This window comes from Bombus vosnesenskii, unplaced genomic scaffold, assembly GCF_011952255.1.
Source record: "Bombus vosnesenskii isolate JDL3184/JDL3185 unplaced genomic scaffold, Bvos_JDL3184-5_v1.1 scf7180000013305, whole genome shotgun sequence".
Taxonomy (NCBI): Eukaryota; Metazoa; Arthropoda; class Insecta; order Hymenoptera; family Apidae; genus Bombus; species Bombus vosnesenskii.
This window is the reverse complement of record NW_022882954.1, coordinates 85,000-205,752: the sequence shown is the minus strand read 5'-3', so window position 1 is coordinate 205,752 and position 120,753 is coordinate 85,000. Positions and strand designations below refer to the sequence as shown.

The 120,753-nt window shown below is 38.7% G+C and overlaps 7 protein-coding genes and 2 long non-coding RNA genes across 12 annotated transcripts; 4 read left to right on the top strand and 5 right to left on the bottom strand.

The window, feature by feature from the left end:
- The first annotated feature begins 11,204 nt into the window (after positions 1-11,204).
- LOC117234466 (5'-nucleotidase domain-containing protein 3) lies at positions 11,205-18,547 on the top strand. Of its 3 annotated transcripts, none has more exons than XM_033495696.1 (9): positions 11,205-11,845; positions 13,306-13,481; positions 14,311-14,538; positions 15,745-15,747; positions 15,820-15,960; positions 16,031-16,188; positions 16,628-16,814; positions 16,900-17,040; positions 17,278-18,547. In XM_033495696.1, exons 1-9 carry the CDS (start codon positions 11,647-11,649, stop codon positions 17,632-17,634), a joined length of 1,590 nt encoding a protein of 529 aa, XP_033351587.1. In that variant the 5' UTR covers positions 11,205-11,646; the 3' UTR covers positions 17,635-18,547. The 3 variants fall into 3 exon arrangements, with proteins under 3 accessions (XP_033351587.1, XP_033351588.1, XP_033351589.1); XM_033495698.1 differs by lacking the exon at positions 11,205-11,845 and adding an exon at positions 12,420-12,545; XM_033495697.1 differs by lacking the exon at positions 15,745-15,747.
- Positions 18,548-19,885: 1,338 nt separating this feature from the next.
- Positions 19,886-23,116, bottom strand: LOC117234620 (dnaJ homolog subfamily C member 3). The gene is made up of 6 exons (XM_033496016.1): positions 22,875-23,116; positions 22,690-22,800; positions 22,337-22,536; positions 21,922-22,247; positions 21,506-21,849; positions 19,886-21,242 (listed from the first exon to the last, which is right to left on the bottom strand). The coding sequence occupies exons 1-6, from the start codon at positions 22,921-22,923 to the stop codon at positions 20,824-20,826; spliced, it is 1,449 nt and encodes a 482-aa protein (XP_033351907.1). The 5' UTR covers positions 22,924-23,116; the 3' UTR covers positions 19,886-20,823.
- Positions 23,117-27,591: 4,475 nt separating this feature from the next.
- Positions 27,592-34,020, bottom strand: LOC117234619 (putative ATP-dependent RNA helicase Pl10). Its single transcript, XM_033496015.1, has 8 exons — positions 33,550-34,020; positions 31,860-31,941; positions 30,962-31,500; positions 30,390-30,856; positions 30,009-30,313; positions 29,627-29,926; positions 29,263-29,526; positions 27,592-29,198 (listed from the first exon to the last, which is right to left on the bottom strand). The coding sequence occupies exons 1-8, from the start codon at positions 33,592-33,594 to the stop codon at positions 29,104-29,106; spliced, it is 2,097 nt and encodes a 698-aa protein (XP_033351906.1). The 5' UTR covers positions 33,595-34,020; the 3' UTR covers positions 27,592-29,103.
- Positions 31,950-33,008, top strand: LOC117234622. Its single transcript, XR_004493551.1, has 2 exons — positions 31,950-32,033; positions 32,694-33,008. It is a non-coding gene; the product is annotated as an uncharacterized LOC117234622 (long non-coding RNA).
- A 250-nt stretch (positions 34,021-34,270) lies between the features above and the next one.
- LOC117234621 (60S ribosomal protein L8) lies at positions 34,271-36,054 on the bottom strand. The gene is made up of 5 exons (XM_033496017.1): positions 35,988-36,054; positions 35,560-35,707; positions 35,145-35,286; positions 34,712-35,025; positions 34,271-34,502 (listed from the first exon to the last, which is right to left on the bottom strand). The coding sequence occupies exons 2-5, from the start codon at positions 35,695-35,697 to the stop codon at positions 34,323-34,325; spliced, it is 774 nt and encodes a 257-aa protein (XP_033351908.1). The 5' UTR covers positions 35,698-35,707; positions 35,988-36,054; the 3' UTR covers positions 34,271-34,322.
- Positions 36,055-36,720: 666 nt separating this feature from the next.
- Positions 36,721-37,325, top strand: LOC117234541. Its single transcript, XM_033495870.1, has 2 exons — positions 36,721-37,162; positions 37,238-37,325. The coding sequence occupies exons 1-2, from the start codon at positions 36,856-36,858 to the stop codon at positions 37,246-37,248; spliced, it is 318 nt and encodes a 105-aa protein (XP_033351761.1). The 5' UTR covers positions 36,721-36,855; the 3' UTR covers positions 37,249-37,325.
- On the bottom strand, positions 37,267-40,783 carry LOC117234540 (proline-, glutamic acid- and leucine-rich protein 1-like). Its single transcript, XM_033495869.1, has 8 exons — positions 40,603-40,783; positions 40,095-40,493; positions 39,670-40,016; positions 39,412-39,591; positions 39,076-39,340; positions 38,782-38,982; positions 38,412-38,704; positions 37,267-38,309 (listed from the first exon to the last, which is right to left on the bottom strand). Exons 1-8 carry the CDS (start codon positions 40,714-40,716, stop codon positions 37,733-37,735), a joined length of 2,376 nt encoding a protein of 791 aa, XP_033351760.1. The 5' UTR covers positions 40,717-40,783; the 3' UTR covers positions 37,267-37,732.
- A 3,870-nt stretch (positions 40,784-44,653) lies between these two features.
- On the bottom strand, positions 44,654-52,209 carry LOC117234449. The gene is made up of 3 exons (XR_004493527.1): positions 52,053-52,209; positions 44,951-45,129; positions 44,654-44,841 (listed from the first exon to the last, which is right to left on the bottom strand). It is a non-coding gene; the product is annotated as an uncharacterized LOC117234449 (long non-coding RNA).
- Positions 52,210-52,606: 397 nt separating this feature from the next.
- LOC117234448 lies at positions 52,607-106,479 on the top strand. Of its 2 annotated transcripts, XM_033495652.1 has the most exons (5): positions 52,607-52,897; positions 83,228-84,117; positions 101,105-101,468; positions 103,106-103,473; positions 104,177-106,479. In XM_033495652.1, the coding sequence occupies exons 2-5, from the start codon at positions 83,886-83,888 to the stop codon at positions 105,175-105,177; spliced, it is 1,965 nt and encodes a 654-aa protein (XP_033351543.1). In that variant the 5' UTR covers positions 52,607-52,897; positions 83,228-83,885; the 3' UTR covers positions 105,178-106,479. The 2 variants fall into 2 exon arrangements, with proteins under 2 accessions (XP_033351543.1, XP_033351544.1); XM_033495653.1 differs by lacking the exons at positions 52,607-52,897; positions 83,228-84,117 and adding an exon at positions 86,287-86,306.
- The last annotated feature ends 14,274 nt before the right edge of the window (positions 106,480-120,753 follow it).

Here is a 120,753-nt window from a genome sequence, read left to right as displayed (position 1 = left end):
AAAAGGAATCGGATACGAACGAATATACCCTTGCTACGTCGAATATCGCCACATCGTTGTACCATATTATGACATTCACGTAGTACCGGTTAATTAGAAACAAGTAGACGAATTTTTTCGTATATTTTCGTGTAACTAGACAAATTCGACAGTACGAAAATTAAATACCATTCTTTTCCATTCTTCTATCCGCTAGAAATTTGAATTTTTGTAACGACGTCGTGTACGATTAAACTACACATATCGACTACACACGTTCGTCATCCGAAAACTATGTGACCTATCGACGATCCCGCGAGTATTTCCATGCCTCCCTTTCCTCGATTATACCGGGGTCACCGCAGTCGAGCATTTCAAATTCACACCTCTCGTTCCATTAGCTCGGCAAGATTAAACACGATTTACTCAAAGACTTGCGGTTACGTGGAAAGAAAACGCGTGGACGTAGCTACGAGGACTACCTATCTTCCTACGGGCAAATCAAATTGGCCAACGAGGCACAAATCAGTGTAACCGGTTAATTGGAAAAGAAAAAGCAAGATATCGTCGATGAAGATCGAATTATTCCGAATGTTTTATCGTTTCTTTCCATTTCTTCAGCCGTTCTTACCATTAATCTTTAATTCCGTGTTTAAAACCGGGACAACTATTGCTATTAAAACGATTACGTTATCAGTACGATCTGATATTTTCTTATATCTATCGAAAATAGTTGGACGGTTTATTTGTACTCGTTCTTATATCAGAAAGTTCAGTTTCGTAATATTTACCAACGAGATGTCTTTCTAGAATTTCTTAAAGTCGTATTCGTCTTTTCTATTACGAAATATCTGATATCTATCACTCGCATTAAAATCAAGCGTAAAATAATTATCCGACCAACACTGAACTTTCCACTGGACAAAACTATGCTAGACGCTACGCTAATTTGCCTAACGTCGTACAAGCAGTAACTTTTCACTCTTCATAGTTCTTACGTACCTATTGATATATTATATTATTATATCATTATCCGTTCGTAGAAATTCGTTCGTTCCGTATTCGTAGAAATTCGCAAACATGCAAAGATAGTTTCAAATACTTGTCGATTAGTAGTACTTATACCTGTCTTCGATTAAACACGATGAAAACACATACCGATCGTGTGGTAGAGACGAAAGATGGTAACGAGCATACATCTGTCGCGTAATTTCTTTTACGCGACAGAAAACGAAATGCGAAAGAAAAAAAGGGCATAGGAATGACTGGAATTTGTAATAACGCGTCCGTTATGTCGCTATGCTGTTTTACGTCGCGTGATATACAATGGCTGGAAAAAGTATTTCCGCTTTGTGCTATATTTATTATTGCATTTACGTAGCAATTAATTAGATCCGAGTATATTAAATTTAGCGATATTTAACGATATCGTACAACTTCCGTTATACGAACTAACCGGAGGAAAAGTGTTGGAAAAAGAGATAACGAACAAAAAACGAACGCCCCTTCGGAAGATAGCGCGAAATACAATTTCCTGATAGTACGACCCAGCGCCACGTGGTCCCGTCACTAGGTCAAGGTTGCTTTTCAACCTGGAAAACGCCGCCACTAAGCGGCTACTATTCCGCGCAACTTTACGCGTTCCTAGCGACGTTTTATCATTCGCGACGAGTGTCGCGTGCCAAGTTCTTCGTGACTTTTACACGTACCGAGATACGCGTTTTGTCGTGACAAATCGCGTGCATAATGGAAACTAGCGGTTCGATCGTTGTCTGTACGGCTGGTTCGAAAACAAATCGAACGTGATCTATGCGACGACGTCAAACGCAAAGCTTGGATACGACGGAGTAAAAGCTGCTTCTATATTTCATTGAGAACGCGAAGAATAAGGCAACGAGTCGTTTATAGCGATCAAGTAAAGATTCGATTCGTAATAACTATATCGTATCTTGTTGCGCGATAAAAGCACGTAAACACGAACGCGTAAACACGGGTAAGTCGTTTTAAACGCGCTTGTAATCAATAGCTATATAAAGTCAAACTGGTATATGAGTAAAAAGATAATGGAAAGAAAATTGGAAAACGGAACGACCGTAATTCTCGATTGTACGTTACTTCGTAAGTACCGAAACGTTGTCGCGCTTATCAAGATAGCCGTTTCTAGGCTCGAATAACGTACAACTAATTACATCACAGTTCGTGCTACATTTAGTTTTGCTATTACGAGCATCGTAACGCCGATTCCGCCGAATCGCGTTTATACGTAAAGAAAAAATTATACCTCTAAAAGATAAGATTCTTCTATGGCGTTTCACGCGCGACGTTATCTGTGCTGTGACGAACAAACACCGACAAAATTCAATTTAATGGCAAAATTTTGCCGCGCTATACGAACTCTGCGTCATGCTCTGTCATATTTCTGGTTATCGTTACGTGGTAATAAAAGTTTAATCGGCCGAAAATAGTCGATAAACGTACGTAACGTATTACCAAAAGGTAATCGTCAAAGCGTATATCGTAACGTAAAAGAATCGATCGCGATCCACACATGTACGTTATACGTTGCTACTGTTCACACTGGCAACATCAACGTTACCAAATACGTGTCTCGATTCGTAAAAGGTAGAACGAATCTCCGACGAATCCGAGCGCAACTAAGAGACCACGCGATTGACGCGATAAATTTTCCGAAGAAAAAGAAAAACAGCAAGCCTTTTACGTCCGCACGGATACGTCGAGCGACGATGGAGGTTGTGTTCGTTACCGCAGCTTGGGTAAAAAGTCACTGCCGAATTTCCAGCGAGCATTCGAATGGGACGACTTTTTGTTCGCTAGAAAGTTTTCGAACCGCTGTCTCGACTTGCACGGAAACAGAGTAAGGCGTGCATGTCCAGAGGCGTACGGCGCAAAAAACGAGTGGACGTTGCGTTGGTGCAGCGGCAAAAACCACCGATATAGAGCGGATTAAAGAAGCACGAAGATCGAGGAAGAAAACATGCTCGCTTTCGAGTCGGTCACGCATCATCGGCAGGCTCGGTCGCGAAATCCATCTGCCATACTTTCGCCGCGGATGCTTGCCAGAAATCGTCGGCCTTCGCCGACTCGTTCGGTTCGCAGATTCCTCGTTAACTGTTAATCGGACTCTTACACGGATCTGGCGCGGCGAACGGAAGAAGACGGATGCCGCGATAGAAGCAGCGAAACAGCACTCTCGTCGCCTGTCCCTGTCGGCCTACGCACGTACAACGCCCGTAAAAAATATTTCTACCGCGTTCATACAGCGATTACATAGCAGCATATAGACGCGACTCTACCTGCTACACTTATGGGCAATTTCGTGTATCTGGCTCGTCAAACGCAGATTTGTAACGATCTTTCGAAAACGCTGGTTAGAAGAGCCGACCACCACGCCAGCACCACTAACGATCACCTATTTTTTTTTTCTTTTCTTTTTCTTTCTCTTTTCTTTTTTCTTTTTTTTGTCGTTCGACCAACCGTAAGACGAGATTAAACGCTACTCGAAGCGGACAGCGGCGAGAAACGTGCATTACATTGACAAATGAATACAACGTACGATCACCGAGCATAGAAACCGTCGATGATCGATATCGCGGAAAAGCTATTAGGAGAATGAAATTGAGATTATAGATACGTGGAGATATTATAGGGAACGTTTTTCTTGAAACATACTAGAGAAATTCGAGGTAAAAGTAGGAGCAAAGCTGGATTGTTCGTAAGGAAAGTGGCGATTAATCGTCTAACTGTAAACTCCACTATCCGATCGATACTTTGATTCGATAAATACTTTAGGAACAGACGTCGCTGCCTAACGTCTCATAACCGACGCGTCACGCGTTACACGTTAGCTTCCAAAAATACAAATCACGTTTCACGGAATAATATTCCAACGTGCTTTCCACTCGGTATACCTACCAACGTTTGTCAATTCGCATATATTTTATTATCTCGTCCTTTTGTCGCCCGGTCTGTCATCTAGAAAATATATCGATATATCGTAAGAGCGAGGAAACTAAATCGATAATCAATAAAAACATTCTTTGTCGACGAGTACGTGGAAAACCGACGACACTCGATGGGAACTCGATGGGAACTCGATGGGAACTCGATGGGAACTCGATGGGAACTGGTTGCGAATCGAGAAGAATGGACGCGTGTAAATGAAATCAGTGGGAGCAAAAGGGCCGAAAATGTTTATTCGATTATGCGTGCACGCGCCGCGTCCTCCTTTCCTCCAGGAGGTATAGTTGGCAACGCTAGTTAACGCACACGCACCTGCACCGGCGATCGGCTACAGCGAGTGATAATCGTAGAGTAGGTCAGCGGAACAGCGCCTCTAGCAATCTGCGTTCTTCGGCTTACCGAGTCCTATACGTGCGAGGCTGCTCGGCCCACGTATACACAGCGTACTCGTGTACGTGCATGAACACGGATAAAAGTACGCCGACCGTGTATGACAAGAAACGAGTCGGCGAACCGACGATGTCGTCTGGACCAAACACCCGTCAACTTCCACTCGATTTTTCTTTTATTCGATCGCGCTTCGATTCTCGGTTGCTCGTCGTTTCATTCTGCTAAGCAGAAGCGTTTCTCGCCGAGCTTTTCGTTTCGCTCCAAGCGTGATATTTCGGTGATCGACGGAACTTTCTGTTAACGGATTATTGCCGATAAATACGTATCTCGTAACTCCTATACGCGTCTTCGCGTCCGTTTCAAATATTACTCGCTAAATACGACAAGTTTGTTCGTACAACGATAAACAAGGCGGTGCTTGTTTTTAACTGTCTCCGCGCTTCTGTATAAGATCGTTTACACTCTGATATCGATAAACGGATAGACACTGGTAAAACGCGAGTCGCTAACGTGGTAGCAAATCAATTGTGTTTGTAAATACAAACGTAAATAGAAAATACAAATAACAAGAGAAATACGTCAAGAGTAGAATCATTGAGAGCTCTGACTATATATAATCTAGACGTAGTTTGTAGATTTTCAAAAGCGATGTTTTTTTTTTTTTTAACAACGACGCTTCAAACAGATTCGAGCTTCTTACCGTTCTCCAGATATTTATTACATATCGTTCACGGTGAAAATAGTCAGTGTCTATGGAACGTCATGGTAGACAGCCGCGTCCCTTTCTTTAGCACGTTCAACGCTATTCGGTAATTCACGGTCGATCGATAATACGGAATAAAAATAACAAAGAGGATTTTTCGGACGAGTGAATTCGGAAAAGTCGGCAGGTTACGGCCACGGATTCCGCGTATACATCGAAATGGAATGTTTTCATCGAACCTTGGAAAAAGTTCAGGCTTTCACTGTCCGAATTGTCACACTTTACGCCGTTATGCTGGAATTTCTTCCCGAAAGCATCGAACAGTGTCGCGTACGATTACCTCGAGCGAGACTTGAAAGCAATTTTACGAAACTTTACGATATACACGCGGCATGTGAGCAAACAGTCTTCGTTAACGCGATAACACTGAGATAATAATAAATAATAAATATAATTACGACGCGTATCTTTTTTCACGCATGGATCAACGAATTTGTTATGTTTCAGCATCGACGAACCTTCGTTACCTACTTTCCGGTATCATTGAAAATAAAGGTAAATTACACTGTACTCGTTCTGTTACGATATCCGGTTATCGAGCGCGATTCGCGGTTCTAATCTCTGTGATCGCGCACGGATTTTCCTACCATATTTCATACCAAACAGACGTACGAGCTTCCGTTGGCAAAGTTTCTCTCGACACGTCTATTATATCGTAATACGTCTTTCTTTAATTAGCTTAACAAAGTCGCTCGATCGTACGCCCCGTTCAACTCAGCGAACAATTCTCTGAACGCTCGCGATCATTTAACACCGACGATTCACCGGCGAGATCGATCAACGATAAAAACCATAATACGTTCGTTAACTTTCGACAATTGCCATAGAACGTAGACGTCGATTATCGTTCCATAATCGACCGTCGAACGATACGAAGCTATTCGCGTTTTCACCAACGTGAAAAATTATCAAATTTCAATAGAATCTCTCTGGATAAATCGATAAATCGACAAATCGATAAATAAAAGAAAAAAAATTTGTCGCGTGTACGTATACGTGGTATTAAGAGGTTTGAACGATTATTAAACGGATCAAACAAACACATCGATACATATCCGTGCGATACACGCGTTGGAACACGTATACGCGAAATAGCGAAATAGCGAAATAGCGAAACGAAAACTGTTATACAGCTTATGCGCGACGCGATACAAAACTAATACAGAAACCGACCAGAGTTTGAACAAATTTGAATTTCAATATTTTACGATTTAGTGGTACCTCTCTAGAGACGAACGATCGACGAGTATCCTTCGAAACGCGATACTCGGACTATCGCGTTTAATTCGGTTAAACGCACGAGTTCGTAGGTACTTGATCTCCGAAATGATCCGATATAAAATAATCGAAATAACATATTTCACTTCCAATTAATCACTTTCATCGTAAACGTAAAACGTCGTGTTTTCTACTTTCTACGAAGGCCCGTGTGTTATTTAAATTCCGTTTTACGACACATCTAGCACGGCGTTATAACCCGACACACCGTAAAACCCACAAATACAAGCTCGCGTGTGTTCCTGTTACGTCGAAGAAAGGTGGCAATCGTCCCACAGAGAGACGACCAATTTCACGCAGGGACGTGTTTCACCGCTTCGCAATTTAAACTATTACTTATTCGTAAGAAACGGTACGTGCGATCCTCGCAACTATTAAACCGTGAAAGTGGTCTGACCGAACAAAAGGAAACGAAACAGACGAGACGAAGAAAAATGGAACTAAAGTACAGAGCATCGGCTGAAAAATCGAAGCGAATCCGGGAATCGATAGATTCGCGAACGAGGTAAGAATCGATGGCGAGTGATAATCGGCCGGATGGGTGGAGTCGAGTGAGAGGCGCGGAAGAGCATAGAAAGTCTGTATCGTGAAATTGCATTCCATAAAGAATGGAAAGTCGGTGCATAATCCTTTTCGTTGTACTTCCTTCGATTCTTTCTTTCCTCCTCTTTCTTTTCTCCCCTCTCGCCCATCTCTTTTCCTCCTTCGACAGAATGGAACGCGCGAACGTGAAGCGAATTACCGTGAAATACCGGAACGATTTCTGATCGGGCTTTTTTCGCTAGAGGCGCTTCTCGGGGCTGCGTACCGCCGATCGGAAACATTACCAAGAGTACGACGACCGACGACCGACAACCGACAACCGACAACCGACGACCGACAACCGACGCGACGACTGGGCTAGATTAAGGCAACGAGGTCACGTGCCAGCGGTAGGCACTGGTATCGTTACGTACGAGCCATTCCACGGCAAATCCACACCATGGTAACTCAATTTTTCTCAATGCCATCGTCCATAACCACTTGTTCGTAAAAATAGTTTTTACAAAGTAGTCTTCGTAAAACTTGCCGAATCGAACCAGCTTCGAACGATACTATCTTTGGAAGATCGAGTTGCCAAAATTATTAACTCGTCGCTTGGATCGTCAACGTCTTACGAAAATAACTTGTTTCGAATCGGTTATACGTCGCGTTCCCTTTGCAAATTTTCTTTCCATCGAAACTAAATAATATCGTTCCATTTATATTCGTAAAAGGTAAGGTAAAAGGTAAAATCCACCGAATTATCGGCCTAGTTAATCTTTCGAGTCCGTCTATCGAATATCGTCACCTTCTAAATCAATATGGAAATAGCAAATACTTTTTGCTTAAACGAAAAGGCTTCTTACGAGTTGATTCGTTCGATGAAAAGGCTTCGCAGGCAACCGAGTTTCTTAGTTGGCGTTACTCCGCGTTCATAGCGCTGTTACGTAGTTGGAATTATCGACTTTATTATTAATTATCGAAAGGGAATTTATAGCCTTCAGTTAGCAAACTTTGTCGATAAAGTCATCTTTAAAGCGAAATTTTAGTTAGCGATAACAGACGACCGTTGCTATTAATCAACAAGACTAAACTGTCCTTCCTAACGCTAATTTACAGAGAAACCATCTTCTCTGCCATCGCTCGTCCGCGTCATGTTACATTAGTTGCTCGCCATTGCTGTTATACCATTATCTAATAAAATATGTACTGGTTAAACGTTCTAATATTATTCAAAGGTTTTATGCGTACATCGAAACATCTATGCATAATAATACGATAAAATATTACGAGGTAAGTGTTATTACACTTATTATCGACCGAATAGCCGACGTTATGTCCAATTTATTGTTTGCTATAGTTGGCAACTCGTAACATTCACCTTGCGATTTACACTTTCGTAATAAGTTAATCTAAAATTAACGTAAAATTCAGTCACGTAACGAGATAGGCGATCTGTTCGAACACAGTCACACAGTACAATCCATCCTCCTTCCGTTCGTTACGGACAATTCATTTTTCCTTCCGTAAATTTTCTTCACAGATAAAATAAAAAAAAGACCGTTTGTTACTTTGCGCGGCAATGTTAGACGCGTAATCCTAAACGATCTAAACGATCTCGGCGATCTAAAGCGTTAATTCATTTCTATTAATAAAGTAGCGAAATTATTAAGCGCGTTATATCAAGTAGGCGTAACATTTTGCTGCATAATTGGTACATGATTGAAACGAGTATGTAAATAGCCGAAACGCTACGTTCTCCGATAGATTTGCGATGAATTATCTTTCGCGAAATACATATCACATACACATATATACGTGGAACGTTGCGTAAGAAACTTGAACTATATAAAGTAGTTTATTCGTTGAAAATAGGTTTAAAAAAATAAATCTTAGTTATATAATTTTATCTAGCTCGTGTACGCGATGAATTTTTCGAGATACGACGGTCTCAAGTTAGTCTACGTAGGTACGTGTTATCTTTAAAACAATGAAATATCGCGTGCTAACCAAACTCCTTCAAATTTTTTCTACGCGAAAGCACACGTAGATAGTCGCTCGTCCGTATAAATACATTTCGCCATTCAATTCAAATTTCGCCTACTTGGCAACAACAATGTTTCCAGTACGCAGAAAACTTCTATTAATAGACCGCGGATGTCTATGCAAATTCAAAGTTTTACGAATGCGGCCGAAAAAATGGAACGAGGATAAGTAGTTGTTTGTTCGATCTGATCGAACGTTATCTGCTAGCACGATGCGTTTAAACATTCGGCTAGAGTGACGCATTTTAGCTTTCAGTTTCTAGCGAAAATAGCGCGAAATAGCAGCGGAGAGACACGTTTCAACCAAAAACTTTTTACTTTAGTTACTTTACTGCTTTCGTAGGTTTTCGCTAGAAATTTCGGTCTATAAATTTCTTCCACTGAAAAATCCACCGAATTATATTACCTCGCCAATTCTAATTCGAAATCTTTCTCTACTTGGTAGTAGTAGCGTTTGTACTCTATCACGAAGGGAAAGACGAGTGTCAGACGGTATACCAGATATCGTAGACGACAGCGGTCGTTGCTACTTCAAATCCTAAAAGTACGTTCTGCTCGATAAATACGCGAGCAAGGGAGCCAAGGAAAAGCGTTTTATCTAGAAGGAAGGAAGAAACGAACGAGTAGACGTTTTCTTCCACGCTCGCAAATTGCCTGCGTAATTTCCAACTGTACAGAGGTGAAACGACACTTGCGTTGAAACATACCGTGGCAAGAAAGTCTCGCCAAATTGCCACTTTGCGCGCGCGTTGCCTATAATTAATCGAGAAAATTGTGTCAGCAGTAGCGACGAGTACATAACATACGGAAGCAGAAACGTGAGAATGACCGTCCGAAGGACGCGGCTCGTCGTTACTCGTAACATCGGCACAGTTATTGCCAGGGTAACGATTACGGAAGACTCGAATATCAGCGGATTGGATCGAGGCGACATATACGGTTACTTAGGAAAGTATTCGACTATTTAGAGAAACGATACACCTTACGAATATACATACGTACGTATTATCCGTGTTGTACGAAATAGTTTATTTTTAGCACTATTAAACGCTGTAACGAAACTCCACTATCGTTTCGGCAAAGTTATATTGGCAAAGTTCGAAACAAGCCTGAAAACGCACACAGATCGCCAACGTATTTATACGCTCAATAAATTAATTATCCGCTATAATAAACTTAATATCGACGAACCAAAGTATTCGATCGGACCGTCTTCAACGCTCTTTACTTTTTCCTACAGTATGGTTTAGCTATTAAACGCGTAGAAGCTACGCACAGTGGCGGATAAAAGAAAGTTTAAAATTGGTACACGATGAATTTTACTAACTTTCTATTCCGCGGTCTCTCTTTAATCCCAGCATTAGCTCTTATTAAATGTAAATCCATCTTCTAGAATTACCGTGTTCTTTTGTATTTCTTATCGTACAAACTCTTTTTTATCCGCTATTCTATGCGCATTTTCAAATTGGCTTCGAACTTGACCAATACGATTAGCACAGTCGTGCCTGGTTTGTAGCGATATGTCGAAATACTTTCGCCAGTCACTGTATCACCTAGTCACGCGCATACGCTTTCCTGCCGTTACAATTTACCGCGATGCCCTGCACATCGAAGAATATGATACTCGGTCCGACCAAGCAGTTCCACGTTAACCGGTTGAGTTCAAGCACTACGTTAATTAATTTAAGGATTCGCGATCGTTTCTAATTACCTAACCTAATACCAAAAATACCAATATCACCGATAATACCAATAATACCAATAACACCAGCAATATCGATTTCGAGAAACGTTGCCGATCTGCCATCGATCAGAGTAATTAAACGATTGTCATTTCCTAATTATCAGCTTTCACATTTATCTCGTAGAAACATATTCAAGAATTTGGGAAAAAGTATTTTTCGCGTCGATGTAATAACAATCGATAAAAGTTGATGTTTGCGAAGCTAAGATGATCGATGTTGTTCGCTCGTGCAACGATACGAAACGAACGTACGATATCGAATAGAAAGTTTGTCCGCTACCGATTGTTGACGCGATTACCTGACCACGAATCGGCACAAGTTTAAACTCCAAAGAGGTGCTGCGCTTGGCAACACACCACGTGTCGCATACCAACAGTTACATCTATTTCCGTCTTTTAGGTATCGCCGCTTTCCCCACTTGCGACAGCTGGCCGTACTACGTATCGTAGTAGACAGCGACGCTGCGCGAAGCGTTCCAAACTACATGATCGAACCGCAACCGTACACAGTCCCTTCATTCCCTCGTTACGAAGCGAACGCAAAAACGGACAGTGATAGTCGGTCGGACGTGGCGTGCGTACGCTTATCGCGCTTCAAACTCGTTCCCAAGCCTTCCCAATTCCCTTCCAACCAGGCACACGGTATGACGATATAAATAGCGAGTACTTACCAATAACGAGGAAAATGTGTAGTTCATAAGAAGAACGTATATATAAGAGAGGAGCCCGAATTTATCGTTATCAGAGTTTATCGACAAGTTACGCGTGCTCGATTACGATTAAGTAACAAGCGGAAAGACAACAAGCGGCCCGACAGACTCCTAGCCCGACGTCGAAGCCTCCAACACGCTTGCTTGCCAGTGTACTATTTCGAATTTCCCGCCGTGCACAGCGCCAATCGTCGAACATCGCGATCATAGGTGTACACCCGCCAATCGTTCGTGATGCTGCACACGAGGACCCTCGCCGTCGCTGCAGCATCGCCTCTCGTAATCGAAAGTGTCTTACCGTCTTGGTTGGTTCGCGTGTCCGGCAGCCATGTCGTACCCAAGCGCTCCGTCGGCGATCGTGCCCTTAGCCGTGGCCAAATATCGCGCAAGGACATGCTCGACAATTACCAAAAGACACGAGAAAAGTACAAGTGTGAGTATCAGTATGCAGACAGCGGCCATCTTATCTCGGCATCCTTCTCAGTTCCGTCACATCGTTCAGCGTTCTATCTTGGTCGAACTTTTACGCGTTCTGCCGCGCGGTTCGTCCGCGCATGCGCGCGCCTCCGCGTTTCGATATTTCGATATTTCGATAGTTCGATAGTTCGATATTTCGATATTTCGATATTTTCGTATTTCGAACCGATACGACTGGCGCGAGACCTTGATACCCGCGTCCATTCATGCGGAAATCATAATTGATTTGTTAATGCATCCCCCTTTTCAGGAAGCATTCGATTTACGCTTAATCTCCAAGCTAAATCAAATATACATACGTATCATTGTCGAGTATAGTTCTATCTGTCGCGCGAAACAACAACGATACGACCATATAACAATTGCTTTTTTTGGCGAATTTCAAAAATATTTGGTACATTGGATCTATTGGAACAGTTTCCGCTGTATACAGATAGATAGATAGATAGATAGATAGATGGATGGATAGATAGATGGATAGATGGATAGGAGGGGGAGACAGACAGACAGAGACAATTAGTAAAAGAACCTCGGGAGAGACGGGACGAACGGTCGAGCAGAAAAATCTAGGACGGTGAAAAGTATCTCGTATCAGGCATCCGCGGAACAAAACGAGAGCACGGACTTATCGTAAATCGAAATGGAGAAATAATGCCGTGCGTTATCCTGCCATTCAATTGAAAAGTCCTCGTACAAGGTCACGTGTATGGAGGCAAGTGCGTATATATGCATATATACGTCCGATATGTATATCATACATCCGTTTGTAAGACAGTCTGAAACATTACATAGAAAGAATAGTCTACTTCTAAATATACGATATATACGATGCAGGAAATGATAAAAGAGATGAAAACTTTAACTCGCGTGTTAAATGTCAAACGAATGTTTTAATACATTTGCGTTTAATTGTTTTTAACGAAAGATAAGAATTAGAATAACCTCCGCTTAATTAGTACTCGACCAAATCGACTACCGATCGCAACTTCTTATTCGAACGTCAATTCCTATTACTCGAATGATAAAAGTCGTCAACTTTTACGTATCTGCAAAAGTTATCTGTAAAAATGAATTACAAGATTTACGTGTAAATAAGTGTTAATTATAATTACGCTATCTAGCGGAAACGATGCCACAATCGTAAAATAAGATTGTTCCGATCCCTATTAGGCAATACACTTGACGTATCATTCGGAGATTATTAGCTAAATTGGAATGGAAGGAAAGGTATTTTTCCTTGTTAAAGGATCGTATAATTAATAATTTTCTATTTTAATTCCGTTTACTTTTCTTAGTTGCGCCACTCTAGCGAACCGATGATACAAACTGTACGATGGCTCGAGATAAATGGAACTTTACTTACGTTTATTATGCAATCAGGCTGGCTCGATGTTAATAAGATGAATTTCTTTTCAGCTAAAAAGCTTCCCCTCGACGTAAATCCAAAAGGGGTGTTTGCCTGCAACGAACTCGACCTGAAAGAGGTTCAAGTTTATGGATTCGATTACGATTACACGTTGGCTTGTTACAAGCCATCCATGGATTACCTGTTGTACAGTCTGGGCCGTGATATGCTCATTCAAAAGTATAAGGTATATAAAGATATACGTCGCTATGTTATGGATATTTTATAGCTATAAAACCATCCTCGGCAACTTTCAATTTTTATACTTTCATCTTGTGCGATATATTTCTGTCGATATCGTAATTACGTTATATAGCGCGATAAGAAACGAGAAGAAAGTATGCCACGTTTGAAATCTGAAAAATCGTACTGAAAAGAAATTTCTGTTTCTCAAAAAGGTTGCATTATATTTATCGCTGTTTTCAGCGATACAATCAGCGTACAAATCGAATGCATGGCGTAACGAAACAAAGTCGTACCATACAATAATCTTCTAATTAAATTTCCTCGTGTTGTATCCTGTGTTCCACTTTATACCTGTATAAAAATTGAAAATGTTAAGATAGTTTGCCAAGATGGAAATTTAAAGGTGGCAAAATGCAGCGAACGGTGCTCGTTAAATTAAATTAATCTACGAAATCTACTTAAATCTACGAAAATCTACGAAAATTCCTTAATTCTTTAATTTCAAACATGCACGATCTAGTTGCGACACGCAGTGTATAACGGCATGATAGCCGTTAAATCAATTTACCGTGATTTTTTTCACTGACACGAGGAGACTTCTCGTATATACGTATACACTCGTATACGTATATACTCCGGTAGGGAAACGTCCGACAAACTCTCAAACTCGTCGAGACTAATTCGAGCCAACGAATGAAACTTCCTAACTGGTTTCTGCTCGCGAATTCGGCTCGTCAGCAACAACGTTTTCTCGAAAATCAAGCGACAATTACAGCCGAACGAGAATTTCGATTGAAAGTTGACGCAAACTCGTTTAATCGGCTGTACAGTACCCCGTGGGAATCGGCAACCTCGAGTACAAGAAGGATTTCGCAGTTCGTGGCCTGCATTACGACATCGAAAAGGGTCTGCTGCTGAAACTCGACAGCTTCTTGCAAATTCAATTTGGCGCCGTTTACCGCGGTTTGCATCCAGTACCCGCCGAAGAGGTCCTTAGGCTCTATAAAAACCGGATAATACCGATCGCTTATGTGGAAGCGCCTCATAAACATTCTCATGTAAGCATACTCGAATGAACTGAATAATTAAGAATAATGGATCGGTGTCGTTTCTTGAGGAAACTATCGTTTCCCTGATAATTTGCTGAAATCGATATGCCATAGAGAGCCTGTTGCTCTCATTACCGAATATACGCCAACGTTCCAAAGTATCCGACTACTACCAGCAAATGCGAGATTACGCTTTTTGTTCAATGTTGTTTAATCGCGATCTTCGTAGTAATGCATAGGTTGGCTCGCGAGATTATCGAAACGCTTGTAGGAACATTTTTTCAATATATTACGACGATACTTTTCAATATACGATACGACTACCATGATTACATCGATAAGGTTCGAAACAAATCCAAAAATCTACGTAAAACTTGAAAGATATTTATTCGATAGATAGGTTTCGCGAAATTATTTAAACAATCGATAAACCATTGTACGAGCAAACCTCGACGACATATGTACGTATGTATGGTGAAGAATCGTCTGCAACGCTGTAATATTACGTATTATGTTTAATGACAGCTGTGATATTAATTTCCAAGTGTACATTTCCAATTATCACGTTGCTTGTTAGTCTTCGGATTAGTTTCAATTTTACCACTACGATCGTGATAGTTGTATCTCGTTACGATACCAATGAAATTTCAACAAGATTCGTACGACACGTACGATATACGACATACGATAATCGCATAAATAATATATACGCGTGGGTACACACGTATATACGAATAATTTTACCGTAGACCTTTTTTATATTTCTATATTTCTTATGCACGTATGTACAGTTACTCGTTGTTATAATATTAAATTGCCACTTTGTAAAACTTGTCACGTTTCCTGTCTATGTTCAAAACGATAAATGTCATAGTTCGTTTCAAAGGCGTTTCAAAGGCGTTTCAAAGGCGTTTCAAAGGCGTTTCAACGGGCGTTTCAACGGGCAAACAAGCATTTCGAATAACATAGAAATAATAATAGAAATAATAATAGAAACGAGGAATAACACTTACCGGCAACATAAGAGAACGCATGAATACGTTTTAATCTTCCTTTGTAATTGTTACGTATCGTATCGTTTAATCTTCAAATACTTGAAAAACACTGCGAATTAATGGTCTTGTAACGATCTAAACGTTCAAAATCTAAACGTCTTTTGTTTGTTTGCACGCATCAACTTGTATGTTTTACACGATGGGTTTTTTCCAACGTAAGAAAGTGAGTATCGAGCCGTAACTTTTTACAGATTGGACAGATTTCCTATGTATAGTTGAAATTCATTTTTCTTAGGATGCACCGCACCGAACGAAAATGATTCAGCTAGCTGATCTATTTTCGGTACCGGAAATGGGTCTTTTATGTAACGTTACGGAGTACTTCCTTAGAAATCATATCGATTATCACCCCGAAATACTTTTCAGAGATGTTAAGGTAAGACGACATGTTATATCGTATGTATTGTTTCCATAAAAATGAATATCGTTGATTTTTTATATTTTAGAATTCTGTACAAAGTTGTCATCCTATAATGCATGGTTTGGTAGTACAAAATGTATCCGAATATTTGGAACAAAATAAGGATTTAAAAAGATTTTTTGATCGGCTTAAGAAAGCTAATAAAAAAATGTTTTTAGTAACGAATAGCCCTTTTCATTTTGTGTAAGTATCGTGTAACCAACGACGTTAATAACCACAATGATACATAAGATACTAAAATACGTATTATTTATCCGTGTACAAAGTAAATTATCTCGACATACAAAGTAAATTAATAGCTTGATAATACCGATAAGACTAACAAAGATGGAATAATTTAATTTACTATCGTCTCGGATTAATTTCATTTCTTTCTTCGAATGCAACACGTTGCTGGTGCGAGACCATACGCTCTTCCTAATTCCGGATACTTTCTCGAACACAGGTCTCGTAGTAAATAGCATCGAACATCTATGAAACTAATATTTGTTCCAATGTTTAAATAATAAAATTAATAAAATAAATAAAACGAATATTTGATCGAACGTCAGTGGGCTCTCATATTCCGTAAATTCATCCTATATGATGCGTATCATCGTGCGTATATTGATATTTTTTGTAGCGATACTGGAATGAGATTTTTGGTTGGCGATAATTGGAAAGATTATTTCGATGTAGTGATAGTACAAGCAAGAAAACCGAAATTTTTTACCGAAGAATCTCGACCTCTTAGAATATACGACGAAGTTAACAAAACGCAGCTATGGGACCGAGTCACCAAACTCGAGAAAGGAGTTATATACCTTGAAGTATGGCTGAATTTCAGCGTTTTATTTTTCCATTATTTTACTCATTTTTCGATATTTAAAGGCTAACGTTCATTTTCAATCTTAGGGCACGGTTAAACAATTACAAGATATGACCGGATGGCGGGGGCATCAAGTATTATATTTTGGAGATCATCCTTACAGCGATTTAGCGGATGTAACGTTGGAGCACGGTTGGCGAACTGGAGCTATAATTACGGAATTAACGGTAAACTTGCAATTTCTTGCACTTTTATACCGAGAACTGAGAAACTCGTTGAAAATTACGTTTTACGTAGTCCGCTGTACTTTAGCCTACTATACTATAAACTATACATCTTAATCTACATCTACAGTCTAAATCTAAACATCTGTGAATGAGAAAACAAATCTTACGTTGATATTATGAAAAATTATTATTTTCAAAGATCAACCGCATAACAGAAACTATTTCTGCGTGTTACAGCATGAGATTGCAACGTTAAATAATCCAAAATTTAAAGAAAATGCAAATTGGCTACAAATGCTGACAGGATTGATCGAAGAACATCAAGATTACGAAGGAACGGATGTGCAAGCGGTACTCGATGAATGGATCAAGGAAAGAGATAAATTAAGGAACGAGATAAAACGAGTATTCAACGAACAATTCGGCTCTGTGTTTAGAACATATCATAACCCCACGTATTTTTCAAGAAGACTTTTCAGATTTGCTGACATTTATATGAGCTCAATTACGAATCTATTAGAATACGCGACAAGTCACACCTTCTATCCGAGAAGAGGCGTAATGCCACATGAATATACAAGTTATTTCGTATAATACTTGTACATAGCTATCTGTTATTTGTGTTTATGACCGAAGATAGCCAATGCTTTGAAGCGTGACAGGGGCTTATGGATCGATGATCAAAAGTATTTCAATCAAAACTTCCGAATCGGACAACAATGTCAAAAATTAGGTATTTAGAAAGTTAAAATGCATTTGCATACAATTTTATGTATATAACAAGAACATTTTGTCACTGCTTCGTGCGTTAAAATTATGTGATATTTGACGCAAAAATACCTGATATGCATAAATCTACGTATGCATCATCATCGTTTCTTTTTCTTTTCTTTTCTCTTTTTTTCTTTTTTTTCTTTTTTTTTTTCTTTTAGACAATATAACTATTTTGCTCGAAAGTTAATTCATTCAAAATGAATTAACATAAACTATATATACGTATAAATGATTCGTATATGTCGCGTTATTATTTAGAACGTCTGAAAATTCTTGAGAATAAATTTACAAAATTACAGAAAGTTTACAAAAGAAAAGAAAAGAAAAATGGAATGGTATTACAAAGAGAAAAATGAGATGATCTATACGGAACAATAAAAAGGGTGCACTGCTTATTCAGCATTAAAAACTACGTACTGACAACAAGTACAAGGCGGTACTTTTATTTTTACTGCTAGAAATATTCGCGCTGCTATCCTTGGACGAGAATATTCATTTACTTAACAAGAGGTATTACGATATTCGTGGCAATAGTGGTGTACCGTCTAGTAAAAAACATATATTATGTACATAATTTTAGCAAATGTGTATGATATTAAAATCTCGGAAAAAAGAAAACCGCAAGAACAATTGACCACAACGAAACCTGTCCAATTGAATAATCTCATCTATATAAGATATTTCGTTTTTAAACGCAGATCAAATATTTTCGAGAATAAAAACGTAGAAATCACTCTCTCTTCGTATTAGTTTCGTCTACTGTAATATTTTTTTCTTTTTTTTCTTTTCTATATATATATATATAGAATATCTTCTATTCTTTCTATATAAAATTCTTTTTATATATATATATATATATATTCTTTTCTATATATTATTATTAAATATATTAAAATTCTTATTATATTAAAATTCTTATATATATATATATTAAAATTCTTATATATATTAAAATTCTTTTCTATATATATATATATATATATAGGAGTTTACTAGGTTCTACGCAAAGAGAATACAATATATCCAATTAGAGTATATCGAAATTACTAATATAGAAAAGAAAAAAGAAATTCCATTTAATATTTTGTTTATAGTAGTACAATAGTATGTTTTAAGATTGTTTTGTTTCCGCTAAATACGACATGTGTTCAAATGTACGTAGATAGTCGTGATAGTTAATAAAATTAAATTTAGGCAAAGTTATTATAACCTTCGACATTTACACTTATGCCATCATCGATTTAGTTTTATTTTCATTTTCAGCACCCCGCTCTTTAAATTATATCGAAAGATATATTTATTTTGCCATCATATTTTACCTTATTCCATATAAATGATAATGAATGGTAACGTTAAAAGATGAATTTTTAGTCTAATTTTTAGTCTAACTGCTCAATTTGAATAACTTGTTTTACCATTCCTATTTTAATAAATATTATATAAAATAAATAATAAAGTTAACGAATATTATTATTATTGTAACTCATATAATCATCATAAAAGGTGTTTAAAAATTAATTCATCGTTCGTTTACATTATTATTGTCCTTGTTACATTAATAATTAGTAGTAAAATTTACGATATTCTCAACTGCAAATGAAAAATACAAAATAACATTCCAGAAGAAATGCGGGAATAGTTGACTCGCTTTAACGATTTTCTACATTCGAAACATCATAATGAGAAAGAAAATTGCAAATGATAGTAATGATAAATAATAATTACAGTGATTACAAAACTAATCACGTAAAAGCGAAATAAATTTCTTTAATTCACTTCTTCTTCTTTTTTTTTTTTTTTTTTTTTTTTTGTATAAATGAACTATTTCATGACATAAACTAATTGTAATTATCCGAAATTGTCCATAATCGATTGTCTATAATAAACTGAAAATAGTCAAAACCAACCATTCAATGGTAGGATTAATGAAATCTAGAACGAATATTAGCCATTTAAAGAGAAATTTAGATGGAAATAGATCGATATACGTTAAAATATTCCTAGGATGCGGCAGGTATTTAAGAGCGTAATGTACGACATACGTCGCGTATTTTATAAAGTGTAATATATGTATATAAATTAATCAAATATATTTAAACAAATATTAGAGATACAGTATTTACATAAAGTTCTCTCACACTCATGCGAATACAACACGCACACAGCATTGTCCTACATGTGTTTATTAACATCGAATACAATCCGTAACATGATTGCGCTATCCATACCTCAAGTGTATCTGTACTCGATCCGTTACATTACCAAAAATGGCTTTAATAATATTTACTTCATCTAATCGTCACATGATTTTAAGCTAAACTCAATAATACACAGCCCACCGCTGTAACATTTAGGTAGCAGCAACATTATCGCCGCCATATATCCTATAGTTTTATTAAAATGCGAGTTCAATCACGACTTTCGTTTCGTATGTCAATGATACGAAATCTATGTCTATATGGTGGTATCGATGGTACCGAATATTCACATCGCTGAAAACTAATTATACGTTCAGTCTGCATCAAGTATGTCGTTTATTAGTTATTCAGTAAGTCAATTACTCAAAGTTACTACAATCCATATTATATAAATTATTATAACTAACATATTAAATTACATGCATACGTTATTTACATTATGTATATATTGAATTTCAATAACAAGTTACTGACTGAAAACTGACAATGAGAGGATATTTTATAGTTCGTGTGATTCGAACAACATAATTTTTAATCATGTGTTACGATTCATCATTTATTATGTTCATCATTTATTATTATTATAGTTATTGGTCACTTTTTCTTGACTTACTGATTCATTAACAATTTTCCGTGTACAGTCTTCTGATTCAATGCAGATACAAGACATATGACCTACCGACGAGGTAGATTAACAAAATTAAATTTCAGCTAGCAAATGTCATATTGCATACATAGCGATTTAATATTTTCATAGTATGAAAAATTAGGAATTTTATTTGACCTAATGCCGTGAAGATGAAAAGAATTACTAATTAAAATGGAACTTAAATTGGAAGGGAGAGCCATGGAAGTGATGGAATTCTTGGAAGGGATTGAAACCTTGTTGATGTTTCCCTGATTCAGGATCTAATGGATCTTCTCCTTGATCAAATTTCGCTCTTTTTTCATCGTCAGTCAATACTTCTTTGGCAGCTGCAATGTCAATAAATCTTTTCTCTGCTCGTTTCTTCTCCTCCCCTTCTTGAAAATTATCGGGGTGCCATTTTTGCGCAGCTTTCCTATATGCTTTGATAATATCACGTTTAGATGCTGTTCTTGGCACACCCAAAATTTTGTAATAATCTCGTGATTCAGAAAGTTTTTGTCGTTGTTGCGCTTTATGAAGACCTTGCTTCGCCCTTTGTAGACTCATATCAATTTCTAAAGCTTCTTTAAAATCTCTAATCGCTTTTGGAAAAATAATTTTTACGATATTAACTTATATTAACAACACAAGAGATTCATGTACTGTACAACGTGCACGTACAGCTGTATATAGTTCTCACGCGATTATCTCTTAAACAAGTCGTCGTGTGAGAATACTCGAGCGAATTAACAAGTCTGGAGTAGAGAGAGTAGTTCAATGTTTAAATCGAAGAACGAAATGCGTAGTTTGAAAGATAATCGCGTATCAAAGTTTAACGTTTTAACTTTATATAAATAACACTTACCATCGTCGAACATCTCAGCAGCGAGATACGCTTCTGCCCTGTCGCAATATACCGCAGCTTCTTTTCTTATTTTTAACGCTTCGTGACAATTTTTTATTGCTTGACTTGGTTCTGAATTGCCGGTATAACATTTACAAAGATGCTGATGAGCAATGAAACGCACATTAGCTACTTGCGGTTCAAGTTTAAGTACAGATTGAGCAGAGTCTATACAACTGGCGTAATCTCTTTCATCTTCGTACTCGTTCGAATCTGTTAACAGTTTTGCCACTTTCTTAACTTTCTTATAAAATGAAAAACACTTTGAATGCTCCGGATCAAGTTTCAAACATTCTCGAATTTCCCTGCACATACATAATTTTAATTATACGAATTAAGATACAACGTACATAATTTTACGTTCTATTCTTACTTACTTTAAAGATTCGTCGACTTGTCCAAGACGATAATGCAAGGTGGCCAATTTTAAAAATCCTTGCATATTATCAGATTGTAACTTGGTCGTAGAACGTACATCAGAAATAGCGCTAACATAATCTTCGAGTGCCTCGTAGCATTCAGCTCTACGTTCCCTAAGTTCAGCTGACCATGGACATACTTCGATAACTCTGGAAATTTGTTGCGCAGCTGCTGCATAATCACCGTCAACCATTAATCTGTCTATAACTAACAAATCTTCTTGGACAGGTGCTATTTTATATAAGGCATTATAGGCATCTGAATTCTGCGGTTCAACTGCTAACTATAACGAATGAAACAGAAATATTAGAACAGAATGGAAACACCGTATATTAATTATAAGTTTGTGTTTTTAAATAAAAGCGCGCTTACAACATGTCGAAAATCAGCCTCCGCTTTATCGAATTGGGCCTGTTTAAGCAATACATTGCCACGTTGTAATCTGGCGGAAGTAAAATCTGGCTTCAATTCCAAGACTCTATCAAGATCAAGGAGCGCAAATTTGGCTTTACCTAATGCTAGATACACTGTGCCCCTTTTATAATATGTTAGATAGTTATTTGAATCTCCCTCTATAAAAGCAATATATATCAAGATTTTAAGAAAATTTAATATGTATATATATATCTTTTTTTATTTTTTGTATATTTTATTTTTTATAAATCTATCGCAAAAGTTATCTACAAGAAAATATATTAAAATAAACGCTTGCAAACAAGACTTACCAACAGCTGCATGATAATGTGACAGCGCATCCTGTAACTGTCCTTTTGCTAAAAACTCTCTACCTAATTCCAAATGCCTGTCAATTTCTAATTGAGAAACACTCCCAACCACTGGAATACAAGGTTATTAAGTATTACACCGCAAAATACTTATATTAAAGGTATCGTAGGTTAGGATTATTTACCATCCAAAGACAGATCCAATAAGACCAATAATAAACCACAATGATACATGACTGAATAAAAAACTGAGCCACGATAATATGAATATTTTAATACATAAGAAAACAAACTTGCTGGCTTTAGAAGCCTCTACCTAACCACCCGATAACGCAAAACTGTTCAGCCACGCCGCCATTGCGATCGTGGTCTTATACGATTGGTCCAAGTTACTCCCAACAGAATTGGCGTTTCGTCATCAGCGGTTACGATGTATTCCCTGTATTCCAATTCCAGATAATACACCTACCATATAAAGATACCCAACTAGGATTATCTGCTTCTTAAACTATAAATTTATCGCTAAGAGTAGTTTATCCTTTACCTAGACCTTATATAAATTAATGCTCTAACCTTTTGACCCAACTAAAAATTCTATTTACGAAAGTATGTAACGAATAGAAAATTGCTAAAATCAAGAAATTCGCGTGTGAGAATTCATTTAGAATTTATTTGCTTCTCTAAACATATTCTTCCCCTCTCTTCTAGAGACATATAAAATAATAAAAATACGTACATGAAAATTATCTGTGTGTGGTCGATATGTATATTTTTGATAGTGATTTAGGATATTTTATATTTTAAATTAATATTTTTCCATACCCATGAAAACTAAATATTTTATAGTAGTTTTCATCACGGATACGAAAGCGAGAACACACAGGTAATTATCCTACTGAAATTGCATGAATTAAAAATTGTACGGTATAAAAGATTATGCAATTTTTTTTATGTTAAAATATAAAAAGTAAAGAACTACTGACGCATATTCGCAAAAAATAGTAAAACTGTAATGCAAAATATCTTGGCAATGGCTTGTTTGAAAAACGATGGAACATTTGAATTTTCATGCGAACAGCAGGGTAAAAAGGCATATATACACGCATATAATGTATAAAGAGAGACTCTACACTGCATAATCTTTCCTTTCTTTATTATACGATTCATTTAATAGAATTCTCCTGTCACTTTGCATAATACTATAAATAAACGAATGAATCACTAAATGAACGACGTTTAAATAATATATGTGATCCATCGTCTCTTATGAGGTATTTGTAACAATATTGACACTCTACAATCATTCTTCGCGGAACATACATGTTGCTTTACCCAAGCGCAAGAAGCACATGCTATCCACAATGCGACCGTAACTTATTACTAATGAACGTCAAGTGTATATATATTACGTATATATGTATATGTATATGTATATATCATACACTTTATAAGGTTAAGTTGACTTCCCTTTTAAATTTCAGACACTTTATTTTTATTACTTCATTCAATAGCCGTACGACGTACAGTTGTTTGCAGATTTTTTTTCCTACTTCTCGTATTTTTCTCGGTTCACCTAATGTAGCGTGTAAATGTGCAATTATTAATTAAGAGACCGACAAAATGGTACATTCATCGTTCCGTTTCTTAACTCTTTCACACTTTTGCCATTTGCTCGCCATCTCAGTGAAGTAGATATATAGCAGTATCATTAGAGTTACAAGTGAATGATACAACGAGCGTCATTCGCCGTAGAAAAATGAAACACAGCCATTGAGACTCGTATCGAAAGCGCAATGTTATTGTGCTTTCTGTAGTTTGCTCTTTTCCTTCTTTACTCTTTTCTTTTCTTTTCTTTTCTTTATTTTCTTTTTTTTTTTTTTTTCTTTTCCGCTCCTCCATACACGTCTTGTCTGCGTTCTCGATTCAACGACAAGCGACGCTTCTCGATTAAATAACATTCATAAAAGTTAGAAGACATTTTTTTTGCCATCCCACCTAGTTTTGCCCACGAAAATTTGCCACCTACGCGTGTGCTCTTCGTTTTCTATCTCTCCCCCTTCTCTCGTTCTCTCGTTTATCTTTTTTTCTTCCCTCTGCCTCACAATCGTCTCACGCGCATACGATAACTCAATGCTTCTTTTTCTGTTTCCTTTGAGTATTAGTATCTTATCCTTTCTTTTTACCTTAAACAGAAAATTGCTCGAGGTAGACACACAATTAGCGTATATAAATCTTTTTGTTTTTCACCAAGAGCAAATTGAACAAGATTCGAGTTTTCAAACACGCGTAACGTAAAAAATTACGAAAGAAAGAAAACTATGATCTACCGCACGCAACAATTTTATTCGGTAGCAATTTACGTGTACCGATTATATTTTCTTCTTTTGTTGACATTGTTGCGTGTTGTACAGAGTAACATATGGCTTACAATGTTTCTCTCTCTCTCTCTCTCTCTCTCTCTCTATCTATCTATCTATCTATCTCTCCCTCTCTCTCACTCTCCCTCTCTCGCTCGTATGTGTGCTTTGTAATTGCGCATTCTTTTCGTAATAATGATTGCAGTCACAGTCAAACGCCACTTTTTTTTACATAATATGTAACGATTACTATTCGTAGCCCCTCACATTTCTTCGCACTACACTTTAATTGATCTTTGTCTAATCATTCCACTCTGCGTAGATCCATAAATGTTTTCTAAGGCTGCTCGTCCGATATACTTTAGAGGACCAAACAATATTTAAAGGTATTTGTACCGTACAAATGTGACTGTCCTTTCGAGAGATGTAACATAAAAAATAAATACTTAACACACGTTAATAAATAGTCTCGTTTATTATACCACTTTCCTATTTCCTCTAAAGATGCTAATACGTCCTAAATCATAATACCGTGCTTGAATTTATACATTTACCAGTTACGAAACGGTGGACATCTGACTATCGCACAAATATATTTATCAATATTTGTTTTTTTTTTTTTGTTTTAAATATGAAACATACGACAATAGCTACACATCGTTTAGATTCGATCACGATACTCGAACACCTGTTGGTTCACAATATACGAAAGGAAAGAGGAAAAAAAAAAAAGATAATAGTACACATGGAATTAATGACATTGTGATTGCTCGGCGGTCAACATCACTCTGTTATGTATAAAAATAGCGTTATAACTAGGAGAGAAACAAGTATGAAAATACTTTCGTGTATAGTTGTTACTTGCATAATCTCTGTCCACCACATTATTCGTAAATGAACATATTACTTCCAACTGCACAAGACTAATAACTTACACTGACACATCATATGTATTCGTTGCCTGAGTGAACGATTGGACGATAGAATCCAGAATTTCTCCGATTTCATATACATAGCTATGGAAATTTCAACGGGAGGTCTGTCTACAACAGAACACTGTCAGAGACGATTGCGGGTTTTTATCGATTACGAATCTCGCGAAGAAAGGAGAGGAGAGGAAGAAAGATATATAAATATGCGAAAGGAAAAATTCGGGATAATAGTGTCCAAAAGTCACCTATTTTCTTTTTTTTTTCTTTTTTTGCTTGTTTTCACCTATCGCAGTAAAATAACGCAACGCAATACAGCAAAGCCGTTACGCAAAGTTTGCGCATATAGTACCACCTACGAAATCATACGTAAATATTTTTATCGAAAGGAGATGAAATAGTAGTAGTAGTAGTAGTAATAATAATAATAATAATAATAATAATAATAATAGTAATAATAATAATAGTAATAATAATAATAGTAATAATAATAATAGTAATAATAATGATGATGATGATGATGATGATGATAATAATAATAATAATATTAATAATAATAATAATAATAATAATAATAAAAACAATACGAACAATAGCGATAGTGGTACTAGTGATAGTAATAATAGTAATATTACGGCATGATCTACTATCTCTTAAATAGACTAAGGTCTAACTGAACAATTGTGCCGTAAAATTGTACACTATATTAACAGAAAAGTGACCGATCACTTTTCGTTGTGAGTTCTTCTTGTAATGTTCTTGGCAGGGCCTCCGAGTTGATAAACGGACTCGACGATAAATCAATCATATTAGAATTTGAAACCACGCGCATCAATGGTGGTCGGAAGCCAACAATATTATTCGTATAACACTATTTGAAAGTTCTAGTTGAAATAATTATTCCCCGTCAAAGAGGCATTCACACCTTGGTCCACTGTCACACGGCATACGATTCACGCACGCGATTGCACTATAAATCTATTAATATAACAGGTATAAGTATGACATGTCTAAAAATCCTGTCAGTTGTCACACAAATTGAATTTGTACTTTTTCTCACATAGATTAGGTAAGAATCCGACATGTTTGCACAAAAGATATCGACATTCTATAAAGCCCTACCAACATCATCAATCAGTAATGACGCGTTCCGCCGTTATTATCTATTATTAATGCGCGTTTATTTTAAGTAGAAACAATGCCCCAAAAACGTGTTTTTAGGACTGTAAGAGGCTAGCGTTCAGCCCTCCCCGATCGGACAACAGCCACGTTGTTCTTGATGTTCTGTTCACTTTTAACGACTTAATATTTCCATTCTCTGCTCAAACAACTGAGCTCGTGCTTTCCGGACATTCAATGCCGATTAATTCATACATTTAATATTTGTATTTCGTTAAATTGTTCATTTATCAATTAGCATGGAAATTGAATGTCACAAGATCGTTCGGTATCACAGTCGTTTTTCAATTATTTTAATGTTTATGTATTTACGAATATTACTTAGTATGTATATATATATATATATAGCGTACTGATAAATACAGTTATAAAATATGAGTGCGCCTTTATGCATCCTTATTTTCAAAGGGCCTGCTTTTTGTATATTTTTCTTCCTTTTTTACCCCCTTTTGTCTTGTAAGGTTGAGCCAACAAACAACGTAATGTATTTTTGCTCTTTGTTCTTATCTCTTTTGAAGTTCCCTTCTGTAACTGCAACCGTATATTTTTACCCGTTTTTTCTTTTTTGTGTTCTTTTTCTTTTTTCTCTTTTTTTTTTTTTGTGTGTGTGTGTGTGTGAGCTTTCTCGTTCTAGAGCACTCGCATTCAGTATTGCGATCTAAGATTTTGACCACCGTACCAATTTTACAGGACAACGTCTTTGTTACGTTTAGAAATTCTAATTAGAGTATGTTAAAATTCAGGTACAAATATACCTGACGTTTGCTGAAAATGTTCAGCCTACTCTAAATACAATGACCCAACTTTTAAATAAAATAACTCTTTGAATCAAAAGAGTTACAGAAGCAAGAAGTTTACAGCATCAGACTTTTAAACTTACTTATATATTAACAGGACGTGACAGAAATATAAACGAGATTTCTAAAAGTACCTTAAGACGTAGCCTGTGTGTCCTTTTCATAACATCAAAGCTCTCGACTACTGAACACTTAACGCGATTTAGTCGATTAAACCATGATATCGCCGGCGCAACGTCGTCTGTGTCTGGGGACGGCAAAACAACAAAGTACCATTCGTCGCTGGACTATAGTAAATTTAAAACAGGAATCGTGACGAAACCTATGGCGATGGCGATATGGCGTATCGTAGGCGCCTAGTCAAATATAGATGCGTTAAAAACGAAGTAAGAAGGAAAATGGCGCCACTGGTATTAAATTAAATTACACAAGGTACTGGCCATTCAGGCGAGAATAATAAAGCACTTGTGCATTTAAAGCTCTATGATTACACGAATCTAGACGCCACACGATTCTCGAAGATACGCCCACCACGTCCTTCAAAAATTTTAATAATGAAGCCACAATGAGCCCCATAGTCTCGACAGGAGTTCTAAAAAATTTCACTAAGTTTCTTCTCACCTACTACGCGTCGCATCGTTATACCGTAGCTAGGCATTAACGACTGTTCGATTTGATTCGTTAATCGATATACTATTTGTGTTGTTCAACACGCACGGCAACGAAACTTTGGATGGATCCTACATTTCTCTCCAATAGCTGACAAATCCTGATAACTCTTTCCCTTCGAAACGAATTCATCGTCTTTTTGGTATCGTATGATGAATTCCTTTCACAGTTCCTAATGCTGAAGATTGCATTCTGGATTTGTCAATCGTGTTTCGTCGCACGCGAATAAAAATATTTATGGAATTGAATAAACACAATTATCTTTTTTCTTTTTAGTTTGAAAATTGTAGTGCACAGGCAGTCAGCGAATGTGATTTGTTTATACGTGATACTGTCTTTTCTTGTGTATACGTATACGCGCGCAAATACGTGCGTGTTGTACCCGATGTGTATGTCGTACGTGTCTTTCTTACATATATTTGAATTTACGTGTACAGATAGTAATAATGGTAAAAGTGAAAATAGAAATGGCGATAATGATTTTTACTTGTCCCACCAATCAGGATCATTACCGCTGACATTGTTAGCAGAACTATTATACGGGCTGTTATAGTTACCTCCGTAATTGCCATAACTTCCTATAAGAGAAAGAACGATTTATACGAAATTTTCATTAAATTACGATAATGAACATTTACGAACCTCCGTAACTGCCAGGCCTATTGGAGGAACCATTATTACGGGCAGATCCGGAACTTGGTGTTTGACGATAATCTCTAGCACCAAACCCACCGCTAAATCGGCCTTTGGTACTCCCAGCCCGACGAGATCCACCTCCAGAATATCTCGCTTCAGAGAACATATCGTCTAACCAAGGAGGGAGTTCTTGATTAGCTTCAATCAGAAGAGATACCAAATCGCGCACCAAGTTAATATTCTTGCTGTTGAAGAATGACGTTGCTAAACCTGTCGCACAAATTACATTTGTACTATCATTAAACATCGGGCAACAAAGGGTAATAAATGCCTGTAATAATAAATATATCATAAAGTAAAAAAGACGAACCTAAATTTCCCATACGACCAGTACGGCCAATTCGATGAACGTATTCTTCAACATCTCCCGGTAAATCGAAGTTGATTACGTGCTTCACATGTGGAATATCAAGCCCACGGGCAGCAACGGCGGTAGCAACAAGTATCGGCGCTTTACCAGCTCGGAAGCGACGCAAAGCTTCTTCTCGTTCACGTTGTGTTCGATCACCGTGAATGCTAGTCACCGGATATCCCATATGATGTAAATATTCTTCCAACATATCTGCACCTTTCTTTGTTTCCACAAATACTAGAGTCAATGACTCAGCAGCTAAATTAAAAAGATAATTGTTAATGTTATACATGTAAAGTATACACGTATTACACAATGTTTCGCAATTTCGATTACGTACAAGAATCTGAGTAGTTGCCAGCTTGAAGAAGGTCAAGCAAATAAGAACGCTTATCATGTTCTTCCACCCATACAATTTTCTGAGTAATATTTTCAGATGTAGAACCAACACGGCCTACAGCTAAAAAGATATAGTTACTGAGGAAGTCTCTTGCTAACATTTGAATTTCTTTCGGAAACGTAGCTGAAAACATAAGTGTCTGCCTTTCCCCAGTAGGAGGCATTGTGTCCTCCTGGACTATACGTCTTATTTGTGGCTCGAAACCCATATCCAACATACGGTCTGCTTCGTCCAATACTAAATATCTGAAAGGAAATATTAAACATTATACACTATAAATTAGACGTTCGAGATTAATAATAACACAAGTTTTATACATACCGACAATTATGCAACCCAATTTTACCTCGCCCTAACATATCTACAAGGCGACCAGGTGTTGCAACAAGAAGATGACAACCGCGATCTAATTCTCGCATTTGATCTACAATGTTCGAACCACCATAAACAACAGCAGGACGCATACGTGATCTATATGCGAATTTCCGCGCCTCGTCATATATTTGCGTAGCAAGCTCTCTAGTAGGTGCTAGTACCAGACCAAGAGGGAAATGTTTACGCTTTCCAGAAGTGTTGGCTGGAGGTGCACGTGGCCCGCTTTCATAAATCTGATTTAATATTGGCACTAAAAAGGCCGCTGTTTTACCAGACCCCGTTTGGGCACAGGCCATAACATCACGGCGCCCGATAATAATCGGTATCGCATATTTCTGTACTGGCGTGGGTTTATCATAACCAGCCAAAGTAATGCTATTCTTTATTATCTCCGTCAGCTTAACTTCGTCAAACTATAAGAAGAAGTAAGATCATAAGATGCGTAAAAGTTGATACGACTCATTTCTAGTTATAAACTATATGTGTGCAATTCAATTATATGCAATTTTAAAACTTACAGATGTGATATGTGGAGGTATGTTATCCCCAGTAGCCTCAACTGGGATATCCTCATATTTACTAAAGTTAATGCCAGTATTGCCACTACCAAACAGCTCCACCTCCAATCGCTCGTCTCTTGAAGTGGGAATTGTCCAGTCGATTTCAGAGTTTGTTCTACCTCCCTCTCTATCGTCCTTCCATCTACCACCCATTCTGTGATCGTTTCTGCTCTCTTGCCAGCGATCGTTTCTAGGTTGATCCTGCCAACGGTCATTCCCAGAATTAATTTGGCGATCTCGCTCTCGGTCAGAATTGGCATATCTATAATCTCTTCCATTTTCTTGATTGGCACTACGTCTGTTGCGCCCACCAAAATTCCCGAAATTTCCAAAGTCGACATCACGAGAGCGTGTATCTCTGTAGGCTGAACCACCTCTTCCCCTATCACGATCTCTGTCCCTTTCCCTTTCACGATCGCGATCTCTTCCTCTATCTCTATCGGAATATGGTCTTGAGTTGGAAGAAAAATGGTGATCACCGCCAGAAGGCGCGTTGCCTGTGGGCAAATTAATATTACAGTCCTTATCTTCTCTTTATTATTATTATCATTTTTTTTTTTTTAATTATTAGACGAAATCGTTTAAATAATAAAACTTTTTATAAAATAGCACTATACAAAGAAGCTCTACTGACTCATATATCTTTTCAGTAGCAACATTTTTTAGATATTCGTCCAATATTTGATATTATATTTGGGTGTTTACAATACAAATTCTACATACATACATGTATGTAGATGTATAACATAGTAGAAAAATCAACAGAATCATTTCAAAATATGATACTATGTATATACGCACATGCAAATTAAAAATAAAGCATAGATATAATGTAATAAGAATTTAGAAGACTCACTTCCAGACTTATTTCGCAAATGCGGTGCTACGTAGCGACCCCCACTTGGTTGGCGGGAGCCCTGCAAGTCCAGACCAGCTAACTAAAATATAAAGTACAAATATTTTTAAATCTTCTTTATTCGTAATATACAACAGTAATGAGCAAACTCTGGATTTTTTGAAAATATAACACGTAAGTACTTTAATATGAAATTATTTAAATGAAATTGTCTAAATTATGTCATATATGTACAGCATGTACATCATTGTTTACAATTCTTTTAGTCATGCCTATTTACTTCCTATTTCTTTATCACTATGAAAGGTTTGGTTATCATCTTGCACTTCACTGACAATTTACATCACGGTTTTTAGTAGCCAAGAGACTGATATGAGAAATAAGTAAAATATCATATTGACAAATTAAGTAAAATACAAAAAGTAGCAAATAGATCGTGTTTAACATACATGAACATAAATAATTATAATGATATATGTATAATAAGACAAACTAGTCTTTGATCTAATATACAAAGTTGATAAAAGATATTTCACTGAGGTCAACAAATATTATTCGTCACATGTTACAACAATAAAGACTATAATGACAACATATAAAAGAATCCCTACGTTCATAAAATAAATGTATAGTGAAAAGAAATTTTAAAATGATGTAGCACTTTTTAACAAAGTCAATTTATTTATGAAAATAGTATATGGATGAAAGTAAATATGAGATAACTAATAAAATTTATTGTTCGATTGACACATCAACGACAGATTTAGGTTGTATATTACTTTCTATTTTTAATAACAACCGGAAACAATTATTAAATATTTTGTCAATTTCCAGATCTCAATCTATGTACGCATTTATACAAGGAATCAAAGACAAAATTAAACAGCATCCGATTGATGAAAAAGAAAAAAAAAAGAAAAAAACAGATCCAACTATCGAAACAAAATAACCATGGGAAAGATGTATCTTAAATTTAAATACTAGGAAACAAACAGAACATATACCTATTTGATATTTATACGCTGTCATAAATGTTACTATGTATGTATATATGATAATATGTAGAAATTATTTTATAGGGTATATGCCCTAAATTTGTCACTAAAATGTATGTATCTTCTTGTTCTTATTAATAGAATATCAAACATATTGCTTGTCTTTATTAGATAATGAATTATTTACTGCTAAATAAGCAATTATTAGTTTAAAACTCATATCACATCTATGACAAATTTAAGCAGTGTGGATGTTGTTCCCTATTCCTTAAGCAAATGGAGCTTTTACATCCGGTGTACCCTCAATTTTATACGGAATTATGTATTATATGTAATTCATCTAATCATAAGAACTTGAACATGATAGAAGAGCAATGTTAGAATGCGTCACGGCACGAGGTTTGCTGTTCCCGGAATTGGTTGCCGCCATTACAAAGCTGTACGTCACAAACCAACCCGACGATGATCCAAGTCTACAAACTTTTTAATGTAGGAAAGATGCAAGAATAATTGATTCGCAGAAATGTAGGTTATAAAATAATACTTACGGACAGTCACGCACGATTATGTGAAGAAAATTTTTGGGACGGTATAAGACAACAAAAGATTCAAGTAGAAAGGATAAAGGAAGAAACGGTAGATTGGAACAAGGCTTGGCCTGTCAAAAATATAACAAAACCGCTAATTTTCTTTACCTGCTGCTCTAGACCTGATCCATTCTGGTTGGCTGCATTACTCATATTACTCCGCCTCGGTGCGTATTTTTCGTGGCTCTGCCGCAGAAGCTCTTTAGCTATTTCTCACCTAGGCAATCACTAAGCAAAAAATTTCAATTGTTCGTTCCTTTTTTCTTTCCTTCCGTTTCTTGATGAGCTAAAAACGAAACTTGTCGACTGAGTCAAGTATTTAGAATTACAGTTTCTGCCTGTCGATAATTCGGTACAAAGGAAATTCGAATACTGGCTACGATGAAAGGCCTCTGGCCACACTTGACGTCGACGCAACAAAAATGGCCGAGCGCCGAAATATCGCTAGCAAAATGGCTGACGACTAATATCCGCCGGATATCGACGCAACTAAAAGAGCATACTTTGCTGGACAATTTTCTGTTTGTTTACCATTCCTACTATTCTAGCGTATTAAAGTTTGGAACAAAATTTACGGCTTACACATGATGTTAGAATGGAATCCACGAACACATTGTATTACTTTTCTAATTTATTATCGGTTGGTACCCGTGTTCGACATATTGACTACATCCAAATTTCCAATACCAAATTGTTACGCCAAATTCAGATTCCACTATTAAATATACTAGAAAAATAAAACTATAAGATTACTATTCAATACTTTTGTAAAATAAATCTTTCGATGACATGAATCGAACGGCAACGTGAATAATATTACGATAGAATGATTTTTTTAAACATTTTATTGTATAAGTCTCAGGGTTTAATCAATCTTTAATCTAATCGTCTTTCTTAGTGTCGGTCTTTCCACCACGAATTCTTCCTGTACGACGAGCAGCAATAAGACCGATCTTACGACCAGCGCTAGTTCCACGTTTAACTGTGGATGCTTTACCAATATGTTGATGGTTACCACCACCATGAGGATGCTCAACTGGGTTCATAGCAACACCACGAACCTGTAAATAAGAAAAGATATTACAGACCCAATACCGTGACGCCACACCATATTATAGATATCAAACTGCAGGCTCGCTCAGTTCAAAGATTTTCCACAACAAATTGTTCAGGTTTCAAATGTCTAAAAACCATCATCGACAAACATTTTTCTAATAAAACGTAAAAATCTGCACATATTGTATTTAGTAGTGTAAAAGATAAACTGTACCTTAGGCCAGCAATTTCTCTTCGCCTTGTATTTATGATACGCTCGACCAGCTTTAAGGATTGGTTTATCAATACGTCCACCACCAGCAACAATACCAACCATTGCTCTATTGTTGGATGGTATAACCTTTTTAGCGCCAGATGGTAATTTCACTCTGGTTTTCTTTGTATCGGGATTATGAGCTATGACTGTAGCATAATTTCCCGAAGCCCTCGCCAATCGACCTCTGTCGCCAGTCTTTTCCTCCAAATTACAAATAATGGTACCTTCAGGCATTTGACCAACAGGCATCACATTTCCAATTTGGAGATTCGCTGCAACATAAAATATTCTATATTATTGATTTATACCAATACTTTTTCCATATTTCTTCCATTTATAAATAATCCAATGCATTCTAAATAATATATCCTGGTTAAAGTTCTTCGTTTACCTTTTTTCCCGCAATACAAAAATTGTCCAGTATACATTCCTTCGGGAGCAATAAATAATTCTTTACGGGTTTTGAATTTGTACGGATCTCTGAAATGAACAACAGCTAATGGTGCACCACGACCAGGGTCATGAATGATATCCTGCAAATGCCAATCATTTTTAATAGAAGATAGTAATAAATTTTTATAGTATAATTTTATAAAAACGCATAATAGTGTCAGAAAGAGCCTCTAGTAGCTATTCATCAGATGTCTATTCAGAAGTAGACAAACTAGAATTCATCATGAATGTGAATATAACTTCTAAAAAGTGAAAATACAGTAGGAATCTACAGTAAAAAGGAAAAGTGAAAAAAAAAAAGAAACAAAACAAAGTTAACTGAAAATATTATAAAATAAAAGAATTGAACGAACCTTCACAACACCTTTGATGTAACCATGTCTCTCGGAGAAATCCAAGGAGCGAAGTTTTGGTGCTCCCTTTCTCCTTTTTGTATGGGATCTGAAAACAGATCCAGCTCCTTTACGCTGAGCACGAATCACTCGACCCATGGTTTAAATCCTATACACAAAATTACATAAAACGTTAAATTATTTTGCTCTTACAATGCTAGAAACAGTGAAAAACGTGACACTATCTGTTATTCTCGTAACGTAACAACATAACCTCTAAACGATACAATCAACATTTAACTTAATTTCCTTCCTAAAAACTAAAATATTTACAGAAACGTCCACAAAATTAACAAATGTGTTCTAATAACAATTGTTTTATAGCAGATGCATTTTATTTTCATAAATTTAAGAGGATTTTAAATGTAACATAATCACGCGTTACATACCGACCGAACCAATATCGAACAGAGAAAGACACAACCGGAAATCACATCAACGTGTAAAGTTTAAATTGGTTGCACTGAGTGCCCCGCTGAAATGTTTGATTTTAAAAATCGAAATGTATCTTTGGCGAAACGATACTTGGTATAGATTTTATTATAAAAATAATAATTTAATAATTGTTAATTTTATAGTATTAAGCATTTATATACTTCTGCTCTGCGCGCGCGTCTGTGTGTGTGTGTGTGTGTGTGTGTGTGTGTGTGTGTGTGTGTGTGTGTGTGTGTGTGTGTGTAAACTCTCGCTTGTATTAGTTATCAATACCAAGAATACTTAGGCAAACGGATGTTCCGACTATTGTAATGCAAGCATGCAAAATGTGTAGACGCGTTTGCATAATATTCTCAAGTTTAGTTTTAATTTGTGTGTGTGCTTTAATTTTATCAAAATAATTTAAATGAAAAAAATAATTGTATGCTCATTCACTGCTTTCCTTTGCTTTTCGCAGTTCATGTTTTAGGTAATATTGAAATATTTTCTTTATCAACAAAATTTTACGAAATATGATTTTTCGTAAAACTTAAATTATTCCAACCAAATTATACCAATTTAATTTAAAAGCTGACACATATTAATGATATATATCACAACAATAAAACTTTATCACTATAAAATATATGTATGTGGACATCAATTTATCAACTCATACATCCTGTAATAAGGACTGCAGGACTTAACTCAATAAACATGATAGTGTTATCACTAAAAGTTTCTTTAAATTACACTCTTTTATTAAACGAAACATGCTCATTAAATAAGGAAGTAAAAAAGATCATTATTCCGTTTAGAGACTGATTCTTCTGCACGTGGAAGATGAAATTAATGCCACGAAACAGGAACCACCGTGTTTCCAACTTAATATTAATTAACGACAAGAGAATTACAAGATGCGAAGATTGTAATGTAAGATTTTTGAACATATTTACAGTTACGTTCCGGAATTCTAACGATGGATATCCGGCATTAACATTTTCGTACATGAGGGGCGGTTTCAGTAGAGGTTCTGCTTGTCAGTATGAGATAAAGGATATAATTGAAAGAAAAATAATACAAGTTGTATCGATTCAATATAGATTGGGTTCATTTGATAATCAAACTGCAAATAAATACCTACATTATTGTAATTATTATAATATTTATTTTCATTGTATAATAGTAAGACAGAAAAAGTACTTTTTCATACATTATGTTACAGATTTATGTTAGGATTTTTAAGTTCCTGGACGAAGGAATTACCGGGTAAAATAATGGCATATTCGACATTATGCTAGTGGTTAAATAAGTGGAAGATTATATAGAATATTTTGATGAACATCAAAGAAAGAATTATAGCATTTGGTCATGGTACAGGAGCTAGTGCTGCCTTCACGTTCGCATTATCGGAATTATCGAGAAGTAAATAATTGTATATGCAATTATAAAATTCTCATAATGATGCTCTATGATTAAAAAATCTCTATAACGAATTTTAAAGAACGAAACAAAAATCAATGATTTGATAGAAAGTACAAAATATGAGAAATTAAAAATTATATTTGGAAAGAAATTTCAGCAGGCAAATATATGTATAATCTATAAGTACAATTCTATATAAAAGATTAAAATATTATAGCTATATGTACGTAATGCACGGAAAGCATAAAATAACGATATATTTAGCGCGAATTTAAAATGTTCAAAATGGATGTGATTAACTGTCATTCTTTGGTACATCCTGGAACAATTGCAGCATTTCTTCTTCCTCTTTTTCTTGTGCAAAATGCTCTTTATTTACTTCAGATATTCTAGAAATATTTTCCGAGCTACGCTTAATATCTCCTGTTGTATTCGTATTTTCAATACAAATACCGTCAGTTTGTTTAATAACGTTCAATGATGACATTGATCTCGGTATTTCTGTATCGCTAAACACGACTGTCATTGAAGCAGTTTCATTTACTGATTCGTCAGAAATTTGTGCAGCTTGTTCACTTTCTATAATATCTTTATTCTGTATTGTAACTGTTATTTGTTCTTTTATCGTGTTATCTTGTTCTTTTACAATATCTTTGTTTGTTTGTGTAATATGCAGTTTATCTTCAGTAGTATTTTCTGTCCCAGGTTCAACAATTTCATTATGATGTGAATTTGTAACTTTTAATTTTTTATTTGGCGATGGTTCTACACCTTCGTCTGCGATAGTTTCAACAAAAGGTGAAAGTACGTTTTCCATTGTGCTGTGTCCTTGTACAATTTGTTCATCGGTGACAAATTCCTTTTGTATTGTCCTGAAAAATATATATAATTTCGATTTAAAATCCAAATTATAGAAAACTATTCGCCATTGACATTAATATTCTTAGGCAAATATATGAACTCTTAAAACTTACTCTACTTGAGTTAGTTGAATAGGTGGAGCATGAGGATGCGTGATTTTTTCAAGTTCTGCCAATGCCACTTTGGCTTCTTGAATAATATCTAAATTATTATCATTCAAAGCCATTTCAAATATCTCTAGAGAGTATTGCGTAGGTAAAGGCGTTAAGGAATGTGGATTCATTTGCAGAGCTCTCAATACTCTAAATAGTAACAAACGACAGTGAGCATGTTCTTTATAAAATTTTTGTTCAGTTGTGCTCAAATAACAGTCATACAGCAAAGGTATTACAATATTTTGTACAGTCTAAGAAAAAAAAAAAAGAAACAATTATTACATCCAGCATCAAGCTTTATAACAAAATATGAAAGTGGAAAGCTTACCTTAAAAAATGTTTGTTTTAAAAGAGTTCCACTATTGAAAAATACATTTTGCAATACATCAAGAGCCACTTTACATACATCCGTATCCAGATAATGCTCTTTATTAGAAGCAATTCCATTACTCAAATGTATACCCTTCTCATATTGACTATCTCGGAGACGCTTCAATGCTCTTTTTGATAAATTTTGTGTTTTTTGAATCTGTGACACCAATTTATCCGTTAAACAAGTCAATTAAGTTTGTATTATATCGAAATACAATTAAATTTTTGTTAAATGCTATTATAAACTCACAGTCAATAAAACACGATCTTTTTCTGGTACAATATCTTTTAATATAGAAGAAAGATATTCATCCGCAACTGTCTCTATACCAGATAATGAATTAGTATTCATTAACCAAGAGTTAAGACATTTATAAACAGATATCCTTACATTTCTAAATGGTTTGTTTCTATTAATCGTTATCTGGTTTTCTAAAGCATTCTCTGTCCATTGCAATGTTTGAAGAAGCAGTTCCAATATCGTCGATCCATACGATACTAACTGTTCTTTAAATCTACATATTTTAAACTCATATAAATTTCATTTTAACAATAGTTTGCTATTTCAAAATTATAATATTTTTACCCATTTATTAGTGAATTCAAAACATTGAATAAAGCAATATGTAGTTTTGGTAAAATAAGATATAAAATCTGTTCTTTGACAGAATTTTGATTTTTTATGTTTGACGGTTGTATCGCTAATCCTCTACATAAAACCTTCAAGATCTCATGCGGTAATACTGAATTTTTGTCATCAACTCCGCTATAAAGTTTAGACTATTTAAACAATCTCCTTTTAATATATTACATACAAACTAACATTTGTAAATTATTCTCTTACCATAACATAAATGATAAATAAGAACACAAGTTCGAAAATCTTTGTTTCTGTGTAAAATAGAATTGAATGATATTCTCTTCAGATATATTAGGTAATTCTAATTTATCCCATATGTTCACATTTTCTAATTCTGTCAAGTTTGAAAATAATTCATCCATTATTACATGTAAGCTATTGCAAATAAGCGCTTGGTTATATATCCATCCAGTATAATTTGGTTTCGAAGGTGGAGGTTTAAACGAACGCTCTGTTGCTTTTGCCAGAAGGGCATAGCATTTTGCACTGGCGCAAACCAGATTTTCTTGCGTAGAATCAACTTGTAGTAGTATAATTTTTTTTATAGTCACCTGAGATATTAAAATATTTCACACTAAATAAATATGTCTATACATCACTTTTCTGCGATAGTAAAGAAGATCGGCTACCTGAGAACGTTCACAAACTTCTGGATATCGATGTAATAATACAGCAATTAAATAATATACCGGACCACATTTCTTTTCTGTACTCAAGTTACTAATTACATTGATAAGCTGCTTTACATTTTGCATAGATACTTGTTTTTGTATCTCAGGAATATCTTTGGATCTGATAATCAGTTGTCCAAGAACTTTACAAGAAATGGATAACTCCTGTGGCGTACTATGGATACTATCTAATACTTGGGTAGCTTTTGACATCCATAGTATGCAATATTTTAAAAGAATATCTTTCGAGCATTGTGGTAAGATCGTGTCCAAAATTAATAAACCTTTACATCGAGATTGTGATTGATTTAAATAGGTATTTACAGTCGATACAATGACATTCTGTACTTTTTCAACCTAAAAATAGAAACGTACATTGTATATTATATGGCATATTTGCGTTGAAATTACGATCGAAATGTATTATTTTTCAAGTGTAAGGTTATGTTCAAAAATATAATTTTACCTCTTCTACATCAAATGGTATATCTCCGTTAAAACATATTAAGTGTTGCAAGAATTCTTCATATTCTTTTGATTCATGATCAAAAAAATTAATTAATTCCATTATTGTTGCCATTTTATTTCTATAACGATCCACGTGCTTTCGGCAAACTCACAAATGTGGCTAACTATAAGGGAATCTAGCTATGAAGTATGTATAATATTTTCTATGTACAATACAAGAATCCCATGAGTACACAATAACTATATTTAACTATAACTACATTTTGCATTTTTAATATAATTCAACGTCATTGAAAAGAAATCAAAAATTTAATTTTTAAACATAAAGTAGTTATTATGTATATTTAAAAAATGTACATATTTGGTAAAAAAAAAAAAAATACATATATGTACATAATAAATTATGAAAAAACATTATTATATTTTAATTATACTTTAAAATAAAAATTCATATATTATTATTTTATGTATATATATATATATAAATATACACATGTATAATTTTTTGCTATATTTGTACAAGATGAAAATTAATTAAATCACAGAACTGAATCATCGATACTGATATTAAATATCGTTATTAAGATCGTTCACTTTATTATATCTTGATATCTTTTGTTTAAATCTTCATCTGTATCTTTGGAAATCTAGATAAATCGCGCGCTCAGAAGCAGTTAGAGCGGAGTAAATGACGAGATTCTTTTACGCAATGTGATTGGCCTCAATTGTAAAAGGAATTACATATTATGTAATTTTGCGGTGTACTCGGTGACGACGATTTAAATATTTCTTCTTCTCTCATGGGTGTATACGATCACGCGAACCATGTTTTACGCTACTTTTTACATTAATCTCTCCGCTGCAATAAGAGGAATAACTTTAACGTAAAATACAGTTTTAAATGTTTGTAACGTTTAAACGTATAAGATAATGATATAGATTGTTTTCTAATCGATTCAATTTGTTTGATAAACAATCATAAATATTAATTCTATAGCTATTTAATTTCAGGATTCTTGCATTAATTAACGGATAAAATTAAAAACCAGAAATAGAAGAGTAAGTGAGATATACATGTATGTATGTACGTGTATGCATGTACGGTATATGTATTAATAAGCGTTTGAAGCTAATTTTTTAATATACTTTTTATAATGTAGGACTATTAAAAATTTCCTTACTGTTGTATAGATGATCTAAAATGTAAAAATATTCTAAAAAATAATTGGCTGCAGTTAGAGCGAAATAAAAATGATAAGCGGATGAGCTATGGATGGAACATAGGCGAAAGATAGAACGTTAACGTAAGAATAAATTTATTTTCCGTGTCAGTTGTTCAAAATTAAATTGTAATTTATTATAAATTGTATTATTATTCAATTGTATTTAGCATTTCCTTTGTCTCTCCCGTTCGTTAGATTTCCAATGAACAGTCTGAAAATAGTATAAGATACGTCCCAGTGTATTTGGAGTATACCTACGAGTATACCTACGAGTGTATTCGTTTCCTTAAGAGTAGATTTCTTTTTATCTCGTTTTTTCTCTTTAAATTTTCTCTTTAAATTTCTCTTTAAATAATATGATTCAAACCGTTACGAGACTATAAAAAAAAAGGATATTTATTAAAAACCGTAATAACGGAGAACAAATAGGAACGGAAAAAGGATAACTAATTTGCGTAAAACAAAAAAAAAAAAAAAGAGAAAAAAGCAAAGTAGCCGTGTAAACAATGAGGAACATAAAGTGGAGAGGCATTGAGACGTGGTAGCTGTTGGGTATTAGTGTGGAAGGTAAAAATCGAGTCACAGGTATACACGGTAATAAATAGAAAAAAAGATCTGAAAGGAAACAAGGATATTTCAATTACATTCACGTGCGTATAGAGAGGTTGCTACATAGGAAGAAAACTGTGTTGAGCCCTAACGCCTACCGGCCATCCTCCTGCCTCATCAGGACAGCGTTGAGTACGAGGCTTTCCCCCTCCTGTTGGTTTTGTCTTTCCTCCCTCTCCTTCGTCGGCATCCTACGTCCTTCCTCTCGCCATTCGGACTCGCTCCTACCTCCTACCTAGCCCCTAGCACTCGTTCCTCGGATCAGTTCCCCTACCTACCGGTGTCCAGTTATGTTGTGGAGAACGTTGCTCGGGCAACAATTTGTTTGGACTTTTGTTTCGGGAGACGTCCCGTAGAATCGTTCGTTCGATAAAGACGTTGCGGACTGTATCACGTTATCGATCGTGCGTTCAGTGATCTTGAAAAAGTACACTCGGTCGGTTTTGTTTGATTTTTTAATAATCGTCCAGTCCATTTACATTCCAGACCCACGCGTGCTTCTCGATATACATTCGCGCAGGATCTGGTGTGCTTGGTGAACAGATTTAGGAGAAAGGTGAAAATATTTTTCAAGAAGCAACGTCGACGGCAGTTTCGATAGGATCTCTAGCTGGAATTTTCTACGATCGAATCAGGAATGCGGCGCGAATCGTTAGCGGAAAATGGACATTAAAGAGGTACATACGTAAGTATAGCGAATAGCGGATCAGAACCTATGTATGCACACAGCCATATTGAAAAGGATCGGTTTCCGAAGGAGATTTCGTGACAGTTAGGAAAGAAAGTTTCGGAGCGCGATTCGTTTTCTGCCGTTAGTGGCTTCTTTGCTTCCTTTACGGTCCGTGAGAGAGCGGACCCACCTTCTGACAGGTGGAATGCGGCAACCTAACATAGCCGTGGGGCCCGACAATCGCGATCGCAGCGACGCGAAGCGACTTGTTCAGGTATGTGCCTTTGCTTTGCCCGCGACTCTTGTCTTTTGCCTTTTCTTCGTTTTGCTTTACTTTGCTACTTTCCTTCCCATTCCTTTCCTTTCCTTTCCTTTATCTCGCTTCTTTCGGAAACGCGATTCGCTGGGAAATATTAATTTTGGTAGATATATCGGTTCGTTTAAAAATTATGCGGCGAAGTTTAAGGAAAATTTAAAGGTAATATATTTTCGTAGAATTATCATATTTTAGAATTGTATCACGTAAACAGAATATACACCGTTTCTTCGGGTGATTTTCTGTCATTTAGTCGATAGCCTTATGATCGTTAATTCGAAAAATTCGTTTGGAAGTTGCGAACCCGATGAGAATCTTTGGTCGTTAATGTGTAATAAAGAAAAAAAGTGTGTGAAGAAGTTAGCTACTCTTATCCATGATACGGGAGTGAAAGTAAAAGATAGCGTTATGCCAGAAGTAATGGAAGTAACAAAAATAATAAAACGAAAGTAATAGCAAGTATATATTTAGCTGATGTTCGCTACTTGATTTAATTCTCTTTTCTAAAATCTTCTTATATCTCTATTAATTGTAAAAAAAGAAAAAAAAAACGCAGCTTCTGTCGCACGAAACACCCTATATACGCTAATATACACGCAGCTAACGCGTTATTTATTTATCTAATATTCGACTATTCTCGAGGTGATTATTACAAACATGGCCTTAATGACACAACGTCTGACTTGGTCGCTTTATGAGTTCTCGCGGTCACTGTACACAGCAATTGCTGATGCGCTAATATCTAAACATGGCATAACAGGCACCTGTTTCATCCGCGGAATGTACACGCAAAAAGTGGTGAATTACGTTATCCACCAAGATTATTGCACAGTACGTAAGAAAAGTGAAAAATCGATTTTCCAAGTGTTGCAAATATCTCGAGGCTTTTAGAAACGATTGCTCTTTAAATATTACGTTAAACTTCTTTTCGTTTCGTGCAATCATTTTTATGTACTTCCAAAGGCTCGATGTTGTAGCTTTGACTTTCACTCGTTGCACTACTTTCACCCAACCTGAAATGCGTAAGAAAATTTCGAAACGAAATATCCTACTGATATTCTTGACGATATTACGCTTCGTTTCATTAATTAGGGCTACAATGATTTCGAAGTTAATATTGGCTGGGTTAGAAAGTTGATGGCGAAATTTGAAATTTTAAAGGCGATGTAGTATTTTCATTGACTTATCATTTTATACACCGATATATATATATATATATATACATACATACACACACACACCGATCCTTTCCATGACTTTTTGCAATTCATAAGGAATTTTATACTGTACGTTTCGCTATTTCAGTGTGCTGTTCTAAGCAGATTATTAAACCATGCTGCGTTCCTTCAATCGTTACATGACAATTCATTTCAATAAATAAAAGCTGTTGGAATCCCGGTCGGTTTTCGCTCGGCATCTCTGCAACGCGATTTATTCGTAGTTGTATCGTGGTTATTTCAGCGCAGCTTTGGTGCTTCGGTATTCGCATAAAACATAGAACTATCTCTCATGTTTAATTGTTACTCACTGTACGTGGAGGTAGCAGGTACTGACACGTTAGACTACCAATAGTCTCAGTGGTGATAAGAGAGGTCCATGCGCCACAGACTGTTAGAGCCTTGAGCGTGAGTACCACAATGCAGCCTTCTCTCTAGCAAAACGAGAATACACGTGTGCGTCGTTTAACACGATAGTAGTCGTCAATGACTGCAACAATAATAAAAAGAAATTAATAATAGAAGGAGAAACGCAAACATTTAACGTTTTGAAAGGATATTTATACATGAAATTGGAATATCAGTTACATCGTAATATTAATGCGACAATAATAACATCGATAATTCATTCACTTTGTCTTGACATTTAAATTTTCCCTCGAGAGATACGTACATATATTATCGTGTCAATATTTAGCTAACATACTTGAAATTTCCGCTGTTACAAGAAAACTCTATCGTATTTGAACATTCTCATATCGCAGAATGTGAGAAAAAGCAAAGGAATTAAATTGTTCAGAATCTGTTTAGAGTTACTTGTTCTTTTGGTGGAAATCGTTACAACAAGGCGCGTGGTCGTGCTAACTGATGGGAATTTTCAAGGATGCAGATGGAAAGTTGTATCGGTACATTTTTCGTTATTCTCAGAGGATCAGAGAGCTTCTTCAGAATGGATCGATCGGCGAATTTAGTACGGATCATATACTTGGAACGAACTAGACGTGTTATCTTGTAAGCAGTCTTGTTAGGTCGTTTATACGTTGTACGTTGCATGATAAATCCTTTATCGTAAACTCACCTCTACGATCGTTATACCTTTTTCGATCGTTTCCATTTATATTCTCCGGATGTCAGCGTGTATCTGAATATGTAAGCGGAGTATCCGAAGAAGGAATGTACGTACTATGCAAAAGGTAGCTTTTAACACATTTTATCTGTTCATGTATGTTTATTAAACTGATTCACACAATTTTACGGCATATTTTTCTTTTATCGAAAGATTTTCCAACGAAATTAAAAAAGTTCATTTGTTCAAACTACTTGCAGTTAACTGTTGGCAATTAACAGCTTTCGTTCGTACAAAAAGCTTGTACGTTGATAAGCGCCGGAAGAATAAAAAAAAAATGTTTGAACGTGATATACATCAGCGCCGTCCAAAGTTGTCTGCCGCCAGAAAAACGCTGTTACCACCATCGTTTATTTACATCTTTCGCTTCTCACACACGTATCGCGAATCATTTCCAACGTTTACTTGGTGAAACTGCGGAAAGGCTATCTCGTATCCGATTTCAATGACTTTGAAATATGCGATAGAAATTAATATTTTGAATAACTTTTTCCTCTCTCTCTCTCTCTCTCTCTCTCTCTATATATATATATATATATATATATATATATATATATATATATATATATAACCTGCGTGGTCACGCTTAGCTTCCGAGTTGGTAAAAAACTGTCCGTACCACGCGGTAGGCGAATTCTGACTATAATCGTGCGTCTATTACAGCGTACGCGTGAGTATTGGTTGCCAGTCGCCTTATCTTCCGCTTATAGAGGGTCGGGCGAGCTTGAAGCACCGTGCACAACTGTATATCCGAGACTAGAGATAGAAGGAGAAAAAGTAACGCGAGTAAGAAATGTCTATTACAACTCGATTAAATCGATTGGGCTTGGATTGGGCTGAGATTTTTCAATCCGGCCGCCGTGCGTGAAATAATAACAATACAATTAGAAAATGCATATAAGATATATATAAAAGAAATGTATAAAACGTTCAAAGTATCGAGTACGTGATTTAGATCTTTATTTATATTTCTATTTTTTTAGTTGTGTTGATAAAAATGCGATTTTGTATAAAAATCGTACGGTGTTAAAAAATATCAAAGGTTATGATTCTGTCTTATTTGTAGTTTGCGTGTAGTTTGCGTAAAGTGATTTGTAGTTTGCGTTCCAAAAAAAGATCTATAGAATAGCAACAGCGTCGAAGCTTATATAATACACGTACGCAAGTATATACATGTAGATTCGGTGCTTTACGCTATTTTAATGCTGTTTTTTTAATGCTCGTAATAAAATTTCCAGTAATAAATAGTACCGTGCACGAATGAAAAGTCATAAATATCTACTTATTAATTTTCAAGTCGTTAATTATAGACGCGAACCGCGTAAAAAAAAAGCTTTAGAATCTAAAATACATATCGATCACATCTTCTAGCGACTCGAGGCGAGATTCCAACGTTTATCTAAATTATTCCATCGGGTTTAGTATTCGTGGCGGAAGTTTATCCAAGTTACGTAATTCTAGACAAGTCGGAGAATATAAAGGAATATACATCTGTTTGTCGGATGCTTGAAACATCAGTAAACATTAATGATGGTAAACATTGGGAGGGGTAGCCGTCACCGTTGAAACGGAGGACGATCGTTGTACCGATGACGAGTGTCGCTGCGACACTGCAATCTATTGTTAGAGCCAGATAATTCGAGAGAGATAAATGGCATTACCGTTGTCGAAATGCAATTATGTTATGTTAAAAGTAGCTTATGAAAGTATTGAACACTATGGATGATGGAAAATAACGTTCGAAACAAATGTCGTAGGATTCCGAGGAGAGCACAGTTGTGCCGATATTTATTTTATCTTGCAACGACTTTGAAAATCCCAATGAAGCTCAGAAAAAAGGTTTATACCTTTGATAGTTATTAATTTGGGTACCATGATATCCTTTTATTCGAAATTCACGCATCGATACATACACGCGTGGCGAAATTAAAACATTTCATATCGCGTGTATCACTCTAAATTGAAAATAATAAGATTAACGTTTAGCCGGATTTCCTTCGAGCTCGATCTATCTTTTTTAAAGGACGAATAGGAGGTATCGACCGTTCGACAAACGGTTAGACTAGCTGTTAAATAAGATTATTGATATTACGTTAATCCGTTGGACGTAAATACGATTATTCCGAAGCACACGATAAATTTAAATCGTAGAGTAACTATTAACGCGAGCCTCGTTTCCTGATGGCTGTAAAGTCATATCGTTCGCCGCAATAACTTCCTTCTATATAGCTATACGCGTTCTCTCTTCGAACCTTTATCTAAAAAGTTACAAACACCTTGTTACCTTGACATAACGTTACTGCCACGCCTTTCACCATGAATATGTATGGAGTAGGTCGAGGATCGTTAAAATCTACCGACTTGTTAGGCACCTTCTTTTTTTTTCATCTCCGTCTACATAGTCGCTAACTTTTAGAAATTTCGCTCGATTAACTTTTATCGAACGTTTGCACTCGAATCTACAAACTTTCAGCGAATACAACGGATGGCACGAGCTCACGGATAAGTCATGATTCAGTCATCCCGCGACCTTCCAATTTGGTTAATCGTCCATGGGGTCAACTCGATTACCCGATCGTCTGTCTGACAGTTTCTCTCCTTCGTCCGTCTTCACCTTCCTCCGCCGTTCTTCTTCGTTCTCTCATCCATTTATTAAATTATTCAGCAAATAAAAATAAAAGCAATTTAAAATTCTTACAATATATGTATATATATACAATATAATTGCCAGGCGATATTTTTGGAAATTTAGCTTAACACGTCTGGCTAATTTACCTTTCTGCAGAGAGATTCTGTCATTTGCTATTTTTTTTTTTTTTTTTTTTTTGTAACTTGGATTATAAGAGTTGATAATATGTTTGATTCTGTCATTTGCTATTGATCTTTATAATCAGAGAAACAGAAACAGAAAAGTTACACAGTGCTGGAAAATTGTAGAGAAGAGGCCGGGGATATGGAATCGCGTTCGCGTGTTGTTTCCGTGCCTACCTGCAAAGAAACTAACGACGTGAGATCGTGCCCTCTCTGACGCCATTCGACTCTTTGTATCCGATTATGAGTTCTAAACGTACCGTAAATAACGCCAATACAGGAGCCAGTAAAACTTTTTCCATCGTTCTCTCGCGACGAGTGAACAAATTTGTTCTTCCGATTTTGAATGTCAAAGTTAGACTCGATGTTGTGCGTTAGCTTTTTTACGCCAATTTGTAGCAAACCGAGGCTGCAGAATCACGCTGTGGTAACCCGCGCGTATAACTTCGACGCACCCTGTACAACACGACGATCCAAAATTGATGGAATTTTCATAATGACGTCTAACATGGTTGTTTTGCAATTTAAGATCGCCAATAAGGTTAAACGATTTTGTAATGGTTTGCCACGTTTCACTTGGCTTTTTGTAAATACGTAATATTACTTAATATGCATGAACGGAGGTGGTGTATTTTGTATATTTATAAATGAATTGAGTTTCATCGGTAGTTACACTTGTTCGAAACGTTGAAAATTCTTTAAACCATTAAATCGCATAATCATCGATACGTAGGTATTCAGTTACGTTTCTCCTTCGACAACGTAATGGATTTTCGATGCAACCAACAGCTGTTAATTAATATCTGCACGGTTGCGCAATAACGAACGTACACGATCTCATTTCGTTTTCTTCGACTTTCCTCGTCTTTCCTCGCACAAATATCGACGAATAGTTTATCGAATAGTTTGCCTACCAGTAAATGGACAAACGACATTTTGCAAACAAGTGGAAATCGATCCGTTTCTATTTTATTTAACATTCGACTCGCAGCTATTATCGTTTCTACGTGCGACGCTACGTGCCCTCGCCGTGATATTCTGCACGCGGCTCGTCCATTTCGCGATTTCGTGGTTTTGCAATAATACGTGTATTAAACGAGTGTGCAGGTCTTCGGTCCGTACCCTCGATTACTCCAGGAACCCACCATAAACCTAAACTTTTAAGTTTATTATTTCTGTTATCTGTTTATGGATGGTCCTTGAAACAGCCCTTAGATTGTTATACGTTCTTACTAATTACGGGGAAAGCAGATAGTTACTTAATGGGAAAAACCCAATACTTGACTAACGAAAAAGCTGGTTTTTCCCCATAAACGATATTACCTACTAACCGCGTTGGTAGGAGGCTTTCTCCTCCTATCTTCATTTATTAACATGACCTATAACCGATGCGACAGAGCAAGACATACGTAATAAATTATCTATTTATCTAATAAAGATATGGCATAAATATTAGCACGTAAAATAATTATATCCTAAAGACTTATTCGTACCGTTCGTATCAGCATCGTATTATTAAACAAATATTTATAACGCGGCCTTTTATTTTTCTATGACTTTCTTTTACTTTCAAATCACTAAAACGGGCGTCGTGCTTCGCTGTTTCGTGCGTTTCGTTTAAATAATACTTGGAATATCCAGGCCGAATGTCCATCCGCTATGCAATGCAGATTGTTTGGCGGGGACGATGGTTGGCTTAGTGGGAAGCAGTTAATACACGTATACCTATAACTCGTTTAGTTCTATAATTCTAATTCTTTAATAACAAATAATTTGTATTTTCGACCGATCGCGAGTCGATCGATCCCCTCATTTCCGTTAAGATAATAGGGGTGGTTGTTGTGGTATAACGCTGCGATCAACAGGGTTATAAAATATATATTTCCAACAACTTTGTACAATAACACAAGTGAGTAATTCCGCTGCTTAAGATATATGCTTAAGATATCTGCTTAAGATGATTTAGCATATAGAGATGCGATACACTGGCACAATATTCGTTGGTGGTCGAGCAAGGCTCTTAGAGGTTTCGTTATAGTTGACGTAGCAATAAGGAAAAAGAAGTAACCCTAAGCTAGGCAGTATACATTGCTTCCGATTGGATAAACGAAGGTTGGTGGACTAGGAAGGGTCTTGGTCGCCCTCGATAGAAAGTTGCTAGTGGGAAGCATAGTACGTGAGAAAAACTATCTTTCCCGTGTCAAGCTGCAGTAGACTTCTGTAGCTACAGAAAATGATTTAGAAGCAAAGATTCTGTCTGAGTTCTGGCAAGTTCGGTCTGAAGGACCTTAGCTAGCAAATTACCGAGATTTACGATGGCTCCTTGAGACTATCGAGAGTACGCAGTAAGGATGAGCGGACATCTGGTTCCCGTCTGGCCCGCCGATGTGTGGCTTGGTCCAGGTAGAGCGTCGTCCGACGTAACATAATCCTTTGCAAATAATTTTCTGCTATTTAATTCGTGCATTTTTTCAAACTTCTACATCAAGGGTATCGAACGTAGAGTCGGATAGTAATGTTGAAAAACCGTAGGTCTCCAGCAGACGTTGAAAAAAAGAAAATAAGAAAATAATAAGAAGACCGAATCGATGAAAGAAAGAGTGGAATAGTCGCGGTCCGATAGAATTTCTATTTACGACTGTACGCCTAATTAAATGGTACGATAATGTACGATCTTGCTGCGCAATAACGACATCCAATAGACGCCTTTGAAATCGAAGCAAGTACAAATGGAAGAAACGCCGTGTACTTTCACCAAATTACAAACGACGCACGGCGAAAGTCGTTATTCTTTTATGTCGTCGTACAAAATTCTGCCAGAGATGATGTAACGTCACGAGCTTTCTTTCGGAGAATCCATTTCTCCATTTGCATACTCCGTGCAGCTATTGCGATTTGTTTTCTTTTACCAGACTCGCAGACGAATCGCACGGATCTCGATAGAAGGAATTATTCAAAGTTAGCTAGACGGAACACTATTTTTTGATTATTTTTTAAACAGCGGTATTTTTTGTTTTCTTTCTTCTAAAATGGATATTTTCAGTTTAGTTTCTGAGATCGGAACGACAATGGAATAAAGATATTCGACTAATCGATACGATAGTTCATTTCTATTTCCAAAGTCATAATCGGTAAGGAAGATTCGGGAAGGAAGCAACGAAGAACGAATTTATTTTATCGCGTGACTTACGATTCTAAATCTACTATATTAAATGAAAATTAGTCAGATTCAGACATCGGATTCGATATCGGATTATATCCGTTTAAATAAGTTGGTGGGAAAATTGCTCGAAAATGTAACAAGGTTCTTTATCGATGCATAAATGAAACACGAATGCAGTTTATATAGTAGAATCGTTACAGTAGTACGCGCTTTATATGGTAGAGCTGGTAGATACTGGGAAATCAGCAAAATATTTGAGATTTAATTAATCGATTAATCCAATCGAATCCAATTCGAATGCAATGATAAATACCTTAGTAGCTAGTGCGTGCTTCTGCCAATTTTCTTCTTCTACTTACGATATACGCACAAATGTTTGCCGAAACTTTAGAAAACGTTCGAAAACGCGAGATTCGGCATGGCATCCCACGTAGAAGATGGACTATTGACTGTATCAGATTTTATGGACTCGCAGGTTAGCGGTATTCGAACGCGACGAGTATACGTACATATATACGTGCATAGTATATAGGTACATAATTTTTCGCAGTGTTGCGTTAGGTTGATTGGGCGTGCGCTCCACTCTATCGTATCGTAGAGAGGTAGTAGGAGTAGGAGTAGGAGTAGGAGTAGGAGACGAGACAGCGGGAACGCGAGCCAGCAGCTCCGAGCGAGCGCATCTCATTCATTCGTGGCGAAAAAAATGCAGCTCGGTACCAGTTCCGCCTCTATTGTTCCTGACCGCAGAAACGCACACGAACGATCGTGCAATTTAGCCAGGTGTACGGTGTGTATACGCGTACGTACATACATACGTACATACGAACATACGTGCAAGGTGGTCGGCCGTCGACCAATCCCGTGGTGAGTAGTCAGGCGCCGTCTGTAGTCAAACGCTAACGTCGCCAGCCAGCGGCACACTGGCGACTCGTGTCAGTTCGTGTACGACCGTCGTGCGTGTACCATCTCTGTCACTCGACACTTTTTCTTCTCTTCCGTGATTTTTTATCAATTCGTTTCTCAGCGTGGACGCGTTTCGAGGTACTGTCAAACAAGGTGACGAGGTGATCAAACGTTTTGTGATCGAACGTGACTGACGACCGTGAGCAACCGTGGGAGGGCGGGCGGTCGGTGGGGAGAAAACAGTGATCGTATCAGGTAGGCGATTTCCTTCGTAATTGCGAGCAAAATGTTGCAGCGAACAAACTCCTCGAGTCCATTGGCTCGGCAAAATGTCTCTGCTAATGCTCAGAGTTCGTTAATACGTGAATCGACAGGGGTTGGAATTTAAAACGGCCGTGTTTATTTTCGGAAAGTAAGCGTGACGTGCGTTTTCTTTTATACGTGTTTCTTATCCAAGTAGAATTTCTCACAAATGTTTTTACTTGGTGAATCAATTTGAAGCAAAATCTGGATTCTATTAAAAATATCTATTAAATATATCAGTCTGAGATGGAGAGGAAGGAAATGTGTAATACCGTTTGAAAAACGTTGCTTACGGGAAAATTGTCGTTTATAAGAAATAATTCAAATTAGAATGACCGTCGTTAAAGACCATGTTATCGATGCGACGCGATGTTTAAGAATGCAAGAACACGACGACGAGCATTAGATTGATCGCGGTTCTTTAACGAACAAATGCATAAATTAATTCTCATAGATAAACGATATGAAAATAACGTAGATAAAAACGACGCGAGTGTTGGATAACCATAACCGTAACCATATCTATTATCATCTATCCACTAATAATACCTATTGAAGATAAAATTGCCAACAGTAATATTATGATTTTTGTTTTTGAATCGTTTTGTTTTTTCGTTCGTTCGTTCGTTCGTTCGTTCGTAATTAATGTAGAAAACGGGGCGAGATCGATCGAACTGTTCGGTGAGAAAGTAGCGCGTATACATGGTTTACATTGATTTTTCTTCTTTTGGGTTACGTCAAATATAAATGATCGTAAAATATGAAAACAGCAGAGCTAACGAATCGTAATAGTTATTAATTAATCGTAATAGGATTAAAGAAATCGGATCGTAAAGAAATAGGATTAAATACGTAGGAAGAATTTTAATCGTAAATTCGTCAATTTAACGCTTATCCTTGTTTACGGCTCGAGAGATGTACATTTATTTTCCAATAGTTACGTCGATTATTAAACTATACAAACAGATCGTGGCGCAGCACCTTTATAAAAGTTTGATTCTTCTCGCTCTTATCGTGACGTTTTAATTTTAACAAAATCGTCGTTCTTCTATCGAGTCAACGCACAACTTCTTTTCTCTTAGGAAGGAGAAGCTGTTGCGAAGTATTCCGGATACGCCGTAATTTCTATTGAATTTTTCATTTACGCTGGCTTTATCAGAAAAGTCGTATCGCTTTTATGCCAAACAAATATTTTCTTCTCCTTATCGATATTTGACCGATTAGCATTATTACGTTGTCGGTTAAGCAGCACGAAGATTTTCTCGATCAGATAAGTTTGCCAAAGATTCGAAATGACAGATACGCGTTGATCAAGCTGATAAACGATACGAAGAATAGATAAGCTTAATATAAGTGCCTTAATGTCGCATAAAACATTTTTTCTCAAATATTTGATCTTGATCCGCAGGTAAAGTAGCTGCTGCGCGATTTGAACTTTTCTTTCGAAGGAAAACCAGATATTTCAAGCGTTTTGTCATTACCACCTAATGACAAAATCCGCGATCACTTGGTTGCCAACCCAATATTACGGGGCAAATTTTATACAACTGGATATACTTTTTTGTATCAGGAATCGATAAATTTACAGAGAAACGCGATTTTTATTATCATCGTACTCGATATTAGACGAAAAGCAAAAAAGAAAAAAAAAATGTTTCACAGGCAATCGAGAAAGATCAGCCCAATACCAACAACAAAATGATACTTGAGCGAATATCTTCGTGTTTGAAAATAAAGATACGGAATATTTTGACACAACGTGATATTTTTGATACAACAACTATGCGCGTGTGTAATAACAGCGAGCAGGATTAACGGTATGCGAAACATTATTCTTCTATACGTTTGTCTCTAGTAATTAACCGCATCGTTTTTCTGAACATCGTACATCGAAAGAAACATCGTAGTCGATGGAATCGTATATTTTATTCGTCTAACGCACATACCTTTCCTAAATAAGAAATAACAAGCTAAATGAGCTGATGATAAATAACAATAGATGAATAAATAAGTGAAACATTGAAATATTAATGCGTGTCGCTGTAAACATTAACAAGATAAGAGTTTCTATGGAAGTAAGCGAGGCAACTTTCTATTTTACGGTATAATAAGTCGAAATTGAAGGAGTTCCGTGTCGTAACAGTTATCGCGATCAAAAAAGGAAAAGCACGCGCGTCTGCGAGTAAATAAATAAGTAACGTGTTTCGAACGAAAAAGTTAGATCGTGGTTGTGATGGCTGTGGCGTCCTCTGATTAACGACGTTACGCGGATATTTGTCTTTAGGGAAGGAGAAATATCCGCGTTAGCAGGTGGGGTGTTGGATCGGTCTAATTTAGAGAGGGCCAGTGGTAGGGACGATTTCGCTCTATTTTGCGGCGTTACAACCGGTGCGTTCTCTGTTCGTTGTTGCTGCGAATGACTCGTGCACCTCGTGCGAGATGCGCGTATTACAGAATAGCAATTACAGAAGGAAGTAAGAATCGCGTGTGCAACGAGCATGTACGAAATTAAGGATGAAAATGAGCTATGTCGGATGGTAATCGATAACCATTGGTGAGATGCACGATCTCTTGGAATCGTGTACGCAGCGAGGACATTCTCCGATCGAAATGGATATGGAGGCGCTGATCAACGAATCGTTTGGATGCGCTGAACGCGTATAAGATGGAATCGAATGGTACTCGATAGCACGTCCTTGTTGCCGCGTAAACGCGCAATTTCCCAAGCAGCCAGATATCGAGGAGATAGATGTCTCGTTTTAGGATAACGAGAACCAAAGTGTTTTCTAACGCGCCATGTATTTGTTGCGTGTGCCCCGTGTACCAGCGCAGTGTTGTTAAGTGCCGTTATCTGCCTGCAGCTGTACATTCATAAATAAAGAGCACGACGATACGCGCGCCTGTTCGTTAATAACGAGCCCTAAACACGATGATAGATCGTCTAATCGTAACGGTGAGATGGTCGCATAATTTGTTAACGCTGTGCAGCCAATAGAATCGGTACGCAATGACCACTGGAAAGATATTCCGGGGATAATTTCGCACATACCTATCGTGCTTCGTGCAGATGATTCCCGCTTTACGTCATTGGCCGTGATGTAATTAACCGCGCAAGTTAACGAGCGGCGATCATCGAGCTGCAGCGTGCACGGTACATACGGTACACACGGTACACACGGTACACACGGTACACACGGTACGCACGGTACACACGGTACACACGGTACGCACGGTACACACGGTATACAGGGTGGTGCGGTGTTGATCGAAATTCACGCGGAATGCCGCGGTATTCTGCTTTTCTCGCACAAATCGAATAACATTTTCATCGCCATTAATCCATCTAACGCGACTGCGATACGATTGGCTGCGTTCTTTTCTAAATTTCGAAATTTCTTCCTTTACAGTAACGTATCTTTTCGAAATTAGCTTTTGATCGTTTAAATTAATAAAAATGTCGATATATTTCGTTTATAAACGAATAACTATATAACAGAATAACTATATACAGATACGAATAAATCCGATTTTATTCTCGTATTCTATACTATGATTATTCGTGAACAAGATTTTGCATCCTTTTGCATCCAGTGTACCATTTAAATAAATATGGTACGTGCTACGACGTGGTTTCTGTATCTAAAGTTTCTCGAAGCCTCCGAGTTGACCACCTGCGTACACGACGCTCGCTCGTATTCTCTTACTAACGTCTCTAATAATAGAAACAACGTTGATCCGCGAATAATTACTTTTAAGTAATACGAGTACATACGAAGAGCGAACGCGATACAAAACAAAGGAGAATTTTAATTCGTCGAATGATAAATACAAACGAACCATATTAATCGAAAACAATAGAATATACGCAACATGTTTGATGCATTTGTTTCGCTTGAATACAAATGCGAGTATTATCAGCTGGAGCAAAGCACGCGAACGAATTACTAAGCCTCAACCACGCAACGTAACCTAACAAAAATCGAATCGATACGTAATACGAATATAGGAATCTCTATAAACGCGAAATCTGTTGGTGGATAGGAAAGTGGGATAGGAAATGTGTATAAAATCGCACGATATAATACGTTGTACGATATAATACGTGATACGCGCGTGATATTTACATACGAATAAAAAACGGCATCTCGTTTCGTTCGCACAAATATAAAGATACTTATACGTATGTAGGTACGTAAGTGTGTAGAGGCTGCCGATCGTTAGGATTGCCTAACGATCCAATGATTATCTTTGCCACGATGAGATTCTCGCTCTATGTACACGTACGTATCGATCGGTACAAGCGTGAAACGCGTGTCTATTTCTAGTTAGTTCGTGTACTCGTAAACAATAAAATTGGAGTAGAGACGCGCGGAACGTATCTAGCATCCAAAAATATTTATCAGCCGCTGGGAAACAAAATCTGGCTAGAAACGTTTCAGATTTACTTTGCGCTCTCCTCTGCGAAATTGTAAAAGGGAATGGGCCGATACCGATCCGCGATTCGCGGAATCCCAAGGACAGAACATTCTCGGATAGCCGGTCTCGTGGATGAATCGTCGCTGACATTCGTACATCTCCGATAGAATCCGTGGAATTCGACGTATCGAGGCATCGGCGATAATTTTCGCTGAGACGCAAAGCGCCAAACGAATCTGCCGTTTCGTTTTCATCGTAGCCTGAATCGTATCGTATCGTATCGTAAACTGTGTCGTAAACTGTGTCGTATCGTTGTATCGCATCGTCATACCGTATCGTTATACCGTATCGTCGTACCGTGGCATTGTAACGTAGCTCTAGTGGACCTGGTGTCCCGATGGAATTTCCGACGCTGCTATGTTATAGCGCCGCGAAGAAATTGCTGACGCTTTTCCCTGGCATACTTCCTCGAGAATAAAAAAAGAAAAAAAGAAAAAAAAAATAGCCAGTAGGTCGGCAGGGATTCGATCTTCCGGTCGCTGCAACAAGCTCGACAGGTTGCAACGGGGAACCGTTACGCTGGCGAGACGAAGCAAAATGCAGAGGAAACCGCGAAAAAGCTACGCGTCGAAGCCGACTCGTGGCCGTGCGATGCTCGTAAAGTCAAGTTTACGGTAGACTGACAACGAGACAAGGACTTTGCGCAACAGTTATGCTCGCTATTTCTCGCGTGCCGCGAAATGCTAGAGAAAGAATATCGTCGGCTCGACGTGCAAAGAAACGGCCCGATCAACTTGCACCGATTCCATCGTCACCGTTTTCTGTACAAAGTTTCTTATCTCGAAGAAAGGTATATGGTCACAGGCAACGTTTCCTTCTCCGATCCTACGTACATTTCCAAACATTTTCTTATTAGTTCTTTGCTCGATTCCTTTTTCGAGGAAAAATGTTTTCTTGTAAAACGATGTTTAAAACTTTGTTTAAAACTTTCTTTCGCAGAGTCTTCCGGTTTTTACATAAGAATTTCATATTTTTATATAGTGCGTACGTTTTAATAGGGACGATTCGTTGTTTAAGCATAAGAAAGAAACTGTTCATGGACTGTCGATACTGTTAATCCCAGATAGCGCGTATAATCTACCGTTCGTGTTAACGAAGCGTAATTTATACCAAGTTAATGACACAGCCGAGCACGAAACGCAACTTTTCCATACGTACAATCTCTGTGAGACGATGAAAGATTTTCTTGACACAAAGTTCCAATCGCCACGGTTTTGCTAATTTTTCAAGCTTAACGCTTAATCGCGTAAATCGAGTAAAACATGGTAAATCGCTTGCATTAGTTGCTAATAGAAGCAATTAGAAATTTTCTATTTAAAATTGACCGCCTGTAGAGCGCCGCGAAGCATCTGTGCGAGACAATTACGCGGCTAGCAATTAAAATTCTTCCGTATATGAAGAATTGGTGGATAATATAGCGGAGATAGTTCTGCGAACATGTGTGGTCGCGTGACTACTGGATCCCAGTTGAACGCATACGATTCGAAGCTTCTAACGATTAACTTTTACGAGAAAAAGTGTAATTAACATTTACATCGCCTAGGATTAAACGACTGTAGTAGAGCGATTAACCAAATCGTTTTAGCAGAATGAATACGATAATTTATTTTCGCCGAAGAAAAAATCCTCCTTCTGCGCGCTAAGCCGCGTTGCGAGTTTTCAACTTTCTGCAGTGACACGAAAGAACGCGGGGACGGAAGAAGGTCTCTCGATTCTCTCGCTGGATCACACGAGTCATTAAGCTCGGCGGTCATTACGACCGGCGAGAAAACCTCGTACTCTTGTAACGATAGATTCGATTATCGACCGTTTAATCCCACGACTCTTTCGCCTCTTTGCTCCCTCTCCTCCCCCCTTCCCCCTTCCTCACCCAATCTGACGGTTCTCCCAGTAGGGAGTACGCGCAACGGAATGAATTTGGTTTCGTCGCCGACATCATCGTCCAGACCCATTAGCGATTAATCGTAGCCCGGATCGCTTCTTTCCTCAGCCGCGCCAAATTAATAAGACGATCTTGGTAATTGCCGCGAGCTACGCGAATCTACGTTCCACGGGATTACGAACGACAGGTAGCTGGCGTAGGTTCCGATGGCTTTCTCTTTTATCGAGGTTTTTCACGCCAAGCTTTTCCGTCACGGTCTCTCGATTCTCCCGTTCGTTGTCTGGTCCGAACCGAGGGAAGAAAGCGTCGATTATTCGTTCTGCGCGATATAACCGGCGTAATGATATTAGTTTGCATCGACTCTCTTTCACATCTATAGACGAGATATCTCGTCTGCCCTTTCGTCGAAGCCTGAAACGTCCGCTTCATCGATTTGTAAGAATAATACCCGATCCGCCCGTTTAAACAGCTTAACCAAGATCGGACACTATCGATAGAAAATATTTGAAAAATAATATCGGTTATCAGCGTAGAATCTTAATTTCTTATAATTCTACGAAATAATGAAATTCGTTTCGTCGTGCCTCGCTGTCAAATAACAAATTGCCATCGTAAATATCATCGCGAGCATGCAGTAAAGACAATCGCAAGTAAGACAACGGTGATATACATATCGTGGTAAAATGGCGCGTACTAGTGCAGAAAAATGACTTTTCCGATTGTAGTATAGCACGATTCTTGCTCGTTATCATCGTTCTACTCGCCGGTTATATTACGCCGCGCACACGTGTATCGAGCACACGTGGAATCACGCAGAACCACGCGGAAAGTATCGGGCCGATCGTTACGCCTAACGAATATTTTAACGTTAAACCGGTACAGCGTGACTTTGTCGACAACCGAGCTCTGACGTATTCAACCGCTGCTTATTAATCCGGTGTGCCACTTGCTCGATACTAATCTGGTAGCAGAAAGAATTTTATCGCAAGACCGATAGAACAATTTTTATTTAAACGCGTAGCTTTCCTACAACTGTGCTTCGATTACCAACTTGTGCAAATTAATATTTTCCACGCGCCACCTCTTAACCAAGCGAAGGAAACGAGAAAAATCAGCGATTTTAAATCGATAAATGAAATATAGAAATAAAACGCGCCATGTTAACGTCGGACGCGTAGATATCGATACTCGTTACCTTCTAATTTCAATATTTCGACGTCACGAGACCGTTCTCCGCTTCTTTATCGTGGCTTTGACCCGTTCGTAACGTCCACTCGTAATACGAGTCTCAAATACAGGAGTCCAGGAACCTTGGCAAATGGAATAACGTAAAAGAGCCGGTACAATACAAAGCTATTATATTTTTAAACTGTTATCTTATTTCGTATTGCACGCTCGTATCCGTATCTCGAATTCCCACTAAATTATCCGAGTAGAAAAAGTAGTAAAATGCTACGTGAACATTTTAATGGAAAGAACGTTGTGCTTTTCTCCATACGTTTCAAATAATATAGTTTTTAGATATATCTCACGTTCTGAGTTTTTTATTACAGAATTTGACGAGTTTTTAAATCTATTAGATATATTCGTACATGCTCGCATATGATATAACGACGAGTTGTACAAATTATGCCGTTGCATCGTTTCCTTCCTAACGTTTTTATACGAGATTTTGTCGATTTCCATGTACTTTTCCATGTATCTTTTATACGAAACAAGAAACTATACTACAAATCGCTTATTAGGTCGTCCGATAAGCTCGTTCCGCTTATTTCCTCGTTATTTTTAAATTTTCAATATCTATACGATTCCCATTATCTTTAAACGTTCGAGGACTTGTAGGATCAATCGACTCTGTTTCATCCATTGAACGACGATTTCTGCTGTTCCACCGGATACGAATCGATCTTGAATCGATCTTAAATCGATCGCGTCGTACGTACACACGTACACGTACATGTATATAGGTGGTACGCTCTTTGCAAAGAGACGAATCGCAATTTCCTAGAATAGTTATCGATCTCACAGTTCACTAATTCACGGTTCGAATCGTGTCTGAATAACGAGAGTGGACAATTGTTTGTTACATTGATCAAAATTACGCGTTTTTTTTCGTTTGTATTTTTCATACACGGTTTTTCAGTATCATGAAAAATATCGCAGACTACGTGTATAACGTACATCGTACACGCATACTCTGATCAATCTGCATTTATGTATTGCATGTAGCTCGTAAGGCGGACTCGAGAAACGGCGTGCTTCCGTCCACTGATCAGGTGCCGAGCGTTTACAGCGTAATTACGATAGGAAACGTTATTGTAACGCGATTTCATCGTAGGCGTAGCTCGTTTTTCGGATTAACGAATAGATTAACGAGATGTGCGGTGTGAAAAAAGAAAAAAAGAAAGAAATAGGAAGAAAAGAGGTTACCGTTCGACTGGCTCGCCGCGATACTACCTTTTTCTTCTATCGCGTGCAAACCTTTCGATCTTTCTTTACTCATACACACGCATGCTCCACTTTTCACGGTACGCGTACGTAACGACTGTGCGCAAGTTCAAGTTCTACCAGTTTTCTCGAAAAAACGAGTAGCAAAGTCACGGAACTCTTAAAGTCTTTTTCCCGTGGCGGAGAGGCGAGAAAAAATCGGATATATAGTAGGGTGAAAATCACTGGACTCGGTGAATCGTCGGATGCCGTGAGACGTAATTTGCGTTGCCGCGGCGACCACCGTCCTTTCATCTAATACTTGCGCGAATTTTTTTCGATCAACGATTGGGAAAACGATCGTGTCTGGTAGCTGGTACACGCACGGTGCGCTTGGTGCATTATGCATTAACGATCGACCCACCAACGGATACAGGCCGTAGCACCACGGCACGTTGTATTACGTATTTTTCTCGATTACACGATGAAGCTGTTTGCCATCGACCTCGTACGCGTTAATTTATTTCACTAGGGGCTCTCGTCGCTGATAACAATTTCCATCTACCCTTGCTACCGTGCTGCGTCTCCACGTAAATTGAAATTGCTAAGCGTTGCCAGTTTTTCCTCGTACGGATTTGCGCGCTTTTTCGCTTTAAGCGACCGCATTGTCTCAAAGGCAAGGTCTTGATTCGCTTCGACGCGATATTTTTTTCACGTCTTCTTGAAATCGGTATTACGAAGATCGCGGTGAAACTGGCGATAGCCAATTTGTAATTCGTAACAACGATCACAGGCAAAAACATCTCTTTATACCTCAAATTGCATAGCTGTTTGACATTGTTGAAGTCATTGTCGCTACTACCTCACAGTCAATTTATCGAAAAATCATCGAAATCCGTGAAATGCACGAGATATTAAGTTACATCGTTGACGAATAAAGGAAATTACCGCAGGTAGAATCTAAAGAAACGAGGAAACGATAAGAAATATGTGGCGGTAATCGGTCGCCAAGTTGTTCGGCCGATGAGAGACAGGCTACAAATGTTCGTGATCGTGATCGTTGGCCCCGACGAAAGATAAGTGACCGGTACACGTGCGGAAGTAGCTTTGAAGGACAAACTGCAGGGTGTATCTACCACGTGTATCGTAAGTCCTGCACGTATTTCTTTGCCTCGGATGGCGGGTCGTGTATCACTGGATCATGATTCAGCGATGACTAACAGGCAGTAAGCCGGCGATCGTTATGCGAAGATGTTGTTGCTGTTGCTGCTGCTGCTGCTGCTGCTGGCAGTGTTGTTGCGTATCCCGTATAGTTAGTTGGGTCGTTAGGCCAGCCGATTAGACGTTAGTTAGTCCCGTCTTTAAAGATGTACACTCACGTACACGTGGACATACGTAACGGATATCTGTGTATATATATATATATATGTGCGTGCGTGTATGTATGTATGTATATATATATATACATACAAAAAGTTTATATTTAGTAGCTCACAAAAGTATTTGAATGCTCGTAGAAGCTTTTGCAAGTTTTTGCTGGCAAACTTTCTCAAACAGCCTACGTATATACACATAGATGAACGTACGTACACGTACGTGTCTCCACCGAATGAAAATCGAAAGCATCCTCGGGGAAATTAAAATTGGGTTTGTTATCGGGCCTGAGTCGCGACGCGCTGGCCAGCGAAAAATGTTCTCACGGGTTTCAAGGAACGTTAATCCTGAATTTTCATTCTGTTAACCGCCGCGTAACTCTGGTGCGCCGCAGCCGCAACCGAATGCCATCGACCTCTTCCTCTATATCTTTTATGCTCCTCCATGAAATCCAAATTAGCTTGGGGAAAATCGATGTTTGGAATTCGCCTCGACACAGATACCAGCCGCACGCTGTCGGCATTTCGTAATCGGCGAAATAGAATTTTCAAACGGATTGAAATCCACTGTCCGTTGCTGGAACCCGGGCTCAGTTGCCGGAACAAATGAAAGATATCCGCTATTTTATGGAAAGATGCGCCTCGCTCTACCATTTGCCTCTCTTTATTTCGTTCAGTATGTTCCAACGTTTTCGTTGGAAGCGCAACGTGCGATGTTACGCCAACTATCCGGTGCTTTTAATCGCATACGTTTGATCGTTCCGCCTTGGAAATAGGTGCGAGCAAAATTTCAAGCACCTCTTAAGCAAATTGCTTCTGCGTATATATTCTATACCGTTTAATCGAATTTAATTTAATCAATTTAATTCAAGTCGAATTTAATCAAACACCCATCGATTAATATAATAATACGTAGTTGGTCGATTCGACCAGGTGTGTCCACGCTTTCGTCAAGCTAGTTCCAACTTCCTTCCAACTTGCTAATCGTACAGTTTCCTAGTTTCTTAGTTTCTTAGATTTGTTATCTCGTCGTTTTCCAATCACTCACGCCACTTTTCTCCTTTCGTATTTTAAGTCGCTCCTATTTCTGTTTATTCGTAACAGTTTGCAACGTTGCTTGCGACAGACTTTCACATTTTTGTCTTTTATTTCAGAATCTTCTCTTTTTATATCATTTGAATCGCAGTAAACGGACTTGAATGTTTACTATTTCAAACGTAGATATAATTATTTCAACTACTACTTCTTTTATTTACGCTTAAAAAGCGCAGATACGTATGCATAATGATATTTGAAATGGCCGTTACCATAACCGATACCGTAAACAAACCGATATTTCGTTCAATTATAAGTTTAATTGCAATTAAAAGATCGAAACTACGTGAAACTGTTATACATTTTATTTAAATTCCAAATGAAGTTTGCCAAGCTCTACTGGCAACCAACTTGTGCATCTGTTAATTTACAATTTTTCCATAGAAACTCTCGAGCATCGTGTACAGTCGTGTACAGTCTGAAACGTACGTTTTACATAAAATATGTTAATTAAAACTCGTTACTTTTATTTTATAAATTACCTAAATTACGCTGTCAGAAGCAAATGATTAGGCGTGCAGGAAAATTAAATTGGTATCGTTAAATAGAGATTCATGATATATGATGTAAAAAAGACTAGCCAATTGGAACGATTCGAATTAAAGATTCATCGAGCAGGTGCAGGACAGTTGCAAGAGGTAGAAAAAAATAAAAGTAGAATAAAATATGAGAGAAGTTTCTTGTGCGATTCATAACTTACGTAATCTCGTGGAATGAGCGAATCTAAATATCTCTGATAAATTTATTTAATCGTCAAATATTACGAGAATTAGGAAATAAGTTGTTGGCGCGAATCGTGGATGATGTTCTGCATCGACGACACGTTGCAAACGACAGTGCGAAAGATTCGTGCAAATATCTAATAAACAAAATATCGGATCGAATGAGAAAGGCTTGGATAAATTTGCCGATACGCGTTCATCTTACCTGGTAAATTGCTTCCTTTAACGTGCTTCGCGAGGAAAATCCAGCGGCGCAATACGCGGCGATCTTACAAGCCAAAGATCGATTCTTCCGTCCTTCGTCGAGGTTAACTCTCGTTTAACTATCGCGTCGAATGAAAAACCAGTCTGTTCTCCTTTTTCTATCTTTACCTTGTTTCTTACACAATGCGCTGACATCGTTCGTATTCCTTCGTTCGTATTCCACGGCATTGGAAATAGATTGGAAAATATCACTAGTAACTCATCCACGTATCCTTCCTCCACGCTCTCTCGTCTATTTTCATTTCGTTGTTTACGCGTTGTTATCGCGTTGTTATCGCGTCAATTCCTGTCCTCTAATATCTTATTAGCGAAGTTGAAATCATCGAAACGAACGATTGCTTTCTTTCTCGAAATTATCTTTTACGTAACAAGTATTAACACGGTCGATAAAACGTAGCCTATTCAGCGAATACGTGGAAAATGGAGCAGCGATTCGAAAGTGGGTCAATGATTTTATCATCTTGAAAGTAGAATAATTCTATTGTCGCGAAATTCGACTCGTTCTCGAGAAATGGATAAAAAATGAGAAATGAAAATTTCGATTTAGAAGCAGTTATTAGACACGGCCGATGTTAAAACATTTATATACTAGTTGCTAATTGCTTTTTCAAACGGAAACAAAAACGTGTTTCGGTACGATCGTCAAATTTCTTGCGGTCAGCCTGGTTGCATCTTTTCTTCGACCTTATCGCGTATCTCGCGCCTTGCGGCTGCTTTTGCCGATTCCGAACGGAATCGACCGCTAACAAATTTCGCCAATCTCCGCGCGATTTACAGATGGGAGATTAGGCAGATAGGAAAGATTAGAAAGGATGGAAGATTAATAGCGAGGAGAAAAGGGTGATGATAAGGGGAAAGACGCGGTATCGATCGTGTCATAGACGGTCACTAGTACGAATACTAATAGAAATAGAAAGAAAAGGCAGCGAGTGATTTAAAACGAGACAATCGTGCTTTACTTTTCTTTATCACGTCGAACATGTAATCGTGTCTGAATCGTGGCTTCCACTCATAAATATGTAAATTATATTTGTAGGAAAGTTTCATTTCGACTGCGGCTTCTATTCCACACCCGTAAATTGCCGATTATTAAATACAAATTACCTAGAATATTCGAATATTCCCTCTTTTAATAAAAGTAAAATCGATCGATTCTATTAATTCCTTCGTTGCATCGGAAAAGTCGACGAGACTCGGTTCTCACGAGACAAGCGACTTTTCTAAATTCGTTTATCCGAAAAGTGAGCGTTCCCGGCTGTCGCGACCGGCGTAGTTGCAGATGATATTGTCGAGGAAAATCCATCGACGTTCCGCGTAGGAGTTTCTCGCATTTCGAAACCAACGGTTTCTTCGAATCGAACAGATTTCTTGGCATCGAGTCTCGTTTAAAAGTCCGTAAAAACGATTTACGCGATCGTCACGGTTTTATAAGAAATTTTTCATTCCCGCCGCGCCACTTTCTAACGCGGCGTAGATTTTTCACTGGCGGCGAAAACAGTCGTGACTGATATTTCAATTAAACGGAACGAACGAGGGCTAACCTTTGAAAAAACGTCATTCGCATCCACGGTAAAAATAGGAAATTGCGGCTAGAAAGTAATCGATTTCGATCGCAGCTTTGCTTTTACGCGTAGTCAGACATTTTACTTTTATAAAATATCTTACTACGTGTATCTTACCTGTCCGTCGACGCTTTAAACACCGCGATCGGTACTATATCATTCTATCGAATATTAGTTAATATTTCTATCGAAATCTAAACTGTCTATCAAAGAGTAAAAAACGAATACGAGAAACTTGAAGAGCATTCGACGATTTTATAAAATTGCAACGTAGAAGCGACTTTTCTTCTACTATTATCCGTTTACTTCTTCGTATCTTCTACTATTATTCCAAGTTGTTTTTGTCACGCGTGAAATTCGTAGTCGTCGTGCGTTATCGAGAGTTAATTAAAAGTCAAGAGTAAAAGTTGGATCGTTCCATCGTGATCCGCGTCGCCTATTTGTATATCGGACTTGAGAAATTTCACCGACTGGCTCCGACTGCAACAGACTGGAAGGAAGCAGATCGAATGCCGAGTGGTTGGAGCTTAGGCGACGAAACTTTTAACGATATCTTCCTGTCAGGTGTGAAAACGCTAAACACGTAAAGGAAAGGAACGGACTTTCCTGCAGGTGCGTGCGCCAACCGGAAACAGATTAAGAGAGTTTAGTCACGAGCTCGCATCTATGCGTTTTCTAATGCATTTCCCTGTCCCTTGTTGCGTTTGCGTTGTGCATCGGCTTATAAGAATCGCCAAAAGCACGCATTCGCTATTAGAGAAACTTGCATCGTTAACGAAAAGAAAGCTAAGAAACGTACGTGTTCCGTCCTGGAAACACGGTTCTTTTTTTTACCACAATGTGATACGTTCCTGCGGTACTTTTATATATCTCTTAATTACTATCCTATATCGGGTTTATAACATCAGGATCATCAGGATAATATACATATATTATTAAAGCGTAGATGAAATCTAATTAAAGCTGTAGAATATCGAATATTTTTCTTTCCAGATGTTATCGATCCTTTGTATTTTCATTGTCGATCATCGACCTGAAACTCCATCAGTTTGGAAAGATCGTTTAACCTTTTCTCGAAATATTCTCCGCTGTTACGAACGAGTTTCGGAGACATTCGTAAAGATCCGTTTAAACCGCACGCTCTGTATACTCCCATGCCTTTACAAAAGGGGAAATAGCCGGTTATTAGCAGGCAATTAGATTAGGCGTGAAAATTTCGCGATAGCGAATTTCATCGATATAATCGAGAAAAATGATTCGAAGAGTAATAAAGTTTCAAACTCGTTCGACTTTAGTCGGATTTTAGTCCTTTTGTTTGCCAAGCTACTCGTACAGGGATCGAATGTGTCGCGTTTAAACACCAACCTACTCGTTTCTTTTGCTTTTTGTGCTCGCTATGTAGCTACTTACTTCGTTCGCTCTCGTACTCGAGTTCGTCGCTAAAATTAATATCGATAAAGACGATAAATGGAATAAACGTGGTAGACGCCCGCGTCTCCCGTTTCTACCATCCTGTGGAAGAGACGCTCGAACTCGTATTTCCCTTCCTCTCGCCGGCTTATTAAAATTCCAGCAGCTGAAAATCAACCTCTGGCTTTTGTTTGGCCTTTGAGTTTGTCTGGACGAAAATGCAAACGGACCAACCTGTCGCTGAATTATAATCTGTTTCGAGGAGAAATTCTTTCCGTTCCTTCTAACCATCTTCTTTCTTTCTCATGGCTACGTACAGTTATTACATACAGTTATCGATATAGTTACAGGATTCGAGTGAGAACGTTTGAACGTTTATGACGGAAAAATGAATAGAAATCAAATTTTATCTCATCGATTCGTCGTCCGTGCGAAAGAAAAGAACGCAAAAACTGAGAATCGTTGACCTCGTCGGTGGATCTTGTTGATCACCTTGCCGAGGCACGAAACGCACGTTGCAGACGAAAAGAAATCCTGCAGGAAGCGATCTTGACTGTCCGTTCGAGGTGAAACGTTTTCACCGCGTTCAACGTTTCACCGCGTTCAACGTTCCACCGCGTTCGGCGTTCAACCACGTTCGGCGCAGAATTTTTGAAACTAAAATTGACTAAATCATCGGCAACGACCAACTGCTTGCGTGACTGAAAGCGATTTACGTTATCCAAGTATCCTTTATAAATATAAATAAAATACAAATAAACCTTTTGCATTAAGCTGATCGACTTTCTTAAGGAATGTGCGAATAATATGGCAGAGCGAAGCCAGAAACGCCGCCAGCAGGCTGATCGCTCCATCTTTTTTCAAACGGTCCATGATCTTGCACCTCGATCGCTTTATAACCGCACAAACATACACGCTGTAGTATATAACTCGATCGTAACTGGAGCACAGACGCTGTAGAAAGTGGTCTTGATTTTTTATCGTCCCGAGCCAAGTCCCGCTCTTCTATACGTCGCTCGTGGCGCGGTTTTTTCAATCGGGCACGTTCGGATCACCGCCATCGACTTTTACGTCCGTGGAATATCGTCGGAAACGTTTGTTAACGGTTCCGAATACAATAATATCTTCTCGTGGATGCTCCAAGTTACCCAACATAGAAATGTTCATTCTCATTTGCGATATTAGTTTGCGATATTCGATGGTGTACGATAGGTCACCGTCGTAAAGTCGCTAACGATCATAGTGGTATTTATGGTACAACGATAGACGAATAAAATACCGGTAGTATTAAAGTAACAGTCTGTGCGTAACGCTCGAAACAATGAATTCCTTTACGTAGTAAACGTTACTCGCACGTATCGCGTAATTTAGCTAACAACCGAGTTTCGATCGCGTCGAACAATGCCGGAATCGAGCTACGCTAAGGTCCGTGTTTAACTAAGAAAGCTAGTTATTAATAGGAACCCGTTAGGTGGATTGTCGCGCGAGCGTCGTCAAGACGCGTAAATTCCGCCTTAGGAATGTTCTCGTGCAAAGCTTATTTCCACGTTTTAAGAGCTACGTATAAGAGCCGTTACGTACTCGGTCGCCAGCCACCAGATCGTCGGTAATCACTGGCTTCGAGAAAATATGTAATAACGCGTGTACATACTTTGTACGCACTTGGCCGTTGCGGCCACGAAAACACGAGCGACGCACAGGCCAACGATTCCCTTTGGTTTCTACAACTTTGAACGAAATTCCATTTATTCGAACAAAATCTCAGTTAACGTCCAATCGATCGATCTCGCTCGTCTGCTCTTGAACTCTCGTTAATTATCGTATAGGTAGGTCATTATCGATAAGTTAGATTAGAAATTTGAAACTGTACAAATGCACGGAATTAAACGGAACGTAATATGGAAAAGTATATAAATATCGAAAGTGTAACGTTCATCTTGTGACATATCTGGCAACCATCGGTAGATAAAATACCGTCTTCCATTTCTTCAGCTCCATTTACAAATATATCCACTTAAATTAAATATCCAATTGAAATATCCAATTAAATATTCAAAGGGTCGTCGTCGATTCAAGGCGTCGAACGAATACGATACGTCGCTACTAGGCACTAAAAAATCTACTGGAAAACTCGACTTTTCTCCAACGACATGGCCGATGGTTTTACGCACCGAGCCCCTCGTTTCACCTTTCGTTTCTCCTCTCGTTCTGTATCAACGAAAGTAGAAGCTCGCATCGTGCACACGAAGAAATATAACGACACAAATTTAAACGACTGCGGTTACTCGTAGGCGGTCGTAAGAGATTGCAATTAGGATCCAACGAGAGATTCGCGATAGCGATTACGATGCCACCGTCGTGAGAAAGTCCCGGCACGAACCTCGGTTTCCTTACTTCCTTCCTTGAGAAGGTTCGCCGCCGGCTTCTCCGACGAATCTCGTCGGTGCCCCTTTACCCTTTTCTTTTCTTTTTCTTCTTCTTTTTTCTTTTCTTCTTCCCGCGCCACAGTTTATTTCCTAACACGATCGCCAATTTCACCCCCGACACGACTCTGTTAATCGCAGCGCTATACCACACCAACCACCCCTATTATCTTAACGGAAATCAGGACTACGAATCGACACCCCTAGATCGACTAGCGGTGTCGATTCGTAGAATCGATCTCCCCACGATCGGTCGAAAATACACAGCGTCCGTATAAGTTACGTAAGTGATTGATTCAAGGATAATCACACGTTCGCTATTCTAACGATGAAGAATAAGCGAGCTAAAGCGACGATGCTGTTGTAACGTCGATTCATATTAGAGGCAGGATGTGTGCAAGTCTTCACCGCGCACCCTCGATTACTCCCCGGACCAACCATAAACCTAAACTTTTAAGTTTATTATTTCTGTTATCTGTTTATGGATGGTCCTTGAAACAGCCCTTAGGTTGTTACAAGTCCTTACTAATTACGGGGAAAGCAACGTAAGGTGCGAACAGCGAATCCGCGTTGTTAATTAAAGAGGATGCACCCAGCTTTCCTCCGTAATGAGACGAGAACACCCGAGGAGAAATAGACAAAACCATCGAACAGTGAACATCTCTCCGATCTGTGTAAACCTGTGCTGTGCTAGAAAATAAAGACAATAGTTGTGTTACGACTCGGCTATTTTATTTCATCAACCAACCCCTAAGTTTACGTGACACTGTGTCGGAGGAAAGCTAGCTAGTCGTGGGTGGGTCTAATCTACAAGAAAGAGCTGATTCGTCAAGGGCAAGGTTTCATTGGGAGAGCGAGGGAAAGACTTTGCTGTCAATTGCTTAATTTTCCAAGTTGGTTGGAGGAGGAGAGAGAGAGAGAGAGTTGTAAGCATCATACGTGAGAAAACTAACTTTTTCGTAGTAACAATAAGCTTTAGAAACGATTCGATAAAGAGACGTTTGTTCGGTCTGAAGGACCTTGGCTGGCAAATTCCTGAGATTTACGATGGGTCCTTGAGATTATCGAGGGTAACCAGTAAGAATGAGCGGACATCTGGTTGCCATCTTGCCCGCGCTGTGTGGCCTGGTCTAGGTAGAGTGTCGCCCGACGTAACACCGCTATTGGCAACCCCTTCTTGCCAAACCAACAGTATAAAGTACAGTTGGTACAAAGACGCTTCTTCGCCCGAATCACGAAATTATCGCTTCCTTATCTCTACCTGTACAGTGACTCGCGAAAGTATTCAAACACTGTTAGAAAATGTATATAAATTAACTACGAAATTGCAATTAGACTCGGAACGATTTTATCCCTTATTAGATCGATCGATTTAGCATCATCACAGACACAGATATTTGATATTTCAATAAATCGTGTATCTCTAATTTTAACACATCGTCGATAAGGTTGTAAAGAAACGATTTAGATTACACACGAAACATCTTTCGATCGTTAGTATGCCATTAATTCATACATTCTTAGCGATAATCGTAGTTTATTAATCGAAGGTTCTTAATAAATATCGATGAAAACTTGTCAACCCAACGATATGTATGTACGTACGTTGGAACGGTCAATTATTAGGTTGTATTAACGCGCTACGATACTTGGTCAAGAGCATCTCTGACCCTAATCCTATATTTAAGATTACTAATTAGTAAGAAAACTGAATTTCGTCGAGATGAAGTTTGCCACGTAATTCGAACGTTGGCTGTTTTTTCTCTGCTTTTTCTCCGTTTTTTCTCCGTTTTTTCTCCGTTTTTTCTCTGCTGTGTTTGAGACAATTCTTTTTTCCTACACCACCGCATGAAAGCGTCGAGCGAAAGTTTCACAGAGTCCAATGGCCTTTGAGCGAGCGCAGCACAACGACGCTCGTTACACCACTATATTTACTTGACACTTTTTCTTATTACGTCTATCTACGTATCAGAGATGTAGTTATTATTCGCTTTTTTTATTTTCCTCCTTGTTCACGTCTCTTTCCCTTTTATATCGCAGCTATCTAAATAACGTAGTGCTTCAAGAGCTGGAAACCTATTATATATGTACGTTTTGTTCCAACGAGGACGAAAGAATTACTTTTACGTATTTTGGCTTTTACGCACATACCTTCCCCCATCAGCTACTATACAATTCGACATATTATAATCGGCCGTAATTTATATCGTAAAAGCGATATATTTCTTACTTATCTTGAGACAGGTTTTACGTAGATGAACCTACAATGGTATATACTATTCCTCTTTCTTTTCTTTTTTTAAATATCGACGGTTTCAGCGTAAAGGTTTTCACACACACACACACGCCCTCGTTCATAGTTATTAAGCTTACAAAAAGCGAGACGAACCTTAAAAATCACGCAATTATCGCAAAATCACGCAAAATAATTAGCGTATCGAAATAACGCCTATCCATTTGCTTGGCATTGAATAAATTCAAGGCTTTGTAATTTCCGATGTAATTTCATCGCAAGATTTTTCAGAGTTACGCAAACTCTTTCAACTTTTTAAATTCCTTTGACAAATACACAGTGATAATCGTCGCATATCGATATGTAAGTGTTAAATTAGCAGGGTAAATCTCGTAGCAAAGTGCGTTCTTCGTTTCGTTCCTAAGTGAAATACGCGTAATTAAAATAGGTGTATGTAGATTTTCACCACTGTATACCATCCGTCTTATTTACGTAATTCTTACACGTATACATAGGTACGCACGTGCAAGTCGCGTACGCAATTCGATGACGCATTTTCCCGCGCATCATCCCCTTTCTCGTTTCCGTCGAGATTTCCTTCTAACCGGCGTGCAACCAATACAACAAGTTCCGTACTTTTGACTTTGTTCTTTCCACTTTCGTAAAACTCTCGACGCACCGATGAACTCGTGTTTGCTATCGTATCTATAAATCACGAAACGACGAAAGTACGACTGAGTTTCGTGTAGCGGATAAAAGGTGAATTTGCAGACAGTGCTCTCGCAATCGTTGCTTTAGCATACAATCGTGGGAGGTTCCGGTGCAGGGCTATGCTCCATTTCCCTTCGTCTCGTCTTCCTTTTTTTCTTTTTTTTCTTTTTTTTTCTTTTTCCAACCACCGAGATAATTACCACGACGAGTCATAGACTCGGTACTATAGAGTACCGAGATCCTTTTCTTTTGCTCGCGCGTGTTTCTTCTCTATCTCTTTTTCTATCCTTATTTCGCGCGGACGAGTATATTTCGCGACAAAAGAGAGTAGCAGGTGTGTTTAAGGATAGTGCTTCTTCGTGACGCGTTTGTCTTTGGTGTCTGTTTAAACCAGTCCACGACCATCCGAGCTATATGTTACGCATGACAATATTTTTATGCATTTAAACATTTACTTTCTTTTTTCTTTTTCGAGATATTATCGCATAACTTTACGCTGTTTGGAGACACTAAAGAAACGATGGACGATAGAAATATCATCCAATGAAAAAAAGAAAGAAGGTGCTACGCATCGTTCCATTGTACCTAATATCCGGCTATCCGTTTCTTCGAATATCTGTTTCGAAGGAAAGGAATCGATTGGAAACCGTACGAAATTCTCGACTAAGGACGTCTTGGAAAGAAATTGACCGACTCTTGGATTGGAAGAGAACGAGGTTGAGTCACAGATTCAACCGTGGTTCGATTTAATTATTCAATTTAGCCAAGTCGTAGGGTTGCGTAGTAAAGGCTCGCTCGGTTTAGCACAATCTCAATTACGGAAGATTCAGTTGTTCGGTTTGTTACAGTCTCGATAAAAAGATCAATGGCTGGTCTTTCGAACCTCGAATGACAAATACGATCTCTAGGATCTTATGATCGAACAGTTTTCTATCTGTCACGGAATTTCCGATGCAACTTGTATAGCAGCCTGTAGAAAAAACGAGATAGCAAGTAATTATATCGCGTAAGAATTGGAAACATAAATTTAGATCAGATCGCAACGGAGAACAACGCGATAGCGAAAAAGCTCCGAACGCAAAGAGACGAACGATATCAAACGGATATTTACGAAAAGAAGTGGCTGGTATCGCGTTAGGCGGTAAAAACAAAAACTTGATATTTTTTCTGGAAAGCGTTCGAACGAACTCGTGTAAAAACGGAACGTGGGTGTCAGCGTTGATATCGTGAAAGTATTACCTTTTGAAAGCTATCGCGCTGCCAATTTTATTCGATAATCGATTTTACGATCCATGTTACTTGCAACCATCGTAAACAACAACTATTTATTTAGTATCGTTGCTCCTTAGCGTTATTAGTTTTATTTAGTATTAAATGATAATAGAATTCGATTTAATTGCGTTTGTTTGACTTTATCAGTACCTAAAGTAAGATAAGATATATTTCAATAAGATAGTATCGCGCGATCGCATTACGAAACGCGATTCCCCTCGATCATAGCTTTTAAAAGTTAATACGCGGTATTATCGCTAAGTAACGATATATGTTCGTATAATATCATATACTATTATCTGGTTTAATTTATCCGTGAGCTGTACTTTATAATTATTTATACCTGTAAACTCTAAACTAATCTCTCGATAAACTCGTGTTGACAAACATCAAGTGGTAATTACGTGCTACGTAATCGCCTTTGAAAACGATGTAGGAGACATAAGCTCGTACGTATTTCGTCTAGATTCGTTCGCTTTGGATTTCGGAAGAACATACGCGGATTACATGCGCGTAGTTCTTGGCATATAGATCGTTTAGTTATATAGATAGTTTAGTATGTTGCGCATCGCGATAGAAACGAATAATTTCATCTTTAGATAGAAATAGCTAAGACATATTTCTAAAAAAATCTCGTCGTATAGAAGACTGTCGGGCAATTTATTCGGAGAAAGTTTACACCAGATATAAGATTCTTTTTTGCTCGGCTCTAGGTCGTTAATTCCACTAAATCCTTTCGCTATTTACGAGATCCGTTGGTTAAACGACCTCTGCCATGCTATTCGCTATTTACGCGAATACGCTGCATAAACACATTGTTTCGCGTTGCTACTAGGAATGCGAACGCTTTCTACCGACCTTCGTCGAAAATTGAGCAAAAAGGCCAACGTGAGAATTAAGCAAATCACGTGGCTAGTCAATGGAACGATTTAGCGAAACGGCGAACATATAGCGCGATCAAAGTGTACATAAACGAATGAACGCAACACTTTGACAGATAGGCGCGACAGAAATGGGAAATGGAATGTATCGAAAAGAAGCACTTGCTTTGAAAATAAACATTTTATATCGATCTGTTAACGACCGATCTGTTGACACGATCGTACGACCTACAAATACAGTTTAAGAAGTAGAAAGAAGTTCTCGCGAACTGGAATTACAAATTTCTTATATACTCGGCAATACAATCCTAGTGCCAGGCGCCTAGTCGGAAATTTTACCGGTGTTGTCTCCTTCTGCTGGCACATTTCTCACAATGTCAAGCATGTTTGCGGATTCAAGGCACGTTCGAGGTCACCCGAATCTTACATCTACGCGTTTCGTTTCGTAAAACGCGAAAATCCGGCAAAGTCGAAGGCCATGGCGCGTGCTCTTGTTCTTACAATTCGTCTCGATGATAGTTGTATTAGCGGTTGATCGTTGCCTGGCCAACAGTCGTGGCCAGGAAGACCGTGTTAATTCGTTCACGTGGAAGACGGCTACTCGTAACGACCCCAAAACCGAGAAAACGAGAGAAAAAGAGAGAATTACGGCCGATTATATTAGATATTACTCGCTGACGGAATACTCGGTCGTTGGTACTTTTAATCGAGGAGATTTGCGAACGAAGGACCAGCCATAAGGAACCAAGCGAATCGTGCAGGTTTTAGTACAAGTTTCTAGCATTTAGCACTTTATGCTTAGCTACGTCCCAATTGATAATTACGATTAAAAATTGTTTGAAAGATTCGTTTATTTAAAAAATAAAACTGTAAAAATAAGACTGTAAAATAATAGCGATATAACTCCAAGTGTCTTTGGTACAAGTCACGAAATTGTTATTTTCACCTTATGACCATTGGTTCGTATTTGATAATCGTAAAAATGTTTCAATTCTTATTCTCCAAGTATTTATCGATATTCGATATTTACCGATTTACGAATTATCAGGTATAACAGGTTACGATAGAACGATATATGTAAATTTCCATCTATGAAAATTAACGTAATTTTTATGCCGATAAATCCGGAAAAAGTATCGGTTCTAGCGAAACGGTATTTCCAGAAAAATAACTGTACGCACATGTACACGTGGCAAAGCAATCTCGTCTCGAAAACGTTATTCTCTGTTTTACATTCGTTTCATCTCGCAAGGCTCGCTTCCCTCGCCACGAGAAACTCTGTATCTATCTTAATTATCAAGAATTGCTACCTATGAAATTTTGCAATTAATAAAGTAATTTGCTATTTACATGTTTGTATAATACTTTTAATCGTCAAATTCAACGATTTAATTCATACTATAGTACGTAAAGGTACGATTAAAGCGTGATAAAGTAATTACATCTGTTTTCTTATAAAATATCGGATCGTTACTATCGTCGGATCGGATACTAACGAACAAACCAACCTTTCGTTACGTAAACCTACATAAGAAACAATTAGTCGAATAATCGCGGACGTTCGAGCTGCTAATTCATCCGCGCCTTTTCATCACTGTACATAGATATATAGGATCCATAGATGTAGGATGAAATATATATTACGTAAAACTGTTATGTTCGTATCGTACGCGTTATAAAAACACGTGGAAATTTTAGTAGCATCGAGTAAGTTGTTCAAAGTTAACTTTCAAACTAACGTAAAAACGTTTCTATGTAAAATCTAGAAACGGGCATTCCAGGTATTTACTTGCCGCCAACGACAAGTCGTGTACAATAAGTGTTAAATATCGAACGTGTGTGCGCGCGTGTAAGAGATGATAGATGCATCGAAAGTTTCGCCCGGTGGCGTCGTAATTTTACAGTTCGTCGTGACACGTGGCGGGATATCGACGCGCACGTTTCAAACGAAGCGACTACGCAGAAAATAAAGAGGCGATTCCTTCGAAATTGCTGCGAATAAATAGCGCAAAGGATAAAACGTCAGCGATTTCATTAATAATATCGCGATGAATCAAGATCCCGATGAATTGTTCTTTGTGCGATGATTGTGTGACAGACGATCGATAATTTAACACAGATAATTAATAGCTTTTTTTAACCGTGACTTTTAATACAAATTATACATGTACGGATAAGCACAGGTAGATAATTAGTGAGTGATAAGATAACTAATTATTATAGCGACTACGGTGGTTAGCGATTTGTTAGAAGTAACAAGGCGTTTAAGCGATCCACAGCAAACTTACAGCTTCTTCCCGTATTTACAACTTGCTACAAACATACAACTTCCAACTCGTTCAACTTCGAAGGTTCGTTTCTCGATTAAACATTGTTTTAAACGATATTTGATCTGAACGGCGTGTTTCGGTGAGTTCCGAAGCTTTTTTCATATGCAATTTTTTATACACCACATACGTCGTTACTGCGTAATTCGGTGGCAACTTTGACTTTCAATATTTATATTATATATGTCATCATCTACTCGCTAGGTAAATACATTTTCCACGCAAACTCCACTTTTCTTTTTTTAGAAATTCTTTATTTACTAGCCTCTAAATTTATAATATATCAGATAACGTTCTAACGTTTCGAAATGATCTATCGTACAATACGATATTTCGTTATTTTGTAGGATTTATTCGTGTATTATATTACACGTTAGGTAGTTGATATAACGACACTTGGCGAAACAGTCTTGTGCAATCGTTGAATCGTCCAAGCATACACGTATATACATAGCGATTCGAGTATTCTATTTTCGGCCCATTGTAACAGTTACAACCGTCATCTTTGTGCATGACATTGACTCAAGTAACCACGATCGTGTCCTGTTTAACAAGATATACGGTCGAGCAACGGATGGATCTTAGAAATTTATGCGCGCACGTTGATCCGCGCACTCGAACTGACGGAAAGCCTGAAACTTTCTTTCCAGATATATCGTAATAAAAAAAAAAGGAATTGTCGCTCGAGCGATAAGAATTGGTCGCGCGAATCCTCCTAACGGAGAAACTCGATCTGTGTTCTATGATCACTGGTGATTACGCAGCACCTGGTAAACGCTTTTATTTATTCACCAAGAGACTATACGCCTGATATTTCCGCAAATAGGCAGTCGGATACGCCTGGTATTCAGCACGACTATGTGGATTTTTATTGAAAAATTTGTTTGCATCAAAGATGAGAACGGAAAAATGATATTTCCCTCGCAAAAGCGATACGTATAGCGACTCTTTGAAACCGATATTTCCTGTAAAGCGAGGCTTTAGGGGTCTTTATCGTATACGTTTGATTTACCATAAGTCGATTATGTATTATTACAATAATATTTTCAACACGTTATACGCGTGTACACCTACTACTAAGAAAGTAATTTCCACGCGACTCGATACGTTTTCAAAAATTTACCAGCTTCGTTACGACCACGAGAAGCGTATACAGTTCGAATCTTGATCTCACGTTATTCAGTGACTAAGAAAGCACTTGCGAGTCGATCGTTATCGATACGATGCGTTGTAAATCGGAAGCACTTCGCGGAAACGATTATCTACTGGTCGATTAGAACGATGGTTTAATCAGTACCTTTTCTCGGAGACGTTTCTTCCGTTCTAAATAACAACGAACACCGTTCTTGCACTTTGCCTTTAGCTATCTTACGTTTTTATTTTCAAGACGGACAGACAGCAATTTCTTACATCGGCGTTGCGTTTATATTTGACGCTTACCACGCGCAATTACGGTTAATCGCAAGTAACGAGTTATTATCGAAATGTTCCAACACTCGTCCGATAATCACCTGACAGTTTTAAAACACACGATCGTTTATCAGTTTTCTTTTTACAAGTTCGCATGCTTCGTAGGTTAACGTAATGGATGAATTTTTCACGACAAAGGAATTTTCATATTATTATTTTAATCGTGCGAGTTTGAAACATTTCTTATAAAACGACTTACTAACCTGTCTATATCAAATCTATCTATATCGTGTGTATCAAAGTAATTCACTTGGCAGATATTTTAACATTTATCTTGTAAAATCCATCGTACGAAAGAAGGAGAAGGACGCGAGGCTTTACTTTTTCTTCCCATTTCTTTTACCATCTATTCTATTCTATTCTATTCTATTCTATTCTATTCTATTCTATTCTATTCTATTCTATTCTATTCTATTCTATTCTATTCTATTCTATTCTATTCTATTCTATTGTATTCTATTAATTTATGCGATATATTGAGAAAAAGAATACCTTGGACGCAGTGTAGGCGCGTACGCGTACAGGCAAAGAAACACTCGATAAAAGAAATTCGAAGGAGAAAGAAATTTGTTGGTCTTCTGAAACACGGTAGCTCGATTCTTGGGCAACGTTTCCTACTGGACTGACCGCAACGCTTCCGTCGAAAGCCGTAATTTCCGCTAAGATAAGTTAAGCGGGCAAAAACATAGACGATTTGTACTGTTCAGTCCGCGCCGAAGCGCAAGACAGGAGCCTTGGGCTCGAAATTCAACAAACCGTGTACCAGCTTTTACGCTTATCCCCGTCCATCCTTGCGATCCTTTTATTTAGCGTGGTTCGTAGTGAGTGAAATTTCGTAAACTATCTCGACACGTCCCGTGCTGTGTGATCAATCCACGTTTGATATTTCGATTCGCGTAGTTGGTCATTTTAGCTACCAACAGCTACCAATATGTTGTTCAACTACGAATAACGACACTGTTATATACAGTTGTAGACCTAGTTGTAGAATTTTTCGAGATTACACGTTTAAAATCGATATAACCCAATAGCAACGTTTTTTCTACCTCTTAAAACGATGTTGGAAATTTCTTCGTACTTCGTACGTTCGTACGTTCGTTTACGGTCGGCTACAATGTTTTCCATGTTTTCCATTCCACGAAAATGATAGACATTCGTGTGATTTTGAAGTTTGTGAAATCACTAGTAAATCAAAGAAATCACTGGCGAGACCGACATTCCGTTTCTTTATAGTTGTATTCAGAAAAATATGACTTTGCGTACACGTACTGTTACTCCGTAATACCTAGTAACAGACAGATGACAACGATTACTAGATATAAATATTGGAAAAGATGGCACTCTCGAGCACCAGTCCTTTTTTCATTTATTAAATATTACCAAATATTTATCAGATACCGGAATATCGTATTTTGGATACTTTATATATTGCCCGGTATTAAATTAAAATGTAAATGCGTAGAAAGATCGCGTGTTAAATTATATAACGAGAATGTAGCGACACTGATAAATGTAGCGACGATTAGCTTTATAATGATATTTTATTTTATTTTAAAGTTTAAAGTATCGCCAATGGTTCGAGACGGACCACCTTTCTAATCGACGCAGGTAATGGTTATTTTTCAATTTTTGCCAAGGTGGTGGACGGCTGGTGGACGGCTGGTGGACGCAGTTATCTGAAAATATCTACGCGATATACACGTTTATACGTACACACACACGGAAGACAATGTGTCGCCGCTTTCCTGACACGTACTTATCGTCCGGGTTCTATGTGCTTGCAAATGGAATACTACCGAGCTTTTATCGAGGTTTCCATACAAAACCTAGTAGAAGGTCGTCCAGGAAATTACATTACGCGTCTTTATCCTGTTGCTACGTATTCGCATCTGCGATTGACAGGGCTACGAACAGTCTGTTCTTCTATAATTCTATAATACGAACGAAGATCAGAAACTCCTCGTCGAGAACTACGTGGCTTTACACGGACAGAGATTTCATAACAATGACATTAATCGATCGACATTAACGAGAAAATTGCACGTATTAACGTTTAGTTGGTTGCACCAATTAAGAGGTATTTCTTTATTTGCTTTATTTGCACGTTGCCTCTATAATACAGCGATAAAGATTCGCTTTCGGATAATCATCGAGAACGTATTCGCCATGTGAAACGTATCGTATCTTTGCGCGTTGCGTAACGAAAATTTGAATTTTGAAAGCCGAAACGCGATGCTCGTTCCTCTAGAGTGGCAACCAGTGCGAAAGTAACTCGGAAATGTGAAATAAATAAGATTTTCTCGCGAATCCTCGTACTCGAGACAAAGCGTTTTTGTAGAAACAAGAAAAAGAAAATAGAGATTGGATACACGTGTAAAAAGAATATATATCTACACGTAGGAGAATTTCTACTCAGTCTACTTACGCTTTAGGAGATGAAAAAAATGTCAAAAATAGCATTTCCATTTTCACAGTCTTGAAACGATCCTCCACCTCCCGCTTTGATTTCTCGCGACAGTACCATTTTTATTTTACAGTCTACGCGTTCTTCGCGTCATCTTCTTTTCTTTTAGGATCGCTTTTAGGATTAGGTCGTAATTAAAAGAGCAATTGAAAGACACACGCTGTTAGTCGTCTTGATTTATCATTATTACATCTTGATTTATATAATAGCAGCTTCTCTTTTCCGAGATGCCTTTATATAGGTAAAGGAAATAGCCATCCACGTTTTACAAGATAATTACATATTAGAATAAATGTGGTTTATATTTATATTTGGAACGATAACGAGCTACAAAAGAAATATCTGGTAATTTCGAAAATACCGCTGTTATTTAAGAAAAATTCATTGTGCGCGTGTGCGAAGCAAAACGCGTGCAAAAGTTTAATCAAAAAAAAAAAAAAAAAGAAAAGGAGCTTAATCAAAGGAAGAATATATCGATATGAAACTTGTTTAGCCCTCTTGCCAAGTTGCAAGAAGTTGCTATACAAGAAGCGTAGTTTTCTTTCCATTCAGAATTGGATCGTCGCTGTAAAAATTTGTTTTTTTTTTTACCACACTTGTTAACAGATTTTCTATTATCGCTGACCCAGTTGTCGAGCTTTTATTCGTGGGTTTCGATAAAACGGCTTACAATTAGAAAACCAAAGCGATAGACAGTGTATCGTAAGAAATTGAAAAGTAAAATTCGAAAGTTTGTCGAAAAGTAGGCAGTGTAGGTATTTTAAGAAGCATATACCGCTGTAATATAAAAAAAAAGGCAGGGTATACGCTTGGTTTATCACAAATTTAAGTTGAAGTTTTCTCAGGATAGTACAAGTTGTAAATTTAAGGTATAAACTAAGAATCGTAAGAGTGCTGGGAAAGAGAGAATGAGAGTGCCAGTAAGAGTGTATGCCTTGGTGACGTCAAAGCTAAATGAGCAAAGGAGTGGGAGAAGGGTGCAAGGGTTGAGGGTCAGCATTTTTTGACCTGGGAAGACAGACGTTGTGAGCCGAGCGCTGGTGGAATAAGACGTACGAAAATTTTGTGGTCAGTTTTTGCATCGGGTATTGCTCGTTAAAAGAAAACTAAACTTCGCTTCAAATAGAACGTTCTTTCTTGTCCTTGCTCTAGACTACTACTACTACAGAAATACTACACCACTGTATTCCATCATTGCCTACCGATAACAAACGATCGAGTTTTCTTTTCTGACGACTAGCGCGACGAAAGCAATTCCGCGATAAATTTCGATGTCCGATTCTGTTGCAGGAACAACCGAAGGAGGAACGTCGTTCGCACCGGGAAGAAGGGACGCACTGGGAAGGAGGTTCCGGAAGATATTCGCGGGTTTTCGTGAGAACCAACGACCTTCCATTTTACTTGAGAATAAGTAGGAGAGGTCGGCCTTGAAGCGTGGAAATACGCGGCGTCGCGTGGTAATAGTCGTGGAGCAGGCGGGCAGAACTCGGTATCAAGAGAGAGATTTATTCGAGTTTCACAACCTCTCTCGATCAGCGGCACCGGTGGTCGCGGTCGTGACCTCGATAGAGCTCATCCACCTGGTTGGATAACTCGACTCTCGATTCGAGCAGCCGCCACGGAACCCTGAAAGGTCGAGCCGCTTGGTGGCCTCGCTCTTTCGCCAGTCTACTCTTGCTTCTCGGTACCACCACCGGACCACCGACTCACCACCACCACCGCGCACCACCACCGGAAGTCGCACGATGTAGTAGCGACTTTTGCCGGCGATTCCATCGCGCGATAACATTGTATCTGATCGAAGCTGTGTTCTACGCGTGTTACGAGTTGTACGCGTCCGTGCGCTCGCGTCTCTGTCCCTTGACAAGAGAAACGGAAACAAGACGTTGAAATATTTTCGGACGATACAACCGGACGGTAGCAGCGTGGCCGCGGTCGCGCGCCAACCATGAAAACGATGGGCGACGTGGCCCCGAATTCCGTCGACGAACAGAACGGCACTTGCGCCTCGGCACAGAACCCCACTGCCGGCAAAGAATTCGGCCACAAGACCCTCAAGTCCTTGAAGAGGGGCCTCGGCAGACTTTGGAGGAGGCATCGTGGCAACGCCTCCATCACCGAATACGACCCTTGCTACAAGGTCGCTTATCTTGGGAACGTTCTCACTGGATGGGCCAAGGGTAAGCCAATCGTTTGATTTTCTTTGTCTTTACGCGCCTTTCTTCTTATTCGACGGCCGCTCCTTTCCAAATAATCACCACGCTCGCGTAAAACCGAAACATCGCAGAGACACCGTGGTATCGAGACTCGCCTCGCTCCGATCACTCGATACGATGTCTGCGAGGCGAGCTTCTATCTAGGCTAGGTTTGCGTTAATGTTAACGTTTACCTTACCTACGTTTCTATGGTTTCTCGCTTTTCGTCCCGCAATTTCCTACGATCAGCTCGACCAAGAACTTATCGACTGACTGGAAATACCAATACGCGGTGTTTTACGACTTATGGTAATTAATACGTGGTGTTTCTTCGTGCGTGAAAGCCGCGTATATTTGCCCCGATACACCTAATACGTAATTTGAACTCACTAACGTAATGAGAACTTTTTCTTCGTTTCACTTATTCCTTCGAATCCATGTTAAACGAATCGCCACGTTCTTGGCACGTTCTTGCCATCTATATACGCATGTATACGCATTTCCTATTAATACGAAAACGATATTTACCTCGATACTATATACTATATTCGATACTAATGCCTATTATCGTCGGTGTCAGCTACGACAGCGAAAGAAATCTTTTGAAACGTAATGAAAACCAGTTTGGATAATTAACGAGGAATCGCGTTTTCAGATAACGCGCCGATAAATCGTCGATCGTCGAACGTGCTGAAATTTAACATTTAATAAAAAAGATATAACGAGAGAATGTCGTAAGTTATATAAATAGCGTGATAAAAAAGTTCTTGGAAACTGATAGGAAGATTACATGCCGATTAGTTCGAGCAGTCCTATCTAAATATAGATACGAATACCTCGCCATTTCATCTAATAACGTCTGACGCCTAATCAATCTTAGTATAAAAAATTATTTTTATCGTAACAATCAACTTGCCATTTTGCTCGTTTTGAAATATGTCGCCGCATCGTGTCACAGCTTCCATCAAATTACGTAATTTTCTATCTAATATCGATGTACATAAGCTTCACACCTTGCACGATAAATACCATTGACGATTCTTGTCTTATGAAACATGATTTTCTTCGTCGAACGTAAACAAGTAGATGCGAGTTTTGTATCGAACATTTCTTATGTACAACGAAGAAGGTTTCCCACTCTGTTCGCGTCTACGTACGAAGCGACGTATATCCATTTATCGTTATTAGCAGACTGTGCACGTTCGTTCGCTCGTTTGTTCGTTCGTTCGTTCGTTCGTAGTAAATGAAAAGATGCAACGGCGCAAGGGATACGTTTTTACGCGTATTATTACGCGATTATTATTGCACTCGCGGAAAATATCCAAAGCAAAGTATAAACATCCAGTGGTTGAAACAAATCGCCTCGCTTCCACTTGCTCGGTTACAAGAATCAGTTTGAACAAATGTGAACTTGCGTAAACGTTTTTTAGCCTAGTGGTTGCAAATTCTAATCGGCAGGGCAGCTAATTAATCGCGTCAGGAGAAAGGTGGCTGACCTGACACGGATAAATCAAAGGGACGTCGAGCAGACGACAGAGACGCGCGGAGAGCTCGCGTATTTCTAAATCGTCGAGCCCGAGACGCGCGAACGACCAGACGGAAGCGCGTAATACGTACTCGTTGCAGTTAGCAGCCGAGCAAGGTCAACGTCTAACCAGCCCAATCGCGTACTCCACCCGTTGATACTGGCAGCGTTCGATACGAATAAATCATTCGACTGGAATTTGTCGTAAATTCGCGCGCGCATGCACTAGTTACTGGTCGAATGAAGCAAACAAACGAAACGAAACGAAACGAAACGAATTTTACTCGCTAAACGATTATATTTGCTTAAGAAGCAACGAAATAGAAACTCTGGATATAACGACAGCTTCGGCGCGTGTTAACGAGAAAACAGCCTTCGTCGCGTTTGCTGCGCACAATTTGAGAAAAAATTCGTACAGTCTGTATAGTATCTACTAGGCGCACAAATATTCTATTATCCGGTCCGTATTATCCGCCGTAGCCAGAGATTAAGAAGAGACAAAGAAACGAATACTTGGATATCGCGCGGTACAACGACAGGCGTATACGGAGTACAATCTGCGATCTCGATAGGAGGGGACTCCTACTTTCTCTACATACCTTTGCTTCGGACTGGGTCGGCCTTAATCATCGGCAACACCATTATTACGGTACGTTTATTCGCAACCGCTTATTTCGTCGCGATTAATTAATTCTCGGCTGACTCTGGCTAGCAGACACTCGTAACCTCCTTCGATCCCTTTTACGGAAGGTAGTAAAAGCCCCGTCGTTCTCGCCGAGTTGCTTTTCACGAAATCCACCGCCTGTCGCGATTCCCAGAAACTCGGAAAGAAAATTATTTAAGTAATCGACTGTAACACGATCGCCGCCGATACTTTCACCCGCTAGAGATCATGCGACGTGATCAACGTCTTAATAGCGTTTACCGGCTATTAACAGCCACGAAATTAACTCTGCATTGGCATATCGCGCTCTCTCGTTCGCCAGACTGCGGATTCTCCTCTGTTTCTGCCATATTCGAAGATGCAAAGATGCAAATATTAACAAATTTCCATATATCCGTTTAGTTTCGATTAGAAAAGTATCTCGTGCTTATCGATCAAAAATAAAACGACAATCGCGTTTTACAACTCGAACGTTACAATGATACGTTACTTGAACGAAAATACAGCCTCAGCCACAATACAGTTTACCGCAGCCTACGATCAAGAGATCATCGCCACCAGTTAAAATTTACCAATTTTCGTTTCATTTCCATTTAACGTTTTCCATTAAGCGCAATTAAACGAGACTTTCTACACTTTTCTCGAACATCCTGATTTAATACGTTTATTTTCTATTATCGTTATCGTTATCCTACTGTTGTCATTTTATCTTTCAATAAGGTTCGTGTCGACTATATATGGTACGACGGTTAGTAGACAGGCACAGATATCCGTTTAAATTCTATCTTTTAGTTACGTTTACAAGGATACGAATTTGCACGAGTGTCCGAGGAAGAAAATGTTAAATATGAAACGCAAAGATCGTTTACTTTTACGCTAAAAGAAACGTATGCTTTCGTATTCCGATTTTATGCATAAAGATGTTCTCGGAACGTTAAAAAAAATGTGTTTCTTCGCAGAAACACGGCAAAGACGTTCGAACACATCGATCTATTGTCCGTGAACGCCGATATAATATTAAAGCGAAAGGAACACGTATTCGACGTTTCTTGCAAATATGCGGATAAATTATCGTCCTTTGTAGCGTTAACATTAATTTTAACAGCTACGTCGATCAAATTTGTCGTTACTTTTCTCAACGGATACCGAGTTTATAGAACGATACTTGTAGCGCTGGTCCGTCGTTCAATTTATTCGATTTAACAACTTCCAGTTTTGCCTGCAACTCGTTCTCGCTGACCTTCGCGCCGCTTTCGAGAAGAATGCAAATAGATCCAACCGAATATCACGATTTTTGACTTTCTGTAATCACGTTCGAAACACGGTTCTTCGTCTTCCGTAAGCAGCAACTCTAGACAAGTCGCGATAATAGGTACGGTAAAGCGACGAAAGAGGAAACCGACGACTGATTTTCTCTTCCATCAAATATCCTTTCTTAATTCTATTTTTATCCTGCTTATTAATCTAGGACCTGGGTTTCTTCTATATAAGAACTATACGTTACTTTGATTTGTAAATTAGATATCGATAAGTTGCGATACAAGTAGAGACAACTTATTGTCAATACGACACGGTAGTAAAATACGATGGCAGAGTAATGGACAGATTTGGTAAAATGACTATGCACTTGCGTAGATCTCAAGTCGTACGACGGTATAGATCGAGACAGAAAAAATCGGTATTCGTTTACCAGCGAAGAAATAAAATTCCGTAAATTCAACTGCGTTAGATAGGCTGTCGGCGGATTCAACATTCGTCGATATAACGTTAAAGGAGAAAGATGCGTCGAACCGTGTTACATTGGTTTATTATCTGTCATCCGGTACGAGAACGGCTCGTTCGAATCGAACGAATTGAAAATGATCTGCGCTTGACGATAAATAAATAAAATATCCTCTATATAATACGAAGTTTGGCGTTTTATTGGGTATAAGCGAGATGGCAGGGAAAAAATCATCGTTTTATACGTATCGCTGCATTCGTTTGTTTCGAGTCGTAGAATACTGTACCGCAACCGTAGAATATTGGAATATCGGAAAGTATCCGTTTCAATTATTATGAAAACGAGAAATGTTCGAGCATTATCGCTACTCGGATAGTTGTTTCTTCTACGCATTCATATACAGTAGCAAGAGACCGTGTATTTTTAGCCGTAGTAAAAGCGAAATCATACGTTGCTTCGTTCCAACGAAACGTAGATATAACCTCTTTTTGATCAACGCGTCAATCTTTAACCTTATCCGACGCGAACCCATAAAAACATTGAAAATAGACGTTGCTCTCTCTGCCTTTCAAATTTATATATCTATATATCTGTTTAATAGGTTTTAACCTTAATAACTGCGAATATATGGCTAGACGCGAGGATAACGTGGCAATTAGATTTTATCGTCAACGGTCCTTTCTTTTTATTCGCAGATTTTTGCAAGAATCAGCAAAGTTGCACAACGTGGACAAATCGACGCGAATCGCGCTGGTACAAGACGCGAAACGGTTATTCATTTTACGCGTAACGACGGACGATCGAAAGGTGTTTCTGTCTACTTTTACCTGGAAATCGTTATCTATCGTTGTGGGTGCAACGAGCGCAGGAGAAATGCGTTAATTCCGTTTCGCAACAGCACGCGTTTCGAAATGTATCGGAGACAATGAAAAACTCGAGGCAACTGGACGCAACCGAGAAATAACAGAAAAATTCAATAACCACGAAGTCACGTTGCTTCTCCGCTTAGAAGACAAAGTCAACTCGAGTTAAACTTCTGGTACTGGCCAAACACGATATACTTAACATTCCACGGCGTAACCTATAAGAATATCGATGATGCTCTACGGTATCAAGGTCGATAAAAGACACGCGTACAAAGAAAAGATGCTTCGAAATGCGATTGAAAAATCATAAATATAATTTGACTAAAAAGTTTGAAACCTGAAGAAATCTTGGAAGCTTGCGACAAGATTTCAGGTTTGATATCGAGATTAATAAGAGGAAGCTACCTGCGTGCCCATCTATCTATGCTTTTAAAAATCAGAGATAAAGTTTGACCGAGATACTTGAAAACGTAGAAAAGAGAAAATCTTTGAAGCCTTAGATAGAAAATATGATATATCGACAATGGAATGTACATAGGTATAGTCGTTTTGTTTATCCGTGGCTATATCGTAAATAATGGTAATTTCAATTGCACGTGTGTAAGAGAGATATCGATATTCCATACTACTCGCGATTTAACCTGTTGTCTCGTTAATTGGCTAACTTTCCGTTACAGCCTTACATGCAGCCCGTCTATTCTTTGCAACGTTTAGAAGGCGAAACAAACCTCTATATAATAAAAATACGAATTTTAACTTTTCGCGATTTATTGATCGACGATGCGATAATAATTTCAGCTTATCGAATTTTCTCGATATACCTGGAAATATATACGTATCGGGTAGAAACTCGATATACTCGATAAATCTTGTTTCCTTTCAACTTTAATAAAAGCTGGCGAACGTTCCTCTTTTGGGGAATTAATTGGTTGGAGAAACACCACATATCCGAAGGGTTGCTGCCCTGACCGGTATATTTAAAATGATCTTACCGTACTCTTCGAGTATTTCAATTACGAAACGACATCCGTTATTATTATCCATTAAAATGCTACGCGACAGTGAAACTTACTTTTCACACTTGGATAGATGGATGGGCTTTGCCGTATTCGTTAATGGTCGTTTCATCGACGATACAGTTGGATAATAAATGGATTTCATTGGACGCATGACTAATCGTCGACTGTCTCCGGTATCTATGGGTGACGGTATCGAAGCACAAAAGCGTCGTTAACGTACCGCCATTCCAGCAACTTATTGTTTTGCGTTGGAAAATAAATACGCTGTATACGAACGGTGATAACGATCTCCGTCGTTTATTGCCACCAGAGAGACAATTTGCAGCCTGATAATTTCACATCGTTAATATCAATTCATTGGCTGATTATCCTCTATTTCTGATAGAAAATTACGAAATTTTGCGGATCAAAAGCGTAAAACGTTGTAAAAAACGTTGTTTCGCTCGTTCATGTTCCCATGTTTTCAGAGATACGGAAAGATATAAGATCGCGGGAAGGAACAGCGAAGGAGTAGCTGTGGAATAGCGAAAAGGACACGAGCGGAAAATATCGTTCGATTTCGTAGAACGTTTGGTCAGTGAAATGTTCGAACGGTAGAATATACCGTTGGTATAATTAGATCTTTGCACGTACTTGCACTACTCACGGTAGATCACACTCTACTCGAGTTCGAATATTACGTACTTTGCATACTTTTCCATATCACGAGTATTCCGTTCATTTTTGCATCTCTCAATTTCCCACAAATCCGTAAACGCGCTAGCAGCTGGCAGTCTAGTTACTCGCTATTTAGTCTACTTGCTTCTGTTGCGTTCGCGCGAATTCCCTTATTCGCACGGTTGTACGCTGCTCGGCTTTGATGCTACGAAAGGCTCGAGACCAATACGATGCAACGATCTTTTCCACGAAAATGCCACCTAGGACACGGATTCCTTCTAGCTGCACTGCCCCTTTTCCCCCAAATTCTTGGATATAAAAGGCGTGGAACGACAAGAGCTGAACGGGTTCGGTTAAACACCCGATTCGACCGTTCGACTCCCTGCTAGGAGCGATGTACGCGATACGAAACGCGAACAACGGCACGACCTACGACGGCACCCGCACCGACACAAACAATCGACACAAAAATAAATTCCTTTCTCTATATCCGTGGATACGTTTTAGCGAATGGTCGATCAGTTTTCAAAATTATTGCCTTTTAACGTCGAGTACCAGTGTGTACCTGCGGTAACGTAAAATTCATAACACAATTTCTTCTAGTTATTCCTTTAAGCTAGCCTTTATCGATGCCACCGTTGTTATACCGTTTCTCCTACTATCGCTACGTTATATGTCTCCGTGATATTATCAAACACGATTCAAGCTTGTTCGTCCACCGTCGTTATCTTTTATCTGTTTTTAAACGTTCGAACCGTACATTCGCTTATCGCCACAGGATTCCGTGTATCATCTACCTTCTGTCGAGTAGAGCATTTTTCACAGAGTTACTTATCAGCTTATCTTTCAAATCCACGCGCTCGATACTTGATTTAACGCTCGTGATTACGGTAGATCGTAAAACATTAACTTTCCATTAAAGATACCGCAAACAGGTAGTGGAAAATATGTAACGAAAAGTGCGTCATGAAGAAAAAGTCGCAAACACTCGAGTTACCACGATTTACGGTTCTTCGAGTTTTCATTTCCTGTTATTGTTCTGATTATCGCACAGATGGTCGGAAACCCGACTTTTAGACTCACGATGCCCAAGTACGGAACTTTGTAAGCTCTCGTAAGATCGTTATCGAACGAATATAAAACATAAAGAAAAGCCAACTTATCGATACAAATTGCCTACTGTTTATCTGGACTTTGAGAGTTCGCAGTCACAGAAATGACACAAAGTTTACAGGAATTTCGAAAGGTTTGAAAGTTCCAGTGTTCCATGTTCTTCTTACCATGTTGATCAGTCGAAAGAGATTAGTCAGATTAGTCGGCAGTTCTCGGAACTCGAAGCGCCGAATAATCCGAATAATCGTAAAAAAATGGTAAAAAGAAAAGGAAAATGGTAAAAAAATTATTATTAGTGACGGTTGGTTAGCTCCGCAGATTCGAACGATGGACCGACACGCAGATTTTTCATCTGCAGCACGATGTCATTAGGAAGGCAAACGCTGGAGCGGTTGCACGGCCACCGTGCCGTCGCGTGCTGTCGCGTGCTGTCGCGCGTCGGGTCGGCCGCTAGCGGGCCGTAGCTCTCATTTTCTCGAAAACACGATGAACTCGAGGCCGGTCGGCAAAATGGCCGACCGTCTAACGGAAGAAAAATTAACGGGTTGCTAGCATTACCTTTAATTGGATAATACCGAACAGAGTGTTACGGCCTAGCGGTCGTATATACTTTTGCTATACCACTCGTTCTGCAACCGACTGGCTCTCCCGTAGCGACGCTTCCTGTTCCGCGTCGTTCCAGATCGTCCGTTTTTCCGCTTGCGATTCGATACCAACAGCGCGATACCTCGCGTCGTTGGCTCGTTCGATCGTGACGATCATTGTCAACGACGCTGCTGCTGCTGCTTTCTCTCGACGTGTCGAGAATCGTACGATACACATTCGCCAGAAAATCGCTATACCTACGGTGTATAGTAGTCGACGAAGGTATTCCAACGCTTACCACCGAATTTTTTTATCCATTTTTTGGCCACCTATCATACGCATCGTACGAAATTGCGTGAAATTTCGTTAGCAATGTAACGAGTGACGCGACTATCGCGAATTTAGAATTAAAAGGTAGAATTTGAAGCAATCTCGAAAAGAAGTTGCAAACGTACGCTCGATGGAAAATCAGTAGTATACCGATGACGATCGGTGCTCTCGCTCTGTGTCGGCTGCCCCGTAGCTTTATTATATGTACGCGATACGTACATATAATCGTATATATGTATCGGGGAGCCGCTTCGGCGGTGGATTCTGCGAAACGAAACTAACGAAAACGATAAAAAGCTGGATCTCGTCCTCAAGTTGTCCAGCAAGCTTCGCGTTCAAATAAAATGACAGCACCGCGAGATGCTTTGCGAGAGAATCGACCGAGATCGGCGAAAAGCGAAGACGGTAGCCCGAGAAACGGACAGAGTGAGACAGTTTGGACGTAAAGAGGTCGTTTTGAACACCTCTTGCGGAGGTATGCAGATACAGTTTGTCAAGGAAGAAAACAACTAGGTCAACTACGTCAAACAGGGCATCTGTCTGTACGAACGTTTTTTACTCTTTTCATATGCAGAATCCACTGTGAATGCGGGACGCCCTGTATAAGTAACCCTGTAATCAATAATCGACCGTTCAAATAATACCTTGCCGATCTTTGCAAACTTCAAATAAATACCCTGTAACTTGCATGTACATCTTCGGATCTGTTTGAAATTTCGCCAATACTATCGCGATAGGCGTGTCTCGTTCAAAGTAGTTGAAAGAACGAAATTTTGAAAGAATAGGCGAGAAATCGTTTTACGTATTAAAAGTCATCCTACGTGCATGTATATATTTGTGTATTGCGCGTATCAAATGCGTAAAAATCCGCAGATTACCGTAACCTTTCTCCGGAGATAATGTTATAATTTTATAATAATTGATCGGAGAAGAATCGCGCTATCGAGTTAAAAAAACTATATAGGTGTATAGGTGAATATGATAATTTTTAAAACGGACGTTCCATCTATAAGATCTATAAGATGCTATAGCGTTCCACTCCTATATATTTCCTACATTTCCCATATTCTTGATTTTCGTCCTCTTTTAAGCCGTAAAATCTACCCGATTTCGCTCGTGCCACGAATTTACGCCTGCAGCCAACGTTCTTACATATATACTTTTGATTCTTGCGACGACATCGTGTTTGCAAAAACGGGTGAAACTGGAACGGGTGTCGTAGAGCAAACCGGCTAACGGCAGGTACCGCTGGAAATTTTAAACAAGCTCGTTGCAAAATTTCCTACGAATCGTACAGGCTGTAATAAACACGTACGCGCTATTATACGCGATCGTACGGAATCTGAAGAATGCAGCGAATACAAAGCTTGTACGTGACAACAAACGGAGAACGATGGAGCAATCTGTAGTCTCGCGATTGTACTTTGACAGGAGTTTAGTGATATTCGTGGCTTCGTCTTTACTTACATACATACTTATCATTTTTTTATTATTCTAATTAACATGAAACAAAAGCAAACCTTGCACCGATGATCAATCTTAGAAATTTATACACGCACGTTGATCGTTGTCTCGAACTGGCAGAAAGCCTGAAACTTCTTTTCCAGATATGTCGTACGAACGATCGTTGATTTTAATCGGATATCGAGTTCGTAATAAACGCACGTACAACGTCTCGACGCTTTTCGCGCAAACAAATTCTCGCGCGAATCCTCTCAACGGAAAGACTCGATCTATCCTATGATCACTGGCGTAAGCGCTTTTATTCGTTCGAAAAGAGACGATATTTGCGCAAATGGGCAGTTTTAAATTAACAAGTAATAATAAATTCGGCCGGTTTTAAAGAAACGCGCCCACCGAATGTATTCGGGTGGACGCCAGGCTATATCCTGGGATGGCTATTGACGTAACACAGTTAGACGATAAGCGGAACGCGATAAAGATAATTAGCAGGTTCCAAGACTTTGTACTCGCATACATGCATAGTATGTATAATATCGCGATACTCGAGCAAACGAAAATTTCCACCGGAGCATAAAAATGACAATGACGAATGCTATCGGCGGTGTGAAGAAGACAAAGTGGCCAATGACAGAGGCGTAAGAAACCAGCATAAATGAGAACGTGTAAGAAAACCTGGTGCTAATCCGTTCGTGAGAACCGAGAATATAGACTAATGGCCCGGATTTTTACGATCGTTTGCTCGCACGGTTCACCTTTATCGATTGTATTCAACCGGGATTCGATTTACCCGAACGACAAGATGTTTCGTAATCGCTCGCCATTTCTCTTGGATCGATGCCTACGAAATGTTGTTTTCTCGGGTAAAATTTAGACGAGTTTAAACTCCGCACGTTGGCTGGAATCGTTGTAAACAACGCGTACAGAAAGTATCGGGATATTTGTTTATTGGCGCTTGCCGTAAATGGCACAGAAACGAGGAAACTTTTAAAAATCACCGGTTAATTTTACAGTTTTCTTGTTTTTTTCGAATTTGGTACGTTGGGCCATTAAACAATTAAATCGGAGGAATATCGTAAACCGTAAACCGTAAAACTGTAAACGATGCGGTAGAAACCGCGTTGAATTTAATTACGAAACCCAAGATTCGTACTTGTTTCAAGTGCGCAGTTTTCGAAACGGACGGAATATGCGCGGAATGTCGGATGAAACACGCAAGTTAATTGGATTCGGTTGCCCGTTGCGCCTGAGAAAAATTTGAATTTCATAGTGCGAGAATATGTATTGACGTAAATCAAGAATTTAACGTTATACGGTTAGCCGCTTGATGTAACGAAAGCAACGAGAAACTAAACTTTGCGCGTAATTACGAATCATGAAATATTTATCGCATTCTTTTCGAAATAATTAACTCGTCTGTTATTTACATTGGAACCACTTTGTCCGCAACGCTATATACTCTATGCGACTGTACAACATTCAAAGAGTCGTGAAACGAAGAAGACGATCGTTTCGTTGGTGACAGTTACAATGTTGCGATCATAAAAATTATCGTGCAACAGATAAAGATAGATTTTCAGATAGATAGATAGACAGATTTTCTCGTGCACTTTCTCGTATAACAGTAGAACTCGTAATTGATTATTCTCCGCTACTCGGGAAAACAAAACTCTTTTTAATCTTCTTTTTCGGAAAAACAAAAGTATTTTTAATCGGCACAGAGTGGTTTTATATTAACGACAGGATAGTTTGTCCTTCGTATTTGCATAGAGAAAAACGTCGATGGTAAAAATACCTGGCGAACGAAGCGCGTAAAACGTGACGAATGAACGAATTCGATGACCGAACATACGAATAATTTACGTTACAAAGTTCCAAACGAGATATCGATTGTTAAAAACCTTGATTATTTTCTGACCATCTCACGGTTTAACGTCTATCTTTGATTTCGTTTGCTTCTCGTACAAGGCTACGTACAAAGTGCGCATACAAACAAGCATAAGAGAGATTAAACTCAACGTTGCTGATTTTTCCTTTCAAAAGCAACAGGTTTCTGAATTTGCATAAATTTCATCCTCATTCGAAGACCGACTCGTTCTAACCGAGTAGTTCTAACCGAGTAATTTTCTAATGAAAAATTTCAATAACCATAAAACTATAAGTTATACAAAAGCGAATCGACCTTAAACAGCTCGATTCTAATTATTTCAAATATAATAGCGATATAGTTTCATCTAGATAGAAACGAAATAACGCGTATTAAAAAGATATAACTTATCTATCTACGAAATCCATATAAAATGAAATTGTAAGGTAAGCTGTATGCTCGCACTTTAAAGATACTACTCGTAACATGTAATTATCTTCGTTTCAGCGACTCCTCGACAGCTGCACTGTTTTTCCGATCCGATTGCTTCCTCTTTATTCGCGATCTCGATCGGTCCCGGTTACGACCATAGTCAAAACTCATCGATCTTGAAATGCGCGCGCGAAACGTCCAATCCGATCGGAGACTAGGTTTTCTAAAACGAGATTTATCATCCGTTTCTTTATATTTTATGTCTTGAGAATATCTAGTTGCTACGATTCCTTCTGTATAACACATACTTCTATTTTACTACATGAATATTTATGAGGATCACCTTATACGTTACGAAATAAATGAACCTATTAAAAATCATACGGCGGAACGAATGGTGCGAGCGCTACGAACGGATAAAGCGGGCACTTTCGTTTCTTCAAAATTTAGAAAATTGCAGCGTATGGACGAAAGAAAATACGGTTATTCGTACTGTTGTTACTCGTTCACGTTCGTGTTAATCCGAGTTTCCCACTTCTTGGCCCACTGAAAGTCGGTTCACGCTACTTTCACCGCAAGACGCGCAACATGGCCAAGTCGATCCGAACAGCGAAGATCTAATCGGGGAAAGGACAGCGTTAAATCTTTATCTCGATATGCATCTAGACGAAAGACTCGCGTGGATCTAACACCGAGAAACCAGCGAAAATAGAAAATAGAAATACGATTCATCGATGTAAATTTATCGAAAAGAATGCCATAGATGAAACACCGCGTCGACGCAACATTTGCTCTTGCAATCGGTGGATGAATTTACTCGAATGTCGCATGCTTGCTCGATCAAAATATATTTGATAAATGGCAAATGATTGCAATTCTAATCCGGTAGAACATCAATGTATTTCGTTCTCGTTAGAAACGTTATTCTCCGATCTTTTTCCCTTTTCAGTTCGTTCGTTCCTTCCCTTTTCATTTCCAATTAATCTTTTTTTTTCCTCGCGCAAAGTAAAAATAAAATGTATAATTTTATTAAATAGAAAGCGCAGTGCTTTACGTAAGGTGAAAGTCGGCTTTTATATAGGTGCTAATAATATTTATCGATCAAAATTCATGTCAACACGATTAAAATTATTTCCTTGTTGATCACTTAGTAGTATCGCTTTAATTATTTTACTTTGTTTGCCATTTTTTTCCATCGCAGAATCATACATATTTTATTTAAATGGATAAAATTCACACGCCTGTTACGATTTATAATACCCTGCGATAGCATTCTATCGACTAACGTTCCATCGTTTGATTCAACCTATGTTAAAACATAATCGCTTTACTATCGTCGAACGAAGATAGAGCTGCGTGATAATTTCTATTATAGCTATTCTATATAAATTCAGTCGTGCAGCATCGAAGAATCTAATTATAACAACACGAAATAATGTACGTAACGAGCAATTTAATTGGCAATTTAATCAATATACGTAGGTAGATGCAATTAATCGAATTAGCAAATACGGATGAACGTAGTTACACGCGATAATATAGGCTATCGCGTTTTAATCATTGCATGAAAGTATTGCTGAAACGCAGCATTATTTATAAATCTTTCGTAAGCGGACATACCACCAAAATTCTTAAGGCAAATGCTACTTTTTTTTTTTAAACGGACCTACGTATCTTTTTTTAATTAGACCGTCAGCCTAGCCGGTCCCAGACGAGTTCACTGACCCAAGCTATACAAGTTTGCAAAACTCGAAGAAGAATTCCGAGATAGAACATCGGTGAAACGTGTACCTTCTTCGAAACATCGTACATTGTGAAAATAATTTCCATCCGATTCTATATACCTTTTATATCGATTAACTAATTCCGTTGCTTTAGACTTCTATAGTCATTTTCGAGACATTCTACGCGTTCTCGTGCATCGATGTTTGGGTTAGGTTTTCCATTTTCCATTCTTTCGCCGTTGTTGTTCCCTAGTTTCAAATACGTGGCAACTGTTTCTCGATAATACGTTTCTGTCGCGATTACAATCCAAGGAAATAACGAATTAGCGACTAATGGGTTTGACAAGTGGCTCGCATATTTATCTTTATCGTGCCATTGTCTCGGATATTTTTCTTTATCATAAGCGTAATCGATCGTAAATATCGTAAAAATAGATTTTATTCGTTCTATCTAGATATCAATTCTTTCGAGTTCTGCCCGTTATTAGCCACAAACGAGGAATTCCAAGTCTCGCGAAAGAGATAGAAAATCGAGTCGAGTCCGAAAACAATTACAAATCGACTGGAAACTGTCTTAAATAACAAACGATCTAAGAGTTTGAAAATTTAAGCGTAGGCAGGAGGTCCGACGAGAAAAGTATAAATACGAACTCTTCTTCTTACTTCGACGCGCTACAGTCTCCTTTCCAACACGTACAACAGGAATTCACGTTTTAATTGAATTTCGTTCGATAGGATTTGATCGGCGATAATTAATTTGATCGAGCGTTATCAGAAATTTCATTGGAATAAATAAAACTCGTACGAATCGAATGGAACTTTGTATACGACGAGCCAACAAAAGGAAACGGCGTAGCAAATTATTATAGAGAATGCGGATCAGGTTTAGTTACTCGTGCGATGACCCGACGGCTTGCAATTAGTCATCTCTGCTCTGTTAGAAGAGAGCGGGTTACTTCGTGGCGACGTTTACCCGCTATTGCTCGTCCGTCGTCGCACCCTGTCGTTGTCCTGTTCGTTTCTTCGCGACTCACGCGCTCCCTTCCATCGCTTTCTTTACTGTAAGTAACTGTACTACTACTGGCGTTTCCTGTATCTCTAAATTGGTAACGCGATCCGAGCAACGAACGAAGAACGGCCGATCGAACTGTATCGAAGGTCAGGATATGCCTGTTCCTCGATTTAGTTTCCTCGCCGTGTATTCCGTACGCGTCTAGAAGCTGGAATGTCTGTCTAGTCGAGGCGTACACGCGCCAAGGCATTCGGTGGTAACGACCGCTCGCCGTCCTTTCTTACGCTTCTTCCAGGCACTTCTTCAAACATCCTCCCGATGCAAACAGATCGTCCCGAACTTTCAAGTCCCGAACCGTCAAGTCGGACGGACATTGCGGCGTTTTCAAGTTTTCAGCGTTTTCCAGGCTTTGAGAAATCTATTCGCTTCTTATTTCCTTATTTCGCCGTTGTTTTCATCTTATAACTGTTCTTTTCAATTTCTTACGATTTTCTTACGATTACTCCGACGTAGATAGCTTTACGCTGCTCTCGGGATCTCCTTTGAGAAATCGCTGTCGTTTTCCATAAGCCATAACAGAGAGACGTATCGCGACCCGATGCAAAACAAGCAAAGAATAGTTTTACGTTCGGATTCGTGCGAATATAGACCGCGTCTTGGCTTTAACCCTCGACAGAACCACTTTGTTTCGACCTCTCTAATGCAAGTAATAGATATTATGTACCGTGTAATTGTACTACGTGTAATTGTACGCGGAAACGAGCGGTGAAACTCGTGTACGCGGAGCTTTTGTCTCGATTACTGTTACTCGCCGATGCCACTCTTAATAATACCGCGATACAAACATTGAATAATAATGGCGATATATATAACACGAATAATAATAACAGTAAGGCGATTGTTACGTTGTTTGATCGTAACAACGTAACAACCTTCTGCATTGTATAGAGACATCTTGGTTCGAAACTAGTTGCAATGCCAATGGTATACATAATACGACGATGCTTTAACGAAACCAATAGTATCGTTATTTTAGAGGAGCGAGAAGATGGAACGAGGCAACGATCCACGAATAACAGGTTACTTCTTTCCAACATGTGTCGTACGACTTTACATTTTGAAACGTGCTAGGTTTTTATCCAAAAATATACAACGATACGGTGTGTATCTGCAAAGACAGAAGCATTCGTCGAGAAGATTTAAGAGAGAAAATTTCAAAGATCGATGGCAAAATCGATATAATTTCGTGCGTTGCGAGCCTAAAAGCAAAACGTATAAACGCTACGTTTGACAAACTGCGTCTGTAAGGACAGTATCAACATCTACGTCGAGACGTGAAATTCGATATTTTTCTTCTTATAGATCGTCATAGAGGTGACCATCAAATACTCGTCGTTTTTAACCGACCTCGCTCAGAAATACTCGAAACAAAGTTTAGATATAAGCAATCTAATTACTAAATACCGTAATTTTACGAAATAATATTCCTGTTCTATTTGATATAATTTCACTCGAGCTTGATTAACACTTTACCGACCGATAGCCGATTAATCGGTTTGTTTGTCGCCGACAATCTTTCTCGTTATTCGAGCATTAGTTCGTTATTTAGCACCAAGGTACTTTGGTACGCTCAGGTGCGTCGCTTTGTAAGATCTCGCGGTTTTATACCAATTTGAAAAACGGTACCGTTCGCGATGAACAAAAAGAACGGTATCGGAGCGTTTAAACCGAAACAGAGAGTCTAAAGGGAGAATCTGCGCCCGAGCTGCCGGTCGGGCGTGCGTATGCCGTTGAAACGCTAACGATCGGTAAAGTGCTAAAACGTGCCTAGAACGTTAGATGCATCATGCCGCCACTGTCGAATAAGAAAATTCTGATCCCTACTCGCGCATACATAAAACATAATACATAATACATAAAACGCAACATAAATTAACCATAATTATATGGTAATTTCGCCATAATTTGACAAGAAATTCTGATTGAAATCGCAGGAGAGGGCTGTGTAGAGAAACCAGTGTCGACGTTATGGCGCAATTACGTTACCAGCAGCAGGCCGGACGTGTCGATGAGGTTGACGGTCACGAACGGCGGTTTGACCGCCACGACCAAGGATCACGGTTTGACGGAGTACTGGGCGCATAGGGTGACCTATTGCACGGCACCTGCTTCTCATCCGCGCCTCTTCGTCTGGGTCTACCGGCACGAAGGACGTAGGTTGAGGCCAGAGCTCAGGTGCCACGCTGCCCTCTGTAGCAAAGAGTCCACCGCCAGGAGGCTGGCCTCGACCTTGAACGCCAGGTTACAGCAAGCGCTTCTAGAATTCCGACGGGACAAGGTCTCCAGACAAAATGCTAGGTAAGCAAATCGATCGTGTGTTATGCGCAAGTACGAGAGAGAACGGCGTGATCGTTGAAAAGAATTACGCGAAGAAGGACGCGAACGGATTCGCGGTATCGTAATCGGCATCGATCGATGTTGCCGTAGTCGAAACGAGCAAATTCGAATTTATCGGTCCTCCAATCGGTCCGAATCGATCGGTCCTCGTTATTCCTCATCTACGCTTATTCCTACTCATAGGAGTAAGGAATAGTCCTTTCCTCGTCACAAACGAACTTGTGGGGTAAGTTTTCTTTTTTTACTTTCCCGTTTTCTCTGCTATTAACGTTGCCTCAACGTCGACTCTCCGTCTCGCGGAAAAAGACGTACCCAATTCGATAAGGCAAAGAAGTTCTACGCATACGTTGCTCTTGGTCTCTTATTTCACGTTCGAAATCATCGTTGGACCCAGCACAAGCAAAACCCTCTATTACTACTTTTATCGAGCCGAGAAACGGTAACGTATACCCGTATATGTGTTTATTTATTAATCGTATCCTTTTAATTCCGATTAGCAGCTACGCACAACGTCTTATACGCTACGTACAACGTTCTCTTTTCTTGTTCTCCTTACTGATCGTAAGTCTCTGCCTGTAATGGATAATAAATAGAAATAAATAAATAAAGTGTTCAGTGTACATAGCATATACTCGGCATATATTAGACGTAGCCCGTAAGAATATCGAGGCCAGTGAATTCCCGCAGGAATTCGACGGCGGGGAAATCAGATGCACTTTGTGTGTGTGTGTGTGCCAGCATTGTCAGGCATTTGCCAGTCGACAAGAGCTACCGTAAGACCGTAACCTCTCGCTGAAGAGACAATTTGGGTCGCGTTCGTAGAACACGATCGCAGCAATCGAGTCACGATTCGGGTCAAATTCGATCGTTCGACAACGCGTATCTAACCGAATGTTTCGAAAAAGAAACGATCACGACGATAGTCGTTTTCCTTCAAATAATATCGGAGATTTATGTTTTCGCACGATCAAAATCCCGATCAATTGTTGCAAATTACAGATGCTTGTCCCGAATGACAGAACTTTGAGCCGGATATCTGTCGAAGAAATTAAAAGTTTCTTCGTTTCTCGAGTAATTTTATTGAAAATGCGCTAATGATAATTGTATCGATTTCCAAGTATAAATGATTTTGTGGCAGAGCGTAATTTCTCTTTGGGCAAGCCAAATACTCAAAATTCGATAGATACGTGTACTTGGACTCTACTGTCAACTGTGCTTTAACTTTTGGCGAAAACGGTTCCATATATAAGCATTGAGACACCGACTCGTTTCAGACCAAACGTAACAATTATTTGAAATTATCAAAAAATCAAACGATCGACCGTGATTTTGTATTCGTGTAAGATAACGATGCACGAATTTTATAACAACTATTTCTACGTGTTACGAGAGGAACGTAATACCTATCAATAACCACGTATTGACCAACTAAAATTAATGTCTTTTTTTTTTTTTTTTGAGTAGAATGTAATTTAGATATTTAGATAATTATTTTTATAGTAATTTAGATTTTTTCACGCTGTTATAGAAAAGGGTGATAACGCCAAGTGAGGGGACTAAATCTCTAAAACTGTGAACATCGTTTTCTTTTTTTTCAGATTATCGCTAGCAAACGCTCTGTATGAGAACCCTTCCTTACCACGACGAAAGCTACTTCTCAGTATCGGAGGCCAGAATTACCGACCTCCCCTTGAGAGATCGAAAAGCGCGCCGAAATTATCAGCGATCGAGGAAGATATCGTCGCTGAGGAAATAGAGCAGCAGAGGATCCTCGAAGAGTTGAGGACACTAGAGAACGTGGCGCACAGTTGGCAAGATCAAGATAGCTGGAGGCTCGCTCGATTACTCGATGCTCTGAATCGCGAATCTTCCGACGAGAACGGAAGTATTTCGAGCGGGTGTGAAACAGCCAGCACCGCGACCAGCGAAGAAAGAGCTCCAGGTCCGGAAGATCACCATGCTACAGGTATATCGAAATCAAGTTATTTTAGTTATATAAATCAAGTAATTTTTTCAATTTTGCCTTTTCTCTCAAATATATATGTACGTATACGTATATATGTATAATGAATCGGGCGATGAACCTAGCTAAAAGATAATACGATGAATTTGAAAATATATAGGTATAAAAGAAATATGGTTACAGCGAATTATCGTGAAATTAATTGTTTCAAAATTAAGGAAGATCGTTAAAGAACTTTGAACTTTAAAAACTGATACCAGAGAGAAATTTGAGTAGAAAAAGATAAACTGTATAGGTCGGTTAAACTTGGTTCAGATTATCCCCGATTACATACATCGACTATCTTATTAATATAAAGTTTATCTTATCTAACAATCGCTAATATAACGTATTAGCATAATGACCGAGCTGTGACTAATTTTTCTAACAATTTTCAACGTATCAAGGTCCACTTCCCTAGTCCCTAGACCGATAGTTTCTTGTTTCTTTTTTCACGTTTTTCAAACCCGTTAAAATTAATGTAACAGAGACATAGCGAGTAGAAATAGAAATACGGTCGAGTTACTCGAACTCGAGCGCAACTGGAAGCGGAACAATTCGGCTAAATAATCGGAACTAGATTACTCGAGATCGTCGGAGATACGAATTACTATAGCCACGTTTGCTCGTTCGTAAACTATGGTAACGTAACGCGCATACATTACAGGTGAGACAACGGAACAGCGAATAGACAGAAGAGTGATGTTCTCGGATGACGCGGTCGTAAGAGGTGCAGGTCCCCGAAGAAATTCCGAAGGTTCGCCAAACTTCATGACCTGTGCCGGAAGTCCGCGTTTTCACCGTCGAAACACGGTGCACACCGGTCGTGAAAGGTTTCCACATCGGAACGAAGAGGACGAATCGATGGAGGAGGAGGAGGAAGAGATAGAGGATCCTGCGTCGCATGTGTTCGATTTCGAGTACGTCGAGGACTTTGACGACGTGGTGGATTATAGACCAAGAGGCGAGATATTGTGCAGGTTGGACGATCCGCAGGATAGAGAGAGACGAGTGATGGAAAAGTACCCTGGCAGAATGAGTCACGACTTGCTGCAAAACGACGACTCCCCTTTCTTGACTTTGGACTCCTTGGACGAGGAAGTGGACAGCGACGAAAGCGGCTACGTCGAGGCACCGCCAAAGTCTTTATTGGGCCAAGACGACCGCAAAGAGGACGAAGAGACGAATAATAATAACGGTCGCGTGGAATCGGGTCAAGATCAGACCGGGTCACCCGGTCCTGACGTCCTGAGAGGATCGAACGCGGAGGAAAGTGCAAAAACGAAAAACCACGATTCCAAAGAAACGAAAAACGCGAAAGACGCGAAAGAGGCGAAAGACACGAAAGAAGAAGCGGAAATGAAAGAGCAAGTGGAATCGAAAGATTCCATGCTGACCGTGGAGAATAATCAGAGGATCAAAGAGAAGGAAAGGGAGAGAGCCGATTTCATCAAGTGTCCTATTTCAGAGACTATAAAGAAACTGGCGAACGCGTCGCTGAAAAGCTCCAAGTCCTTAGAAATGACTACGAACAACTGTTTGAAAGCTTTGAATAATTTAAAGACGTCAAAGTCGTTGGACGGTGTTAAGCCGGCAGAGATGGAAGGAGAGTCGCCGAGCCTTCATCAAAGGAAACAATTGCTCGCCCAACAAGGCGTTATCGTTTAAGAGCTGGTCCAAATAAAAAATAAGAAACACACGAACGAAAGACGAAAGCCCGAAAATTCTTAAATATAGGTTTACTCTGGCGCGATCGTCCACCTATCGATCAACGACAGGCCAATCTGTACATCGCGTATTACAAACTCGTAACGTTGCCGCATTCGTTAGACAATTTTTAAACGATAGAAAACTTTACCGAGAGATAATAATCGAGCAGTTGGTTTTGTTCGATCGATAAAGGTCTTTGGTAAACCGTTGTGCCCGTGTTATTGATTTAACAGAAGCGAAATGCGGCTTCGAGTATCGCGAGAACTTGAATGTAACGTTAGAACTTGCGAGGATATACGTACGTTGCTCTATCGAATTGTCGACGACTAAACGATTTTTTCAAGAAATCCGTGTAATAAGAAGTAAGTTTAGTCGGAATCGACCGTCGAGTTGGGTGCACTGGCGATCCGTGATTATCAAGTTGGGCTTGACGCGCAGGATCGTTAGTTGCACCGCTATAGTATGGACAAATTGAACGTTAAGCGGGCTACTCTTGCGGAGCATGGTACAATTATTTACGATTTATTACGATATTTATATCGATTTACGGGCGTGTACTTGGAAGCAATATTTTTCTAAACGTATATCATTGGTTAAAAGAGCCAAGCTTTCGGCAAATATAGAATTGATAGAATCGATCGTCGCAAGACAACAAAGATTCGCACAAAACAAATACTTTGAAAACAAACAAAAAAATCCGTTTTATAAATACACTTAAGAAACGTTAACAATTGTAAATTGTACTTTACACTCATTTTAAAAATAGAAGAAATTTTTTAACTAAAAGTTACGAAGTAACTTTTCGATTCGAACGATTAAAATAATAAAGTTGACGAACTTTGTTGCGATAAACTGCGTAACGCTAAATTTAAATCCACGAGCTTCGTGCTTGCCGAAAACGAGATTCAAATCGTATTCGGTGCTAGTCGCATAGCGCAATGATAATTCGAGCATTCGAACAGTCACGTTTAAATTTATAATACACGGTTCTTGAACAGGAACCTGCCACACGTATATCCGATACAGTACGTCGTACGTTTCTTCGTACTTTCAGCAAGAGAACTCTACTCTGTTATCGATAAACCGTTAAGAATAATTTGGACCGAACACTTTGATAATTACGCGTGTATCTCAGATGGAAGCTAAACCGCTCGTGTACCATGCTTTACCAACGATGCGAAAGAATCCCAAATATATTGTCACCATTGCTGTACAAGAAAGATTCGAAGACCAATAAAATAGACAACAATTCTCGAAAGTCTAAAGCTCTCGTACTTTTCTTCGTTTCATCAGCCGGATAACTGCGGCAACCTGCTCTTAAACTTGCAGAGACTCGCATTCGGCCAAGTGTCGTGACCGCTACGAGTCGCCCGATAATTACAGATCGCGTGCAAAACCGGCAGAAAACGCGAATCACGGCGCTTCACGGTATACACAGCTCCTGTGGATTCGGGTCGATCAATAGGACAGAGACGCAGGCGTCTTCATAGGTATCGCAAATTCCTCCGCAGGGTCAATTCTTCGAAACGTTACACAGAAATTCTTTATTATTATTTCTTAACTTTTTTTCATCTTTTATGAAATTTCTTACTCTTGGATCTTTCTCTATGAAAATATCATTTCTACGAGATACTATTTTACGAAAATATCTTTCTATAAAATTTCTATCGAATTCTAGTAATACGGAATATAGGCTGCTGCTATTTTACCAAATTACGATTAGTTGAATCGATAAGGACAACGCACGCATATTTATGCCACCTATCCTGTATTTCTATACGAATTCGTTGCAAGAATAATAATAAAACATCCTTCCAACCATGTGTCGGCCGATACTACTTTACTTGCCGATAGTAAAAACACAGATCGTTCATTTAAATTTTAACTTTGGCGATAGCATCTGCACGAATGCAAAAAGCCAGACGTAAGACGAGGATTTCATCGCACAACGATTCATGCGAATTTACCGCATATATGATCGCCGGACATCTTTCAGCATTCCCTTGCAACAACGTCCGATGCGGAACGTCCCCGTCAGATGGCAGCAAATGTGCTTATAACCACCTAGCCGATATTCAAAAATCGTTTACGATTCGATCCGAAATACATTTATATTTACCACTACTATTTAATACTATTATATTATAATTAGTCGCTTATTTCGTTGCATCGATCGGCACGAATAAATCGTTCTTTCCAATTTGAAATATAGAACGACGAGCAAAGAAAAGTTTATAATGTAAGAAGCCTTTAACCGTACCATAATCTTGCAAAGTGGATTTATAGTTAGTAAGAGCAACGAATAAATACAACGTATATCGCGGAATATACGATCGCTACGAATACGATAGAAAACACGTGCATTGAAATGTCTAAATATCGAGTAACAATATAGGAATACGTACAAAGGAAAGATAAATTAAATTTTCATTTACGCCGTATCCATTTATATCGTATAACTGTATTTTACGTTACTGCATGCCGAACTAACGAGCCGCGTTACATTAACAGCTTCTTTAATCAAAATGTACAAATCTACGTTTCTTTCCATATACATACAGCCAAATAAATGACATATACGAAACGTGTTCGTGCGATATTTCCTCCCGTATATCGCACGAACACGTTTCACGGAAAATTTGCAAACACCTAAAACTTGTTCAACTTTTCCCATTTACAGTCTACTAGTACCAGTAGCACTAGTATAAAGTCGGTTTAAATATGCGGCAGCAATGCGAACAATGCGAAAGCAAATAGGGGCAATTCGATATCGAACGTGCGACGACAGCGAAACGGTGCTTGCATCCAGTCAAGATCAAGGTACATACCTCGTCGAGTCTCGTTTCGAGTCACAGTTCTCCATGGATACGATAGCGCGTTGGTTTGCGCTGCTCACGCACACCTACGTCTCTCGTCCATGCGACCTACTAACTTATCGAGCCGCGCGCACACTTGTATACGGATGTGCATTCAGCGTGCACGCTACAAATCCTACATAAATGCACGAACAGAACCCAGGATCTGTCCCTTTTCCCCGCTTAACTTTCCATTTACGTATCCTTCGTTCTTTTAATTTCCCTTAAACGTAACAACGACACTGTTTTTCTCACTGTTTTTCTCCTCGCTTCCAACAAACGAATATTTCTTACACGCAACAGACATATCCGGAAATCGATCGTCCACGATTAATCGTTGTTATAACAATATTTATTAGATCAACGACCCTTCCCCGGTCACTTACAGCGATTTCGTCGACTGTATTTAATATTTAGAGAGCGTTGATTTCAAGCGATCTTCGAGTAACTCAAAACGCTAAATTCGATTAGCAGACATCTTATACTCTATACATAGATCCGTATACGCGGTCGCAGCGTCGAGATAATTCATAACAAAACTTTTCCATTCTTCTTCTAACAACGACTACTCGATTAACGTAGATTCCAGTCTACGTAAGTATAGGTAAATCAGCGCACGACCTATAGGAAATCTAGCATCCTATAACTATCTACGAGCTACGATTTGAACGACTAACCTTTACATAGACTTTCGAACTGTCTCGTTGCACACAGATTTCGGCATACAGGTCCACTCGTTTCACCCATACCAACATGTTCGTGTTCTCCGGTTCATCTTACACTCATACGTACGCGTGATGTATGGTATGGTAACACGACGTTACATACAGATACATGCAGGTACTACATATATGCAGGTAGCGTATATCGGAGGGGCACGTCAGGCCCCCTGACAAACGATGGAGGGGGTCCGTGGGGTCCCATAGAGCGGCGAGTAGCTGGTTGGGGCCCGCACCCATACGCGCACGAGCCGCGAGTAGTGTTAACGGCCTTGCTTTATGTGGGTCATGAAACAAGGTCCCACTAGCACGAGGAGCACGAGGAGCACGAGGAGCACGACGAGCACGAGGAGCACGACGAGCACGAGAGAAGCAGAGAACGACGCAGCGGCACGGCGCGCTCCACTCGAGCTCCGTTTCATACTTCCATAGACTTACACGCGCACACGCGGTGCTCTCTCGCGAACTCCAATGCACACGGCACACGTGCGCCAGCAGAATTGTTGTTATTTATGCTCCTTAAATATGTAGTTTTTTCTCTTCTTTTCTTTTCTTCGGCGCCGAATACGTACGGTAAATATTGCATAAAGCGGTTAGCTTGTCACAGGTAAAGATTACAATGGCTCGGAAAAGTATTCCAGCGTCCCTACAAACTTTTTACGTACGTATGACGGATATTCTGCGAAACACTTGGAAATCTCGTTAGCGTTATAACGAGATAGGACAGTCTCTCGCGATTATATTAGTTTCGAAACGCATCTGAAGATATACGCGCACGCGCACAAACATATATATAGAAGTTACAAGATATTTATTGGAAGCATACACTTTGCAAGCTATTCGCCAAACTATTTGAACAGTCAATTATTCGTTATATCAATAAACCAGGATATTTAGCGAGACCACCTTTGTCACCATCAGTTGTACGTTCAAGACCGTTATTTATGTTCTATACTAATGTTTCGCTCGGCGTATGTTCGTAATAAACTTCTCTATACATTTTCGGAATAACTTTTTAATTTTATCACCGTAATTACGATGGTCGCGTCTCGTTGCAACGCTAACGAAACTTCTAAACGTTTCGTATAACGCGTACAATCATATTCATAAAAATCTTCCGTGGTAAGCGTTGGAATACTTTCACGAAATTTCGAAACCGATCGAGGATAATTTTATATGTTGATATACGGTCGAAAGTGTGAAATAAAATATTTGTTAAGAGGTGTATTTGTTGTAGAGGTGTATATTGAGAACGACGATGGGTAAGAAATTTGTCGAGTGCACGTGCGAAGCATTCTGTTTTTATTTACCAGCGTAGACTGAATTGTGTGCTGTTGCGCGTAGAACTCTGTTTTAGAAACCAGAGTATTTCAGAGTATTTCAGCGCGTCGCACTTGACTCTTTTCATTTTTTCAATGCCAGAACAGTCATTTCCTGTAGATATTTGAAATAGATTTACGAATCATCTTCGTCATCGTAAGAATGGAAAATCCCAGATTGCTTTTGTAGTTACGAAGCGCAGTATCTTGTTTCCTAAATTATCCCTTTCCAACAGTCTACGTACAAATTTAAATGCACCCCTATTATATATTAAAGGTTTGAAATCGCTATCTCTTCCGAGCTGTTGTTTCGTTTGATTTGCGATCAAGCTATTCGATCGCTTTCGTGCTGGCGTATCTGTACATTGAAGTAGGCAGAGAGGGAGAGAAAGGGAGAGAAAGAGAGAGAGAGAGAGAGAGAGAGAGAGAGAGAGAGCCACCAACGCAATCGGTGCTTTCTACGATGTGCTCCAAGCACAGTGTACCTTCTCTTCCTGGTGCAACACTGGCAAAAGAACCGATCGACTCTACGTAAGCGCGTGTCGATACATCGCGTTTTCAATCAGCCGGATTTATTCGTCGTAACCAACGGATGATCGTTGGATGATCGTTGGAGGATTCGCGATTGCAAAACGCGCAAACAAAGACGCAATGTTAACAAAGTGTCGACGTCGAGTGATCCTTGATTTTGTGGATTATTCGAATAGCAGGCTCGATAACGATGGCAATAGACGCGCTAGATATACTGAAATAGTAGTAACAGTACCAACGGTACAGTTATCGTACAGATTATAGTAATAAAGTTAAACGTGCAATGATATGGTTACATCGAACCTAACGCCGGCATTACGCCAACTACGAGAAATTTTCTCGTTCAACGGCTGCCTTATTTAATTTGATGACATTATTTAAATATCCTGCTAACTCATAGTTTCACTTGCGAAGAATTTATAAAATAATATGGACGAAGAGTTCTATCGAAGATATATCTCCGCCCTTCTAGTAACAGCTACTTTCCCCACTTTTAAATCATGTATAACGATGCGAACGAACAGTTGACCCGTGGCATTCGATAGCATAATTACGCTAGCAACGATCAACCGAGTAAATTTTAGTCAAAGTCACGATCTTTGAAAACGACCGTGCTACAAAGTGTGGCACTTTCACTGCGGTTGAAATAGATCGCGTAATACGGGTTATATACTTGCAGGCGCGATGCGAAATGACTTTTTCGAATACATCTAAAACGTTTTTAAAGTAGGAGAAATTATCGTTAGAGAAACGTCTTTTCCTCGGAAAATTAGAAACTAATGCAACACGAAATTTGCGTAATACGTATTTATATAAATATCGTTGTTAGAATCTGAAACAACTCTAATTAAGATCCTCTAATTAAGAGATCCATTGAAAGGAAATGAACGATTGGGGTTAGGTTGGCAATCGTAATAAAAACAAAGCGATTTATACGAATTTATGCGAGATCCGTAAATTCGTACATTAAAATTCGTACATCGATCGTTGCGGTTAATACGTTGCGCTTTGTTTCGAGCTCCACGAGCGAACGTATCTCAGTTTGCCTCTCCAGGGCAGACGTGAAAAAGAAATTTCTTTCAACTTTTTCAAATCTTAATCAACGTGAAAATGAAAAATCCGGCATTATGACGATAATCCGATAATCGTGTCACGAGCGAACGAAAGAAAGGTTTCCGGCGACCACCGGCGACCAGGTTCGATGAATATAGTTGAAATCGTATCGAGATCGATCATCGTCACACCGCACCGTCGGCTAGTAGCTACCAACTCGGGGAAGGTGGTTCTTAGTTCGCGTATCGAACTGAACGACGATAATGTTCGATGGGAATTTTCGACGGGAATTTTCGACGGCAATTTTCGACGGCAATTTTCGACGGCAATTTTCGACGGCAATTTTCGACGGCACCCCATATAGTTTTCACCGCGCGTGCTGCACACGCGGTAGCTACGATGCCAAGAGAAATCGAACTTGATCGCTAAGCGAGCCGCGACGTCAGCTCGGCCCATTAGCCGCGTTCGAGGTTGTTTTGCCGCGTGCAAGAACAGCCTGCGAACACCGAGGACGAGAAACGATCGGACGAAGCCCGAAAGAGACGCGACGATCTACGAGTGGCGTCGACCCATTACAAAATCGCTCTGTCACTTTGGTCTTCGGTGACTCTCATTTTTCATTTTCTAACGAAATTACGATCTATACAAAATTCTTCGTACTAAACGGTCGACTACGTACTACACTGCCATCGATATACATGCAACCATGTGGACGCTTTAGTTAATCCGTATCGACAATATACGAACGACGTACAACATCTATTAGATTTAATAAATCACTAATATATTTGCAAGGAATTGTAATTTGTAAGGAAATTCTAATGATATATTTGAAGGTAAAACGTGTAAAATATTCAAAGTACGTTACATTGACATATATTACGTATATCACATCTCGTTATTACATTTACGTAGCAGGTAAATACAATATTATTGCGCACAGAAGAGCCACCACACCGCTGTGTTTTGTATCAAATAATAACAGATAGTGCCGCTCGTAGCAGATACGGTAGATATGCCAACATTTTGGTTGATCCGACCGCTTCGGTGGTAAATTCCGTACACGGAAACAATAAAACAAGTTCGTATAAACGTGTGCCCTGTTCGACCTTGTTTCCGAGTTATGGCGAGTTTCTTCCGAAACAAACTGTATCTGTGCGTGCTTCCACCAGAGAAGTACAAAATGACCTGGTTGCATCCAAACGCAACACAAGACTGCAGACGTTTTATCATCGTGCTGCCTTACTCTGGGCATTTTTCCAGCCATCGTTGGTTAGATATCGAGCTCTGTTTATAAAGAGGCAAGTAATATACAGGCAAGGTAAACATAGTGAAATAGGTAGGTCAACTATTTCCTTTTGTCGATAGAATTACTCGGATATAAAACTCGCTGTATCTCGTAAATGTTAATTCAATTATTTATGTATATATATATATATATATATATATATACGCTTTTTTAAAATAATTAGATATATATTAGTATTTCAATAAAGAAAATTCATTCCGAACTTTCGAACCCGATGTTCTATTGTTTACGTTGTGAATACTCTTGGGAAACTCGTGTTAATAACGATTCCAAGACCGTGATTATTTCGCAGGAAATAATGTATTACATGTAAACAAATATACATAGTAGTGGTAATACTACTGATAATTCATTTGCTTTATTTTATTACTCGGATCTCGTTAATATTTAAAACGAATATGCTGAAACATAGTATACCAAAGTGACGGATCGGTTCAGGCCTGACCGATAAATACGTATCATACCATGTATCGTATCGTATCGTTCGTAAACACTGGTCTACTTACTTCCACTTGATTCCATTCAGTGATCTGAAAAATTAAAGAAAAACGCACTTCTTCCTTGCAATATAGAGTGGGTCTCGCGTACCTAGGACAAGCTACTGCTCTGAAACGACGCAAGATGGGAAAAACTTTCATCGAGCAAAATCGAATAATCTGTAATAACGGAGGAGAATGGTCGAACGTGGAATACCATTTTCTCTTTCAAATGTCATTTTTCCAAAATAAACCGCGACAAGTAAAACATATTTATGGATATTCGGTATTCGGTATTTCGGTTTACGCTCGATCGAACGGCAACATTATATTTCGAAAGTTATCAGCAACTTTATTCCATGTTACATCTTGTTAAATTACAATTACATTATTACTACATTAATGCATTTCAAGCTATGGCTGCGTGTCTAAATACAATTACGCTGGAATTTACGTTATCGTAACGTAAAATAGCGATATCGTTGAGGTAAAATCTAACCAACAGCTTACATTTTTCGTACACGTTTAAATCTTCGAAAAACACAGTAACCAATCGATCGTCTCTCTAATATCGCACAAACTGAAACGGAATACACTTTCGGATTCGCATTCGATCGATATACAGATCGTACGTCGCTGTAGAAACTACTGTGCGGAATCATTATAACGATACTAACGGTGAAATCTACGGAAACGCGATACAAGTATCATTAATACCACGTACGAGTACGAAATGTATCCATTCTGGAAAAAAAAAAAAAAAAAAATATGAGACAATGAAAACAAATGCCACTTGGTATTCATACACGATACCAGAAGAATATCAATTTTAATGAAATCTGTGTGAAAAATCAACAGTCGCTCGGCTACAATCGACGTCTATTATTCTATGAAATTTGATGAATTTCGTGCATTACCATTTTTTCATTCCAATCCTCGCATCTATCGCAACATTTCTTATAAGAAAAATACGCAAAGAAGTATTATATTATATATTAAGAAATATTATATATTATATATTATATATTATATTATATATTAAGAAATACTTACGTATATGTATGGATGTATATCGCGTTCGCGACAAACGTCGTAAATCACGCGGTACAACGATTAGTCTGATCGATCATTAAGATGTGAGAACGGGACGTTACAGCGGCCACACCAGCCAGATTGTTACTTTGAAAGGCCATAGGATAACAATCGATCTCTTCCGTTTCTTTCTTTTTGCCGGAAATGACGTTTGTTTAACAACGTTTCGGTATTTATTCGATATTTTATTTCAAAGTTGGTCTAATCGAACGTTCTTCGTTGTCAATCGATTATTCCAAATAGATAGATTTTTTACGAATTTGTACTCAATGGTATTGGAGTCGACGAGATATTCCTTCTATTTCTACATGTATACAAAGGATTACGCTTTTGCCAAGATACTTGTCTTTCAGAACATCTAGGAGAAAGCGAAATATATAGAGTGTTTTCAAAAGAAGGTCGAAAACTTTTAGAGCATATAATGTACATGTATGTAAGTAGGAAGTCTTAACAAATACACGTTCTAAAAATTACTTGGTTTTAAGCTACAAGTTATAAACAACGAGGAAGGAATGTTGTAAATATTTAAAAATCGTTAGTTTCGTTAAAATTTTAATTCAACGATCTTAACAATCTTACGTTTCACTCGTTCTATTGAAATATTCTCTATTTATGTTTAATCTTGAAACTTTTATGCAAAATGCTCCAAATGCACCAAATAGGAATCTTTACATCTATCGTATCTATACAGGCTTAGAGAGAAATAACGTAGAAAGCTACGAGAATCGATAATTATTTACTTTAATTTAATAATGTAATAATTATTTAATTTAACCGATAACCATCTTCTTTTATGAATATGACTGAAATTTACGCGGAGATTTTTTTTCCATACTTTATACTTTGTATATTGGCTTCGTTCTACGATACCGAGCAAATGCAAGGACTACCATCGAATCTGAATTACGAGTAACGTTAGTCCATAAGCACTTACCTCGTTAGCCCGGACCAATCAAGGTTTTCAATCTATCCGTTGATCGATCGTTGATTGTTGGCTTCTATACATATATATATATATATATAATATATATATATATAATATATATAATATGTTACAATTTAGTAGTTGCGCGCGCATTAAAAATATGCTAATGTAATGACGGTACCGCTAGAACCGATAGGAGAGAGGAGAAAGATAGTGGTGCCGAAGCAAAAAGAACGATGGCAGGTGCCCTTAACGCCGATGACAAGCTACGATCGTTGTCATTCCACGTGTACATGGTTCGACGGCAAATCGTAAATCGTGACTGGAAGGGAGTGTACAATGGTAATTAGGAATTCTTATTTAAATGGAGCATCAGATAAGGGCAAGAACAGCTAGATATAGCGATTCCACGTGCGACGAATTCTTAACTGTATTTCTCCGTGTCTTACTGCGCCATTTCTTCCTCGTTTTCAAAAGCATTCCCAACTAGCAGCCTCAATAGCCAATATATTAACACCGAGGTTCGCTTGTATCATCCACACGGTTCCATTCGAGCAAAAATTCCTCTACCCGATTAAATACTACCGTTCGGATGATTCCACTCTCTGTGCGAGTCTTTCAATTTCATTATCCAAATACACGATCGACGTTGTACAGCTTAAATAATAAACGATTCGTCTCGGTAAACCTATCGATCGCAGGAAAAAAATATATATAAATATAATTATACAATTACTTATATAAAACTTATATAATTTTATAAGGGTCGATTAAAGATAGCTTCCGAGTGCAACTCGTTAGTCGGTTTATCTAATATGTTTAGATACACGTTAAAGATCGCTAGGTCTAGCTGTTCGTGGATTCTCTCGCTTCTATCGAAAAACCAACACGAAAATCGTACATGGCTTTCGAAAAATCCTTTTCGTAGAATTTCCTCGTTTTTTCAACGGTACAGGCGATATCTTCTCGTTTCCATTCCGAGTCTGAACGGATAACACGAAGCTAACATTGCGTAAAGCGAACTTTATTTGGCAGCGCGGCTTATTTGCCGCAAACTTCAACAGGGCGACAGGTAACGCTTAATGGCCCCTTAATCACCGACTGACGCTACTCGTACGCTAACGATCGAGATTTTTAAACGATGACTAAAAGTTAACAGGCCACGGCCTGCCACGTGGGTCGAGAATAATCACGGAAAGTCAAACCTCCTTCCAAGGAAACAATTGCCGCCTGGTTTCAAAATATCTTCCTTCACCTTTGTGAACTTACTTCTTTAGCACCTCCTATATACACGCTTATTTTGCCGATAGTATCTTAATGGTGAAAGGCTTTCTATGCTTTACGTACTACTCGTTGTGTTCTGCTTTCTTTGATAGATCGACAAGTGTTCCGCATTTAAGCTTCAGGGTATAGTAAGATGCTCGTTATCTAGACCGATACAGACGTACAGTGGTGACCAGATTTTTTTTTCTGCTTTAATCGCCTTAAAAAAGCTTACCTAAAGCTTAGGTTTTATCTTCTGTGTATTTAGCGTTCCAATGTTTTTCTTATCACTTGTAAGTAAAAATCTAACGACATCAAAGTTATTTGATTATAAGATGTTTTATCCAGAGAATCGAATAGTTGACGCTTATTTATATAAAATTACACGTGCCACCCTACGAAGCGAAAGAAAAGAAAAGAAAAGAAAAGAAAAGAAAAGAGAAGGAAATTGTATGGAGCGCGAATCGAGTCGAAGAAAGAAGCGAAACGAGAAGCGTATTCTTTGAATCGTTTTGTTTTCTTATTTTCGTCGGACTGCGACCTAATGTGTCGCGAATCTTTTGACACGATCTCCGGCTGAGGTTGCGTTGAAAAGACCGAAGAACGATAGACCAGACGATGGGAACTTTACCACGGGAATGGAGAATCCTATTACGGAGTCACAAGTTGCAAGTATGACGCGGGTCTATGCGTGTACAGTGTGTACGCGTGTGTAAGGTGCTCGTCTTCTTGTCTACAAAGCATACCCACCATCGTCCATTGAGAAGCAGCTCAGAACACGTAATTGTGTGAACCATACCACTCACATGATTCGAATCGCCTTTAATTATTCGTCCATTTACGAAATTCTTTTTCCTGCCCCGCGGCCCCACAGCCGCGCAATCGGTTCGTCAGCAACCGCCGGGACAACTGTCTATTTTCCATCCAAACATATCGCGCATTTATTTTTAGATTTTAAACTTTCACCGCCATTAGACGATACATTTTATCCAGTTCTTCGCGTTTTACGTATTTCTTCTAGCCTCAACCGCGTTCCAATCAAACGTGTTAAAAGATATAAGATATTCGATATTCGAAAATGTCCATCTTTCTTCAATGTCAAGATCAACTCGCCGGCTACCTTTCGATGTTCGTGACAAACCATTTTCCAACAACCTGTACAAGTACATATCTATAACATTTATGTAGACGAACAACAGATGTATATGTAATTAGGATGGAGAACAATATCTCAACGACGTGTTTGTACAGGTGGAGAGCACGCAATTAGAGCATCGAGATAAATCCTAATTAGCGGTCTATTTATCGCGACTATTGGTGAAACAAGTTACTATGTTTATTCCTCAAAATATCCAAAATATCCAAATTTCGCAGATGTAGAACAGAAAAATTCTGTTTCTACATCGTGCTTAATTTTACCTAACCGCTTTATACTAATAATTATTACTGGGAGGGAATTATTTTTCAAAATTTGGTCAAATTTACGACAAAAATTGAAAAATATCGACATCACGCGCAACGACACCCAATGTTACGTCTTACGTAACGTCTTACGAGAAAAGAAATTTCATTTGGAAAGAGTTCTAATTCTACAAAGTTACCGTTGATATTTAGCCGTTTACAACGCCAACTATAACAAAAAGTAAAAGTAACGTAAACGTACTGCACATGTAAAGAAGAACCAGCGAATCGAGAGTTCAGTTCGTCGAACAACGCTTCGGTGCAGTTTCAATTATTCGTTTGCATATGTTCTGTAATTGGAAGAACAAATAATAATAAAATTGTCGTTTAAAGATAAAAACTGGCACTCTACCATAATAGAGTAGCATAGTAAATGAGCAAGTACTCTTTACCTTCCATTATATCGCCAGCCTCCTCAATCTCCCTCGTTCTCGTACAGTACCAGTACCAGTAACAGTACCAGAGACATCGACGACCGTGCTTGCAAGTGCAATTTCGAGGATTTCGCGAGTGACGCAGAATTTTGCGCGACGAAACTTTCTTTAAATGGTGGAAAGCGTGTCGAACTTGAAACGAGCGGATTCGACGTAATTTCGATTTCTCAACGGGAATTCGGAACATCTTGCTGTTTCATGCCGCCATCGCGTCGATCGTGTTCTCCGCAGAACCGCGAGGACAACGACACCCGCAGACGCCACCGATCTTCTATCCTTCGCACCAAACGAGCGAACGCTCGAATTTGAACGCAAGTTCGAAAAGTGGAGGAAATTTCGACTTGGCCCAGTTGCTGCGTGATCTTCGAGACACGGACGTTGGCGCGCCGCCTCGATCTCGTCGCTGATTACGAATCGGCCGAACCGAATCGAATCGAATCGCGTGGCTCGAACGATTCGCGATGTTATCGTGGCCACGTCGCTATTACAATGGCTAGAAAAGGTATCGTTGATCCACTTGAATCGATCGTTTAGCCTCAGCCTTTATATCAAATTTCGTACGATTCGCTACCTTCCTACGACTGCGAATGCCTGACACTCGAGACAAATACATTCCAGGTACCTGTCGTTACAGGTTAGGTAGGCAACAATGAATGAAAATTTCATTCTTTCTCTCTGTTTTCGCGCAAGTTTATCCAACTATTGTTGCATAGTCATTGTTAATTTCGATATACTTTCCTATATATTTATTACGTCGATGTAGGTATGTAAATTATTTCGAAAGACGCCAGTACTGAAAGGCAAACACTGGAGCAGGAACGCGTTGCCGTCATTCCGCGACACGCAATTGTTATGTTAATTATCTGGCGCGTTTCACGTATCGAAACACTCCGTTGCCCTAGAACCTTCAACCTGTGAGAACTAGTTCGTTAGATTACGTTTAGTTTATAACGAAATCATTTCTCTCGGAACCTGCTCTCGTCATTTTTGTGCAAGCGATTAGAAAATCAAAGTATTACAAAGACGTATATTACGAATTACACAAACAAAAAGTTTGTTTTTCTTAACGATAAAATAATTTCGCAAACCCATGAGATTTATTTACTCAACTTTTGTTACTTGTCGCACATTAGCTCCTCTAATTTTCCACCATACATTGCCAAAGTTACGATCCTCGTTACTGCTACGCAATTATCCATACTAATAATTAATCGTTTGGAATCTGAATTTGTCAGCGGTTTAAGTGGAAATTCGGCGCAGATGATAAGCATCGATCGAAACGCTCGCACGTGAATTCTCCCCTAGTTTTCTAGCATCGAGTCCGTCATTTCCTAAGGAAGTAGTCGACGCTCGGCGCTGCTCTATCAGGAATTTCACGTCGGAACAGCCGTCGTATACACGACCGAGTAGTACATGACGCGGTCGGAGCCGTGGAATAGACCCACTCTTCAGGATCCTGAACCGAGGCGGGTTGCTAAGTGTGCCGTGTAAGTGGAACATCGCTGCCTGGTACCGACGACCAAGTATACCAACGTAACAACGTAGTATAACATCGTTCTCCTCCCTCGTCGTTCCTCTTTGCCCTGTTCCACCACTATCCTCTGCTGCTCCTTCTCCTCGTACTCCCCCCTGTCAAGTATTCTCGTACACGGTGAAAGACTTTCTTCGACCGGCCTATGCCGTTCTACAGTCGCTGCCAGCACGCTACCGTCTGTCACGCTTTACCCAACGGTAGAACCCGTGCACCAAACCACAGAAGGATGTCCATTGTCTCTCTCTCTCTCTCTCTCTCTCTCTCTCTTTCTCTCGACGAGAGCCCATAATCGAGCCCAATCTTCCGCACATCCGTTTTCCGAGACTCTTCTTTCCTGCACGCTTCAACCACTTCCGAAAATACCGATCTTCCTCCACTTCCGCGTGCCTCTATTGTCCGACTTAACGTTGACCGCTACAAAGGGCAATTTATAAATTACTAGGTTGGCGGTCGAAACGGAAACGTGAAAACGCTCGCCAGGAACGCGGATGTTTGCCTGGAATTGGAAGGCGGGTGGGAGCACTCTCCGGATAAGATAAGATACAACTACGATGCAATGGATC

Coding starts and splice junctions, on each gene's coding strand:
- LOC117234619 (XM_033496015.1), bottom strand. CDS start 33,594: ATGAGTAATGCAGCCAACCAGAATGGATCAGGTCTAGAGCAGCAG. Junction 29,927..30,008: donor TGGCAACTACTCAGATTCTT/GTACGTAATCGA, acceptor TTTTTAATTTAG/CTGCTGAGTCATTGACTCTA. Junction 29,527..29,626: donor TGGTCGTATGGGAAATTTAG/GTTCGTCTTTTT, acceptor TTTGTGCGACAG/GTTTAGCAACGTCATTCTTC.
- LOC117234540 (XM_033495869.1), bottom strand. CDS start 40,716: ATGGCAACAATAATGGAATTAATTAATTTTTTTGATCATGAATCAAAA. Junction 40,017..40,094: donor AAGTTTGTGAACGTTCTCAG/GTAGCCGATCTT, acceptor TTAATATCTCAG/GTGACTATAAAAAAAATTAT. Junction 38,310..38,411: donor ATTCAACTAACTCAAGTAGA/GTAAGTTTTAAG, acceptor TATATTTTTCAG/GACAATACAAAAGGAATTTG.
- LOC117234466 (XM_033495696.1), top strand. CDS start 11,647: ATGCTGCACACGAGGACCCTCGCCGTCGCTGCAGCATCGCCTCTCGTA. Junction 16,189..16,627: donor AATAGCCCTTTTCATTTTGT/GTAAGTATCGTG, acceptor TATTTTTTGTAG/CGATACTGGAATGAGATTTT. Junction 16,815..16,899: donor AAGGAGTTATATACCTTGAA/GTATGGCTGAAT, acceptor TTTCAATCTTAG/GGCACGGTTAAACAATTACA.
- LOC117234448 (XM_033495652.1), top strand. CDS start 83,886: ATGAAAACGATGGGCGACGTGGCCCCGAATTCCGTCGACGAACAGAAC. Junction 84,118..101,104: donor TCTCACTGGATGGGCCAAGG/GTAAGCCAATCG, acceptor TTGAAATCGCAG/GAGAGGGCTGTGTAGAGAAA. Junction 103,474..104,176: donor GGAAGATCACCATGCTACAG/GTATATCGAAAT, acceptor CATACATTACAG/GTGAGACAACGGAACAGCGA.
- LOC117234620 (XM_033496016.1), bottom strand. CDS start 22,923: ATGTATCATTGTGGTTTATTATTGGTCTTATTGGATCTGTCTTTGGAT. Junction 22,801..22,874: donor ATTGGATCTGTCTTTGGATG/GTAAATAATCCT, acceptor CTTGTATTCCAG/TGGTTGGGAGTGTTTCTCAA. Junction 22,537..22,689: donor ACATTATCATGCAGCTGTTG/GTAAGTCTTGTT, acceptor TTGCTTTTATAG/AGGGAGATTCAAATAACTAT.
- LOC117234541 (XM_033495870.1), top strand. CDS start 36,856: ATGAAATTAATGCCACGAAACAGGAACCACCGTGTTTCCAACTTAATA.
- LOC117234621 (XM_033496017.1), bottom strand. CDS start 35,697: ATGGGTCGAGTGATTCGTGCTCAGCGTAAAGGAGCTGGATCTGTTTTC. Junction 35,287..35,559: donor ACATCAAAGGTGTTGTGAAG/GTTCGTTCAATT, acceptor TGGCATTTGCAG/GATATCATTCATGACCCTGG. Junction 34,503..34,711: donor AGAGAAATTGCTGGCCTAAG/GTACAGTTTATC, acceptor TCTTATTTACAG/GTTCGTGGTGTTGCTATGAA.